Genomic DNA, 144,179 nt, shown 5'->3' on the forward strand with positions numbered 1-144,179 from the left:
CATTTCAACCCAAAATGTGTAATTTAGCAGTTTTTGATTTTAAATATAATATTCCCAATTTAATAAGTACATTGGTACGATACATAAAATTGTCTTTAGTGGTTTTCTTTTGTAACAAAAATGTTAAACAGTGAACAAAATTCTAAACAGTAAGATTAGTGAGCAGAGACTCATTTACCAGACATTAAATGTATTGCAGAGTTATAATCACCCAAACAGTTTAGTGCTGGTGAATGAGCAGCTCGACAGGGAGAATAGAAAGTCAAGACAGACTCAGGTGGACATATTTTCTAATAAAATAAAAGTTGCATTAAAATTAGTTGTGAGAGGTTGCCCCCAGAATTCCCTTATTCTATAATACAGTTTTGATGTCTCCGTAGTCAATTTAAAAAGAATACATTAAATCATAAAGACAGTACAAGGAAACATACTACTAAAAGAATAACCTTGGGGCAGGGAAGTTTTTGTTTGTTTGTTTGTTTTTAAATCAGTCACAATATTCCAATCACATATAGCAAAAACACTGATGAATTCTCATAATGATTAAACATTTCCGTAGGTCAAGAAACCATAAATAAGATTATATCTAAAACAACAAAATAGGAAAAATTGTTACACATAGGACACAGAAAAGGTTAACAATAATACTTAATAAAGGTTACTTATAAATCATTAATCAACAATTTAATAAAATTATTCAGTTATATGTATGTATACGTATATGTGTGTGTGTGTGTGTGTGTGTGTGTGTGTGTAGGATAAGAGAGAATATACATGTACTTGGTAGACAAAACAATAAGGAAATGTTCAAAAGCTTAACAGACAAATAAGCAAACCATATAGATTAATATTTAAGGAGAGACTGATGGTTAATGTACACATGAAAAATAGTCATGATTTTATAAGCCAATTCAAATGTAAAATGTAAATACATAATTGAATCTATTATGGAAGCCATTTGATGAAAGAAAGAATTATCTAGACTAGTTTGAGGAAATAGGCCCATCATGTAGTACTGGGGGGAATGCTAATTGGTGTACCTAGGTTGTAAGGAAAATTATCAATATCTACAAATTTTAATATGTGCATATTGTTAGGCCAACATGGTAAACCTAACATTTGAAAACATTTGAAAATCTACTTGAAAAAATATGTTCAAATATGTTTCTAATTGGTGTTTTTAATTTGATAAGACTTGAAGAAACGATAGACTGATACAAGTAATAATTTATGGTTATTTTCAAAGAATATAGTCGATCTACCTGTAATCTATTGCCAATAGAAACACACACACATGCACACACATTCATTTGTCTATATTCATTTTTCTGTACATTCTGTTTTCTGTATTGAAATTTTCTTGAAGCATCAATAGCCTGAACTTGGCTCTGTGGTAGACTAAATGGGTACAATAAGAATAGTACTTTTTGAATTTTTTAATATGATATGCACTTTGGCAGTGATGAACTACATGCTCGCCAATCCCATTTCCTCTGCCTGGGGCCACAGGAAAATGGTTTCCCAGCTGATCTTGCATTTAGATTGGGACCATGACACTTGTCCAGGCCAATGGAAAGGTGGGTGCAAATGATCTGAACTACTTCCGCAGCTGGCTGTCAAGTATGGAACATGATCTCCTGTAGTCTCTGTCTGCAATCCTCAAAGAGGGAAGAAAAAGTTCTAGTGATAGGTGAGCCACATGGTGAAAGGGGTGCAGAATCTGGGTCACTGACTTACAGAGAATTGCCAGGTGACCTGCTGGACCCACCTATGACCAAAATGGGAGCAAGAAATCACTGCTCATTGTCTAATGCAACCAAGACTTCAGGGTTCATTTGTGACTGCAGCCTAGTCCTGCCTATGTCAATAATAATAATAATAAATATATACATTTATTATTAACTTTTACCAAAAGTACAAGATAAATCTGAATACAAGAGTTGTCTTAAGTTTGATTTTGTTATGGTCTACCTTAGAATTTTATTTTCTGAGGCACCTGGGTGGCTCAGTTGGATAAGCGTTCAACTTCTGCTCAGGTCATGATCTCACAGTTCATGGGTTTGAGCCCCACATCAGGCTCTGTGCTGACAGCTCAGGGCCTGGATCCTGCTTCCGATGCTGTGTATTCCCCTTTCTCTCTTTCTCTCTCTCTGCCCCTCTCCTTCTTGTACTGTGTGTCTCTCTCAAAAATAAATAAACATTAAAAAAATTAAAAAAAATATTTTCCAAGAAGGGCATATTTTTCCATTTTTTATGAGTCAAGAAAAACATAAGATTTGCTGTCATTACATTTATTTTATGATTTCAGCACACATCAACTTTTTTTTTTTTTTCTGAATCAAAAGTATTTGAAACACCAATCTAGTTACTAGGAACACTGATAAAGTCTTGAAATACACACATAATGTAAGGCGGAGGAAGAATAAGTTATTTCCCAAAATGTCCCAGAGGTTACGAATGTAGAAGACTATGACTCGTGACTAGTTAAATGCCTCAGGTAGAGTAAATGTCCTGTGTGTCACTGCACAATCCCAAACCTAGGAATGACCCATCTCAGGTGAAGTTTACATCATACAAATGAGGAAAATCTTGTACAAACTAAAATACAGACTTAATTATATGCTTCACTATTCTGAACAGATCTAAGCATGTAATTTTCAAGCGATGACAAATTATAATGTTTTATAGTATTCTACTTAATTATGAAACCAAATACAATGTGGCTAAGAGTTATCTAATCCTCTGAATGACATATCACTAAATAGTGAATTCAGTAAAAATGAGCACATCCACTGGGACAATGGCTTCATGTAAACTCTGATGATCTAGGAATAGTGTTACTTTTAACCCACAAAGATAGAGAACGTTGCTCTCAAATACACACATCATTTGATAGTTAATATTTTAAGGTATTGAAGACTGACGCGTTAGTGTTTTCTTTAGAAAATCAGTGTTCTCTCAGTGTTTTATTTGAGTCTTTATTTGGAGATAATATAGTTGGCAAAGCTACAATAATTTTGGTATAAATTTTTTTTAATGTTTATTCATGTTTGAGAGACAGAGAGAGACAGAGCATGAGCGGGGAAAGAGAGAGGGAGACACAGAATCTGAAGCAGGCTCCAGGCTCTGAGCTGTCAGCACAGAGCCCGACGCGGGGCTCGAAGTCAAGGACTGTGAGATCATGACCTGAGCCGAAGTCAGACGCTCAACCGACTGAGCCACCTGGGTGCCCCTGTGTACTTTTGGTATAAAAATGAAAAATGTGTTTTTCACTAATCGAGGCTCTATTTAAAGTATCCAGGAAAAATATAAGGTAGTCTATTTTTTTTTTAAATTTAAAGATCCATTTTATACCCATGTAGGCATATTTTATGTAGACATACATATTGTGACATACATCTCATGCTGAATTTATTTATGTTTTTTTCTTGTCTCTCTGTGCTAAGCTCCTATCATTCTCAAATATGATGAGCCTTGTTAATTGATATTCTGAGAATAGAGTATTACTTGTTACCTTGAGATTCTCCTTCTGACATCCACATTACTCTGGATAATCATCATTTGTTCTATTTTGACCATAATTTTTTTTTTTACATAAAATGACTTCAGTTTTCAGATAAATATCTGAGTATAGATTTTATATTAGGATAGAAAACAAAAATGAAAAATGATGATGTATCACCTGGCTTTGTGATCAACCCAATCCTTTGAAAACACTACTCTTCCCAAAATTTCATATAACAATATATTTTTACTAACTACTCTTTTAAAATGTTTCAAATTCTTCCTGTGTGCAAGACACAGCTATATAAAATTTGGAGTGTTATTAAAATTGAAATTTTCTGCTAACAGCAATCTTCTGAGCAATGTGAAATATGCAAATATTCCTAGAGCACATTCATTGAGGTGTATCCTCCCATGAAACTGCTTAAAAGTTTCCACCTTTTCCAGATGTTGCCATGTAGGAAGAGGCATTTAATGATGAAAAAAGAACTCCTTGATGACAATCCCATATCACCTCCAGTTGAAGAATGCATATTATTATAAGGCAATTCTTATTTTCTCACATCATTGGAAGAAAACAAGAGAATATATGTGGGAATCTTGTAACATTTATTAGAAAGAAGCCTGTCTGAGCAGGGCTGAAAAGAATAAAGGAACTCTACAGTAAAAAGGCTTTTTTTTAATAATTTTTTAAACGTTTATTTTATTATTGAGAAAGAGAGAGACAGAACACAAGTGGGGGAGGGGCAGAAAGAGAGAGAGGGAGACACAGAATCTGCAACAGCTCCAGGCTCTGAGCCTACAGCACAGAGCCTGATGTGGGGCTTGAACCGATGAACTGGGAGCTCACCATTTGAGCCGAAGTCAGCACCTAACGGACTGAGCCACCCAGGTTCCCCAAGAGGCTTTTTCAACTCCTAAGGGTGCGCCTCAGATTTATTGGAGTAAGTGATGGCAACAAGAAAATAGACCTGTGGTTTCTTTGTTCTTAGCTGTTTAAAGAGATTTTATTTCATTACGTTGCTTCTAATCAAGTGAAAAACGTTGCTCGATATCTTCTCCTATTAGCGTCCATATGCTTGAGAGAGTTTTATGTTGGATTTTTTTTCAGCCACTGTCCATCTTCTCCCCTAACCCCTACAGCTGGAACATGAGCTGTATCGAGTCAGGGGCTTGGCTTTTGCCGGGGATGTGTCCCCAGTCTATGGCACAAAGTAGAGAGTTAAAAAATATTTGTTGAATGGATGAATGAGTGAATCTGTTTTTCGTAAGCCGTAGATTCCCTACTGGAAGGGAATTATGAAGTCTTGTCAGGCAGACACTAGAAAGAGCTTTAGGATTTGGGGAAGAGAAGTTATTAAGATCATGCCATTTCCTCGATCTCTGCTATATGTCCCTGTTCAAAATTCAAGCGATTCCAAAACAACTAAAAGAAAGGAAATGATAGTTGTGACATATTTATTTGTTTCCAAAGCAAATCTCTCTATGAGAGAACTTGGACAACCATACTCACGCTACTCCATTATTTCTCAAGCCACAAGTGGATTAAAGTCATGGGCATTTCACTAATTATTTTGCTTTTGGATTTTCAGGTGACTTCTGATGATGACATTCTCCAAGACAGCAAAATAGCTTCATACTGGGAACTAACATTTTCTCGAACTTCACGACTTAAAAAGTAAATTCATGTATGGTGAGTAGAGAGCCAAATGTTTCTATTAATAGTAATTCTGCATTTTACTTTTTTCTTCTGATCTGGAAATCCACGAAATGTATCAGATTTGCTATTCTACTCTGCACTTATTAACTATTATTTTTTATTTAGTAGTGATAATATCTTGCATATGAGTTGTCAGTAGAAGTGGGAGAGGATTTTAGGGGCGCCTGGGTGGCGCAGTGGGTTAAGCGTCCGACTTCAGCCAGGTCACGATCTCGCGGTCCGTGAGTTCGAGCCCCGCGTCAGGCTCTGGGCTGATGGCTCAGAGCCTGGAGCCTGTTTCCGATTCTGTGTCTCCCTCTCTCTCTGCCCCTCCCCCGTTCACGCTCTGTCTCTCTCTGTCCCCAAAAAAATAAATAAACGTTGAAAAAAAAATTAAAAAAGAAAAAGAAGTGGGAGAGGATTTTTAATGTATGTTATTTCATTTAATCTTCAGAAAACTCTTACATTGCTTGTATTACCCTCATTGCACAGAGGAAAAAATAAAAGAAAAAGAAAAACAAGATTTAGCAAACAAGAGGATGAACCCTGAACCCAGACCTTTCTTATTTTAAAGTCTGTGTTCTTTCCGCTGTTTCAAACTGCCTCCCACATAATACTTGCTATGTTGAATTATTGGCTACGAAGAGTAGCTGGCATTCATCCGAAAGTTCTTTTCCTTTATTTACACAACTTTACTTTCAGGGAAATCAGTCAAAGAAGAATCACAGTTCTGTCTTCTTGTCCAGGCAAGTTTACTGCTGTCCTTTTTTTCCCCCTGGTATCTTCCTCAGTCTTTTTTTTTTTTTTTTAAGTTTATTTATTTTTGGCAGAGAAAGAGAGAGAGAGAGAGAGAGAGAGAGAGCATGAGTGGGGGAGGGGCAGAGAGAGAGGGAGACACAGAATCTGAAACGGGCTCCAGGTGCTGAGCTGTCAGCACAGAGCCCGACGCGGGGCTCCAACTCACCTCACGAACCGCGAGATCATGACCTGAGCCGAAGTCCGACGCTCAACCGACTGAGCCACCCAGGCGCCCCTATCTGTCTTATTCAAAGTATTTTATTGGATAAAATGCCCTTCTCACGTTAAACGTATATTTATGAATTGGAAGGGTTTTTTTTCCTAGTCACTAATTTTTGTTTTTACCAGTTCGTCTCTCTGCTTCTTCATATAGAAGTTATGGCATTGAACATTGAAGTTTTATAATGCTTCTTTTTATATATAGTGTAGTTATTCAGGGCTGCAGAGTTGTGGGCAGGGTAAGAACATTGTGAAATATAGAATAATTTTGAATACGACCACCACTATTTTCAGGATCAATAGATCCTAGAACCAAAAATGTTGGCAGGAGAATAAACAAGTGTATTGCAATTAACAAGATAGCTAATTATGCAAACTTCATGTGGTCAGATGTTATATAAATACACATTTCTAGATTATCTGAACTCACTTTTAGTTATACCCGATAAAAGTTTTTGTTTGTTTGTTTGTTTGTTTGTTTTAAGAAGGGTGTTTATTTTCTTGGACCTTCATGTTTTAGTACCTTTATCTAGATATGATTTCAGTTATAACCTAATGTTTGAAACAGTAATGTAATTTATTCCAAAATGAGTATTCAAGTGGAGAATTACATTATAATGATCCTTAATTGTGTACAGTCCTGTGTAACCACTCTTATGTTAGCGTCAGCCTAAAAACACATTGAACTGGGGTGCCTGGGGGGCTCAGTCAGTTGAGTGTCAGACTCTCGATTTCTGCTCACGTCATGATCCCAGGGTGGTGGGATTGAGCCTCACATTGGACTCCACTAAGCTTGGAGTCTGCTTAAAATTTTTCTCTCTCTCTGTCTCTCCACCCTCTGCCCCTACCCTACTCATGCGTGCATGTGCACACTCTGTCTCTAAAATATAACTAACTAAATAAACAACAAATAAAAACAAATTGAATTAGATCCAGCAAAGCAGATTCTTATTTCAGATTTTCCAATAAATAGTTGTGAGACTTCTTCAAAGTTTGGTCAGTTATGTTTGTAATCACCATTCTCACCCAACATTGTCCAAAAATTCTTTCCAGACTTCATTCAAAGAAAAGCATAAAATTCCCAGAATCATCTATTCTGTTATTGATACTCTTTTGTTATCGAAACTATTCTGTTTTTACTATTTGGATACTTCCCAAGGTTAAAAAAATTCAGAATCATTTGTTTTTCCCTTCAGTCCCTGTTGACATCTGCAAAATACCTTAATATCTTTTAGTGGGTTTGTGATTGAAAAGAAATCCCATGTCCACAGTAATCATGATGGTTAGGGAAAATATACTGCTTACAGACATGATTCAACAGTAAACTTTATGATATAAAAACCTCATTAGAATTTTATTTCTTTTAATTTGGCTCACATTGAGGAACTTTTAGCTAATATGTCCTCTATCATTTATTTATTTATTTTTAGTTGTTTCTTTCCTTATTTTTATTTTTGAGAGAGAGAGAGAGAGGCAGAGGGAGAGGGAGAGAGAATCCCAATCGGTCTCCATGCTCCACAACCCTGGGGCCATGACCTGACTCCTAACCAAGAGTGGGTCATTCCATTGACTGAGCCACCCAGATGCCCCTATCATTTATTTAGCACATATGATGTAACAGTTACTACACTAGCATTGTACGTGCATGAAATTGTTCACTATTCACTCCTTTGTGGCTCGTAAGGATGCGGCTTCAAAAGGTTCACGAGAGGCCACGAGTGGTTCTACGGGTAAGCAATAGGTCCCACGTGTGACCTGTGGATGGCTAAGTAGAGATATTTCCACTAGGGTATGGTGCCTCTCTAGGGAATAGAAGCTGGAGATCTTTTTAGAACATTGATTCGTCAGGGCCCAATTAGGAGTGAGGTTATCTGTCAGTAATTTGAAAAGAAGGAAGTTAGTATGAAAAATTATTGACCTAAGGAGAGTTACTACAAAGATGTAAAGGCAATGCTAAAGGGTCCCCCGAGGATGAGAACATGTCCCCAAGGAAGGAAAAGTTGGAAGTAGAACTGCTTCCCGAGGCTGAGGTTTGGACCTCACTGGAGAATGGATGATGTCTGTCCAATGGACGGGAGAGAAGTTTGCTGGTGTTCCCAGAGTTGGTGGATGGTCATGCACCAGCAAGAAGAAACCGGTCAGGGTGAAAGCAAGCAGAGGCCTGTGAGCAGGTCTGCAAATGCAGTCAGGGTGCTGTTGAGAATGTGAGGCCAAGGGTACGTGCCATCCATCCTGGGAGACACACAAAATCAACCTCCAGAGTGGAGCTGAGCCCAAGCCACTAAGCTCTTGGGGATGTGGCCAGTCCAGCTCTGTGGGAGGTTTGTTGGGGGGGAGTCAGCAGGTTACTCAAGCAGCAGTCCTGGGGCACCTGCTGTCTGTGTCGGAAGGGCTGAAGGCAAGGTCATTTCCAAGCCCAGGCCAAGATGATTTCATATCGCTGAGCGACTACCCCCTCTGGGTGTATAGATGGGGCATTGCACCACTTGATGTCCCACCCATACCTACATCCTATTTGCTAATCCTATAGCAGCAAAATGAAGCTCACTAGAACGAAACCCATTTTCCCCAAGAGGGTAGAAACACAGCCTCTTCCTCCTCCAACGTTCCTACTGTGCCCCCTTCTGACCAAGCGCTACCTAGTGATCACTGTGTGAGAGAAATGCTTAGAGTCTAGTATGTTAACGTAGGGCTGGTACCGAAGGGTGAATTTGCAGATGCAATAAAGTGATAACTGGTGCAAACCACCCAAAATGTTATCATAGAGTTGCTATGACAAAGCCGTTTAATTTTAATTTTTTAAATTTTTTTAAATGTTCATTTAATTTTGAGAGAGACAGAGTATGAGTGGAGGGCAGGGCGGAGGCAGAGAGAGAGGGAGTCACAGAATCTGAAGTAGGCTCCAGATGGGGCCTGACATGGGGCTCGAATTCACATGACCTGAGCCGAAGTCTAACGCTCAACCGACTGAGCCACCCAGGTGCCCCCAGCTGTTGAAAAATCAATGGAGAAGGGGCGCCTGGGTGGCTCAGTCGGTTGAGCGCCTGACTTCGGCTCAGGTCATAATCTCGCAGTCTGTGACTTCAAGCCCCGCGTTGGGCTCTGTGCTGACGGCTCAGAGCCTGGAGCCTCCTTCAGATTCTGTATCTCCTTCTCTCTCTGCCCCCACCCCTCCACCCTCTGTCTCTGTCTCTGTCTCTCTCTCTCTCTGAAAAATAAATAAACATTAAAAAAATTTTTTTAAATCTGGGGCGCCTGGGTGGTGTAGTCGGTTAAGCGTCCGACTTCAGCCAGGTCACGATCTCGCGGTCCGTGAGTTCGAGCCCCGCATCAGGCTCTGGGCTGATGGCTCAGAGCCTGGAGCCTGTTTCCGATTCTGTGTCTCCCTCTCTCTCTGCCCCTCCCCCGTTCATGCTCTGTCTCTCTCTGTCCCAAAAATAAATAAACGTTGAAAAAAAAATTAAAAAAAATTTTTTTTAAATCAATGGAGAAGAATTCCACCAGTAGTTAAAACTGTCTTTTAAGAGTAAGTGAAACACCTAACTTGCATAGTTCCTCCAAAAATATATATGCAAACTTTATTGCCTAAATTGCAAGGAATTCTGTACCCCAAAGCTCACAGGGCCAGCGAGTACTCCCAAATATCTTCCAAAGCACAGGTTTCTCTATGGAATTATTAACATTAAATAGACCACTTTCCACGACCCATCTCAGGAGATGTTTCAGAGGGAACGGTCTTAGCTATCTCTCAATCATGATACTCATAATCAATACGTGTGAGAACTCTTTGAAATCCCCGTCACGACCTCCTCCAACTCTGGGCATGTTTCACGGAAGATCCGTGAATTCACAAAGAAGGGAACTTAAAACATCTATTATAATTGCCTTTTAGAACTGAAGATGACTTGGGTTCATAACAACTCAAGTCCTACTCTAGTGTTAGATTTATAGGATCATGAACAGACCTAGGAACTCAAAGCGGTTGCTCTTTGGTTAACTTTTATTATTCACGACAAACTAGAAACTCACTTCCCTTTAAAATTTCTAACATCAATTCCCCCTTTTGTTTTTGAATTATTATTTTGAAGAGCAGAGAGGAAACTACTTTTCAAAACCACTTCCTTTAAGGTATGTTGAAAAAGAAACTAGAATTAGACAAACATTAAATTATAATTTGTGTTCCCACGAGCTAGATTCAAAGAACATGTTTACCCTAACATCATCTGAGCCAGTTTTACCTGAGCCAGTTTTCTATCCTTAGCATAGGAGCAAACAAAGTATGGCAGAAATCCTTTCCAAATGAGAATACTGTTTCAATCCCATTCTGTGTCTGATTGCAAAGGAAATGTCAAGTGGGGAAATTTCTTTAAAGATTTAGATATTTTCCTCTAGTTAAAGCGAAATCAGGTATATTACGTATGAGAGTAAGAGAGATTTAGTAAGTATCTGGCTTTCCCTATATCTATCACTAAACCAGTTCTGTTTTCTTGGTTATATTTAGGTAAGTTTAAGAATCACCTGCTTAAGATTTATAGATCTTATTCTAAGCATCTGTTTTTAATAGAAACTTCCTTAGGTTTTATAAAAATAGGATCTAGATCCACGCTAGGCACTAATGTGTATTTAGCATACGACCTAAGGTCAAGTTACAAAAGAGCCTATATGCATTGCTGTAACATAATATCTAGAGGAGTATTAGAAATCAAATTTAGGAATTTTACTTATGTTTGGAGGAATTTTCAAGGCTTGTTCTCTTTTTCTTGCCTTGCTTCTCTCTCTCTCTCTCTCTCTCTCTGTCCGTTTCACACATACATGCAATGCAGAATCTATTACAAGAGATTTCATTATTATGAACTTAACTGTGTGTATTATGATACAATTCGTTTTCCTGAGACATAATCACATAAATGCCATATACCATGGTTAGCATAAAAGGAGGATATGAGAACTTCTATCATTATGTTTAAGAATATTCCAAGGTAGAAGCACATGGCTGGCTCAGTCACTTAAGCGTCTGACTCTTGATTTCGAATCGCGTGATGATCTCAGGGTTCTTGAGTCTGAGCCCCACACTGGGCTCTGTGATGACAGTGGGGAGCCTGCTTGGGATTCTCTCTCTCTCTGCCCTTCCTTCTGTTTCTGTCCCTCTTCGGCTCTCATGTGCACATGTGCGCGTGCTCTCTCCCTGTCAATAAATAAACTTTTTTAAAAAAAATATTCATTCCAGGGTGCTTTGTATATCCTTTTTTTGTTTTGGTTTGGTTTTGCACATTAGGAAGCAATTTTCATTTCTCAACATCGTAACATAGAAAAGCCACTGTGACAAACACGTGTGAAAAAGCTTCTAGTAGAATTAACCTCAGAGATTTAAAACCTGTATTTCCGGGGGTGCCTGGGTGGCTCAGTCGGTTTGGCATCCAACTCTTGGATCCCACACGGTTTGTGGGTTTGAGCCCTGCGTCAGGCTCTGCACTGGCAGCATGCAGCCTGCTTGGGACTCTCTCTCCCTCTCTCTCTACCCCGCACCCACTTGCACTGTGTCTCTCTCAAAAATAAATACTCTTAAAAATATTTTTTAAAATCTATATTGCTATTTTATGACATAAAGTCATAAGTGCTGACTTTTGCAATTTATCAAAATTATAGATTTTGAAGTTTACATCTCAGTATTACCACTTCTAATTGTGTGGACTTCATCTAGTTTATGAGCTTCTTTATGTCTGTTTCCTCATTATTAAAATTTGGGTGAAAAAATGCCTACGTTTAGGGTTTGAGTATGAGAAAGACAGGGTACCTAGGTGTAGAGAATTGTGGAGAGAGAGGAGGGAGAAAAAGAGATACATAGACAGGACAAGCCAAACAAGAAAGATGCTTATTGAAAGATTATTATTGCAGCTGTCGATGTTTTCTTTTTATTACTACCTTATAAATAGTTGTATCCCCAGTACCCAACAGTCTGAGTGTTCAATAAATACCACAAAGGTTCTCTTGGAAAAAAAATGCAAAATATATTTTGATATACATTCTCCTTAAGTGAATAAATGAATATGTTGATCATTGTTCTTAACATCTCTTCAACTTTGATGCTGTGCTATGAAATCCAGGACGACAGGGGTGCCTGGGTGCCTCAGCTGGTTGAACGTCTGACTCTTGATTTTGTCATGATTTCAGGGCTGTGGGATCAAGCCCCACCTTAGGCTCTGCACTGACCTAGGAGCCTACTTAAGACTCTCTCCACTCACTCATACTCTCTCTCTCTCTCTCTCTCTCTCTCTCAGAAAAAAAGGAAGGAATCCAGAAAGACAAACTCCTTATATTTTTAAGCACAAAAATGGAAACTCATTTGCTCTTAGAAAATGAATTAAAGGTGTGCCCCACAAATGTGTCTAGGTATAATAATTCTCATCTTGGGAAAAATAGGGAACAAATGCAATATTGAACCTTTTTCATGAGAAACACATGTTATGACTCATTATGGCAAAAGAAAACATTTTAGAGATGATGGGAGTGATTTCCCAAGTCAATTGTCCTGAAGCTGGAACTCTATTGTGTTTACTCTCCACACTTGGAAGGTATTCCTCTGTGTCTTCTAATGTTTCCCTCCCCAAAATAATATAATACCAGAGAACAGAGGATGGGAGAAATGTATGTCTATGTTCATTGGATTATTCATTAAAAGTAACCAAGTGGAAAGCTCGAAGTTATAGTCAAAGACCGATATGAATGTAATATCATTCGTCATCATCATAATATGAGATAGACCAGGAGTATTCACAGTATACATCTCTGAAATAAGATTGGGAGTAGTCAAAAAAGATACACTTTTAAAATATATTTTAATATCTAAATATTTTAATATCTATTAAATATATTTTAATGTCTATTTATTTAGTTTTGAGAGAAAGAGAGCACAAGCGGGGGTGAGGCAGAGACCGAGAGAAGGAGACACAGAATCTGAAGCAGGCTCCAGACTCCAGAGCCGGATTCGGGGCTTGAACCCACCCATGAACCATGAAATCATGACCTGAGCCGAGGTAGGATGCTTAACCGACTGAGCCACCCAGGCGCCCCATTAAAATGTCTGTTTAAGGGGCGCCTGGGTGGCGCAGTCGGTTAAGCGTCCGACTTCAGCCAGGTCACGATCTCGCGGTCCGTGGGTTCGAGCCCCGCATCGGGCTCTGGGCTGATGGCTCAGAGCCTGGAGCCTGTTTCCGATTCTGTGTCTCCCTCTCTCTCTGCCCCTCCCCCGTTCATGCTCTGTCTCTCTCTGTCCCAAAAATAAATTAAAAAAAATAAATAAATAAAATGTCTGTTTAAAATAAAACAAAACAAATAACCAACCTTTGGGGAAATATAAAATAATTTGAAATGTCTAGGACACAACAGGATACAATCCAAAATTATCTGACAACGAAGACAAGGAAGACATAATCTATCTTCAAGAGAAAGATTCATCAATGACTATAAACCCAAGAATGCTCAGGCACATTAGAAGGCACATTTCCCCGATTTGAAGAAAAGACCTAGATTTACAGATTCAAGAATCTCAGCAAATTTCAAGATAAATGTAGAAAACCTCCAGTAAGCACATCACCAGTAGTATACAGAGGGATTAAAAATAAAAGGAAAATCTTGAAAACACCCAGCAAATACCAGGACATTATACACAAGGAAACAGCAGTTCAAAATATTATCAACTACCAATTTAAAAACACAGAGGCCAAAAGACAATAGTAAAACATCCTTAAAGCACTGAGCAGTAAGGTAGAAATACATTCAGAATTTTATGCCAAGTAAAATCAGCCTTCAAAAGCGAAAGTGAGCTAAAGACATATGCACATCAATAAAACCAAAATAACTAGGTGCTAAGAAATTTACCCTATAAGAAACATTGAAGGAAGTTCTCTAAGCTGAAAAGAAATCGTTCCATACTGAGACTCAAAGCTGCATGAAGGAAAAGCAGACGTCAGATGGTGTATCTGGATAAATTTAACACACATTTTCCTCTCAGTTTATGTAAAATAGTAGACATAGTTGCTTAAAGCAAAGTTGATAACATTGTATCTCAGAGTCGGTAATGACTGTAGGCATAAACTGATGACAACTACAGCATAAATAAAGGGGTGGACAGTGGGCAAATTCACCTGTACACCTGCCCTAGTACACCACTAATTCCAGAAAGAGCATGAAAAGTGCAGATGTGTATTGCAATCCCTAAGTGAGCCACAATTAAAAAAAATAATAAGAGTTACATCAGAAAGCCATTAGTTAATATAAAATGGATTTCTGAAAGGATTCAAATAACCTAAGTAGTAATGTAAAAACTCTCTAATTAACAGGTAGAAATTACTGGGGCACCTGGGTGACTCAATCCGTTAAGTGTCTATCTCTTGGTTTCTGCTCAAGTCATGATCTCACTGTTTCATGAATTCGAGTCCTGTGCTTGGGCAGATCCTGCTTGGGATTCCCTCTCTCCCTCTTTCTCTACCCTCCCCTGCTCATGCTGTCTCTGTCTCTCTCAAAATGAATGAATAAACTTTAATTTTTTTAAATAAAACAAATGAAAGGTAAAAATTATAATGGGTAAAAAGCATGATCCAACAATATACTATCTACAAAAGGTACACTAATATATAAAGGCAGACAGGTTGAAAGCAAATGGATGGAAATGTTTGACCAGGCAAATGGTAAGAAGAAAGCTATTGCTGTCATTATTGTTGTTATTATCAGATAATAGCAACTTGAAGTAAAAGTGTTACAAGCGATAAAATATTTCGTAAAAGTGTCAGTTCAGAAGGAATGCATAACAATCATAAATGCCTAATGCCAACTTTTAAATATATGAAGTAAAATGGGCTTAATTAGAAAGAGATTTGGGACAGGTGGACAATTTTGCAATCACAGCTGGATATTTGAACACTACTTTCTCAGCAGTTGATGGAATAATTAGGTCAAAGAAAAATCAACAGAGACATCAACTTTGTTTTGTCATTTTTCTATATAATAAAAGGTAAGAGCTAAAGACGTAGATAATCTGATCCAAAGCAGCAACTTTGACTTTTCAAATGCACGTGGTATATTCAGTGACCCATATCACACATCGCACCGTAAAACAAGCCTGGATGTAATCAAATGACCGAAATCACAAAGAGTTTGTTTTCTAACAATGAAATTAAATCAAAACCCAATAAGAGGATACCTAGAAAACTCTAAATATTTGGAAATTAAACAGCAAAATTATGAATAATTCAGTGGTAAAGACAAAATCGGAAAGAAATCAGAACCATTTTGAATTAAATGACATTGAAAATACGGCATATCTAGATTTATAAGATGTGGTTAAAGAAATTTGTAGAAAATGTATAGCTTGAAATTCCTATAATAGAAAAGAAGAAAACCTAAAAATCCATGAGCTAAGTTTCATCTTAAGTAGCTAGAAAAAGAAAAGCAAATTAAATCCTAAGTGATATGGATAAGGGTAGAGGTCAAGAAAATAGAAAGCAAAACAAGGAGAAAACTAACAAGGATAAAAGTGGTGCTTTAAAAAACTCAACAAAAGTTATCAATCCCTAGCAAAGACTCTTTGAGGAATGAAAAGAAGGCATAGATGACCAATATTGGAAATAAAACAAGGGGTTCTCATTACATATCCTAAGACAGCATAATTATTATAAAAGAATAATTGTAAATAAGTATAAAGTAATAAATGTAACTTATAAATAAAATTAAATAATTATAAAGCAATATTTTGAAAAAACTTCATGAAATCTACACACACACACACACATCACACCCCACAGAGGGACTGATACTTTCACTGTGTGAATTCTGTCAAACATTCAGAGTATCAGTCTTTTTAAAAATTTTTTTAATGTTTATTTATTTTTGAGAGAGAGAGAGAGAGAGAGAGAAAGCAAGCAGGGGAGGGGCAGAGAGAGAGGGAGACACAGAATCTGAAATAGGCTCTAGGCTCTGAGCTGTCAGCACAGTGTCCGACACAGGGCTTGAACTCATGGACTGCGAGATCAAGACCGGAGCCAAAGTCGGACGCTTAATGGACTGAGTCACCCAGGTGCTCCCAAAGAGTATCAGTCTTAAACTCTTTCAGACAACTAAAAATAATCAATTATTTATCAACTGCTTTTGTGAAAAATGAATAATTCTGATACCAAAACTTGAAAACTACGTTAAAGGAGAAGAAAATTATAATCCATGACTCGGAGGAATTTCGTCCTTAATGAAATATTAGCAAATACTTGCCATCTGTGATAATATATCATGATCATGTGAAGTTTATTTCAGAGATGCTGAGCTGATAACATTTAAAAGTAATCAACACGATTCACCATATTATCACAAGAATAATCATGCGACTGTTTCAGTAAATACGTAAAAGTATTTGGCAAAAGTCAACTTGCAACCATGTTCAAAACTCTCCATAAAATAGAAATAAAAGGTAATTTCTTCAAGTTGAAGGAATTATAAAAACAAAACAAAAACCAAACCAAAACAAAACAAAACACTTATGGTCACAATTTACTTAATAGTGAATCATTGAACAAGTTTCCTCTAAACTTGGGAATAAGGAAAGTATAAACACTTCACCATTTCTACTCAACGTATAACTAAATACCCTGGCCGTTTTAATAACTAAGCAAATAAGCTGAAGGTGTAAAGATGATAGCAGAGGAAATAAAAGTCTATTTGCTGTTGACATGATTGTTTATGCAGAAAATTCTAAAAAAAAAAAAAAAACCTCTTTAAAATGGCTTGAAAAATTAGTCAAGAAATTAAATATATTCACAGAGTATAAGGTTAATAAATAAAAACAAATTACATAAATATATATGCCAGCAGCAAGTATTTGGAAAATGAAAATTTAAAAAGTATATTTACAATAAGATCAAATTCATAAAATAGTTAAGAATAACAATAAAAGACAGATGCAAGCATTCTCAACGGAGGCTACAAAATACTGCAGAGAAACAGTATGAAAGACAAGATAAATGGAGAGACATACAATTGTCATTGGTTAAAATAGTCATTGTTATTTTTTAAATTTTTTTAATTTCATGTTTATTTATTTTCGAGAGAAGAAGAGAGAGAGACAAAGTGTGAGCAGGGGAGAAGCAAAGAGAGAGGAGACACAGAATCCGAAGCAGGCTCCAGGCTCTGAGCTGTCAGCACGGAGCCCAATGTGGGGCTTAAACTCGCGAACCGTGAGATCATGACCTGAGCTGAAGTTGGACGTCTAAGCGACTGAGCCAATCCAAGCACCCCAAAATTATTAAGATGTCATTATTAAGATGTCAATTTTACCCTAGTTGATCTACAGACTGAATGAAATACTCATCATATTTTTTTAGAGAGATTTTTGTAGAAACTGACAAATTGACTTTAAAGGTGAAGGGCAGTGCAAAAGACCTGGGGTGGCTAGAGAATCTGAAAAATGAAGAAAAAATTAGAGGACTTACGTTATCTGATTTCAAGATTTACTATAAAAGTGTGGAAATGGCCACAGTAACAAAACCAAAATCAACAAGTGAGAATTAAAAACCCAGAAACCAGGGAACATAGGTGGCTCAGTAGGTTAAGTGTCCAACTTTTTGTTCTGCTCAGGTCATGATCTCACGGTTCGTGGGATGGAGTCTTGCATTGAACTCTGTGCTGACAGCACAGAGTCTGCGTGGGATTCTCTCTCTCCTTCTCTCTCTCTCTGCCCTCCCCTACTCATGCTCTCTTTCTCTCTTTCTCAAAATAAATAAACTTAAAAAAAGGCCTGGGAAGCCGTTTTTATAAAAAATAAAATAAAATAAACAAAAGCCCACACATAGATTGAAGTATATACATTCACTTAATTTTCAACAAAGGTGCCAAAGAAATTTAATGGATTAAAAAAAAAAAGTCTTTTCCAAAAACTGTGCTAGAATGCTGAACATCCGTATTTTATTTATTTATTTGTTTGTTTGTTTGTTTATTTATTTATTTTAATGTTTATTTATTTTTGAGAGAGAGAGAGACAGAGTGTGAGTGGGGGAGGGGAAGAGAGGGAGGGAGACACGGAATCCGAAGCAGGCTCCAGGCTCTGAGCTGTCAGCACAGAGCCTGATGCGGGGCTTGAACTCATGAACTGCCAGATGATGACCTGAGCTGAAGTCAGATGCTTAACCAACTGAGCCACCCAGGTACCCCTGACGTTGAAGAATTACCTTCATGACCTAGGCTAGCCAAATGTTTCTTTGGCAAAAAGCAAAGCATAAGATTTAATAGTTAATAAATTGGACTACTTTAAAATTAAAACAGCTCCTTCTCATCAAAGATATGGTTGAGAAAATATATAGATAAATCAGCTACGGGAAGAAAATATTTTCAAACTACATATTTAACAAAGGACTGGCATCTAAGGCATATAAAGAACATGAAAAACTGGATAATACAAGCAAATGACCCATTAAAAAATAGGCAAGATATTTGAACAGCCATGCAAATGGATATTAAGCTCATGAAAAATGAAAAAACTCATTAATCATTCAGAAAATCTGAATAAAACTATAGTGAGATACTTCTCCACAGCCACCTGCATGCTAAAACTAAAAAAAAAAAAAATTGATAATGCCAAAAGTTGGTGAGGACTTGGAGGAAAAGATATTCTAAATGTAGTTGGTGAGATTGTAAAATGGCAGTTAGATTTTTAAACTGTTTGGAAATTAGGAATTTAAACACGAGTCTACCATCGTATGACATGGCCGTTCCATTGACTCAAGAGAAATTATAGAACAGCTTGTAAAAAAAAGCAGCTTGTAAAAGAATGTTCATTGCAGCCTTATTTATTATAGACAAAGACTGGGAACAGAGTTAGGTGTCCAGCAGCAGAATGAATAAATGGACTGTGGTATATTCATATGATGAAACATTACTTATCAATTAAATGAAGCAAACTATTAACGTGCAAAACAACATTTATTAATTTCAAAAACGTGTTGAACAAAGCAGCTTCACATAAATAGTACACATCATAGAATTCCTTTTATATGAAGTTATGAGATTGGCAGAAGTATTCCAAGGCTGTCAAAGGTCACAGCAGCAACTGCCACTTAGGGAATGAGGATGAGATTGAATATGAAGTGACAAGGGCTGTTTCAATGTCTATTTATTGATAGGATTTGGATTACAGAGATGTATACATGCCTTTGTGAGAAGGCAGTGAATGTATACTTAAAATTTCCATTTTGACCGTAGTGAATTTGATTTCCTCAAAATGGTAGGGCTGCCTGGGTGACTCAGTCAGTGAAGTGTCCAAATCTTGATTCCGACTCAGGTCATGATCTTACTGTTCATGGGATCGAGCCCTGCATTAGTCCCTGAACTGACAGCCTGTGGGGGATTCTCTCTCCCTCTCTCTCTCTGCCCCTCCCCTACACTCTCTTTCTTTCTCTGTCTCTGTCTCTCTCTTTCTCTCACAAAAATAAATAAAAGTAAACATTAAAAAAACAAAACATTAAAATGGTAAACAAATACTGAACTCCACTTAATACATGTTGAATATTTAAGAGGATGCTTTTGTTTTCTACAGTTTATTTTGAAGTACATCAAAAATAAGATGGTTTAGGGGTGCCTGGGTGGTTCAGTCGGTTGAGCGACCGACTTCGGCTCAGGTCATGATCTCACAGTTTGTGAGTTCGAGCCCCGCGTTGGGCTCTGTGCTGACAGCTCAGAGCCTGGAGCCTGCTTCCGATTCTGTGTCTCCTTCTCTCTCTGCCCCCCCCTACTCATGCTCTGTCTCTCTCTGTATCAGAAATAAATAAACATTAAAAAAAATAAGATGGTTTGGTGGGAGAATGGATAGATTGATACCTACGTGATAAACAGCTATAGTAAACCATTACTGTTTAGAGACTACGTGGTGAATAGAAGTGTATTCACTTTCACCTTTGTTGTATGTTTAAAATCTTCATAATATAATGTGGAAGAAAAATCTTCATTCTTTCATTCCACTACCATGTTGTTTAAGGTTTGTAATCTGAGATATTAAATGAGATATGATTTGGAAAGCCATGAAAATAGTGCTAAATAAGTGGGTTTTAAAACAACAACAACAACAACGACAACTCATTAAGGGGCACCTGGGTGGCTCAGTTGGTTAAGCAACCAACTTCGCCTCAAGTCATAATCTCATGGTTCCATGAGTTCGAGCCCCACATTGGTCTCTCTGCTGTCAGTGTGGAGCCCACTTCAGATCCTCTGTCTCCCTCTCTCTGCCTTTCCCCCGCTCGCGTGTGAGCATGCACGCTCTCTCTCGTTCTCTCTCAAAAATAAAATAAACATTAAAAACAATTTTTTAATACAAACCAACTCATTAAGCAAATAAAAAAAAATAGAAATATCAAATCACACGTTATCACACCACAGTTTATCCGTCAGTGAGAAATTGTCAAAATACGTCTTCTGTGAGGATTAGTTCTAGTAGGTCTAGAAGTGGCTTGGGCTGTTTGGCCCATGTACCTGCTGGGCACTTCCCCTTTAGTGAGAAAAGTACTGACTCACGGTGTTGCTTTGTGAGCATGGGTCCAAGGGGTGGTTTGTGTGAGCTTGTCAGCCTTGTTGATGGATAACAGTAAGATTGATGATTTGCAGCTGGGCCCAGGGAGATCCCTGGAGAGTTCAGCTGGAAGGTCTGGTTATGTAAAAAGACGTATGTGTGACTCGTAGGGTGTTAGAATCTCCGGCCAAAACTTCTTTTTGGTCCCCCTGGTTCTAAGACATCCCACCACAGGGCAGCGGTTGGTGATCCCAGAGAGAATGCACTCCTCTGGTAATGCCCGCACAGAGGGAGAACAACGAGAGCTTTCCCTGAGTTCTCCTGCCCCTAGCTCCGGGGCAGTCTTTGGATGTAACACACGTCTTTATGCAACACTGACGCTCCAGTGTGTCCTCAACCTGCAATAGATGGAGATTTAGTAAGCATTATCATTTTGGGTCCTAAAGACATTTTTGGTAACAGAACTTTAATTCCTACCTTTAATGCATCATGTTAGTATGTTGCCTTTAGGTAAATTTAGACGAAGTACTTAGATCATACGTCCTTATTTGGTTAACCAAAGAGATGTTAGGGACAGCTGCTACCACTGAAGCAAGCACTGTCCAGCACATTTCCATGCAGTGAGAAATACTAGATCAAAATACCTTGCACTTAATAAAAACAAATGGCCTTTGATGAGGCATTTTTCTTCCTCTAAGATAAGCTAATAGTTGAGAAATACTGTTTTGGAGAGAGCGAGATCTATTTTCTTAAGCATTCAACAAAAGAACATTGACTATAATTTTTCTCTCACTTGTTTAAAAGGACCATAGTATTTTCCACGTAGCACTTAATGAATAAGCTAGGCTTTTTAATCATGAATTTTAACACAATTATTACCGGAATACTGTGAGTGGTTTTCCGACGATCTGCAAAAGTGAATTGCATGCGTGCATGTGTATATGCTGTAATGTTTTCTGAACAGAATGAACAGTGATCAATTGCATATCTTGATTCAGGGGAAGTGATACATAATCTAGATCCATATTGGTAATCTACAGTATTCTACTAGCTAGCATGAATCAGGCTTAAGAGATTGTCAACTGTGGAGGTGGCTTGTTCTCTTATACCACTTAGAATTCTGAAACAGCAATCACTGTATATTATTCCAGAAGGATGTAAAAATGAGCACCAAGTAATCACTTACATTTGAGAGAAACTACTGAATTTGAAGAGAAAAATTAAATAACATGCATAAAAGGTGTTAACAGAGGAAATAAAATAAGGCGCTGGGATGTGCAGGGGTGGGTTAAAGTTTTTCCAAAATTATCCTGCTAAACACTGTACCTGTACAATACATCTTGGGGAAAAAATTGTCTCGTGTCCAATTAAACTTGAAAAAATTTGTGTGGATTGTCCATCTTCCTATACTTACCCCAAGGAGAGTTGCAATAAAGGAAAACTGGCTAAAGCCATAGAGAAAACCTGAAATAAATAAGCTTGCTTATTTTGTTGACATTCAGCAGTTGATCAAGCTATCTCTCTGTTGTTATTCTTTCATTGACCATGTTATTCCTTAGTTGACCATGGGACCCTTTTGCTTAGGGACAGTATTAGTGTCTTAAATGCAGCGTTCTTTGGAAAGTGCTGGGTTATCCTAGCAAAAGGACTGTGTGGGGTTGAGAGTTTGTGGCAGAGAATGACTGCAGGTGAAGGAGGCAAAGGAAGGAAACTTAACATCTTTGGCAAGCTTCCTTCATTTGATCTCACCTGGACAAAAGTTTCTATTTTCACTATATTTGCGCAGATGGGTATTTTTACAGTCAAGCCTGTGAGAACCTCAGTAACCTGGGTTAAATACAGTATATTTTTAAACCTTCTTAAAATCACCCAGAGTTGGGAACTCATCTCAGCTTTCTCGTCAAATCACAAAGTTAACAAGAAGGAACAGGGATTTCAGAAGGCGATGTGAATTCACACTCACGGATTCTTAACCACGAGGGCGAGCCTGGGGTTAATTGGAACCTTAGACTTAAGAGTACTTTGAGATATCATATTAAGTACTATATTTAAAACAAAAGCAAAACAAAATGTATAATGTATAGTTTTGAATATCAACTGTAAAAATAAACCCTTATAAAAATCTTCCTGAGCAGAGGTGATTTGTAGGAGATAGACATTGGCGTATATACTGGGGTGTCATGAGCAGTGAGAATGTGAGAGTATTTGTCCTGCGGGATGCATGTTGAGAAAAGCAGGGAAAGGTAAAAACTTTAGGTATTTAAAAGAGAACAGGCAGTGCCTACATTCGGGGGAATCATTTCTATCAGAAGAGAACTCTTCTGGGAAGAGTTAGGCTTTCTCAGATATTGACGAGATAAACATTCTCCAGCATCTCGCATTTTCCTATTGCATCAGGCCCCCGTGGGTCCCTTGGACTTTCAGAAGTAGTCTCACCAGAATTATTCCATACAGTGGGCTATGACCACAGCTGATCCCACCAGCAGCACATTGGACATGGGACAGTGAGGGACAATGGAGGTCTTTATTATGGAGTTCGTAAGCAAAGAGCCTTTGTTCCATTGGTTGGAAGTTGCACATTCTGTGGCTGTGCTTAGCTACTAGATGACCTGTAGGCATTAGAAGAAAGGTTATGTCGGTCACACATTCACATAAATCATCTGTCCCACACTGATAGAGCACCTATGACTTAGAGTTTTATAAGAATCAAAAGGCGGTAGAATATGGGACTCTCAGGACCTGTGAGATCTTGAGCAATCCTGCCGCCTGTATCATGAGAGCATCAGAATAGCTAAGACTCCAGGATTCCTCCTAAGCTGGAAAACAAGACGGCAAGAAAGCAAGGGAAACAAAACAAGGCACTACAGTATTCTCGCAATCGGGGGCCTAGCTGGGAGTACATCCCTCCACTGAGCAAGTCGACTCCCAGAGGGACCCTGCCCTTTTTCTCATCGGAGAATTCTAGCTTCATTGTGATACTCCAGCTACCGCAACATAAATCTCACTGAAACAGCATTTTCAGTGTTCTAGTTTATTACAGCCACTTAACAAACAGCATATTCTCTTTCATTCACATGGATACTAAAAATAATCAGATCAAAAGCAACTGTTTGGTAAGCAGCCGGATTTATTGAGGGAAGAGGGCAAAAAGAAGATGAAAAAGAGAATTCTTTTATTCCTCTCACACACCCTAATTGTATGTTGTACGTAAGTAAATGTCGCGTAGCTCCCGGGAGTGGTTTTTCAATGGTAGGAGAAACCGTCCTACCTCCTTAAAGGTAGGTAAAATCCATTGCAAGAAAGCTAGTCTTCATTACACAGAAGAAAAATATTTGATCAAAGTTTGCATCCCGAGATACAGTACAGTCAAGCTATACAGGTCATAACTTAATTTCATGCTGACTGTCCCAGATAAAGGCTGTAAGAGGGAAGGTTAGCTCATATGTTTTGCTTTCAGATTCTCTCAGTCAAGTCTTAGATCCCCCTTTTCCATCTGATATGACACCCCTGCGTGCTCTCTGCTGATGACATCACATAAACCACCAAACCCTGTAGGAGACCAAGGCATCCCGGCAGGAGACAAATAAACAGCATTTTGTCAAACTTCCAAAGGTGATGTGCCATAATACACTGAAAAAGCAAACAAACTGGCATGACAATTGGAAACTTAACTTATTCATCACTGGTGTGCAGAAGGCATGAAATATTTTGTGAAATGAGGGCTTTGAATTAGGATAAACATGAACACTTAAGACTGATTAATAGCTACTATATTCAAAGATTTCGGAGATAATATTTCTTAGAGCTGTGGATCAGAATAGAATTGCAAACAGATTAATTAACAATAATGTTTTTGTTTCCATTGCACTGAACCAAGCCGAGTGAGGGAGTTCTACGTGAACAAATATTATTTCCCAAGGAAATTGTGTTGCAAGATCTTAGTCAAGGATGTGGCTATTGGCCAATGTCCAGACATCTGCCATGTCAAAGTTAGAAGAAAACCACTATGTGGTAACAAACAGGGAAACTTACATGAAATGGAAGCAAGTGAGTTTTCTTTCCTTAAGTGCTAACCCAATCTTAGAACACTCTTGCATTATTTTGGGGTGGTAGGGGGTCTGACAGATAATTAACCCAAGGTGCTGTTCTCAGAAACTTCTTTTCTCCATGCCATTTGTCATCATTCACCTTGTTTAAGGCTGTGGTATCTCAAGTAATACAGGTTTTCCAGCTTTCAGGGGCCAGTGCTAAAAATAAGATTCCATTCTCACCCTGCTGGAATTTCATGATTTTTTTTTTTCAACTCCCATTTCCTTTTAGTCCCTGCTTGGGCCATAGCGGAGAATTTCTTATAAACAGGACCAAAGGGTATGCATGAGGTAAACTATAGACAGCATTACCCTCTCTCTTTGATGTACGGTCACCATTAATATAAATACAAAAAGAGTAGAGAAAAGAAAGGGTTATAAATTCAAAACAACGCAACCATTCTGAAACTCTGAGTGCTTTGAATATTGACACACTTACATTGCCTTATCACTCCTGTGTTTTTTCATTCTGTTATTCATTGGACAATCACTTATCACTTCCTTTATTAATTTTTTTTAATGTAAGCCCAACGCGATAACCTAGGCAGAAAAACAGATCTGCCCTTATCATCAAGGATCATGCTGCTTTTCTTGAATGGTGCTTCTAAAAGCTGAATGAGGGATGTGTTGCAACATACGAGAACAACACTCTGCATGGTGGAAGATTGGCTTTCTTGAGTGATTTTTCCATGCGTTTCCCGGGTAATGTTTGGCCTACGGTTGAGTAATACTTGACCTATACTAATGCCTTGATTTCTCCAATAGCAAAATGCAATCTATAATGTACCGCAATTACCTACTTTGTGGGAATATCAGGGAATTTATGAGAAAGATGATTTTTGCAATTTGGAGGAATAAAACAATGCCATGAAAAAATTATTATATCACATTTATCAGATAAGGAAATAAAAGCAACACATTTTCAAATAAATCCTTTATACTGTAGACATTCTAACTGGAGCTACAAAGTGCATGGGTGAGTATGACTCTATATCTATGTCTATCATCTGAAGTTGCATTTATATAAAGAAACTATACACTACAGTAGTGAACCAGTTATTAAATAATACAGCCTACAATGGCTAAAAGTTAGATTAAAACACTGTCATATTTAAAATTATTAAAGAATAAGGGGGGCTTGGGTGGCTCAGTCGGTTAAGTGTCCGACTCTTGATTTCGGCTTAGGTCATGATCTTGTGGTTTGTGGGATCGAGCCCTGTGTCAGGCTCCACACTGACAGTGCAGAGCCTGCTTTGGGATTCTCTCCCTCTTTCTCTCGCTGTTCCTCCCCTGCTTGCGCTCTCTCTGTCTCTCTCTCAAAATAAGTAAACTCAAAACAATAAAATTATTAAATAATGAACTGTAAATACAGGCAGTAGTTTAAAAGGTAGACTTTTTTTTTTTTAATGTTTATATGGACTTCTGTTTCTTCTTAGGCCAATAACCTGCAAAAAACAATAGTAATCTAGAATGCTTATCTCATGTTACCTTACAATTGATACTTAAAAATTCACTAGCCCTTTCTAGCTTAATGGAAAACAACTTATATGCCTTTCCAAATATCATAATATGAATTGAAGGTGATTGAAAGATTCCAGTGGGTCTCCTGAAGTCCACATATATTAAGTGATTAGAGTGGTAATTTAATGAGATTGTAGGCCATTTACATTGCCTCGAAAGTCCTAGATTCTTTCTTCTGTGATTATTTATTTATTTATTTATTGAAATTTCATCTTTTAAAAATATAATTTATTGTCAAATTGGCTTACATACAACACCCAGTGCTCATCCCCACAGGTGCCCTCCTCAAAGCCCATCACCCACCCTCCCACCCCCCATCAACCCTCAGTTTGTTCTCTGTATTTAAGAGTCTCTTATGGTTTGCCTCCCTCCCTCTCTGTTTGTAACTTTTTCCCTCTTCCTTTCCCCCGTGGCCTTCTGTTAAATTTCTCAAGGTCCACATATGAGTGAAAGGATATGGTATCTGCCTTTCTCTGACTGACTTAAGAAATTTCATCTTTTTAAAAAGAAAGTTCTTATTTACTTTTGAGAGAGAGAGAGAGAGAGAACTAGTGGGGGAGCGGCAGAGAGAGAGGGAGACAGGATCTGAGGCAGGCTCCAGGCTCTGCACTGACAGCCCAGAGCCCATTGCGGGGCTTGAACTCATGAACTGTGAGATCATGACCTGAGCCGAAGTTGGACGCTTAAGCTACTGTGCTACTCAGGCACCCCCTTTTGTGATTAAACTCCTGGTGCCTACATAATGTAGTCAAGCTCTCTCCTCTAGATATACTACTATTTTGAGGTAAGAAACCCCACTAAGGCAACAATTTGAACAAAGAAAAATAAAAAAAAATGCTTACTATAGTTGTCACTTGTTTCCTCTTATATAAATAGAATATCTAAATCATAACATTTTAAGCTAAAACAGCACTTTTGAAAGTTCAAATTCTCTTGATCTATAAAAGTAATTTATGACTGCACAGTAGGCAAAACAAAGGTTACCAATCCATGGCCCAAATTATTAAATAGAAAAGACCAAGGTGGGCATAATTATTTTTACATTTCTGACAGATGCAATTTTTCACATGCTAATACTTAACGGCATGATGGGAAGGGTTAGGAGAAGTGGATTGTCACCGAAAGGTAGATGCACTTGTAGAAATTGCTTGGTAGGTTGCAGAAATGAGTTTTGATCTTGCAGATACAGCTCTCTATACAGAAAATCCAATACAGAGTGGAGGTATGGACAAAATCCATTCTGCTTGTTTTTACTAAAAATGATTTTGGGGCATGTAGCTGAAGCTTGAACATCTGTTCAAATCAACAAAAATCATTTCAGAAAAGTGGTTTTCAACCAAGAGCAGCTTATAGTTTGCAGCTTACCCCCGTTCTATGTCCTCAGTTATAGCACCCATCAAAAGAAGGGACTGGATTAAAAACTATTTAAATTTTGGGGGCGCCTGGGTGGCTCAGTAGGTTAAGTGTCTGACTTCGGTGCAGGTCATGATCTCATGGTGTGTGGGTTCGAGCCCTGCGTCGGGCTCTATGCTGACAGCTCAGAGCCTGGAGCCTGCTTTAGATTCTGTGTTTCCCTCTCCCTCTGCCCCTCCCCCACTTGTTCTCTCCCTTTCTCTCTCTCAAAAATAAATAAACATTAAAAAGAAAACAAACTATTTAAGGTCTTTCCAGATCTAAAGTTCTGTATCTTAATTAAAATGAAGTCTTGATAGATTAATGAATTGATAGATATACAATAAAGAAACTATACTGAAATATTAAGTAGATGGTGTGTATGTGGACTTTGTTGTCTGTTTACAATTTTTCATGTTAAATGTTAGAAAATGTAATTCTGATTACAAATATTCTACGTGACTGTGTACTGATATATAAAAATGGATATAGGCATTCATATCATTTAGTATTTACAGGGACCTTTGAGGTATAATTGAATTATTTGCAGCTCTGTTTTGTAGATACAATTGAGAAGGGAAAGGACTTATCTAAGATCACATAACTGGCTAATGGGGGAACTTCTGTTAACAGCCTCTAAGTGGTGGGATTAAAGTTCAAATTAAACAATAACATATATATCCCCTTCAGGAAGTACTCATTTCTAATTGGGGCATTTATTAAATGAGCACAGCCGCATAATCATGACACCATACAGTTTTATAGCATTTTACAAAGTAGTTTCACATACACTGGTTTATCCAATTAATGAAACAAACCCATAAGATAAGTTGGCAGGAAATATTTTACCTGCATGTTAGCAGGGAGGCCTCCTAAGCCAGAGAAATGTTATGACTTGCTCAGGGTAATAGAATCAATACAGATAAAAGCAGATAAGTGCCTAGAAGCTTGATTATCTGTGCCCTACTGGAAACGTGGAAACTTTGAAGGAAAAGGTGATACAGATTTGACTTATGAGTAACTAGTAATTAAATTGGTGAGATAAGAGATGTTTTATGAAGTACCTAGAAAATAAATAAAGACTGTTAGCAAATTTATCTTGAAACATCAATTAAGAGAAAAGACTGCTGTGGGAGCCTGGGTGGCTCAGTCAGTTGAGCGGCTGACTTCGGCTCAGGCCATGATCTTACACCTCGAAGGCTTGGGAGTTCGAGTCCTGCGTTGGTCTCTGTGCTGACAGCTTAGAGCCTGGAGCCTGCTTCGGATTCTGTGTCTCCCTCTCTCTCTGCCCCTCCCCTGCCAGTGTTCTGTCTGTCTGTCTCTTTCTCTCAAAAATAAATAAACATTAAAAACATTAATGTTTTTTGTTTTTTTTTTAAAGGAGAGAAAAGACTGTTGTTACTGTCCAATGACTGAGCCTGGAGTTTCAGACATTGGTGTCAATTCTAAAAAGTTAAAAATGTTTTCAAAAATTAAAAAAAAAATTTAGGATTTATCAGCATTTCTCCAATTTTCTAGCAAATGTGATGGTATGGTCCTGAGCACTTTGGTTTGTAAAAAGTGATTCTTGAGATGGTTCATTTATAAATTTGACTAAGGCCCTTATTTATACTTAAGGTGATATAATAAAAGTTCATATTGGTTCATCATGGAAAGGTTCATGGTCCACCACCATGACATCAATCAGGTTAAGCTATTCCTGAAAGAAATATCTCTAGAACTGTATCCGTACCAGCATAATATGATAGCATACTAAGATAGCATACATAGTATGATAGCATATAGGATTTTATGCTGCCTTTAAACAATGCAAAGCTATAAAAACAGAGTACAAACAAAATGAAGGAAAATCGTTTTCAAGCACAACAACAAAATGTTGGTTTGGGATTAAAGAATTTAAACTAGATGGTTTGACTTTATTTTCTTCTATTGATAAAACCTCAAACCATCCAAACAAAATTTCAATGAAATACAGATTTTCCACTGTATAATTTTATGGAGGAGGGGAAATAAATAAATAATAATAAAACTAACATGTTCAGTAGGGCAAAGTAAAATTATAAGGTTGATTTCACTTAGCTCATTAAATATTTATTTAATCATATAATTAATGATATAATGTAATTATTATATTATCATGGTGTACAATGCTTTTAGGAAAATAAGGATGAGTTAGATGTACATGCATGCAGATTTAATTCTAACTGTAAGCTAGCTACCTATTTGTCATTGGTCAAATACAAGTTTGTGCAGGTGATTATACCAGTACAAACATGGCAGCGAATCCTTATGATAAGAGAAAGTCATACATGCATAATAAGAAATCTTATGCAATTATAGGTCCTTAACATGCTAAATATGAGTAAAGAATTTAGAATATGGCAGAATAAAAATTCCTTTGAAATTGAATGACACAGCCAGGCTCTAAGAAGAATGCTATTCCACATTTAAGGGACGCTGACCCTGCATAAAATCACTGGTGAATTTTCTTTTCTCCTAATGTCTTCACTAATCCATGGCAGAATGTAGAATGTCGGCACGTTAAAAATCTGAGGGAAAGGCATTAGTTTCCTCATTTCCCATCACTTTAATTGAATGTGTAGTGTATATACGGAACTGTAATTCTGTCCAGAGGTTGTTTGTCAAGCCACGTTTTTATTGTAATTACCTGATTTGTTCAGCTTTAATCGTATTTACTTTTGAAGGTCAGCTGTCCTGCTCAGACATGGTTAGTTGAAGCAGGGAAAAATATGTAACACCCACAGGCAGAAAGCCTAAAAGAAAGAACAAGGAGAAAGAGTACAGTCTTTCCATTTGGACAGGAAAACAAAGTAAAATTGTCACCTACAAATTACCGTAAGCTGAAAGATCATATTATTTTCTTTCACATCGTTAGATTTCATATTCACTTTTACCATTTGATACTAACTTGTCACTTTGGGGGGAGGAGACTCAGAGCTCTCCTTTGGGGATTTATTTACCTTTATTCTTTTAGTGCCAGCCATAATGACTTCTTCACAATTGACACATGGGCGAGGAAGCTGAAAAAATGGATAGCGCCTTTCCTTTTCTTGGTTTCCACTTGGAAAACTTAGGTCAATTTCCCATCGTATTTCTTTTATTTTTATTTTTATTTATTTTTTAATTTTTAATGCTTATTTATATTTAAGAGAGAGAGAGAGAAAGAGAGAGAGAGAGAAAGAGAGAGAGAGAGAGAGAGAGAAACAGAGGGTGAGCAGGGGAGGGACAGAGAGAGAGGGAGACAGAATCCAAAGCAGGCTCTAGTCTCTGAGCTGTCAGCACAGAGCCTGACGTGGGGCTCGAACCCATGAACCATGAGATCATGACCTGAGCTGAAGTCAGGCTCAGGTCTGAGCCACTCAGGTGCCTCCCCCAGTCCCCATCATATTTCTATGTATTGTGAAAGCCTTTCCAAATTCATACTCAAATTTTTGTAGGAAGGAGGAGTTTTAACGTCATGATTCCAACTCATGCCACAGATCTTCAGGACAATTATAACCCGCTAACATCGATTACAAATACTTATGAGGTGATGAACATCAACTAAACTTGTGGTAATCATTCTGTAAATATATGTACGTATGTTGAATCATTGTTCTGTACACTTTAGACTTATATGGGGCTGTACATCAATCGTATTTTGACAAAACTGAAACAAACAAAAATTGCAAATCCTTAAGTTTCTGATGCGGCCACTTATAATTTAATATGAAGCAAATTATTTGTCGTGTCTTGAAACTTTTATCAGCAGGGAACCACTTAGCTGGTGGCTTCATCGCAAAGTGATATTCTTAATGGTATGAAGGATAAGAAAAAGAATAGTAAGTTGAAGGTGATTAGTATTACTCAGCAATTGTAACTGGCATAGGGGAATCTCTGGCAGGATCCAATGGGAAGCATCAAAGCAACCAGTCATTTTTTGTACAAGGCAATTAGCAGATATCCAACAGAATTGTAGCCCAAAGAGGGGACAATTTCAAGACAAAACTAGCCACCGCATAGTCCAGTTATCTGTTGCTGTGTCACAAGTAACTCCTAAACTCAGTGGATAAAACACCAATGATTATTTTGCTATATATTTTATAGCTGGGGAGTTGATTCAGCTCAACAAGGTGGTTCTGGCTCTCTCATGTATTTACAATCTGACAATGACCTGCACTAGGGCTGTTTAAGAAAAAGCTTCCCCCTCACATGTCTGGGACCTCAGCTGGGGCCGCCAGCCAGAACACCTACATGTGGCATCTGTATGTGACCTGGGCTTCCCAGCATGCTTACTGTGTCCCCAGGACAAGCATCTCAAGAGAAGCAGGCAGAAGTTGTATTGTCTTTGATGACTTAACCTCCGAAATCACACAGCACCAAAGAATGACACTTCTACTACAGTCGCTTTCCTTTCCTTACAGGGAAGAAACATAGACCTCACTTCTCTAAGGGAGGGATTTTTTTATTAAATTCTTTTTAATGTTTTTATTTATTTTTGAGACAGGGAGAGACAGAGCATGAGCAGGGAAGGGGCAGAGAGAGGTGGAGACACAGAATCTGAAGCAGGCTCCAGGCTCTGAGCTGTTAGCACAGAGCCCAACGCGGTGCTCGAACTCATGGAGTGTGAGATCATGACCTGAGCCGAAGTCAGACGCTCAACCGACTGAGCCACCCAAGCGCCCTTCTAAGGGAGGAGTTTTAACATCATACTGGAAGAAGAGCACATTGGGTGCAAGGTCCTGTTGAAGCCTCATCTTGGATAACACAGACTGTCACAATGACCAGCCCTGCAAGCTCATCAGAATTGTAGTTTAAAGCAACTTCTAGGGCGCCTGGGTGGCTCAGTTGGTTGAGCGTCCGACTTCGGCTCAGGTCACGATCTCAGGGTTCCTGAGTTCCAGCCCCTGTACTGACAGCACAGAGCCTGGAGCCTGCTTCGGATTCTATGTCTCCTTTTGTCTCTGTCCTTCCCCCACTCACACTGTCTCTCTCTGTCTCTCAAAAAAATGAGTAAATATTTAAAAAAGATAAAAATAAGTAAATTAAAAAAATAATAAAGCAACTTCTATAATAACTCCCAAGTGAGCATTGACTACAGGCTATAGGTAGCACTTTAACAGCTGAGAATGACTGTAGTGTTTAACAAGTACTTGAAAACATATATATATATATATATATATATATATATATATATACACACACATATGTGTGTGTATATGTTTACATTTTTAGTCTTAATAAGGTCGTTGTACTTCTACTTGTACCTTCTAATTCTGACAGATTTTGCTCTATTTATTTTGATACTAGATTATTAGATACATATACACTAATAGTTTTTATCTGTTCAGGATTTTATTTCTTTATCCTTATTCACTTCACCTTAAAATCCTTTAGTCGGATATTAACCATTGCTATAGTAGCTTACCTTTTATTAACATCTGCATTTATCACTTCTATTTCTTTGATTTCAAATCTTTTATGCAGTTCTCTTAAGAGCATAGAGTTGGATTTATTGCCTTAGGTATTTTAAAATCTGAGCTAATTATTCACCTTTTAAGTAGTGAGTTTAGCTTTTTTTTATTTATTGTGATTATCGTGTATTTGAGCGTGTACTGACTTTTCTTCTGCTTGGTAAGTCTTGGAATTTATTCCTGTATCCCTCTTGTAGCTCAGAATCTAGAGATTATTTTTCTGTTGTTTTAATTGTTAGTATTTAATGTTTGACATACAGTTGTAGGTAAAAGTTTTCAAGCAAAAACTAAAATTATTTTGTACTTCTGTTGTCTTATAGTATATGATACAGAATCTTTTTTGTTTAAATATCTATTTAGCACATTCCCAATTAATGATATTAGTCAAAATTTTAGGGTTGTCTTTCTGACACCAATGGTTATATTAAAATGTTAATCTTTTAATTTATTAAAATGTCAATTTGTCTGTTTTATTGGTCTTTTTTTTCTGGGACTCCATGCTTAATGTTTAATTGTTATTAAAAAATAAACATTCTATAGCAATTCTTCCACTGGTAAAATCTCTTAGTCTTACTCTCTCTGAACATATTTTTATTTTATACCCAACCTTGCAGAATAGCTTGAGTAAATATTTACAGGCTGATATTTATTTTTCCCTTAGCAACTTAAGATATTATTCCATTGTTTTCTGGCATCTATTTCTTTCTTGTGAGATGGCTTCCAAATGTCATATTATTATGTTTGAGTTTGAATATGATCTTTCAGGACACCTGAGTGGCTCAGTCGGTTAAGAGCCTGACTCTTGGTTTCGGCTCAGGTCATGATCTCAGGGTTCGTGGGCTCAAGATCCAAGGAAAGGGGAAGGGAAGGAAAAATAAGACAAAACACAGAGAGGAAGACAAACTATAAGAGGCCTTTATATGCAGAGAACAAACTGAAGGTTGCTGGAGGGGAGAGAAGTGGGGATGTGTTAAATGGGTGATGGGCGTTAAGGAGGACACTTGTTGGGACGAGCACTGGGTGTTGTATGAAAGTGATGAATCACTGGGTTCTGCTCCTGAAATCAATACTACCCTGAATTTAAACTAACCTGAATTTTAAAAAAGGAAAAAAAAAAAAGTGTGGAGCCTGCTTGGTTTTCTCTCTCTCCTCCTCTCTCTGCCCCTCCCCCACTTGCATTCTCTATGTCTTAAGAAAAAAAGAAACACTTGAATATAATCTTTCTTTCTCTAATAACTTTTAACGTTTTTCTTCAATATTCTATTATTTTAACACCAAACATCCAGAGAGGCACTTATTTTTGTCTAAACTGTTTGATTCTCAAATGGTTCTTACCATTTATGTATTGATGTCTTCAATTCCTGAAAACCCACCTATTATCTTCATAAACATCAACATTCTATCATCTCTTCTTCTAGATCATCTATTTGACAACATGAAGGTTAATATTAAAGACTGTGGCTTCTGATAATCATGTTAAGTTCTAACATTTTCTGCTTATTTTAGTTTCCTCATCTTCTACCAGAATAACGTTTCTAAGTCATTGGCATGATCCCACTACAAATTCTTTTTGAATAGACACATCCTGCAGGATAAAACCCGAGTCCTGATCCATGTAGAATTGGTCTATGAACCCTATGTAGGATCTGGCCTAACTAAAATGCTTAAACTTAATTTTCCACTAAGTTAATATTTAAAATTTCAGCTGAAATCAAATTAACTTATTCATTGCCTTCTGAACTTACCACAGGCTTTTCCATTGCCACATATTTTTGAAGGTTGTTGCCTCCTTATTGAAATACTTTACTTCATGGAGAAGCATCCTACTCATTATCTGGAAGGATTGCCTTCACCATGAAGAAAACCCATGTAGAAGTAATTTCTGCTTACTCTGTATTCTTTTAAAGCTGATGTGTTGTTACAGAATGAATACAAAGTCTAGGGTTGAAGTTGACAGATTGTAGGGCCAGATCGCTTGAATTTAAACCCAGTTCTTCCATTGATGTACTATCTTAAAAATATCACCTAACCTATGTCTCTAGTTCCAAATCTGTAAAATGGGATTAAGAGAATTATTTCTCTCATAGGGTGCTTTTGAGTGTTAACAAGTTAATATAAGCAAAAGTCTCCTAAAACAGCGATTCACATGTAGCATATACTAGCATCGATATATTTTCTGATATGTATAGCTATATTGGACATCCTTGTCTGCCGCATTTTGGGGTGAATGTTTCTCCTCTACTTCTGAGCATTATTTATAAGTAGAGGAAACTTAGTTGGCTGTAAATCCTGACTTTCTTGTTTTCCTTTACTCACTTTGCCCTGGGGAATGTGGATTGACTCCCAAAATTTCCTCTTGGGGCTCAGGTTACCACAGAGAATAAACATTTTATTTTGCCCCCCCTTTTAAGTTTATTTATTTATTGAGAGGTGGGGAGGGGCAGACAGAGACAGAGAATCCCAAGCAGGCTCTGCATTATCAGCCCAGAGCCCAGTGCAGGACTTGATTCCATGAACTGGGAGATCATGACCTGAGCTGGAACCAAGAGTCGGATGCTTAACCAACTGAGCCACCCAGGCGCCCCTTTATTTTGCCCTTCTTGAGGCAGTCCCTGCCCCTATAGAGGGATGGGGTGAGATGGAGAAGCCAGCCCTGGTCACTGTCACTATAACTGGGTGGAAATATCCACCAGATACTGAATTTCTCCCATCTGATCCATTTGACTTCCACCCCGAATTAGTTCACCACCTTAACCTTTATCAGCAATGATGTTTATTTCTGGAGTACATGTGCCGTGCTCTGTTTTACTTTGCAAAGCTTTCAAACTCAGGAAGTGATAGGAGTCCTCCCTTCAGAGACCCTACCGCCTCCATACCTTAATGACGGTAGATGATAAGATAAATATTTCCTAGAACCAATGACAAGTGTTATGATTCTACCAGATGAGAAATAGTAGACGTACTTAAATACATTTCAGTTAAAATTCCTTCCTGAAAAGGTAAATAATACCTTACAGAGTTAGTATCAGTAAACGAAACTTCAAACTACAACAAGAAAGCTCCATAAAGTACCGGGTAGTTATTCATAAGACTTGAGAGACAGCTGGATGGCAGCATTACTGATTTTTAAAGCTCTCTATCCTTTAGTAAAATATGATTATTTAATTTACGTCCTTAACACCATTTAAATCACAGCCATCCAACCTTGGCTCTTTTTGCTCTTAGAGGGAATAGCTGTAGGACATTAGAGGAGATGCCAACTTGGATCGGCACTGGCTAGAACAGTCCGAAATAGGTGTTAAAAAATTGACACTGTGAGTTAGGACAGAGTAAGCTTAACGATGCTCCTGAGTTATTGGCAAATACTTTTAATCATGACTATTGTCAGCCAGGCCTATAAATCGTTCCATTCACTTTTCTTATGGCATTGTAAAATAAAAATACCAAGATAATTCAGATGCTTACTTTAATGTTTCCTTGAATCAAGTCTTCATGGACATGACTGACAAAAATCTAAGAATCTTGGGCTAGTGTATATATATTTTTTTCAAGGATAAGAGATTTAATATGGTTGATATTTTAATTTATTCTTCAGCAACTACAGAATAAAATGATTTGTATACCACAGTATGAAATGGGAACATTTTGATTTCTGATATGGATGGCTGCTAGTATCTGAATCAATCAAGGCTTATTCAAAAAATCAGAAATCACTCCCTTTCTTAAAAGCAGAGGGAATTTAATGTCGGGATTTGCAATGATGACAAGAGAGCTGAGGGGTTAAAGAGGAAATGGTAAGGCAGCACAGAGATTGACAACAACAACAAGAAGCAACTATAGAAACAGCCACTCATAGGCCCAGGTACCATGGAGGTTGTGATCTTGCCAGACGTCAGAGCCTCTCCAGAATCGTCTGCAACCATGAAGGGAGGGGTGGTCTCATGGTAGCTGAGGCTCCAGAGGAGACAAACACTGGGGTTTTTAGAAAGATATCACACACTGAAAGCAAGAAAGGGAGAGATGGCTTGGCTTCTCTCCTTTCCCTCTTCTCCAGTCTTCCACTAGCACCAATATTTAGCTTGGCCACGAATTGGCTATGTCAAGCTAAATAACAAAGAATCCTGGAAATATTCTTCCCAAAGGCAAAGACCAGAGCGGAAGAAAACCGAAAGATCAAACAGAAGAAGGGACTCATACAGTGCTCCTTCAGTATCATGGTGATGCAGATAAAATTTATGATGGATCTGGGAATCCAGCTCTGCCAAAGTCCATGGAGTTTCCCAAACTAAGTTGTGTCTTGCTTCTGTGCATTTCCCAAGCTGTGTCCTTGCCTGAAATACTTCTTTTCTCTCCATCTACTTGGGAGACAACTACTCATCTTTTAGGATTTTCCACTCTGAGACCTTTCCTGACGACCCACCCTTGCTCCTGGTAGAATTAGATTACTTCTCCTTTTCTGCCACTAATGTACTTTCTCTATATGTCTACCATAGTGCTTCATCATTATAACTAACGTATCTACTCTCTTTTACTAAATGGTAAGCTCAAGAGAGCAGGTTTTATTTCCTTTGTTTCAATGTCTATAGTACTTACCATAGTGCCTGGCCTATAATTCTGTGCATGAGTAGTTAATGAGTGAGTAAATGATTAGATGGACGATATGTGGGGTCCCAGCAGATCTTAATAACTATTCACTAGTGACCTGTTTTGGCAGCCTAGTGTTTCCACTACCATTCCATCCACTCCTCCCCTGATATTCAGATAAATTTTAACAAAATAAATAATTGCCAAGATGACAGAAATCCTTTTCTTCCTTCAAAGACTCTTCATTAAACTCCTACTTGGCTTGAGGAATGTATAATCTAACTGACTCTTTGGTTGATTACAAACCAATTTATTTGGGTTTTTGTTTTGTTCTGTTTTTGTTCTCTCTCTCTCTCTCTCTCTCTCTCTTTTTTTTTTTTTTTTTTTTGCATGGGCCAGCAATAATATATATTAAAACAACCTGTGTCCAGATTAATCTATTTTAAAAATTTTTTAAATGTTTTAAATGTTTTATTTACTTTCGAGATAGAGAGAGAAGGTGTGAACAGGTGAGGGGCAGAGAGAGAAGGAGACACAGAATCCGAAGCAGGCTCCAGGCTCTGAGCCATCAGCAGAGAGCCCGACGTAGGGTTCAAACCCACAAACTGTGAGATCATGACCTGAGCCGAAGTGGGACACTTAACCAACTAAGCCACCCAGGCTCCCCAGATTAATATATTTAGCTATAAAATTGAGTAGGTACTAGTGTTTTTTTTTCTCAAAATTATTATCCCATAAGCAGATCACAAGTTGGTAAAACATTTACATATGGACACTGTTCTTTGACATAAAACTGAACCTACAACTGTGCTGCTTTTTTTTTTTTCACTGATTGAGTCAATTGAGCTATTTCTTGCTAAATTACACTAAGACAGCATAGTTAATACAGCATTTGAAATATTCTTTTATTATATTCCTAATGCAATAACGATGGATTTCACAAATGCACTTGTTAATGAGTGAGGCATTCTTTTTTTCAGACAACAATAGTGTAAAATTGGATGGGTAAGAAGATCCTACAATAAGTATTGAGTTTGGGATGGCAGTTTTATGTTTGTTTGCTTGAAGGTTGGAAGAAAAACAGTGAAGCAAAGCCTGATTATTATGTATGTGCAAGAAAATCCTCATGGGCAGAGACCCCATAATATTCTTATTTTAGACAATGTGTGTTTGCTCACACAACTTTAAATTCGGTGAGTAATTCAATGACCGTTTTTCGTTCCAATCTAGATAATTCCTTGGTCTCCTCAGTTGGCTCTAATCAAATGAGCACAAGCTGTCTCTTCCCCGTCTTACATCCACCAGCAACATAATCTATACTGCCCTGTACTGTCCACACCAAACCCTCATGACCTTAACTACAGAAGACATGCTTTTGCAGGTTTAATGCTCATAATAGCCAACATCTTGCTAATACTTATTAACATCTTTAAAACCTTGCGTGTGACCATAACTAAATAGGCATTCAGTTGAGCCACCCAAAATATGTTTAAATGTCCACTTACCATTCAAACATTGTTAAGTTGAATGCAAATCATGAGCTGTGGTCTATGAGAAATCTTCTTTGCTGAGAATTTGCATGTGAGGTGGGTATCATTTTGAAAGGAAAGTCGAAAACAGTATTTTTAACATTTATGCCACTTTAAGTGTACAAGAAAACTTCGAAACTTCTAAGAATTGAATTAAAAAATAAGTAAAATGAAGTAAATCATCTTCATTTCATAATGCGGGAAAGTTTTGACAGTTTACAAGAGCGTCAACTTCTGAATCTTATACTGTTATTCATGGTAAATTTTAACTGAAACACTGCTTCTGATTTAACATGATGGTATTTCCCAATGGCATTTTTATTTTTAAGTTCCCATTCTCTCTATTAAATACTCAAGCCAATGTTATTTGCATCAAATATTGCACTTCCCCTAGAGATTTGCTTCCAGGCCCTTCTATTTTGTCAACTCTCTAATCCAATTTGATATTACAAATTCCACCCTTAAGTCAAATGATTTGGCAAAGGAAGACTTTTTGGGATAAGATTTAAATAGTAATGACAAATATTTTGAAATATTTAACAGTCAAAACTTTTAAGGCATTTTTTTTTTCAAATGTGTAAAAGAAACAAAAAACACTTAACAAAACAACAACAGTGAAAAGTCATTGTACTAAACAGAGATAGTCAACAGCTGGTAGAAAATTGACTTGAACTTTGTCCAGAGACAATAGAAAAAAGGAAATTAAAGGCTTCAAATTGCTTATAGCAGGCCAGAGTAAATCCAACTGCTTTTGGGGGTCATTTAAACATCTTGAACAATTTTCTAAAGATTTTTGGTTCAAGAAGCCCAAAAAGAAGATTTTTCCCAAGCACTGCTCTCCTCTTATTGTATTTCATGAGAAATTTAATCCATATGTTTCTGATTCATTTATAGTTAAGTCATCAAACAGTTCTTGTGCAAGAGCTATTTGATTTCTAAGAAATCATTTGAGCCCTTTATAGAAATCTGCTCATTTTCTTTGAAGTAAGTTTTGCAAAACTAAAAATACTTCACTTGCTGTTCTAAACTGAGCTTTTAAGTTTTTGTACAATCGTAGAACTTGAGATTTTAGAAGAGATATTAAATGTAATTCAGCCAATCAAAAGCAGAATATCTCTTAGCAGTATTTAGAACATAAAATTTCCATTGTCTTTTGATCATTTTAAATGATAGGGAATTCATTATTTGAGAAGAAATAATTTCCCAGCATGTTTTACCTCCCTTCTCCTGGCACAATAATTTAGCATTCATAATATAAGGCTATGTCTGGTTGTGTGTGTGTGTGTGTGTGTGTGTGTGTGTGATGACTTATTCATTCCCCTTTCTCAGGTCCTTCCTACTACCTGATTGCTATCTTGACTTCATTTTAAGACATCTTAAGATAACTTGGGAATTTAACTGAGGTAGAGAGACTATCCTGAGTTTGAAACACTAGTTTATCTTACAAAGGCTTCATTTAAATTGTTTTTTTTTGTTTAAATATGTAATAGACCTAGATATATATCTTCCATAAACATTTCTCTTTAGTCCATATAGTATGCCATAAGAAAATCCTACTGTATGAATGGGTAAACTACATTTCAGAAAATTAATTAGTTTTAATGAGGTTACACGACTCTTTGGGAGCTCTTGTGTTCAAACCCAGGTCTCACTGACTCCGAAGTCATGGTCCTTTCTTCTACATCGAACAGAATTCCAATTAAAGTTTCCTCATAAAGTCTTTCTCTACGAGATGTAGGTAAAGCAAAATTAATTGAGTTTTACACACCTACATATTTTACCGCCTCAGAATTGTCTAATTACATTTTAGGTTGAGTTGCATGAAACTATTGTAAAAGATATACAATGTCTACAGTTTTATGACCCACTTTAGGACATAGATATACTTGACCCCATGTTTGCAGTAAGTTTTATAGTAGAAAATTTCTACTATACATTAGTGTGTACATTAGCTCAGTAGGTTAATGATCTTGTTTATGTTAAAAAATGTTATCTTAAGAAGTTAGAAGAGAAAAACCAAGATGTTTGTCCTAGTGTAAGTACCTAACTGAATAGATTCCTCAAAGTTTAAGTACTTAACTAACCAGATAAACTCAAGTGCAGATTATGTATGTGATACCAAGCTTTAGAATCCTTTCTTCTCTGAATTCACTTTATGTATTGAGGACCAACAATGTGCCAAACACTGGGCTCAGGACTTGACATAAAAAGATGAATAAGTCACTGTGCCCTTTTCAAAGAGTTTTCAGTTTTCTTTGTTTGTTTCTTTGTTTCTTTCTTTCTTTCTTTTTTAAAAGACATAATCATTCTCTCATATTGTGGGTCAAGCTTTTGCATCCTGACTTCCTGGCTCTGTATCTTTCTTTTTTTCTTCTTTTAACTGTCTCTTAATTCCTCAATTAACTAGTGATTTTCTAGTAGAATATGTGGTCTTTCTCATCTCCTTTAAAAAATAGATATTTATATGGGGTACCTGGGGCCTCAGTCAGGTGAGTATCTGACTTTGGCTCAGGTCATGATCTCACAGTTTGTGAGTTAAAGCCCTGCATCAGGCTCTGTACTGACAGCTCAGAGTCTGGAGCCTATTTTGGATTCTGTGTCTCCCTCTCTCTCTGCCACTTCCCCCACTTGCACTCTGTCTCTCTCTTAAAAATTAATAAACATAAGAAATTTATTATATATATATATATCTTTATAATATGCTTGTTTCTGTTTTCCTGACAACTGTAAAATCTCTCTCGCAGAATGCATCCTTGTTGCAAGTAAGCTGTGAATTCTAATTTCAGAGTTAAGTATGTATTATTGCTCAAGTTAATCAGCAGAACCTGATGTTTTCCTTAGACAAACAATATCATCCATCCTCTTTATAATGAAGTTTTCAAACAATCTGCCTAAGTATTAGAATATTTAAAAAGTAAAAACCAAAATATCATACTACCTGCTGTAATTATTAACATACTGATATTTAAAGGTAATTTAATCCCAACCTTCATTCAACACTTATTATGCCTACTTTATTAGGAACAGAAAAAAGTTGCAAAAGAAACTTTGAGGGAATGATACATTCAAAAGCAAATTTTAAAGAGAAGAATTGGATGATATGAAAGAAAATGAGCAATAACAATGCAGGTGTACGGAATATACTTATAGTGGTAGATTTGATTGATCATTAGATTATTGTGATAATTATAATTTAAGGGAGAATAGGCTATATAGCCTGGCAAAATACAGTAGTAGAACATTTTGATACAGTGGATAAAAATAGGATGGGAGTAGATATATTTTCTAGGCAAGGAATATGGACTGAGATATTATAATTGACTGAAATCAAATGTGTCAACAGGAGTTATAGATTCAAAAACTGTAGTGTATAAGGTGCCTTAGAGATTACCGCATCCAGACATTATGAATTTGCAGAATTAAATAAAATCTCCAGGGCTTTCCAAGTAGTTTCCACTGTAGCTGGGACTGGATTCCAAGACCCAGAGGTCTAAATTCAATGCTTTCTTCCATTTGTGTGATTTATGTTGGCTTGTTTAGGGTGTGTTGGAGGGAGTAGAAGCTGAGAGAAAAATGGGGACTTTGAAGACTGACTCTACAATCATATTTACTAGTGAATTCCAAGCCATAGTACTATCTATATGATACAGGAAAAAGATGTGTGAAAATCTTGAAACAGAAATCCGTCCAAGAGTGTGAAAGGAACACATTATCCATTCATTTAAAAGTTCCTATTTAAAAAAAAAAAGAATCCAAAGTGAAATTTCACAACTAACTTTGCAGTGTAATCATGAGTTTAACTGGGAATAAAAATGTTTGCTTGTGGATCAGACAAGTTTAAGATCCAGGCAAGAAAAAACTTGAAGGTTGGTGGAGTAAGGGAAATTTTGGCAGTGGTTTTGTATTGATCTTGAGTATTAAATATGGATTGTGTGTATGAGTACATATAATATCATCCTCAACCTAATCAAAGATGTCTTATTTGTGAAACTATAATTAATGGTCGTTTAATTTATGATATCAGGGTGCCAAACCCGTTTAAAAACGTAGAGAAGGAGAAATCATCATTTGGGAGCTTTGCAAAGGATGCCATAAGAACTGTTACAACTGGTTTCAGACTTGGAGGAAGGAATAAAAGTGGGGCAAGTTTTCACAGGATGTTATTTATTTATTTATTTTAATTAAAAAAATTTTTAACGTTTATTCAGTTTTGAGAGACAGAGAGACGGAGCATGAGCGGGGAAGGGGCAGGGAGAGGGAGACACAGTATCTGAAACAGGCTCCAGGCTCTGAGCTGTCAGCATGGAGCCAGACGTGGGGCTGGAACTCACAAACTGAGAGATCCTGACCCCAGCTGAAGTCGGATGCTCAACTGACTGAGCCACCCAGGTGCCCCTTCACAGGATTTTAGAGCAAGTTTTCACATGGTTAAAAATGATAAAGTAAAAAAAAAAAAAAATTACCTTAACTGGATAGTCAGGCAGGGGACTGGTTTTATGAATAAACTGTTATTTTTTCTTATAACTTACAATTCTCATTTTAAAATATTTACTTTTTTTATGGGACTCCTGGGTGGCTCAGTGGGTTAAGCGTCCGACTTCAGCTCAGGTCAAGATCTTGTGGTTTGTGAGCTTGAGTCCCGTGTCAGTCTCTGTGCTGACAGTTCAGAGCTTGAAGCCTGCTTCGGATTCTGTGTCTCCCTCTCTCTCCGCACCCCCCCATTCATGCTCTCTCTCTCTCAAAAATAAACATTAAAAAATTAAAAAATTAAATTTTTTAAATTACTTTTTTAAATGCCATTAAAAATGTTACAAGTTACTCAATTGTCATAATGTAAGATTTGTTGGAAACAATTTATAAATTGTGGAAGAAATCGAAGCATCAAGATTGCGGAGATCTGTATTTCTTTATAGTTATTTTTTATAAACCCTCAAATACAAACTCTCACGGGAACCCAGAATCCAATAAGAAATGAAGGGAAGTGGAAAGATAAAGAGAAGAAGGAGTTAAAGAAGAAATTACCTACCTTAAAAATAATATTTTATTCTGTTAACAATTACATTATTAGAAACATAGAGACAAAATGGGAGGAAAACCTAACCACTGTTATCTTTTGCCTTGTAGAGGAGCAATTGAGACTCAAGTCTTCGTTTTGTCATTGGGTAGAACTAAGCCAGAACCCAGGCGCAAGAACCCAAGTTCAAGGACTCCTGTTTTGTTACAGGGCTTCCTCCTTATACTAGAATGCTAATGGTCAGTTCCAATAACAACAATAATTTGATTTGCTTTTACAAATACAACTCGGATAGTTGTAACTCGAGTGTAATCGATGCTTTCAGATACTGTGAAGACCAGAGCGTCATTTTAAGTGGCATATTTGTGTACGTCCTGATTATTACAAGTAGTAGGTTTTGGCAAGATTTCCATATCTCCTAAGCATCTTTACATATATTATCGCCATAGATCCTTTCATCAACCCCTTGAAAGAGCCAAATAAAAATGAATATCAGGAAAATGTAGCTTTTATTCTAAGGGTACAGTGTTGGTAAGTAGCAGAGTTAGAATTTGAACCCAAGCGCCCTGGAACCCACTGCACATTTCTTTCAGTGTTCTAGTCACAATAATGGAGAGAAGCGGCCAGAAAGATAGAACACTAAACTCTTGAAATTGTTGTCAAAGTCTCTATAAATCTGTCACTACAATACTGAGACTAAAGAAACACATCTTTCTGATTTTACAAGGCAAACACAAATGCTGGAGTCATATCGTTTTAACTGAGATACATAATTACTGAAACATAAATGCACTGACTCTGAAGTCACTCAAATCTGGATACAAATGCCTAATTTTCACTGTCTATGTGAGTTGTCTCCGACTCTTACCCATAGTGTAGGAATGTCACAGCGATCAGGCTGACTTTTGTTTGAACAGTGAGGCTTGAGTCTGAGAGTACTTTGTCAGAGTGAGCAAACTAAAACAAAACTAGGGGCGCCTGGGTGGCTCAGTCGGTTGAGCATCTGACTTTGGCTCAGGTCATGATCTTACCGTTTGAGAGTTTCAGCCTTGCATCGGGCTCTCTCCTGTCAATGAAGAGTCCACTTTGGATCTTCGGTCTCTCTCTCTCTGCCCCTCACCCACATTTTTTTCTCTCTTTCAAAAGTAAATAAACATTAAAAAAAGAAGAAGAAGAAAACTAATGCATGAGGGAGCTTAGCCTAAGTCTCCCAACCTTAGGTCCAGGGTGACTGACTACAAGCATTTCCCAGCATGAAAAAATTCTAATGTTATCTAAAGTATTAAATATAATTATATAACACATCTACATGGAACTGGCATATTTATACAGTTCTTCTAATTACCCCATGATAATCTTCTTTAAAAAAAAAACAAAAAAGAACAAACCAGGAAGTCATGTGATAGTTACCACATGCCAGACCAGCAAAATACTCGAATTCTGATTGAACAGTATTTACACAATGGTGATACTACTTGGTGATGAAATACTACTTGGTGATGAAAAATACTAGTTGGTGATGAAAAAGAACAAAATCGGGGCACCTGGGTGGCTTGGTCGGTTAAGCGTCCGACGTCGGCTCAGGTCATGATCTCACGGTCCGTGAGTTCAAGCCCCGTGTCGGGCTCTGTGCTGACAGCTCAGAGCCTGGAGCCTGTTTCAGATTCTGTGTCTCCCTCTCTCTCTGACCCTCCCCCATTCATGCTCTGTCTCTCTCTGTCTCAAAAGTAAATAAACGTTAAAAAAAGAAAAATAACAAAATCTTGCCGTTTCCAACAATGTAGATGGAACTGGAGGGTATTATGTTAAGTGACATAAGTCAGAGAAAGACAGATATCACATATGTGGAATTTGAGGAACTTAACAGATGATCGTGGGGGAAGGGAAGGAAAAATAAGATAAAAACAGAGAGGGAGGCAAACCATAAGAGACTCTTAAAGAGAACCAACTGGGGGTCGATGGGGGGAAAATGGATGGTGGGCATTAAGGAGGGCACTTTTTGGGATGAGCACTGAGTGTTATACGTAAGTAATGAATCCCTGGGTTCTACTCCTGAAGTTAAGACTACACTGTATGTTAACTAACTTGAGAATAACATGTGTGTGTATATATAAATATATATATATATATATATATATACATATATATATATATGATAATGAGTGCTACACTATTTTTCTTAATTGCAAAAATATTTATATTACGGGTGCCTGGGTGGCTCAGTCGGTTAAGCCTCAGCCCCATGTTAGGCTCTGTGCTCATAGCACAGAGCCTGCTTCAGATTCACTGCCTCCCTCTCTCTCTATGCCTCTTGCCCACTCATGCTCGCTCTCTCTGTCTCTCAAAACTAAATAAACAAATACATAAACATTTAAACAAAAATATTTATATTTTACTTCTTTCTTGAGCATATAAATCATATCACAGCTATTTTTTTTCCAGTTTTATTGAGATATAATTGACCTACAGAACTACATAAATTTAAGGGATATGGCATAATACTTCGATTTACACATACAGACAGTCCCTAACTTACAATGGTATGACTTACGATTTTTTTTTTTTAACTTTCTGATGGTGTGAAAGCAATATGCATTCAGTAGAAACTGTACTTCAAATTCTGAATTTTGATCTTCCCCTGGGAAACAATGTGCAATTTGGTCCTCTCTCATGATGGGCAGTGACAGAAGCCACAGCTTTCAATGGTACCAGTGTAGACCATCAGTATACCTCCAGCCATTCTGTACCCACACAACCATTCTGCTTTTCACTTTCAGTACAATGCCCAATTCATTACATGAGATAGTCAACACTTTGTTCTATAACATAGGCTTTGTGTTAGATGACTCTGACCACTTATAGGCTAATGTAAGGGTTCTGAGCAGGTCTAAGGTAGGCTAGGCTAAGCTATGGTGTTCAGCAGGTTAAATGTATTAAATACATTTTTGACATGATATTTTCAACTTACAGCAGGTTGATTAGGATGCAAACCTACGGTAAGTTGAGGAAGATCTGTATTGCGAAATGGTTAATACAATATGTTTAGTTGACACCCATCATCTCCTATAGATACAAAATGAAGTAAAAAAATTAACATTATATTGACAATTAAATTTGGCATTAATGACAAATTAATTTAATGACAAATGACAATTAAAATTGACATTAACTACTGTCAATATGCGCTAAGTATCTTAGCACACGTATTTAATTTTTTTCCTTGAATCTTAACATATGAGTCTCATTGTAATTATATTTTGGCCATTATTTGTCTGATGTGGTATTTTTTTGTATTTCTTCATCCACGGGAGCACTATATCTCAGGAGGTCTTCCCATCTGTTCATGTATCGTTGTCCGGGGGGTAGACTGCACCAACCTGATTCTCTACAACTTGACAGAATATGCAACAGGATTTTTTTGTTTATTTTTTATTCCTATTTAAACATTCCCTTTATCTATTCTTTCTTTTTATTCCTTTTCTATCTTTTGAATTTTTGTATTTTCTCTTTTTTAATTCTTCAGAGTCTGCTATACTCAATCCCATGCTTCCTTGGACAGCTTTCTCCACTTTATCAGCTCAAACTACTGTGATTCTGTTCTGAGATATGGAAAGCTTTTAAGTTTAGGTGACATAGATTATATTACTGCTATACACTTTCTTAATAGATGTCAAAGACATATGCCCTCCAACTCACAGTTTGGAGAGTTAACTGGATTCTTCATTTTGGGATTCCTCCACAAGAAGGAAAATCTCATTCCCGTTATAAGAGCTTGTTTGTGAAGTCCTCTTATGCAACTAACATCATGTGGGAAGAAAGAGAGGATTAAGAACATCATAATAGGCACAAAAATAGGGCCAATTTTCACATTACACAGCTAAATTGGAAAGGAAGGAAATAAAGACATCAGTGGATGAAATTAATGTAATTGGAGAATACTGTAGTCAAAGTAGTTTGTTTGCTCTAATCTTGTACACCGTATAAAAATGTTGTTGCAAATGGACCCCAGCTGCAAGTAATCACAGTCAGAGGCTAAATGGAATCAATGATGATGATCTGGGGGAGAGGCAAATGCCCATGAAGCTTTCCTTGGAGGAAAATAGACAATCAACAGTCCCAAGTTTAATATATGAAAAATGTGCTACAACTCTGGAAATTAAGTCTTCCATCCAAGCTAAGGAATTGAAAAGATGACAATTTCCAGCCCCACGATGATTTTATTTTTAATTTTTAAAAATTTAAACAACATAGGTGCCAACCTTACATTTACGGTAAAGCCATTATCGTATGAACCATTTAGGAATGGAAAGTCCTTTATGTGTGTTTATGCCCAAATGTTGTTGAGATATGGTCCCAGCACTGTCTGATATATCTTATATGGACTTATGTGCTATATTTTAGAACACTGTTTATGTTCTGCTAAATTTTAAAGACCAATACATAATTGTGTACACATACATAGTTTTCAAGAAGAGAGAGAGAATCTCACAGGTATGTCCCATCTTTAGTGCTTTGGAGTACAGAATATTGTGTGTATTTAAGGATGGATAAAGGTTTAGTTGTGAACAACTTATAAGGAAATGATTAAATCCATTCTCATTCTGTTAACACTCTCTAGAAAGATCTTCACAGGAGAGTGGAGTGTGCACCCCTACCAATAACTGGATATTCACTAATCCCTTCTCAAATGCTTTGCCCTCCAACAGAACGAGGAGGAATACTGAAAATCACAGGATAAGCTTCCTGGGCCATCAGCTGTGTTCCAATATTTGTGGAGGCATCTCAGTAATGTTAACAGTAATCCAAAACATTATTTTGCTATGGAAGTAAATATGGAAAGAAGGAAGGAAGTAAATGCCAAATTTGCACACATATAAAATGTATTTATATATTTATATAAAATATAAAATCTATATATTTTGTTTGGGGTCATTTAGCTTCACAGTTCTGGATGATAGAAGCTTATTCTCGTCTTCATAAAAACAGCCTCTGTATAGACCATTCTCTATCACCTCATTCTATTTTTTTTTCCCTTGAACTCCTCACAGTTCAAAATTATCTTAATGATACTTGGATTGCTTTTTAACTATTAGTTCCATTCAGAATGCAAGACTCATGGAAGCCGAGTTCTCATTGGTCTTGGTCATGTGTATCTGACACCTGTCTATCTCAGATCAGTTAGGTGTTCCATATGTATTTGTTGAATTAGTGGGTGTATTTCCAAATTTGAGTATTATTGACATAATAGATTCCAGGCACACCCCTCAAGGATTTGTGAGGATTCTCAAACTGTTGAGATTATTTCCATTTTTTAGAAAATAACTTAAGACTCTAGTAGGTTAGATAACTTATTGCTTCAACCTAACCTCTCCTCTGTTCTCTTCAAAATTACCTTGTACAAAGATGGATTGACATAAGAATAATGCAGGGGTGAAAAACATGGGCTTTAGTATCAGTCTGACTTGATATCACACTGGAGCTTCACTTTCTAAACAAGATCATAAGCCAGAGAGTTCATGTCTCTGTACCTCAACTCCCTAAAATAGAAATAATAATTCCTTCTTCTTTGAGTTGTGAGAATCAATGCAATGATACGTACAAGGAACTTACTATAGTGTCTGGCACATAAGACGTCACCCCAAATTGTAGCTCTTTTTTTTTTATTACTTATTGGAATGAATTTTCAAGCAAAGAGGGGTTAGAAACTGGACTAAAAATGAAGCCAGAGACAAGCAAGATCTATGTGGCAAATGCAAGTGGTTCCATAAAAGGTGCTGTACAATTATAGGCAAAGCCCATACTAAACATTTTCTTTTTTTTTTTTAATTTTTTTTTTCAACGTTTATTTATTTTGGGGACAGAGAGAGACAGAGCATGAACGGGGGAGGGGCAGAGAGAGAGGGAGACACAGAATCGGAAACAGTCTCCAGGCCCTGAGCCATCAGCCCAGAGCCTGACGCGGGGCTCGAACTCACGGACCACGAGATCGTGACCTGGCTGAAGTCGGACGCCCAACCGACTGCGCCACCCAGGCGCCCCTTTTTTTTTTTTTTTTTTTAAATTTCTAAACATTTTCTTTAAGTGTACAGGAAGCTGGGGCGCCTAGGTGGCTCAGTCGGTTAAGCTGCCGACTTCGGCTCAGGTCGTGATCTCATGGTCTGTGAGTTCGAGCCCCGTGTCGGGCTCTGTGCTGACAGCTCAGAGCCTGGAGCCTGTTTCAGATTCTGTGTCTCCCTCTCTCTGACCCTCCCCCGTTCATGCTCTGTCTCTCTCTGTCTCATATATAAACGTTAAAAAAAATTAAAAAAAAAAGTGTACAGGAATCAAAATGTTATAAATCAATATTAATGCGCTCCACTTGAAATTAACACATTATAAGACTAATATTCTATACAGGATAGATATATCTCATCGTGGAGAACTTCTTTACATCGTAAGGTCTCCATATTATAAAATCTTTCATTTTCCAATTTCTTTTAAGGATACTCTCCTGGAGGATTTATCTCTGTATTGAAATGAGAATGAGAAACCATGGGTGATACAAATTTAGCAGTCCCTCACAGTTAAAATGTGAATGAATGTAAAGTAGAATTAAAATACTGTCGGATTAAAACACATCTTATTTCTAGAAAGGCACCTTACAGATTATATATATATATATATATATATATATATTTAATGTATGAGTAAAAAAACATAAAATTAACTTAACGGAGTCTGGAACATTCAACCTATCATAACTCAACTTTTGATAGGAGATAGCTCTCAAGTTCTTAAAAACAGACTTCAATATTTCCTGATGGAGGGCTGCTTATCCTAAACAATATATGATCACATTCTGTATGGTGTATCATTTCAAATTCATTTTAATTAATGTAACAAGAAACAACCTGCTCATCATAGTCAAATATCTAAAGTATCATGTTTTGAATCAGGAGCTGTCCATGGCCTGGAGTCATCGAGGACCCTGATTATGTTGCCACTTTAATAGTTGGACAAAACTTATCAAACAGCTTAGATAAAAAGCATGAGAGAGAGTGGTGTATTCCTCAGTCTAATACTTTTTTACAAATAGGGTATTTCCATACCTCTGCCCTCCAAACGATGGTTAATTTGAGGTGGGTTCGCCTCACAATCTAAAGCAGATTCTCTTATACATTAACTCAGTCAGTCCTAGTTATCAGAACACCTCCAACTGGTCATACGGCTCCAACCATTCTGTACCCACACGACCATTCTGTTTTCACTTTCAGTACAATACCCAATTCATTACATGAGATAGTCAACACTTTGTTATATAACATAGGCTTTTTGTTAGATGACTCTGACCACTTATAGGCTAATGTAAGTGTTCTGAGCAGGTCTAAGGTAGGCTAGGCTAAGCTATGATGTTCAGCAGGTTAAATGTATTAAATGCATTTTTGACATGATATTTTCAACTTACAGCAGGTTGATTAGGATGCAAACCTACGGTAAGTTGAGGAAGATCTGTATTGCGAAATGGTTAATACGATATGTTTAGTTGACACCCATCATCTCCTATAGATACAAAATGAAGTAAAAAAAAATTAACATTAAATTGACAATTTAAAACCAGGCAACCAAGTTAGTTTCTCCAATCTGAAGTTCATACAATAAAGTACAATTTGAATAGGGAAATGACTTCAGTTTTGGTGTTTGCCACCCAACTCTTTTTGAATTTTTATATTCAATTCTTATGCCTTTTTGCTTATGAAAAATGCCAAGAGAGAAGTCAGTGTGTGGAAAATGAAGAAGAATGAGTGGCAACAATATTAAAACCAGAGGGAAAACGGGGTCCACAGAGCTCATTCTCTGTGGTCTCTCCACTACAGAGAGTACATTAAGCAATGCAGTTCTGTAGACATAGGGAAGGCTTTAAATTCTTAAAACTTACATTGTTCCATTAGTTTGTGTGTAGTTTGTTCATCCTGGATCTGGAAGCCATCCGCTCAACTCAGCACTTTATGTCAGCTTTAAAATAAATATCGGCATCAAGAAGACTAGGAACCAAGATTATGCCACATCTTCAGGTAAAGGGCAAATGGTCTTCTTAGTTTTCACGGCTGTGAAATGGAGCTATAATGACTAGCTTGTAAGGCTGTTTTATGTACAAACTGATGATTGTAAAACACTGTATAAATGCTCATTGCCCGGTATGAGTGTCAAAGGTTTTGTAGTTATACCCACATCTTGCCAAGGAGAGGTCTCATTCATGCCAAGCAGAGTTCATTCACTACCCCTCTGGGACCTATGTTGCAGTTGCAAGCCTGATTGGTGGAGCCGTGTTAACCTGGTTTAGAAAGGGATTTCACTCCTGCTCCCAGGGGCTGTGATTATAGCACTACTAAAACACGTTTATATTCCACACGCGACTATAAAGCCTAATGCATACAATGAGTCTACTCTTTCAACTACAAAGAGGAGGGCTGATGACTTTCCGCATGGGAAGTAATGAAGTCTTGAGTTTTTATGCCCCGAACTGTCACCAATTAATACCTGCAAATGACCAAATCGCTCCATTCAGGAAGGGCAAATGTAATATTTCCATGCCCCAGAGTGATGTGAAGGCTGTTATCGGGCCCACAGCAATTGTTAATGTTTGTAAAGAGACTTAAAATTCTTGGCCAAAAGCAAAATGTAGTGTCCCACACATAAAGTAATATTTGGAACTTTTTAAAAAATATAATTTATTGTCAAATTGGCTAACATACATGTGTAAAATATGCTCTTGATTTTTAGGGTAGATTCCCGTGATTCATCACTTACATACGACAGCCAGTGCTCATCCCAACAAGTGCCCTCCTCAACGCCCATTACCCATTTTCCCCTTCCCCCCATCCACCCTCACTTTTTTCTCTGTATGTAAGAGTCTCTTAGGGTTTGCCTCCCTCCCTCTCTGTTTGTAACTATTTTTTTCCCCTTCACTTCCCCTATGGTCCTCTGTTAAGTTTCTCAAGATCCACATATGAGTGAAAACATATCATATGTGGAACTTTTAAAATGAGCAATCACGGTATGTGGAAAAGAATTTAAAAGGACACCCTCAGAAGACTTTCTGTATACCCTGCAGTGAATAAGAGAAATGCATTTATCTCATATAGAAAAAAAATAAATATATGGAACTTTCTTAAAGATTCTCAATAGAAAGAAAAAGTATAACCAGCCGTTAGTATTTTGCAATCTGTCAAATAATGAGATTGCCTCAACTTGTCTAGGCAGAAGCAAACTTGTATTTCAAGAAGATACTTTAAAATAACAGGAAAAATACAATTGTGGGCATTATTATATATACCTGTATCCAAAATATAGAGTTATATGGTATAATCATTGGAAACAATTCTGAATAATCAAGGTGTGTCCCAAAACTTCTTTGTTTGAAGTCTGTAGTTCTAGACTTGCTTTGCCGTTCATGTTTTCATGTGTTATCACTTGCCCGGGTATAGCAGACAAGCAGAAGTTGTGCATCCTCCGAGTGGCAGGCCATGTACCTACTCTAAAATCACTTCGATATGATTTATTGATATCACTCAGCGCTACTGATCCAAAATTAATTGTTCCAAATTCACATCTGGGACATTAATGTATTTTTCTATGGCTAACAACTAAAAATGTTCTGATAGGAAGAACCTGCACAATTTCCATGAGTAAGATACGTTTTTGTTCCTGCAGCAACTACATGGCATACATTTTTTTTTCATATTTCCATCCCTCATATAGAATGAGATAATACATACCTTGTGCATCCTGTGTTCTGTCAATAATTTCTTTGTGCTGAGAAATGCCCGTGATCTTCAAACCACATAATGCATTTTTTCATGCAGATTAGGCATCTCTAAAGTTATGACTGAAGAGAAACATCACCATTGGATGGAGCAAAATTTGAACCAGTTGGGAGATGAAATATATATATATATATATACACACACACACACACATATGTGAAATATATTTTACATTACACATATATTTTACATATGTGTGTGTGTGTATATATATGTTTCTCTCTATATATATGTATGTATATACACAAATGTATATATATATATGATATATTTTATTTGTTTATTACTTCTGCAATAAATATTGCAAAATATAGGATTTCTTTAGGGTAAAATGATCTATTCTGATGCTGAAAGCTTAAAATGACATTAATCCTAACTCTTAGGTCATATATTGTTATATGTTATGCTATTATTACTTATAGTTATTAATATATAGTGGATATGGCATGTATGTATGGCATGCATATAAAAGACTTTGTGAAGCTATTTTTATATTTATTTTATTAGGTGCTTACATTGTATTGTGTGCTAGTGTGTACGCTTTTTCTAAAGTTTTTTTGAAGTTTATTTATTTTTGAAGGGGAAAGAGACAGAGCATGAGCAGGGGAAGAGCAGAGAGAGAAAGAGACACAGAATCCGAAGCAGGCTCCAGGCTCTGAGCTGTCAGCACAGAGCCAGCCAGACGCGGGGCTCGAACTCACAAACCATGAGGTCATGACCTGAGCTGAAGTCAGATGCTTAGCCGACTCAGACACCCGGGAGCCCCTCTAGTGTGTATATTTTTAAGGTTTTATAAATCTAGATCTATAGTCTTTTATCTGAAATCCTTGGTGCTAGAGGTATTTTGGAATTCTGACTTATTTTTCACTTTTTACAAGGGTAATACAGAGCAGATACTGTAGAGTATATTACAAAACACCTTCAAAGAGCTCTGGGACAATATCCTGTTACTAAGCACATTAATATACCTAAAGGAGAAGTCTGAATAATCACCCCAAGCTGAACAAATTAAGACTAAAAATATTTTTGCATCAAGTAATTTTGCTGACGAATGAATTTATATCAGGTAAGACCTGGCCAGGTTTCTACACACACACACACACACACACATACCCACACACTCTCTATGTATGCGTATAATGTATATGCACGTGTGTATACATGCATACATAATGAATTAGAGATATCAGCAAGTGTGAACTTATTGGATTGTTTTTTCTTCCAATGTAAGATAATATAAATCCACGTTTTAATTCTCCATATTGATAGCAAAAACACACCAAAGACACATCACGTATCTGCTAATCAAAAACTATCAAGAAGTATCTTAGCAAGAGGAAAAAAGATCAACTACAAATAGGGCTTTGTAACCTTTTTGTCCAGCAGCTTTACTACAAAGATGTTCTGAGAAACGAAGTGTTTCATTGGGGGATATAAAAATAGGCTTTTCCTAAAAGAAAATCCGTGTTTCCTTTGAAATCTACCGATTTGATCTGTAATTACAGAATGAAAACATTTTTTCATTTATTCAGCTAATATTTTGGAAGTAAATGGTCAAATCAGGAGAAGCTGGTATGAACTACGAAAGCTAGGATCTTTCCTTCTTGATTTTCTTTTTCCCCCGGCAGGCTAATTCATTAAATCGCAGATAACTTAAAAATCATCAGTAGCTAAAAAGATCCCAAATATTCTCGATGTTTTCCGTACCAGTGATTACACGATCAAAGATGGCCATCTCTTGGTGGTTGATTGCTGACCTCACCCTCATGCTTCCTCTTAAGGCAGCTTGGGTCCATCCTGCGACTTGGATTATCCTTCCACACTAGGGCAGCCTCACTCACTTCGTGATGCAGAGAAGATAGTTAGTAGCAGCAAACCACAGCGGGCTCACAATTTCAAAGCTGAGATAAAAACCGGACACTTTCTAGACCCAATCCCAAACGTTTCTAGCCCCAAGTTGTGATTCGTAGTGAATAAACATGTTCGAAGGTGGCATGAGAATCCCTTTTGAAGACCATGAGGTTTGAAGCGTGAAAGTTTGAAACTCTGGTGTCTGCGTTGCTGTGGGACTCTGGGTACATGTGTCTGTAATTCTCTGAACCTCAGTGCCTGTTTAAAATCAGGATGGCGATGACTACCTCCAAGCGGGGCCGTGATGACTAAATGAGATCCTGGAGGAAAAAAGTGTCTGACACATAATTGGGTAAATTAAGGGCTCTTATAGTTTTTAAATAGGAAGGGCCATGTTCCTATGAGGTGAGAGAATTGTAATGATGATTCAGATTTCCTGGCTTTTAGTCCACTCTTCTTTTTGCTATTCCATATTATCTCATGTTTATCTGGAAATGAGGAATCATATAGTAATATATGATTATAAGTGTTAAATGAGAGACGCAGCTTTGTTTGGCTCACGGCAAACCTCAAAAAGTATACGCATATAAAAACATCTAATAAATTTAGTAAAGGAAAACAAAAAAACAACGCAGGGTTTATATCATTCCGGACAGCCTACAAAGTAATGTATAAAAATATAAGGAACTGTTATAATTTATTTTCATCTTGCAGACTTGAAAATACTTGAATAACGTTTGCACCAAGAAGAAATTCTGTAAGTTAGAAACTGAATATTCTTGAGTGTTTAAAGCGATATGTCCTTAAGAAGAAAGCGGCTTAGTTTTTCGGTGACACAGAAAATTCCTATCATTTTCACTTTGTTCCAAAATTATACTAATGGAGTTTTTGTCATGGGAATAAATTAAAATGGGGCATACGGCATGTGGAACGTGATGGTATTTCTGCACCACGCAATTTACAAGAAAACAATCTCATTTAGATTATATCACTGACCGCGTGGCTGCTGGAGCCCATGTGGAACTTCCTAACGCACATGGGTTCATTCACTGAGAAGCATGTGATTTTTAAAAGATTTCATTTAGAATTTCTCAGCACAAGTTTATGAAAGGATCACTTATCTTTAGATTGAAATGGGCTATTCCTTGAAGCCATGAAGATTTCACATATACTTTATTTAAATCCTAGTTTTCTGACAGAAATGTAAGTTGAATGACAGTGACCGAGAAAGAGAGAGAGAGAGACCTTGGTAAAGAGAACCAAAAAACTGAGCCTTTAAATATGAAAATATCTAAACTTTAGGATTTTTTGCCTAATCTTGTTGCTTTTAGATGTGCTTCTTTCTTATGTAAAGGATAAAATATGCCATTATATTAAGCCTCCGTGTAATTTAATAGCAGCAGTAAGAAAGGATCTAAGAACCAATCACAGATCAGAACAAATCAAATTCAGATACAATTATATGCAGGCAATGTTAAAATATAAGAATTGGCATCAAAATCTTTACTTAGGTGTAATGAGCTTATAAATGTTAAAAGAGTAAAATACACATTTTTGAAATGTTTTTAGGATTTGGAAGTTTGCTTTATTTTTATTGTAATCATGTTTCCATAGCAACTGAAACCGTGGTACAAATCTGTACATATCAAACAACACTATCTCCAGAAAACCAAAACTTACCTATCCAGTGCACCCAGAAATTAGAATCTTCTAAAATTGACCTCTTCTTTACATGTTTTAAGAATAAGGATGATGAATAAACAAAAGTAACTATTATTTTGTCTAGTATCTGATTGTAACCTAACATTAAATTGACTTAAAATATTTTTCATGAACAAAAATTCTGAAACCACATGTTTACCATATCTCATAAAGTCCTAAGTGCTGGCACAGGAGGTTATATAAGTGGTGAGGTGGATGGGATGCGGATTGGGGGAGAACACACCATCAAGAAGTTTTTAATTAGCATCACTGTATTCAACAAGTTTCAAGCTGATTGTTCCTCTGGGTCTATGAAATTTACGCCTTTAGCTCCCATGCTCTAAAGGAAACAGAATCACCCGCTGGGTGTAACAGCCAGCATCCTTCTCTCTTCTATTTTTCTGCTTTTCTATCCATATTAAAAGAAAGAAGAAAGAAAGAAGGAAAGAAGAAAGAAAGAAAGAAAGAAAGAAAGAAAGAAAGAAAGAAAGAAAGAAAAAGAGAGAAAGAGAAAGAGAAAGAGAGAAAGAAAGAAAGAAAGAGAAAGAAAGAAAGTTTCACATATACTTCAGGAAGAAACTACATATGACCCAGCAATCACACCGAGACCGTCAGAATACAGAAGAGCCAGCAAAGAGACCAAAGAGAGACAGACAGTATAGAGAGAAAGCAAGAATACAACACGCGTTCTCAGGATAAATCCGATAGGAAATCGCACAAGTGAGGCACTCAGCCAACTGCCATATGCCCTGACAAAGATACCAACAGCAGCAGTGAGCCCAGGGAGCTGTTTTATCATTAGCCCCTCACCCAGCAGTGGTGGAAACTCATTTAGCCCCATGCTGGACTTTCATTAGGCCAGACTCGCATCAGATGGTCCCGTGTTTTGGCTCTGGTGCGGTGTGGCCCTGTGCTGGGGGAGGCGGCCCCGTCTCGGCTCAGCAGGGAGCCCAGATTGGAGCTTTCCTCTCTGACAGATGCCAGGGCCTCAGTGGAGAAGGAGTGGCAAAGGGGGCCCGGTACAAGGCTATCCTTTATGTTGGCATTTTGTGACATGAAACCCTTGGAAAAGGCAAAAAAAAAAAAAAAAAAAAAAAAAAAAAAATACTAAACCTGCAAGTTTGTTTTGGATCTTACTTCTAGTGAGGGAAAAAGATGGAGTGAAAAAATTATCTACAAAGCTGAAAGCAAAGAGGAAATGCCAGAAACCTTTCCTTGGAACCATAGACGAGGGCTGAGCTGACGCTGGGAATATTTTTTTTTTTTTTTAACCTCAGGACTGTAATAAAAAGTCAACGAAGCAAGAGATGTCAATATATTCTAATAACAAAGAGGTGAAAATTTAGAGGGCCTCTTTTCTTCTTTTTCTTCAGGATGTTCTGTTAAAAATATACAGAATAGAAGCCGAACAGACACACACTCATAAGACAGATACGTTTCTTAAAAGAGAATCTGAAACTTACAGCAGTGATACATACTGTGGTTTTGAGGAAGGAGGGAGGGGTTTTCAGAATTGAATTTGAGTTGGTTTCTTTTAAATCAGTAATAATTCTGTCAAGAAATATACAAAAGAGAAAGAGACAGCTGACACTATTGTTTTGTGTCATTGGCCTTTTCAGAGAGGTAAAAATCATGTTCAATATTCAAATCAGTGATTATTTTAAACTCACTATATTACTGTTCTTTATTATGTCGTTATGTTTGATTCTCTGAAAGTTTTTTAGAAATATAATTGAACCCAACATGCATCCTTCTGCTAATTTTTTTTATGTTTCTATGAATTACAGAATAAACGATCTAGGAGACACAAAAACTTTATTTTTATTTTTTTGTTTCATTCATTTAATTAGTTTATCTAGCATCAGTTATCAATGTTATTACTTTATATATAAATTTAGTTTTCATACCAAAATGATAAATATTGATTGTACAGGTTAGTTTAAATTCACGTGCTATTCTATCCAACATCCTAAAATGTATGTTTTCATTCGATGCATAGGAAAGCAGCAGATTGAAAGGCAAAGAATTCATAAAAAAGAAGCAAGAAGAGTTTTCCTAATATCACCATATTTTCAAAGGGAAGATCTATTTAATGCATATTTGGGAGATTTCAAGAAAACATTAGCAAATTATACAACTACCTAAAATATCTGAGATGATATTCTGAACTCTGAATGTTGGGCAACAAATCGGGGGGAAAATTGAAGGGCTGTCAGTTTCTCATTTTTTTAAAGAGACAAGTGGCTAGTTATTGCTAAAGTATTCTGTTCTCTCTCCTCGTCTTTTCTTGGAATGAAGTTTGCAGATATCTTCAGGTCAATGGACCATAGGGAGCTTCCTTGGTGCAGTGAAGCTCCTTTTAGTACATTTCACTGCGGGCATCCTCTATTCCCGTTTGTCAATGACACGTGGCTTATCGTCCACTTAATCATTCTGGTTTATGTCAATTTACGGACATGTTAGGGAACACTGCTGCAGATGCTTTCTTTTCCCGAATTAAAAACAGAGCGGTTGGCATTTTCATGTATTCTTTCACTTATTTAAATAGTAAAATTACTTGAAAAAGGAAGGTTCTATTTTTTTTTCTTTTACTAAGAAAAAATGCTGCCTAAACATTGCAAAAGTGTGTCTTAAGAAAAAAAATAACAGCGCGCATATAAGCAAATGTGATGTCCACCAATTCAGTCAATCAGTGAATCCACATGAACCTGAAATGACTGAACTGCCATCGGAATGTTAAGATCAGTTTTCCCCAGTTTGTATGTTTAGAAGTAGAGCTAGTATAGGTATGTGTGAATGCGTGTGTGTGAACAAGACTAACAGTCCTGCTGTCTCGATGCTTCAGCTGCATTTGGGTAGTTATTAGCGGAGATGACAATCTAGCTGCACTATCAGCGAACTGGGCCAAGCCTCTCCGATGCACCTCAGGTATTAGAAAGTTGAGCACACGTGTAAGCCCTAGAGCAGGTGGGCTGTGTTGAAGCGCCACCTACTGAAACATCGTGGTCCCCAATCCTGCATGCCCAAAGTTGGCATTTCCTATAGCATTGGCAAAACTGGTTCAGGGGAAAAAATGACAGTACAAATGAAATCCTATTTTTGGCAAGCAGGACTCTATAAGTGTGTCAGCTTCAAACTTTACTGATTACAGCAGTTTGTCTATGAGAATGCGTGTGCGATCTCCCTTTCCTAAAGAAGAATAAAAACCAGAAAGAAGCATATCAGCTTGCATGCTCCTAAACTGGGTCGTTTATGGGTATGTGAAAAGAGGGGACGGGAAAGACGAGGATGGGACAGTTTTCCATGCATTTGGCACAGTTGCAAGTGTTTGTTCAGAATGAAATAGATCCGTGTAAAAATCATGCAGTCTCACATACACATAGCTCTAGCAAATTCTAACATCCTAATAAAGATGGTTAAATTAACAAATAGACATAAGTGCATACATGCCCTTACTTCTTCCAAATCTCTACCCCCATATTTAGACCACTGGAAAGAAAAAAAGTCCTTAGAATGAACTGGATACTTTATCTCACCTTATGAGTGAAAATGAGAATGTCGTCCAGCCACATTGCAAACAGGACAGCTAACTCGTGACCCACGGGACAAGCATCAGTAACTGATCTTGAGATTGGTGGGGATATTTTTAGAAGGTTTTAAAACATCTTGTGAATGTTGATTGGATACAATTATTTTCTTTCTAAAACAACACCTTAATATAATGGAGCATTTCTTCTACAAACTAGGCTTGACCTTAATGGGGAAAGTCTTTCAGCTTGAAAGCATCTGGGTTTCTGTTTGTATGATTTAGGGGAGGGCATGATTTTATTTTGTTTTCCTTCTGACCTGGATTTTTAAAGTTTTGCAAGTAGCAAATCGATTCTTTGTAGAAGTATAGACTGTCTAAGTGATACATAGCAGGCTAACTCTGACATGGCTAATATAATTTTCTGAATAAAGGTGATTTATTTAATGGTTATTTTTACATAACTGAAGTAAAAGTTCCCAGATATTCATTTTTAAAAGTCTCTCTGGTAAATATATATTTGCAAGATATCTGTAAGAACAGTGCAGAAGGTGATATTGAGTAAGAAAGTCACTTATATACTTAACTACTATAGCAACACGTTTGCATAGCCTCCCTTTTAGACTGCAGTCTTTTACAATGTTAACTTTGAGACTCAGAAACTTCCAAAGGTACTATCCCTTGTAACACTTAACTGTCTCTTCCGTGGTCGACTGCTGCTGCCCTTTCATTACATAGAAAGTTTAATTGTCAAAATCAAAATTAAATCGTATTAACAGAATCCTGTAAGCCACAAAAAAGAGTAAAATAAATTTTAGAAATGGCTCTCCCTCAAATGTAACAGTACAGCTATGCACTGGGTTTTCAATATAAAAAGAACTTGTGCTTTTAAAGGTTTAAAATATTTATTCACATGTAACTTTTTAGGGATTGCTCTAATTTATTTTTAGGCCATTGTCCTTAATCAGAATTGAAAGTTGCACCCTTAGGGATTATAACCCTCACAAGAACTGGGGCTTACTTTTGTGGCCTCCTCTAACTCATTTAGCTTTCAAAAAAGGAGACCCTTTCTCCCTGTTATCTATGAAATGAGAGTCATGATAACTACTATTTCTCCTGGTAAAACTATGAAAAAAAAAACATCTTTAAATCATCAAGATTTTTAATGGGTCTTTTCAAAACCAAAATTTCAGTGCTTTTCAGAAAAGGCGTATTTGATTTTGAGCTTAGTTGATGCAAAGTTACATTTGGAGAGACAGCAACATCTATGCCAACAGGCTTCTGTCAGAAGGGCAACGTCAAAAATCATCCTTTTTCCAGTTGTATGTAAGTGGCTGACTTAGAGCCAGTGCCAGATTCCGAATTCCACACTACCCAAAAGCAAATGTAAGGATATGCCTTATCAAAGGCGAGTTTTCATTCCGTAATGAAATTTTAAAGCTTTTCAAATATCTACCAGAATAGGAAGGGAAAATAAGGGCATCAGACACCTGTGACCCTGAAACGCAGGCCATCTCACTTAACAGATAGTAAAGAATGAATCCCACATAAGAGGAAACTTTCTCTCGTTTACTGGAAGCATATGGTATTCAAATCTGCCCTGGCAAAAAGAACGCAACGATCGAAATATGCACATGTTTCGGATCATAATAACTAACACCTAAAATAACAAAGCACAGAAGCACAAACAGAATCATGAACATATTGATAAAATGGATTAGCCTTTGCCTTCTACGGTGTCTCCAAAGCCATATCACTCATTCAGTAGTCCAGCCCCCAGGCAGAATCCCGAGTGAATAAATGGACCTTGCCCCATCCATGCACTAGGGTCACCATGCTCTAGCTTGTCGGACGCAACGGAGAGCAAATTCTGATGTGGAAGGCACCCTGCCCCATTGCTCTGAGTAGGACTGTGAGCCATCCAAGGTAGCTGGTTGCTTTCTGGCCATAGATCATGCACGTGCAATTTTGAAATAAAGTTAATACTTAAGCCCATCTATCTAGTTGATAAGCAAAGGTACATTTCGGTAGTTCCTTTTATTATTAGGCAATTATTTGAAAGAACTGTGCTTTCTTTACAAATCTCAAAGTCGGCTTAATTTGCATACTTTGCTATAAGATCAGGGTGTAATCAGTATCTTTAAGGAATGGTTCTAATTTAACATATTCTGGATTTCATTTAAAGGAATCTGGAAGGACTTTCAAAGCCGTGTGGCTTTTTCAGAGCAAATGAAAAGTATATCTTAAATAGTATTTGGCAGCTAACATCCCCCAAACAACACCATCACTAACTTGTTTGCAAACTATGATTCCCATTAACTGGACAGCAATGCCCAGTTTTCTCTCAGGAGGGTCCTGTTAAGCTCAGTGAAACAATGCGAGGGCAGAAGTTTATATAGTACAGTGAGGCCCGAGGGTTAAGCATTTAAGCAAAGGACTCAGGGAAGGAACGTAGATGGTGTAGATCAAACCTAATTATGGATGCATATTTCAATATGCGACGCCCATCGGGGCTTCTGGTATTGTTGTAAGAAATTACTGTTGAGGGTCTATTATCGGCTAATCGTAGAGTCCTAATCAGAAGATACACTGTCTCTGTATCTGTATATGCTAGCGTTTTGTTAGGCCCTTACGTACATTACTTTACTAATATTCTCAACAATTATATAAACATTAAGCCATTCTACAGATGAAAAACATGCTCAGAGAAATTAAATGCACTTAAAAATAAATAACTAGAAAAAAGCAAAGCTCTGCTTTAAATACAGATATTTCTGATTCAAAATATTTATATTCCGTGTGTAGTTTACTCGATTGGTTGAAGATTTTTGATGTAAATAATTGGATTCTTGTATTTTTCAGTCATGAGAATTTGCACCTTAGAATAACGTTAGAAATACCTCTTCTTTTCTAAAAGCAAATAACTTGTTCTCTATGGAAGTTTTATGATCTGTACAGATAGAATTTTACTAAGAAATATTACCACTTATTAACTTAAACTCTTGCAGAAATTGGTTTTCTTTACAAAAATAACAAAATATATAGTTAATTTTAAAGACAAAACTTTTCTGTACTTACAAACTAAGCAAGAATATTCTATAACCATTCAAAGACTATTACTCACTCAAAGAACTGTATATATAAAAAGAAAAACACACTAAAATGTTGGTAATTAACCCAAATAAAAATCAATGTGACATTCGTTTGCTGTTATTCATATTACTTTTCTGAACTTCAAAGCAGCAGCATCTAAATGTTTGTCCAAAGTTCCCAATTTTAGTTTTAACTGTGGTTATTTAGCTCGTAAAGCACAATGCTGGCCTAATTTTCAAGCTCTAGACCTTATTAGTGAACAAATTTCTATATTTAGAACTTCATATTAGTACTTGATTCCTCACATACCTAATTTTTAGTGCCAAGACCCTGATTTAGGTTCTTGCATGCATATTTTAAGCAGCCAACTATTTCTTGTTGTAATTGGATTAAGTTGTCAATGATAGATCGTAAAGTAGATAAGATATGCCAAAAATGTTTATATAAAAGTTTAAGATCCTAGGTTAGCAGAATTTCATTTAACTTATTACCATAATCCTACAAACCCCCTAAGGTCATCATGAATAATTGGTTAGATTTACAAATTAGGTTGCTAAATTAGCAGATCTAAAGTGATATTACTGATTCCTTTTCTCAAACTGAGAAATCCTGTATTTATAACAATCCTGCTAGATTTGAAGCATGACAAATTGGCACCCACACAAGTTACCTGATATCTAGATGTCTTACTCACGTGATGGCTGCACTGAAGGCAAGCTTTGAAAACAGCCAGCTTAGCCTCTCGTTTTATAGTTGAGGGCAAGTGACTTACTCAAGATCACACAGACAGACCAGGCTTCTTGGTTTCTGGTCCAATGGGCTTGCTGCTACTTTTGCTGCATTTATTTCAAGATGAATGAATAATAATATCATTTTGTGATGGAGTACTCCAATAGAACTATGTTCAAAAATCATTTATCTGGCTACACTAAAATGCACCTCTTTTCCAATCTGGATGTAAATTCATTCGAGAAACAGTCAACTTCTTATATGTGTTTACAGATTTGGAACTAACTGCTAGTGCCAGGTGTTTTGAGGGTCGATATAAATAGCAGTCAGGGGAACTAACCGAAGATTATGCCTCCCACCCTGTCCCCACACATTGTGTCGGTTATCTGGTCTACCTATGACGGAACCGGCATCGTAGAAGGCGGTTTTCTGACTGGATTAAAATGACCTGCCCAACAGGGAGGTGCTCTCTGGAAGATGAGATCACTGAAGGGTTCTCTGGAACCCTTGTGAGGCTGCAATGAGAACATGAGAAAAAGTGTAGAGGATGGACCTGATTCAAGACAGTGTCTGAAACCAAGAAAGCCGAGATCGCCAAAATAAACAAAAATTGAATCAGAAGCCCTTCCTTTAGCTCTCTCCTTCCATCCTTTCATCCCCACAAGTAGTAGAAATGTAATTCTCCCGTGTGCCATGTCATCTGCCTCAGTTTGGTCGTTTGAGTCCATAACCTGAAACACCTTCCCCTGGTTTTCTCCCTGTTCATCCTCTCTCAGACTCTGGAAAGGACAAGAAACAAACAAACAAACAAAAAAACAAACAAAAAAAAACTTTCCCCATTTGTGATACTCAAAAGGCACTTGATTTCCTAAATGAAATAACCGTGGGGAACTCCTGCACCCAGAGAATTCCAACATCAGATAATTCATAGGAAAACAAAGAGAAAAGCTTCGCAGGGAGTTATCCCTAATGCCGTATCGTAAGGAAAAGTGATGTAACTCTGTTCAACATGTCGACTTCTTCAGTTAGAGTTCATTTTTGCTTTGAGCACGGGGTTGAAAAATTCCTCAATGTTATGGAATGTCTCTTTCTATGTGAGGCTTTCTCTAGTTTTCTCAAGTAGTCTAAGTATCCCTTACCTCTTTTCTTCTAAATTATGGGATGTTCCATCTATGGAGCACTAACAGTATTGTCCTGTAATTAGGTACAGCCCTCTCAACTCACAGCTCGTAGAGAGCTTGCCATAATCTTATCTTTCTCTATGGTTACTGGCCCTGTCTACCTGGAAATGCCATCCTCTCTCTGTCCAACCTCCATAGGAAATGCACGTTATCTTGAGAGATCGGCCCTTCTATCAAGTGTGTGGGTGTTCCTTTTTTCCCTAACTCAGCCCAAATAGAATTGACCACATTTCAATCTACAGAGTGTGAGACCCCAGCACTTGCATAAACTATTTAATATGAAGTCTGGCACAGATTAGAATTAAGAACACAATATCCTGAAATGGTTCCTAGATTTTTTTAAACCCCTGACTTAATTGTCTTGAGCTATTTCTTATAGAACGTAATGGGTGTTTAATAAAACAGGACAAAATACAAATTAAGCCAGCCTTTCTTTTATAGATGCTTGTATTCTCCCAAGAACTAAGGATACAAATGAACATTTCAATTTCAGAGGGAGACATAAGGAAAATACATGAAAAGGTATTTTTAAAAATTCTGTGATGTTTCATTTATTTTTGAAAGAGCGTGGGGGAAGGAGGAGCAGAGAGACAGGGGAGGACAGAGGATCCAAAGCAGGCTCTACACTGATAACAGAGAGCCCAGGGTGGGTCTCAAACTCACGAACTGTGAGATCATAACCTCAGCTGAAGTCGGATGGATGCTCAACGCACTGAGCCACCCAGGTGCCCCTGAAAAGATATTTTTAAAATAGAAAACCTTTTTTCCTTTTTTTCATTGTTCTTTGCTAAATGTTTTTAAAAATGTTAAAGGATTATCTGTCACTAGTTGTTCCATTTCGTGACCATAACCCATAGTCAGAAGGTAAAAATACATTTGAATAAAAACAGATACTTTCTGACTAATCACTTTAATGAAAATTTTTGGCATTAATTTGAAATAGCATTTTTTTATCTCTTCACATGCGAATAAAATGTAAGTGTTTTAGACAAGGAAAATACAAGCTTCTCTATTTTCAAAGAGGTTACATTCTATCAGGTTGCCTAAAGCATGTTTATTTTATTTTATTTTTAATGTTTATTCATTTTTGAGAGAGAGAGCAGAGCAGGGGAGAGGCAGAGAGAGAAGGGGACAGAGGATCCAAAGCAGGCTCTGTGCTGGCAGCAGAGAGCCTGCTGTGGGGCTCGAACTCACGAGTGCGAGATCATGACCTGAGCCGAAGCCGGATGCTCAACCAACTGAGCCACCCGGGCACCCCAGAAGAGTGTTTATTTAACAAGCATTTACACTGTGCTCACTATAAGCTAGGAATCGTTCTGAACACTTTACCAAGCTATGAGCTCAGCATTAGCACCGACTCCTTGTCACAGTGGAAGAAACCGGGGCACGTAGACATTAAGCAATGACCAAGGTGACACAGTCCGTGGCAGAGTTGGCCTCACAATCCAGACATTCTGCCTGCAGAATTCACGCTATTGTGCCCTGTAACAATCAACTAATGACTAAGGATTCCGCGCGTCCATTGGCTTAAACAGGAAATAAAAACAGTATGTCCTCGTAAAAGAGATCTGGGTCTAAGTTTAAAAGTTTGATTGAGGAGATGATTAATACGCCTTCTCACTTTATGGCAAACAATGTTTTTGAGGAGTCCAGATCTATAGCAGGATTTTGCTTTTGCACAAAGTACTGCCTCTGTTTACGGTTCAGTTAAAAGTCCTCCCCCCACCATTCCCTGACCGAGTGACTGCCACGATGCAGGCACTCAGACATGAACTTCAGAAACCTGGCTTTTCTTCTCACATCCTTTCCTCCCCAGCCTTATGTGTACTTAGTCACCCAATCTGGTGCATTGGGCTTCCTTACCATCTCTTGACTCTGTTCTCCTCTCCATTCCCATTGCTATATCCTTATTCCAGCTCCCAAGTCCTTGCCTGGGCTGCCACCATGGCTTTCTGGTTCCTGGGCTCCGTTCATCTATTTCATTCACTTCATCCTCCATGCAGCTACAGCAGTAGGTGACCTTGCTAAAAGGTAAGTGTAACCGTTCCATCTCTATGCCGTCCCACTGCATATCTACTCATCTAGGATAAGGGGTCCATTCTGTAGGCTGGAATAAAGGGCAGGAAATGCTCGTCTAGCCTGGCATTGCCCAATATGGTAGCCATTAGCCACATATACATTTAGCTCTTGAAATGTGGCTAGTGCAAATTGAAATGTGCTCCAAGTATAACACATGCTAGATATCAAAGATTTAGCATGAACAGAAGAATGTAAAATATCTCTTTAATGTGTTTATATTAACATACTGAAATGTGAATATTTTGGCATTTTGGACACATTGGGTTCAACGAAATACATTGGGAAAACGGACTTCACTTTTTTTTTTTCTCCTGTGCACTTTTTAAAAAATGTGGCTACAGAAAAAAATCATATATGGCTTGCATCAAAATTTCTGTCAGACTGTGCTGACGAGTTATGTTGAACTCCGGACAGCTACCGGAATACATCACTGCCCTGAATGCCCTTCCTCTAACACGTCACCCCACAACCCTCCTTGGTAGAGACTTATTCATCTTTTCTTTTGTAATGTTTATTTATTTTTTAAGAGGGGGTAGGGGCAGAGAGAGGGGGGCAGAGGATGGAAAGTGGGTTCTGTGCTGACAGCAGAGAGCCCTATGCCAGGCTCAAACTCATGAACCATGTGATCATGGCCTGAGCAAAAGTCAGATGCTTAACAACTGAGCCACCCAGGAGCCATGAGGCTCATTCATCTTAAACACCCAGCTTCCCCACAAAGCTTTTACTATGTTACTTCAGCACGTGAAGACCTTCACCATCTGGGCACATGCCGACTTCTGTTTCCATAGTCTACCCCTCGATTACCTCACCAACATCATCACAGCTAGTATCTAGAACACTTCTCCGTGTGACATACTCTATAAAGGGCTTCCCATATATTCATTTAATCTTTATAAGAACTCTCTAAAGAGGTCTCTAGCATTATGTAAATCTCAGGGATGATCGTAGGTGGTAGGTGCTGACTTTCTCCCCATTTCGCAGATGAGGCACAGAGAGAGAACGTCCCTCGTCCTTCCGTCATCTCTATATGGTACCATGAGCACCCCGACCCTGCCAGCCCCCTCATCTCCAGCTCTCACCGACCCTACTCCAATCTTCCCTGCCTCATGCTTTTGCTCGTGTTGAACTTTCGCTCTGCAGGAACTGTGACACCAATTATCCGATGCCAGTCGTTTGTTAGCTAGTAATAATGCCCGTGAGAGTAGTGGTGAAAGTCCTCTTGTTCAGTGAAATATCGGTACTTAACAGATACCCAGCACGTAATCACCGGTCAATAAATACTTTCAAATAATGAAAACATAATTGCAGGTCTATTTTCCCCCCTTCTGGACTAGGGAGGAACTGTAAGACATGTAAGCGAAACATAAAAGTAGCAGTGATGTTAGTACTGGTAAGAGCTGCCTTCTATTGAATGTTTCTTGTGACAGGGGTCATATACATTTACCACTGATCCTTACAACCTTGTGAGCTGGACGTCGCTGTCCTCATTTACAGAGGGGGGCACTCAAATTGTTACATGTCTTTTTAAATTTATTTGTTATTTTTTGTTTGTTTTTATTTACTTTTTAAAAAAATTGTTAATGTTTATTTTTGAGAGAGAGAGAGAGAGAGAGAGAGAGAGAGAGAGAGATCGAGCATGAGACAGGGAGAGACAGAGAGAGAAAGAGACACAGAATCTGAAGCAGGCTCTGGGCTCTGAGCTGTCAGCACAGAGCCCGTTATGGGGCTGGAACTCATGAGGCATGGGGTCATGACCTATTTATTTATTTACTTATTTTGTTAGAGAGCGAGAGAGAGAGAAAGAGAGAGCACACGCAGGCAGGGGAGAGGGGCAGAGGGAGGAAGAGAGACTCTTCCCACAACTCTGGGATCATGACCTAGGCAGAAATCAAGAGCCCGATGCTCAACCAACCGAGCCACCCAGGCACCCCCATTAGGTGTCTTGTTGAAGAAAACATAACCAGCTAATGCCACGGGAAGGATTCAAATCTCAGTTTGTCTGACACTATTTCCCAAGCTTGTGAGGCTATAGGAAAAACACTTACTGAACTCTAGAGGCTCAGAATATGAGGTGGAAAGGACATTGAGTCTTTCTTCATAAAAATTCCAGTGCTGAGCACTTGGGTGGCTCAGTCAGTTAAGCATCCGACTTCGGCTCAGGTCATGAACTCACTGCTCGTGAGTTCGAGCCCCGCATCGGGCTCTGTGCTGAGAGCTCAGAGCCTGGAGCCTGCTTTGGATTCTGTCTCTGTCTCTCTGCCCCTCCCTCGCCCAAGCTCGCTCAGTCTCTCTCTCTCTCTCTCTCTCAAATATAAATAAGCATTACAAAATTTTTGAAAACAAAATTCCAGAGTGCTGCTTTTCATGAGTGAAAAGCTAGCTGTAAGGGGCACTGGCCAGCCTACCTCTTCCTCCCCTAGGACGTAGGAAATGAAGAGCAAAGAATGATAAACACGAAACACCCTTTCTCCTGGTGTGTGTGGGGCTCCTCGCCTTCTCCCCCCATTTCTCTGTGAAAGCTCTCTGGCCAGATGTGCCTCTCTCCCCCTCTCACCTGCCTGTCGGGAGGGTTTCTTTATGGCTCTATTTGGTTACATAAAACCGACTTTTTTAATGCATGTTTTTATATATTTAACTATTACCTAAACGAATCATGAAATGGCGCTATTCATCCATTGTAAAATTCAGGATTCATGTCACAAGTTTCTGAGTACAAGTTAATTTAACAAATACGAGTTTAGGTGGTTAGCAATTCAGAGACCCCCAGTCTACTGAGGCACTGGTGATGCTAACAGCTATATATATTGCATACTTACTATATGCTAGGTGTAGAACAAAACATGTTTTTAAGTGTTAATTCATACGTGCCCTCAAGACAGCCAATATTATTCCCGATTTACAGGTGAGAAAACTGAGGCACAATTAGAGAATTACATGGGCATCTTTATTTTATTTATTTATTTATGTATTTATTTATTTATTTATTTAGAAACTTAAGCAGGCTCCATGCACATCATGGAGCCTGACCCAGGGCTTGATCTCACAACCCTGAGATCGTGACCTGAGCTGAAATCAAGAGATAGACACTTAACCGCCCGAGCCACTCAGGTGCCCCTATAATGGGCATCTTTAATACACTCAGAATATGATTGGCATCACAATAGATCTTGGTATTGTACAGCAAGGGGGTCTAACCTAAAATCTGATGATTTTCATCAAAACAAACCACGCTGGTTGATTGGTTTCTTTGTTCTGCTTATATGAAAATGGCTGCTAAGTTACTAAGAGGAAAACATTTTCTCCTTCTTGTCTAATACAAGCATCTTCATGTAACGTGCCAATTGCATCATATATAGACGTTCCCATGTTATTAAGAGCATCAAATTTATTTTTTAAATGACATATAGGGTGATAGATTTCTTCACCAATAAAATTTGAAACAATATTTAACATTTCCTGAAGTTATTTAAATGCTATCCTTATTTAACATACCCATAAAATCCTTTTCAAGTATGCTTTTTGGAGTTTCTAAAAGAATTATTCGACTCATGCCAGTAGTTCAGACATTCGGTGGTAAATAAAATCAAATGCAATTACGTGAATGGGCGTAATTTTATTGACAGAGAGGTTTAGGCTAAGCCAGAGAGCTGAGGACAGCATTTTGGCTCTGGAGTTGGTCAGATGCTCTTTTTATGATATTCTGCAGGCTTTGGAGGAGACTGCAGTACAAAGCCTACAAGATATGAATTTAACCCCTGTATTCAAACCCATCAAAAAACCAGCAGCGGGATAAACCATCTAATAAGGATATAAACAGTTGGGGGAAAAATGCAACTTAATGTCTGCAGGGTGCTCTCTAGGCGATGATAAAGAACATCATGGAAGTTTAGGGATTGTGGATCTAAAGTTGATTTATTAAACAGTCAGAAGATTTTTTTGCACGATATACTAGCTGTTAATGCATAACAAAACCTGCAGGACTTCCCTGGAAATGTTTCTGTATTGATTTCATCGTTGCTTGAGTCAGATATGGATGTTTTCCTTTTATGCAAAATGCTGATGTGTACCGATTTGTGACTGGGTTTGTGCCTTCAGGAATTCTCTGTAGGGCATGAAAGTAACCATATTGTAACAGTTTGAAATTGGAAGAACCGCATTTTCCATTTATTTTCACTTACTCAGCAACAACGCACTAAAGGCCAATGACAATCCTTCTCCTCCCAACTCATCTCATCCTCAAAGACAGAAAATACTCGTGTTGATTCTTTGACAGGCTGTTTCCATTTCCTGGACGTTTACCCCTTATTATCAATACGTTAATTTTTCTCCCTCCCAAATTCTTCCTAAAAATAGCTACTCCTTGGAGCCCACAGTTTATTTACCAAAGAAACATTATGTTCCAGGGAAGACAATTACCAGGTGATGATTCTAACACATTGCAAGTGACACAGGTTTGAAATGTCCCATGTACAATGCTCAGCAGAGGGTTAAATATAGAAACAAGTTGAGATTTACCTCCAGTTGAAATTTATAATGCATACGCATTGTGTCCTTCTTTTCAAGAAAGGGTTTGCATTTTTTCTTTATTTGTATACTTTTAATTTATAGGACCTATGTCAGTGTTTGTGTACATCTTTATCAGGATGTCCTTGCAGCACCTGTGAACATTGAACAGGTGAGCCAATGCTGTTCTAATCACATCTCTGTATCTGTAAAGCATGACGGACCCTGTCGAGTCTTTGAAAGTCAATAGGTCAAGCTTTGGAGAAAGGAGAGTTCCTCGGTGGGTTGGTGCCCAGGTGCTATTTGTGACCGTTCCACATGTCCACTGTAGAGTACAAAATAGCTGAGCCTCCTTTCATTGAGCACTGAGTGAGCTGAATCTTCCTAAGCTTATGGATATTTTGTGTACGTAATACTTCTGAGCTATTAGAGCACAGAAACACAAAGATAAAAAACACAATACAATGAGCAAACTACCTAGAGGTTTCTAAGCAATGAAAATGTATTTACACACACACACACACACACACACACACACACACACACAATGGTAGCAAGGAATTAACTTACGATGACCCTGAGTTTGACTAACCTCTTCAGGTTTATTCATTTCAATTACAAGCATCATATTAGACTCCAGGGGTATGTTCCTTACCCCCAGAAAAGATTCAAATCCAGGGAAGGCAAAATTTAAGGGTATGAACTCTCCTGGGATCACATCCCATTTCTATTCTTGCTATCTCTGTGATCTAGAGCATGTTACTTAATCCTACTAAAACCTCTTAGAAAGACTTACCGTAAAGCAGGTAAAAATCACAATATCCACCTCATGGAGTTCTGGTGATGAGTAAGGTAAGCCCTAGGAAGCGCTTAGCTCACAGCCTGATGACATTAAGTAAAAGCCTGATGAATATTGGGGAGCTATTATTATATTAAACAAAACCATTGATTGATTTCTACTTCCTGCCATACTTGAGTGATGAGATTTTCCAAAAAAAAAAAAACAAAACAAAACAAAAACAAAAACGTTTTTATTAAGGCCACTGAAATTCAAAAAATATTTGAATTCACTTATGTAAAATGCATACATGCACACAAAAAAATCAAAAAGAGAACTTAAAACTGCATGTGAATCTGCAGTTATTTAAAAAGAAGATTAGCTAAAAATACAAGAGCACCATGTCTATGAATTTCTTGATGACAAAATACAGGTTATAAAGAAAAAATAAATGTAGCAAAATGATACAATGATACATTACTCCCTTTAGGAGTGATGGTGAATTTGGAATCTAATTAACTTTATGGGTTATTATGTTTTAGTTGCTTAGTTAGCAAACAACTACCAAATAAACTAATAGCTAAATTAAAGAAAATGATGAGGTTTCACTCAGATTGTGAATTTCTCCCATTTAAAAGGCAAAGTTATTTATAATCCATAGTGAATATTGATACATTTTTTTCCTCCTATTATTTTATTTTTGTTATACTGCTATTTGACTTTTTTAAAAAATCATCGTTTCCATCTTTCCATTAAACTTTCCACATTTATTTTATTCCTTTGGTCTCTCCCCCTTCCCCACATTTGGAAGCCTTTCTTTTATTTGCAATTTTTTTTTTGTAGTTCCCTTAAAATACAGCGTGCACTCACAAAAACTTTAGAGCTCATATTTCCACCCTTGGTAACAGCAATAGAGGAAACAAACAAACAAACAAAAATGGCTTGAGAAAAATATAAATCAGTAAGAAGAAGTAGAATATGGATGTGAAGATAGTAAAGTCTATATCCGGTGATGGGCAATGGAGAGGCAGAAACCACACCAGCTACTTAAGCAGAGAGCATTTCATGTGCAGAGTTGATAGCTAGCTTTAAAGTGTTAATGAGGTAACTAAAAAGACCAAAAAAAAAAAAAATCAAAGGTATTACAGAGGTACAAATTCTGGGAGAAGCTACATCTAGGGCTGAGGAGGGAAAAGCAGGAGGCTGGAATTATTAAAGCTTTCAAGACTCTGAGGAAGGAGATGGTTCTTTTTTTATATAAGTTTATTTTCATTTATCTTGAGAGGGAGACAAAGAGCAAGCAGGGGAGGAGCAGAGAGAGAGAGAGGGAGAAAGAAAGAGAGAATCACAAGCAGGCTCCGAGCCATCAGTGCAGAGCCTGACATGGGGCTGGAACTCATGAACCATGAGCTCATGACCTGAGCCAAAGTCAGGAGTCTGAGGCTTAACTGACTGAGCCACCCAGATGCCCCAAGGGGCTGGTTCTTCAAAAGTTGTAAAAACTACAAACTAGATGTAGCTGCTTCTGCAAGGAGGCCATGCCGGTGCTGGACGACGACCGGGACAACAAGCAGACAGAAGAGCGACAGGGAGCCCGCAAGAAAGAAACAGGAAAGAGCAGATCCCCTCTCCCTGCCCCAGGCTTGCCATCTCCTCCTGGGGTTCCCATCCCAGAGTCCAATGAGAAACCAGGACGCAAAGCGGAAGTGAGGTTCAGAGTCCCAGCCCCGCCTCACAGAGCAGGGCAGAGAAGCGTGGGTCTGGCCCTGAAAAGAGGCAGTGACTTAATTACTGGAACAAACTTCAGTATGGGTTTCTGTATCAGAGTGGCACATTTGGATCTGAGACTTCCTGTCTGGAAACAAACAAACAAACAAAACAAAAAACAAAACAGCAACAACAAAAGGAACGTGATCGGACATAGAAATTAGTGCAATAATTATTTTCAGAAAGCTGTGTCCTGTTTTTTCTTGTCTTCTTGTTTTTCGAGAAAAGCTAAAATCAGGACATTGGAGTACAAGTAAGGAAATATCCAAGGCTCCGAGACAGTAAGATTAAGTCAAAGGGAGAGAAATAAAAACAAAAGATTATAAGAAACATAAAACCAAACTGAGTTACAAAATACAAGTTGTTAAAACCATTGCAACTAGGAAAAAAAGCACGCTGTGTGTCTCAGAAAAGACACACAAAGATGCAGTCAATCAACAGGAGTAACATAGATGCTAGGGTCCTATTTTCCAGTTCTTAAACTATTTCCGAAACAGCAGTTCCTGGTTAATGAGCTCGGGTCCTAAAGATGTTGAAGGTGTGTGTGGTCAAGTTCAATAACGCTGTCTCTGACAGACATTAGAAACAGTTTTAGTTGTCCGATATTTGTGACAATTCTCCTATCACGTGCCTTCCAGGGTGGCTGATGTTGCCCCCAACTGGAAATATAGAAAGTTCCAGATATGTATATTTTTTCCCCCATTTTTTTCTTTGCGACAGGCATGCTGGCTGTGGCATGTGGCGTCTAGGCCCTCAGGGGTGCCGCTTCAGTACCCTGTGCTCAGTGCTGCTGGTCTTGGAGGTCTCACGGGACAAGTTCTGGTGTCTGATTGGTGCTCCGTTCTTCCTGGAGAGACCCTGGCTTGTCCCGCCTCTCAATGTCTTCTCCCCTTCTTGGTCGGTGACAGCTCAGCTAGACAACAATCTTTATCCCCTTTCTCTCACAACCCCTCCAGTTTTGCACAGTCAGACCTAAGTCGAAGCGGGCCATAAGAGGAGTTCAAGGTGAACATTCTGAGGATGATGTTTCAGACATCTGAGTCAGCCAGCTTCTGAGGCCCCTGACTGACCAGGTCAAGAGTACGACCCTGTCCTCAAAGTTCTGCCATGTTTAGCGGTCCACTGGGGTCCCACCTTAGAGTCCTGGCTGGAAGAAGAGCTAGTAGGTTCCTGTAATCTTGTCTTGTGATCGTCCAAGCTTGTGATTGTCTTCATTACCTCTCAGACTGTCCTTCTCTACCTGCCTGGCAGGGCCCAGCTGTGCCCGGGGAAGCAAGACCTTGCATCCGAGGCGAGGTCTCCATGGTGGAAGCCGAGGTAGATCTCGCCATCTAAATGCCTGCTCGGTTAACAACCTTGCTGTTAACTACCCGGAGTCCAAGACAGGTATCTTTTCTCTGCCTTGAATCTCATACAAGAGGTCAATACTTATTGCAAATGAACAAAACTACAAGAAATGTCTGTAATAAGAAAAAAGAAAAATATGACTACATGACCAAGATCTCCCCAGCAGAAGGGAAGCAGCGTCTTTGAGGGTCTTGGGTACCCTAACTGTCCTGTGCACCCCACTTCTATCATCGGCTAAGCGCTCTGATTAGACAGGTCATGAACATAAAATACCAGCTTATTTTTTTTTTAAATTATAAAAACAAGGTCTGTAGCATTATTTTAATTACTCGTTAGGGTGTTCACTCAGAATTATTTTGGAAATATTCTTTTTTTAAATGTTATTGAGGTAAAATCATCATACAACATTATATTAGTTTCCAGTGGATCCCACTCTGGTGAAAATAAGTGTTCTCTGACCTCTGTAGTCCCTCTGGATTTTTCACATCTGGGAATAGTGCTATCCAGCAGCCTTCTGCCGGCCAGTGAGTCATGACATGTCTTACCTGATGGTCTTGATTCAGGAGGTATATCTTCCCATTTCTGTGCCTCTTTGAAGGCTACTCTCTGCTTCCACCCCTGAAACTTTCATTTTTCATTTCTTCTTTAAAAATAAGATAATTCAGTTGGGATGCCTGGGTGGCTCAGTTGGATGAGCGTCCGTCCAGCTTCAGCTTGGGTCAAGATCACGCGGTTGGTGAGATCGAGCTCCACACTGGGCCCGCTCCTGTAAGCGCAGAGCCCTCTTCATATCCTCTGTCTTTCTCTCTCTGCCCCTCTCCCACTTGTGCGTGTGCTCTCTCTCTTTCTTAAAAATAAACAAAATAAAAAATAAAAATAAAAAGATTCAGTGGAACGAATTACTTATGTTTACAAATTCCTCACTCGTACTTAGACGTGACCTCAACCCTTTTTTATTAATTGAAAAGTTGTTTAATGTTCATTAATTTAAAAAAAAATTTTTTTTTTTCAACGTTTATTTATTTTTGGGACAGAGAGAAACAGAGCATGAACGGGGGAGGGGCAGAGAGAGAGGGAGACACAGAATCGGAAACAGGCTCCAGGCTCTGAGCCATCAGCCCAGAGCCCGACGCGGGGCTCGAACTCACGGACCGCGAGATCGTGACCTGGCTGAAGTCGGACGCTTAACCGACTGCGCCACCCAGGCGCCCCTAATGTTCATTAATTTTTGAGAGAGAGAGAGAGAGAGAGAGAGCAAGCGGAGGAGGGGAAGAGAGAGAGGGAGACACAGAATTTGAAGCAAACTCCAGGCTCTGAGCTGTCAGCACACAGCCCCATGCGGGGCTCAAACCCACAAACCACTGAGATCATGACCTGAGCCAAAGTTGGACATTTAACCGACTGAGCCACCCAGGCACCCCTCAACCCTTTCTCTTTACCAGGGAATATTCCAAAGACATTTCTTGATTGCCTTCATTTTTCACGATGTTTGGAGCCCTTTGAAAATGTTAAGGAAATACGTTTTTCAAAAATCTGTCAACGAATTATTTTTTTACTTTAACTTAAGAGGAAATTTTAATTTGTATATTGTCATTATATGTTGGTCTTTAATTTTCAAAATTCTGCGATTTCATCCAGCTTTATACTTTTCAGTGATCCTATCACAGGGCCTGGGATTGATTTTTAACAAACCTAAATGTGAAATACAAAAGAACAAAGTGATCCGATTACAAATGTACCACCTACTAACTGAGGGTTGATGGCAGGTGGGAGGGAGGGGAGGGTAGGTGATGGGCATTGAAGAGGGCATCGTTTGGGATGAGCACTGGGTGTTGTATGGAAACTAATTTGACAATAAATTTCATATAATAAAAATAAATAAATAAATAAACATTAAAAAAAAATGTACCACCTACAATGATATAAAAATTGGTTTAAAATCTGTTCAAAGTTGTATAGTTATTATCTTGCTTTAATAACAATGTGGAAAATCACTAGTGCAATTTCAGTAAGATCTGAGACCATTTCCAGATGTAAGGCGGAATAATAGGATTCTTATCTCCCTCATTACCAGTAAGTTGTCTGTAGAGTTAAGGTCACACAATTCAGCTGAGGAAGGACCTGTGTTTCCCTAGGTCATCCTGGCATTATTGAGGGCCAGTTGACATAGTTCTGAAATTCAACCAGTGGGACACCGGAAGTGATGTTGGGTTCCCACAAACCACACCCTTCACCAAAGAAAGCCTTAGGATACTAACGTAACGTATGAGCCTAGAGACTCAATTCCGTTTTTGTTTTTTGTTGTTTTTTTTTTTTTAAATTACAAAACAGGGTCTGCAGCATTATTTTAATTATTCATTAGGGTGTTCACTCAGAATTCTTTCGGAAATATTCTTTTTCTTTATTGAGGTATAATTGACACATAACATTATATTAGTTTCAGGTATACAACATAATGATCTGATATTTGTATACACTGCTAAATGATCACACAACAATACGTCTAATTACCATCTGTCACCAGACAAAGTTACAGGTTTGGTTTTTTTTTCTTGCGATGAGAACTTTGAGGATTTAGTCTCTTGTCAATTTTCAAGTCTACCTACGCAACATCTTATTAACTATAGTCACCACGGTTTACGTTACATCCCCGTGAGTTATTTATTCTATAATTAGAAGTTTGTGCCTCTTGACCCCCTTTAACTTGTTTCACCCACCCCCTCCCCCCAAAATGGCCTCTCCCAGTCTACATCGTCTGGGAGCATCTCTGTAGTCCCTATGTGTGTAAACGTGAAGCCTGCTTTTCAGGATAAGTGAATAAGCCTTTGTTGCAGCAAGACTAAGCCTGGGTTTCAGTTTGCTGTCTGTGTGGGGCCCTGGGGGTGGTAGGCTGTATAGAACAGTCGTTCTAGTCCCATGGGACACAGGTGCACAATCCCTGCGCCCACCCACGGCCACCAGAGCCAGGCCATCAAGGAGAATCCCCAGCTAGTCCCTGTGCCCACAGGCTTCAGTGCAGGAGCAGGAGAGCACAGGGGTGTCCCTGGAGACCCAGGGGTGTCCCAGGAGAGCACAGACATGTCCCTGGCTTTAGGTGGGCAGCAGAAATTGTGGGAATTGATTGTATGTGCCTGCCTGAGGTAGCCAGATAGAGAGTTTGAGGGGGCCTTAGCCCTTCCGGAAAGCTCTGTAAGATTAGCAACCGGGACTCCTTCAGAAATAGCCTAGACACTTTTCCAAATGTTACTTTCATGCTGGGCCTTGGGGTGAGTGAGTCTGCCTGAGAGCCCTGAGAAAACCCTCTTCAGCCATTTGGGTCTCCTGGACATAAGCCCCTTTGTTTCTCAAAGGTAGACATTTTGGGGACTTATCTCTACAGTACAGGCTGCAAGAATCGGGGTGTATGCTATGGTGCACAAACCTCTCTGTCCTGAGGGACTAACTCCTGCTTTGTGAGATCCCTCTCAATTATGGGTCATCGTGCCAGAGTGGGTTTTTTAGTGAGACCATCCCTGTCTCTCCTATAGACCTTTTTATTCTCTGTTGGGGAGGAGTTGTTCCAGTAGCTTCTAGGTCTTTGTCAGAGACAGTTGTTCCACAAATAGCTGTATATTTGCTGTGTGCATGGGAGTAGGTGAGTTCAGGATCTTTCCACTCTGCCATCTTGGACTACTGCCCAGGAATATTCTTTTAATAATACTTAAGATTGGGGGCACCCGGGTGGCTCAGTCGGTTAAGTGTCTGACTTCAGCTCAGGTCATGATCTCAGGGCTCAAGAGTTAGAGCCCCACATCAGGCTCCGTGCTGACAGCTCAGAGCCTGGAGCCTACTTCAGATTCTGTCTCCGTCTCTCTGTGCTCCTCCCCCGCTTGCACTCTGCCTCTCAAAAAGAAAGAAACATTAATTTAAAAAAAAAAATATTACTGAAGATTGTATGGTCGCCATTTAAAACCTCCAGAGGGCACAAGATTCTCCTCTCTTTTCCTGGAAAAGATTTCCTTCTGGGCTATAAATATTACAATCCTACTTCTGGTGATGTAAGAGACCCACAGAACAATTTTTCAAAAGAAATATTTGCCAATATTCCCTGGGAATAAGCAGCATTTAAATAATTATGCTTTTGTGTTGATCCAAAGGAAATGGCTGAGGCTCAACTGTTTTGCCCTACAAAGTGGCCGTTTCATATGGGTCAACCTGGCCCTGTGACTGCTAGAAGTATATCATACCATATGTTTCTGGCATCTTATAGTTGACAGTCCTTCAATATGTGTTATCTTCTTTGATCCCTAAAATAATCCATTTTAGGGTAGGCAATGTATAGTTACTATTCCCTTTTTACAGATGGAAATCTGTGCTTTAGAAAGATAAAATGGCCAGGCCTGAGTCGTGTCCTTTCAAAGAAGGAGAGCTCCCTGCAAAGCAAGGCCTCTGCGTGCAGGTGCGTGCATTGTGTTGGAGCAAGGATGCTCACTGAGCCCAGGGAAGTGGATGCAGGCTGAAATGGAGACAGTGTTCTATTCCCCGGGATGGGGTGCTCTTTTCCAATTTACCCCCAAATCTGGCCAGATGTAAACAGAAACAGAATCATTTCTTGATGGCAGGACTAATCCTTCACAAAGCACTCTCGTTGAGTTATTTTTCCAGTGGAGGAAAAGCTATTGAGTTACCGGGTTGTGTTGCCCTCTTGGTTTGTTACAACTTTGTGAACTCTTTAGGGGCATGGTCATTGTAAAAATTACCATATAACATGATAAGGAAGTAAGAAGTGTAGTTAGCAGAATTTTTAAATGGCTCCCCAAATGTCTGCCTCCTGGGAAAGATGCCCCATGTTCATTTCCCCTTGAGTATGGACAGAACCTCTGACTATGTCATGATAGTCACTCCCATGGATAAGACTCTTAGCCTCTTGGATGGAGAAAGGTTCCCATGCTTGATTTTATGAAGTAATCTGCCAGGTTATAAGAGCAGCCTCTAGAAGCTGAAAATGACCCTCAACTGATAGTCAACTAGAAACAGGGACCTCAGTCCTACAACGTCAGGGAACTGAATTCTGTGAAAAACCGGTGCACTTGCTTGGAGGAGAACCTTGAGCCTCAGATAACACCTTGATGTCAGCCTCGTAAGATCATGTGGAAAGAATTCATCTAGCCTGTACCTGGACTCCTAATCCATGAAACTGTGAGACAATAATAGTTTTGTCTTGTTTTAAGTCCTTAAGTTTGTGGTAATTTGTTACACAGCTATAAAATACTAAGGGAGGGAATACATCAAATTTTTTAATGGTTGGACTGGATGGGGATCAGACTGAGTTACATAAGTATTCACTCTATGGTCCTGAATTTAAGCAATACTATATCTTTGTGAAGGGAATAGTCCATAACCCACTATTTTAAACACAAAAGCAACATGATATCAGCATATATTTATTACGTATTCAGTCTCTTTAAAACAACATAAAAATAGGCCTTCTATGATGGGGACATGCACATTTTGCTGCTTTAATTATTATAAACAATGGAATATAATGTTTTTGTTTTTTAGAAAGTTTAAGGAAATGTAGTTTTGTTAGTGGTTTTTAACATAAAATAAATAATTGCTGAGCTATAATATTAGATTTTATTGACATCTGTATGGTCCTATTTGTGTGTGTTAGCCGCACATTACAGATGAGTGAATTAAATCTTATTTTAGTTGAAATGATGTGCTAGGAACTAGTAATTGGCAATATTGGACTATGAATTTAGTTTTTCTGACTCCTAAGTTTGAGATTATTTGATCACAGCACACCCATGAGAGTAAAACAAAAGGAAATATACTAGAGAAAGCTAGAGGTTTTCCCACAATAGCAAAAGTAACAACCACAAGAAAATACTTTCATTAGGAGCAATGATGTTGGTGGATGTGGTATATAACCTGGTTTCCTCCCTAACTATGTTAGAGCTTCAGGTTCTTCTAGATTAATCTCTTGAGAAAATTCTCCTGGTTCCACTCCTTGTTAATTGTCCAGAATCACATTTTTTACCTTTTTGGTGATGATTTGATTTGTAGAAGTCCTTCCTCTTGACAATTCTTAGCTTTTTGCTCATCCTTTGAGTAGAAGTTTTAGATTGTCTCAAAGGGTTTGGAGTCTATCCTCACATAATTTTGCATCTTGTTTTTTCTTTGCTTCTGGAATTCTAACCTACTTTATGCCCTGGATCCTCCTGGAGGGTGACAAGGACACCTTGGGTTTGACCATATGCCTTTTCGGTCCAGCTTCTATTGTTCACAATGAGAAGTAAAAGTTGGAATATTAAACCAATGAGCTATGTTCACCATTTGTTTCCTTCATATGAAGTATGGAAAAGAAGCAACTTCATATACAGAGTCACTTGTTAATTTTATAAATGCTTAATTACTAAAATATTTTTCCATAAATTAGGTATCTAATTATAATTCCATTGGTTAAAAATAATCAAGACAGACTCTATAATCAATCAGGTAAGAGGTATCCATTACACAATTTAACTATTACAAGTTCCATATTATAGAGAAAATATGGAGACCGAAGAAAACAGCAGTATATATTTTTTCTATAATAAAAGTGGATACCAATACAATGAATGGGCATAACATAAACTCAGATATGTTATTTCATAATAACTTTAGTTGATTCTGTCAGCAATCTGGAGGTGCCTGGGTGGCTCTGTTGGTTAAGAGTCCGACTTCAGCTCAGGTCATGATCTCATGGTTCATGAGTTCGAGTCCTGCATCTGGCTCTGTGCTGAGCCTGGAGCCTGTTTCAGATTGTGTCTCACTCTCTCTGCCTCTCCCCCTCTTGCTCTCTGTCTATAGGTTTCTCTCAAAAATAAACATGATTTATTTTAAGTCAATAGTCTGGGGTGTGTTCTCCATAAGTAGTTCCTGGATTCCAGATCAATGAGTCTTTGATTCCTTTATTTATTGACCTAAAAAACAAAACAACAACAACAACAACAACAACAACAACAACAAAAACCCTTTTACCTCTTCTCTGGTTATTTTGAAATAAATGTGTTACTTATTAGCAAATCCACCTGTAATTATCTCCATCATCTTCCTCATGGTTTAGCTCAACATCATTTGTTTCCTTGTGTAGTGCAAAATTGGTCTCCCCTCACCTACAATTGACTCAATTTTTAATTCATACTGCAGTGAGTTATTTTTACAAACACACATGGTAAAGAAATAGATTTCTATTAGCTCCAACAAATCCATAATTACTGTAGCCTAAAAGGCTCTTTATCTAGCCCCCCATGTACCTTTTCAGTATCATTATAAACAATTCTCCTCTCTCTATATAAACCAGTTACACTGGACCTTTTGCCTCAGGGGCTTTACGTCATAAATCTCCTTATTTTCCTCCCATTTTGTTTCTCAGCTTAATGTCTATCCTTGTTTCAGTTCTCAGTTTATGTGTCATTTATTTTAGGAACCCTACGTAGATCCATACTTACCCTCGGACTAGGTCAGCTTGTTTTCTTTTATTTTTTTAAAAGTTTATTTATTTTTGAGAGAGAGAGAGGGACATCATGAGCAGGGGAAGGGCAGAGAGAGAGGGAGAGAAAGAGAGAATCATTAGGAGGCTCCTCACTGTCAACACAGAGTCCAAAGTGAGACTCAAACTCGGGAACCATGCGATCATGACCTACACCAAAATCAAGTCAGATGCTTGCTTAATCAACTGAGCCACCCAGGCACCCTAGCTTGCTTTCTTTTAAATTTCAATAGCACATGTTAGATCCTCATTGGCTGTCATCCCCCCATTGACTATATATTTAGGGACAGCAAGATCCTTACTTACTTTGTGTTACAGTCTTTCACCAGAACCCACAACAATGCAGGCGCTACAACAGTGCAATCTCATTGCCGACACTTGAAAAATACATGTTGAATGAATGACTGATGGGGCTGCTTTGCTCTGATGGGACTGAATTGGTTCCTGGATACCAGCTGTCCCCAGTGTGATCAGCTACTTGCAAGCTGGAGGTCTTTTCCCAGTTATGAAAGAATACAGAGCTTAGAAGACAGAGAAATAGCTCACCACTCCTCTTTGTCCTCACATGCCCTGAACCATAGCTTTTTTTTAATAAGCTGTTGGGTCCTAGTCATTTTGTGTCAGGAACAGAGTCGTTTTTCTTATAATCTCAAAGAGATTCTGCTTTGTCTGTATTCATGAAGAGAACGGGGCTGTGTGTGTGTAATTGCTGGCTCTTGTCCTAATCAGAAGCTTGAAGAACTAAAAAAAAAAAACATGACATATTCCTTGTCTTCTGTCTGAGAATTTTCATATTGACATCCATCAGTGGTCAGCTGAAAAACTGTGCACTGTGAGGAACAGGGCTGGGGATGGAAGAAGGAATGTCAGTGCTTTATCCAAAACAAATTTCTCAATTGTTTGACAGTTGAGAAATAAGAAAAGACGCAGTCAATTTGGATGTGTTTTCTCACTTGTGACCTGAAGTCTTTTGGCAATGCACCACGCTAGTCAAGAATGGGAGAAGAAATATGGCCACGGTTTCTTCTTTAAGGTTTTAGGGTCTCAAGAGCACAGACGAAACACCTAAAGATGAGGTAACAATATTAATGATAATATTAACATTTAGATATAGCTCCACTTTTATATGCTAATGTAAACTAACAAGATAGAATACCAAGATGAGTTTTAAACAAAATTCCGTAAGAATAGTGTTAAACATTGCACACAAGACAAAATATTTATCTGTAGTTTGAATTTTATTCTAATTTCCATATCTTATTAACTGTGGCCCCAAACATGATGGAAGTTTGAAGATATAGTCCACCCCCCAGAAGGCATCGAGATCATCCCAGTTCTGACATAGGCCTGTTCTGTCGAATTGTTTACACAACTTTCTTCTGAGAGTCAGGAACTCTGAATGATTTGCATAGTTACTCTTAGGAAATTAACTTATAAACCAAAGAAACAAAGGACTGTGAAGAACTGTGAGGTCTTGGAGATTTTTACCCTACTTGCAAACTAACAAATTAGCCTGCTATGGTTTCATGGCTCCTGGCATAAGACATGTGACTCCTGGGTCAGAGACAAATGACTTCATGACTCACAGCACAGCAAGAACATGAAGATAATATTTGTGCTGATTACCCTTGCCTCTCAAATCCTACAGGGGTGACACTGAAGGACCCTGTTGGATCCCACACACATAGATTTGTGTCCCAGCTGAGGAACCTAAACTCAAGAAATCTGAATATCTTATAATAGGCTGCAAGCATGCCTGCCTTTTGTACCAGAAATGGACACTGTCTTGAATTTCCAAGGCTGGGAAAGATATCCCCTATATCACAAGGAAGACAGAAAAGTAAGAGAACCATGAATAATTGTTACATACATTAAGAGGGAAAGAATAGTGCATGTTTCTCTTTTCCTTCTATTTGTCTTGGCTTGTATATAGACAACAGAACACCTCAAATAAAACAATGCTTGGGTTACTACAATTAGCATAAATGATTAGACATTTAGTTGTGTCTTTTTTTTCTTGTCTTCCTTCATCATGGTCCAGAGTAGTATTTTCTTAGCATACGGTAAGGACTCAAAAATGCTTATTGTCTTATGAATGCTCACATGGGTGTCAAATAAGCATCACCGGGTCTCATCTCTAGAAAAAGCAGCAACTATGCAGATGAAAAAGTCAGCAACCACTGGATCACCCCTACTCAGAGTTCGACCACACATCTTCCATACCGAATAACATCCAGATATAGTGCAGAGATGTCACCTTGTATAGAAGATTACTATGATTTTCCATCTGTGTTACCTTGATAAAATTAAACAATGCTGGGCAGCCCCACTTTATTTATGCGTAGGAAGAAAAACAGTTCTACTAGAAATTGTCATGTTTGTTGTGTGTATCAGGGCGAAACCTGTGAAAAACACTTCCTTTACCTATGGGAAGCTGATACCTCATAAACATGTGGCCTTCTCCTGCAGAGTGTAAAGATTGGTAAATAAAGAGCTCTCTGATAGAAAAGTGCTCATCCCTGTGAGGTCAATGAGTCCTTTGAAGACACCACCATGGTTCTATTCAGTGCCCTGGAAGAGTTCATTAACCCAACACAAATAGACCATTTACTTCTACCTAGAGGATCATGCTAATTAAATTGCTCTGTTTACCCACCTATGTCCCAATTTTCTATGAATACATGAATGTCTTGAGTCTCATTCCCTCTGTCTTTGTTGAAGGCAGAGATGATTACAGATTCATGCTCGCTAACTGATACTTCTGTGATGGATCTCAGGCGTCACTGGACTTCTTCAGAACCAATTTTTAAAAAGTTTGTCACAACAGTGTTATACCTAGCAAGGGCAGCCCAGATGGAAAAATGTTAATCTTGTGTATGCTTATAAAGTCTATAATAGTTATCCAGGGGAAAGTTTTATTATTATTTTATTTCCTTCAGGCTACAATTCAAAATGTCATTCCTCCTACCTAAGGCTATTTTCTACATCTGTGTTATCTATTCCATCCTCAGGGATCTGAAATTATGAGTCATCTCTCTTTTATGTATTCAAACTCCTTCTGTGTCTGTCTGTGTCTGTGTCTGTGTCTGTGTCTCTGTCTCTGTCTCTCCTTTCACTCTCTCTCATCCTCTTTCTCTCAACTGGGGCTTTTCCACTGGGTTTTCATGTGCTCCTGCCCCCTTCATAAAACACTAACAAGAAATAATCTCTAGGTATCTCACTCCTCCTGGTAACTTTCTTCTCTATTTTCTCCACTTGAGACCCAAACTTCTCCGAATAATTATTTTTGTCATTGTCTCTATTTACTCACTTTAATCCAAAATGGATTTGATTACTTTAGGTTAACACTGGTGTCTTGTTCACCAGAGCTGAGATTTCCAGTCATTTTTGTACAAGCCTTCTCAGCTGGATTCAAATTTTGACTTTTTCTTTTTTAATTTTTCTTCCCTTGGTGGTTAGAGCCTCCAGATTTTACTTCCTACCATCCTGATGCTCATTCCCATCTCCTTCAGACATGAAATGCTGATCCTAAGGACTCTTTTTTTGTGTGTCGTATATATTTTCTATTGAGTTCAAACATACCTGTCCTTTGAATTGCAACATATTTATAAATGATTTATAGATCGAGCCCCTATATCCTCTGACTTTGGGACTCATATACCCATCTGTCTTCTTGACATTTTGTTTTTGAGGCTCCAAGTCCTCTAAAACTCATAAAATTCTCCAATTAAAATTCATCTGTACTTCCTTGGTCCCCACTCCATGCTCCTCCCAAAACACCATCTACATTATTATTCAAGTCAAAAATCTTGAGTCTTCTTTGAAACCTTCCTTCCCTAAACTCACTAACAAATATTATTGATTTTTCTTTCTTCCATAATAGCTCTGATCATCTGAAGTATTCTATTCTGGACCACATTTTCAAAATCTTCCTCAAGGATGAGGGTAGTGGTCTTCTAAATTGTCCTTCTGCATCCATCCTGATTCCCCTCTACTCCATTACGAAAATAAGAGTTTTCAACATGTATGAGTCCAAAAAAAAAAAAAAAAATCCATGTCAGTTTTTTAGTCTCCGATTGTCCTTAGAAGAAAGCAAACCCTTCAGTGTAGCCAACCGTGCTTTCTCCAGACACTCTTTCCATGTTCTTCCTCTGCTGGGCTCTAGCTTTGTTTGTTCTTTTCATCCTTCACATCATGCGTGCTCTTTCCCCACCTTGGTTCTTGTGCACAAATTGTTGCCTATCCTTGGATGTGCTTCTCCTGCATATTCTCCTGCTTACCTCTAAATCATCCTTCAGCCCTCAGGGCAAGGTTCTCTTGCTCAGGAAAACCTCCTTCAATTCTTTCACTAGGTCAGTTTTCTCTATGATGTGTTCTCAGAACATGATTATACCTCTCTCTTGTAGCTATTGTCACATTGACAATATTATGTGTTTAACATGATGATTTAATGAATATCTGTCTCCTCCTTCAGAATATAGCCTGTAGAGGCACCTGGGTGGCCGAGTGGTTAAGCATCCACTCTTGATTGCGACTCAGGTCATGATCTCATGGTTTGTATGATTGAGTCCCAAGTCCGGCTCTGTGCTGTCAGCACAGGGCCTGCTTGGGATTCTCTCTCTCTCCCTCTCTCTCTTACTCTCTCTTTCTCTGTCTCTGTCTCTCTCAAAATAAATAAAAATAAACTTAAAAAAATTGTCTCTATGAAGTTAGAGATAGGTCTATTTTTTTTCTCACTAGGAATTACCACAATAAGAGGCTTATGAGAGGCACTCAGTAAATGATTGATGACTTAAGAAATGAACAAACAAACGAAAAACCCAGCAGATTTTGAATAAAAGGCTTATAGAACAGAAGAGAATAAAAGGTGATCAATGAAAGAAAGAAAAAAAGGAGGAAGGAGAAAAAGAGAAGAACAAAGAAAAATGGAGAAAAAAAACTTGTTTGGTGAAAAAAAAATTCTTAAATATTTGCGAGGTGCTAAATATTGTGTTAAGATACTTATAAGTACTGCCCTTGAAACAAATCCAAAGGATGAACTATTTTAATTTCTGTCTTATAGATGAGACAACTGAGGCATAGGGAAGTTCAGCATTACAGTATGTGGAAGTGGTAGGTTTTAAACTCCATCTGTTTGAATGGAGTGAAATGGATTAAATTAGAATTTTCAAGTCCAAGATTATAATTTTGAATTAAACACTTACGGTAACATAGAACTCCTGAAAATTTTTAAGGAGTCAACTCATGTAGTACCAAGGTATATATAAAAAAAATAATCCAGTATCTTTAACTAGATCAAGAAAAAAAATCAGTAAAAATAAACAATTAACTATCATATGATTCATTTTTTATTATCAGGATATTGTTTTCAAATTATAAAATGGCAACTCATGTGAGATAACAATAGTTTTTATTCAAGTTTTATTGAGGTATAATAGACATATATCATTGTATACGTTTAAGTTGTACAACATGATGATTTGATCTACATATATATTACGAAATTATTATCACAGTAAGTTTAGTTAACGTACCATCATCTGACATAGTTACTCTTTTCTTGTGATAAGAACTTTTAATATCTATTCTCTTAGCAACTTTCAAATATATAATACAGTATTGCTAACTATAGCTATCATGCTATCCATTATATTTCAAACTTATTTATCCTATAATAGGAAGTTTGTACCTTTTGACCACCTTCACCCATTTCCCCCATCCTATGCTCTGCCTCTGGAAAACACCAATCAGTTCTGTTTCTGTGAGTTTGTTTTTTTAAAGATTCTACATATAGGTGGGATTATAAAGTATTTCTCTTTCTTTGACTTATTTTGTTTAGCATACTGCCTTCAAAGTCTATCCGTGTTGCCGCAGATGGAAGGATTGTCTTCTTTTTTATGGATTAATAATATTGCCTTGTGTGTGTGTGTGTATGTGTGTGTGTATTCCTTGAACTCTCTTAGTTTAAACATAACCATTAATACTTTTGCTTGTTATTCTATACTTTATAAGTGTTTTGTGTGCAATCTATCTATCATCACAATCACTCCATAAAAGAGGTAATATCACAGCAAATTTTTGGGTTTGGAAACTCAAGTGGAGACAGGCTAATGTACCTGCCAGACATCACTCAGTAGGAGTAGAGCATGAAAATTAACAAACTTTTTACTCCAAACCTTGAAGTTGATTGGAAGTCAGTTGGAGAAGAATTTTTAGAAGAAAAAAAAAGAGCTTTCCTAAATGTTTAAAGTAAAACAAGCTAAATTTGCTAGTTTAATAAAAAAGGAAAGTATTAAGAATTCTATAACATCTCAGTAACAGTTACAAAATTTTGTGACTTTAAAAGAACAGAAATAAAATTAAACTTTGTTTTTATCCTAGTTATTAGCATCCTATTTTAATTTTACTATTCTCAAAGCATTTTCTTAGTATTAATTAATTTTAACCAGAAGCAGGTATTAATGATCTGAAAATGATATGTACAAAAGAAAAGCTAAGTAAAACTCTCCTTACAATACATTTACTGCTATTACAAAACCAGCTGAAAGTCTAAGAGCTAGGATAAGAAAATATTATTTCTAGAAAACACATAATGTCTTAATTAATGAACTATGTCAAAATTTAAAATCTCAAGTCACGTTGAAAAACAATGGTTTTCATATTTATGGCAAGCATATGTTTTTGGTGTGTATAAACTTTTTTCTTCTTTACATAAATCAATTCTTAAAAGCTTTCATTGGGATCAGGTAAGGTTATTAGTTGCCTTGTTAGTTTGGGGAAACATCTGATTTCCCAATTTTTGGAAATAATTTGGAAATCTCAGTTTCTGAGGAGTTAAGAGTATGCTTGTTTCCATCCTTAGTCAGTGGAAAATATTTCTAATAAATAGAACTAAATCTGCCAGTAATGTCCCAACTCAAGAAATTAACTGGAACACGAAGTCAAAAAAGGGGAAGAGAGGGAAAAGACACATAGACACATGCAGTTTCAGAACCTTTATTTTGATGAAACTCATTGATGTCATTAAAACAAATAAGGATACAGTAAATTTCCTTTACTGGTGTTATCATAATGATAATATATTAGAAATGACTTTTTTTTAATTTGAGAGAAAGAGAGAGAGAGAGAGAGAGAGAGAGAGAGAGAGAGAATCTCAAGTGGATTCCATGCTCAGTGCAGAGCCCAAAGCAGGGCTTGAACCCATGACCCTGGGATCATGACCTGAGCTGAAATCATGGCTTGAGTGCTCTACTGACTGAGCCACCAAATGCCCATAGGAATTATTTTTAAAAATAGATTGAATGAGGTTAAAGGAAAAAGAAGCACTAACATTTAAATAGTGAGAAATGATGCTCTTTTTGTTTCTTAATGTATTATCATGACCTCCATATCATCTCTCTGAATTAGGGCACTTTATCCCCATCTATGTTTCTCACAAGTTGATAAAATCTATGAGTTTTTCATGAACATGAAATGTCTCTCCTTTATTTAGATCATTATTTGATTTCTCTATCCATGTTGTATAGTCATGCACCTCTTTTGTTATATTTATCCTTTAGCATTTTAATCCTTTTATTGTTATTGTGAATGACATTGTTTTCTTAATTTAATTTCCATATGCTCATTATGAGTATATAGAAATACATTTTTTAATATCAATCTTATGTCCTGTGACCTTGCTGAGCTCATTTATTAGTTCTAATAATGTATTTAGGAGGAAGGTTGGGGGTGGGTAAGAGTGTTCTTTGGGATGTTTTATATCCAAAATCCTGTCATCTACAAATAAAGACAGTTCTGCATCTTCCTTTCAATATGGAATTAATATTTTGTGCCTGACTGTTCTGGCCACAACCTTCTGCACAAGATTAATGAGAAGGGGTGAGAATGAACAGCGTTGCTTTGTTCCTAATCTTAGGAAATTCATTTAAAATGTCACAGTTATGTGTAATGTTAACTATAGGATTTTATTCATTTGTTTTTGTTTGTTTCTTTTCTAGATGCCCTTTATCAAGTTAAGGAAATTTTCTTCTATTTCTTATCTGTTGAGGCTTTTTTTATATAAATATATAAGTGGGTATTGGATTTGTTTTTTTCTGCGTCTATTGAGATTTTCATGTAAATTTTGTCATTTATTATGTTTATGGGGCACATTGATTAGGTTTTTGCTTTTGTTTTGTTTGTTTTGAGAGAGAGAGAGAGAGAGAGAGAGAGAGCATGTGCAAGCAGGTCAGGGGCAGAGGGAGAGGGAGAGAGAGAATCTTCAACAGGCTCCATAACTCAGCACAGATTGCGATAAGGGGCTTGATCTCAGGAGTGTGAGATCATGACCTGAGCCAAAATCAAGAGTCAGGCTTAACCAACTGAGTCACCTGAGTCTGATGTTGGGGTTCTTATATTAAATTAAATCTTGCATTTCTGGTATGAATCCCACTTTGTCAAGGTTTACAATACTTTTTTTAGGTATTGCTGGATTAAGCTTACTAATATTTCATTGAGAAATTTTGTGTCTACAGTCATGAGAGATACTATTCCATAATTTGAAATGAATGCCTTCAGTTGGCTTTAGTATCAGAGCTAAGTACTAACCTAATGGAATGAGTTGGGAGGTCTTTCTTCTTCCTTTATTTTTCTAAAAAAATTTTGATAAATTGTGATTTCTTTTTTAAATGTTTGATAGAATTTACCAGCAAAACTGTCTGAAGTTGAGTTTTTTTGACAAGCAGCCATTTCTATTACTAATTCAATTTTTTATTTATAATCCATGTATGCAGATTTCTTGTTTTGTCTTGAGTCCATTTTAGTAGATTATGTCTTTCTAGGAATTTATCACTCTGTTCTAGCTTGTCTAATTTATTGGTATAATGTTGCTCTTGGTGATCTCTTAGAATTCTTTTAACTTCTTTAAGTTCTATAGAAATGTTCCTTCTTTCATTCCTGGTTTTGGTAATTGTGTGTTATCTTTTCTTACTTGATGCTTCTAGCCTTAAGTGTTGTCATTTTATTGATCTTGTCAAATCATCAACTTTTGGTTTCATTAACTTTCTCTGTTTCTCTGCTTTCAATCTCATTAGTTTTTGTTCTAGTCTTTATTAGTTAATTTCTTCTTGTTGTTTGGGTTTAGTTTGCTATTCTTTTTTTTTTTTTAAGGTGGAAGTTCAGTTTTCCAATATAGGTGTTTAAAGCTATAAATTTCTCTGTAACTACTAGTATAATGTCATCCCATAAGTATTTACATTTTTAAAATTCAGTTAAAGCTATTTTCTATTTTTTCTTATAATCTGTGTTGACCCATGGGTCATTTAGAAGTGTCTTGCTTAATTTCCAAATATTTTCTTCTTCTTTCTTTCCATCCTTCTTCCCTTTCTCCTCCCTTCCTTCCTTCCTTCCTTCCTTCCTTCCTTCCTTCCTTCTCTCTTTCTCCCCGTTCTCTTTTTCCCTCATCTTCCTCTTCCTAATCCTTTCTCTCTCTCTCTCTCTTATTTCCTGTTCTCTCACAAAAATACAATGCTAATATATTGAGATGAATTGTCTCAGACTTTAAATAAAGATGGTGGCCCCAAACCAATATCTGAGCTAAACAATTCAGGACAAGGTATTCAAAGTTTGACTTTGACTTGGCCCAGAATAAAGCCTGAAAAATATCTTAGTTTTAAAATTTCAAGTGATAAGTAATGGTTTCTGTGTTAAATAAAATACAGAATAGGGTTTTATTAACATGAAACAAAGTAAAAAAAAAGATATTTTGATGAATCTTAGATGTAAATCTTATATGCAATATTTATTTAAATATATTTAAATCTGTAAATTATTTTTTATTTTGTTGTATGATTAACATTCTCTAAATTTCACTAAAGAGATCTACTGTGAGAAATTAAACCCTTGACTTTGTGTGTGTACTATGGACCTGACACCATACCGTGTGTGGGAACAGGCAAAACACAACATGTATAGGATTTGTGCTTTGCTGTGTAGGAGCTAGAAGCAGTGTGGTGAAATGTCACCGCATGTGGCAAAAACAGCAAAGACTAGGCAATGAGTGGTAAGTAGCAAATAAATGTAAAAAGTGCTAATCAATTATAGACGGTTGAGAGCTTTTCCATTTGGGATGATGAAAAGCATTTGCAGCTTAAATTAATGAAATTAATTTAATTTTATTGGTATTGACTGGAAATGATACTATTTTAAGTTCTTTTACCATTCTCTGTTTTCAGGTGGGGACATGGCTACTTATGTTTTAGCTTATTGGCATTTCCTATTAAATACATAACATTTAGTAAAATTAGTGTATAGTTTTACACTTCCTTATTTTAGAATTTGGTGAATATCTTGAATAATTAGTCCAACTTCTCAAATCATTTTTTCCAAACTTAATTTCCATTTAGTTTTGAAATCATAGTACAATTTAAGAAAACTTCAACCCATATGTTTTTATTCATCAGCTCGTAAGTTATTAAAGTACATTATTGTTTTTAATGGATATTTTATGCTCTAAAGAAGTGTGTTGAGCTATTTCAATGACATTTTTATTCTGATTACAAAGCATAATAATTAGTTTTAACCAGGGATTACAAAACAATCTGGAAGAAAAGAATCTTCTCAGGTCTTGCCTCTTTTCACTGCATTGTCTTGACTGCATTGTCCCCGTGGGCATAAGACACTGAGTGTGGAATTATCGGGTAAGAAAGAAGAATTGGGCACAAACCAGTCAAGGCATTTGTGGAACAGTTTTACTTCCAGTTGTAAGCAAAGAACACATTCAGGTTTATGACTAAATCAAGCAGCAGTGGGCATATTCGCTAGGTTTGTCGTATATCCTCTCTATAACGATTCAGATGAAATTCCTGGAGATGCAGGTAGTGATGAAACCATGCCAAAATACAAGATATTTATAAAGAGAGAAAGAGCTGTAGTATGTTTGTGAAGGTGACTGAATGAGATGAGAAGATTCGTGGGTCACTGTCTTGCATTCTTAGGGAAAGACACCTTGACATAGTCCAGTGGCTATACAAGGGCTTCCAGACTGAATCAATAAATGGCATCATTCATCTATCTATCCAGTCACTGTTTAGCCCAAAGTAGCCACAGCCATAGAGAAGTAATGTGGGTAAAGGCTAGCCAGAGGAACTACACTACACGCAGTTGAAATAGGTAGCTGCTAACGACATCAGAACGTGGTTCATCCGAAGATACTAACTCCATACAGCTTGTCACTGAAATCTGGAAATCTATGATTAGGGAATCATTTCTTTAGCTAAAAACTTTGTCCTTTGAAAGAATTCAAATCACTCCATGAAAGGAAATGCAATAATCTTCCTCAACCACTGAACATTAGTGATCAAATCTATCAGATTCTTTTTAGGGCTTATGAGTTTCCATGGGGAAGGATGGGTTTTTCTTTATTTCAGAGTTTTTTTTTTCAATGTTTATTTATTTTGGGGACAGAGAGAGACAGAGCATGAACGGGGGAGGGGCAGAGAGAGAGGGAGACACAGAATCGGAAACAGGCTCCAGGCTCTGAGCCATCAGCCCAGAGCCCGACGCGGGGCTCGAACTCACGGACCGCGAGATCGTGACCTGGCTGAAGTCGGACGCTTAACCGACTGCGCCACCCAGGCGCCCCTATTTCAGAGTTTTGATAGGACTAGATATATTTGTAAAAAGTCTTTAAGAATGGAATCTATTGGAGGTGACTGGGTGGCTCAGTCAGTTAAGCCTCGGACTCTTCATTTCGGCTCAGGTCATGATCTCACAGTTTATGGGATCGAGCCCCATGTCAGGCTCTGTGCTGACAGCACGGAGCCTGCTTGGAATTATCTCTCTCCTTCTCTCTCTCTGCCCCTTTCCCACTTGCACACTCTCTCTTTCTCTCAAAATAAATAAAACATTTTAAAAATTCAATCTATTTGCCCAAGATCCCATCTACATAGTTTAGACATAGTAGAAAGAAACTTTCTGCCATGCTTATAGCCAATGCCAAAAGCAATCTGTCAAAGGAATTTTGTAGTCAGTTGAGTTATTTATAATCTAATAAAAAGCAAACTTAATATATTCTGGCACAGTTCTGTTGGTGTGAGTTTTCATGAATAAATTTCATGAAATTTTATCCTCTATTGAAAGGCAAAATGCCAGGCAGCCCATCTCTACTGGGATGGGTTTACAGTATACAAAAAAGATAAGTTTTCTGCCAAGGTTTTAGAGTTATCAGCAAAATACTAGAGGTGAAAACCTAATATATAGAAATTTTGCCTGGCAAGTCCCAAACTGGCTCATAATAGATGCCTTGCAGTATGAATGCCTGGATATTTTTTTTTCTTTTTTTTTAAAGGAACTTTTCAAACATTGTAGTGATATATGTCTTCACTTTATTATCACATCTTCATAAAGGAAGACATAATTGACAGCTGCTTTTATGGAGGTAATAACTGAGACTTAGGATGGCTATCTGAAAGTTCAATCTTTGAAGGAAGGGAAAGTGTCTGGTTCTATTCTAGGATATTATAGTTCCTTCCTTGCTCAAGCAATTCTTTCTTTGTTTTACGATGTGAGAACCATGGAGATTCTTCAAGACATCTCTTAAGAATGTATTTCTATGTTTTTTAGAATAAAGTTTCTGAAGTCCATTCTAGGGCCAGGTAAGAGCTCAGACTCACGACATGTAAAACTATCCGTGGGATTTAACATCTGAGTAGGCTGATAGATTCCTTTTTGCCCTTCTTTCCTATTGCAATGGAATTGAACCAAAGTTGTAATTCTTGGAGACTTTCGGAACGGTAAATGCAGTTCAAACCTGCATGCTAGCTGCTGTCTGCATGTTAAAAGGTAATTGACTAGAAGCAAGTACAAGTGCAATTGGATATGTAGGCTAGAGGCACTAAGTTGCAGCCTCAAAGAGGTCACACTGAAATGAATTTTTTAAAAGGACTATAAAATTGCATCTAAGATAGATGGGAAGCAAAAGCAATATTTAAATGAAATTGTTATGGATATAAGTCACTTTCCAGGCATTATAACTATTTCTAACATAAAATATGTTTTCACTTCATATATAAAACATTGTTATTATTCACATTTTATGACATGTTAACATATTAAAACTTAAATGTTTAATGCATATATTAAAATTTTGTGTCATCATTAACCCAGCTGATGAATTCTCTTTGAAAAAAATAATGGAAAAGATATATCAAGAGAGATAATTTTTACAATTAGAATAAAAATATGTAGCTTAAAGTGTGGTAAGATAAAAATGTCTAACTCAAAGTTCCGAACGCTTCCTTTTTTTTTCTTTTTCTCTTACTCATGAGAATCCTACTGCTATTTGTTTTCCTATTAAATGACATTTCAAATACTTTACTATAAACGTAAATAATATCTCCTTTCAAGAAGGCAAATGGCAAACTAAATTTGAGATCTGGCTACATTTCTACACCCTACCCCAAACTAAATAGATGAACATTGCTTTATGGATTGTATCTGAAGGGTAAATGAAGAAAGACAGTAAGTTACAGAAAACATGTCACTTGAAACTGGCATCTGCCCTTTAACTCAGGAACATCGCCCTAAACCCTGTCACTTTGGTTGACATCTGTTACATGTCTTGATACATGAGGTTCTGGAAAAGCACAATGTGACCTGAAGTTGGTTAGAAGACAAATATAACATATTTATATATGTATAAATATGTATTTTAACTGTATTTTGTGTATATATATATATTTGAAGCTGCTTTGATTTATCTATAGATATGGCTTCATCTTTATTAGTCTTCAAAAATGGAGAAAACACTGTTCACATACTGATCCACCTAGATTTAGTAGTGGCTGCTGTTGGAGACATTGAAAGCCTTGTACACTCAAATTATACATCCCCTGTGATATAGGAAATTTTTACCATTCATTGACTCCTTTGAATGAAAGCATCTCAAGAAGACTCTTGTTAGGTGCATGCATATTACCTGAGATGGGTAAAGCATGAATATACTTATGCTCATTATCATCAGTTATCACACTAATGGAGAAAAGATCCTTTGCAATAGAAAGGGAGAACTACACGACGAGACAATGAGTAGAAGTCATCTACAGACGTTAGTGTCAGCGGCACCTGAGAGACCATTAGAAATGCAGATTCTTAGGTCCCTTTCCCCACCTACTGAATCAGGATGTCTGCAGTGTGGAGCCCAGAAGTCTGCATTATAACAAGGTCCTGAGGAGATTCTGATGAGTGTTCACAGTTGTCAAGCACTGGTCTAAACTTGACAATAATGAAAAACCTGTCAGAATGAGAGCAGGGGATGAACAGAGTGGTATTTCCCACACCACTTATATTTATCACACACGTTTATTTGTATTAATTCATGATCTCAAATACATTTACCTGGAAAAAAATTAAATGGCCAGGCTGAGTGTTACCTAAATAGTTCTATATTTTCATCTACTGTGATGACATTAATAAATTGAAACTACTCGCCTCAAAACATTGACTTACATAGGCTTCAAATAATTAAATAATTGCTAAAGCTTTGGAGTAGTCGGTAGGGAAGTTAACATTGAAAAGAATCATAATTTATACAGGTATTTTTATATGTGAAGGCACTGATAGATCTTTTAGGGTGAGTGGCACACAAAACAAAACAAAACACAGCGACAACCAAAAACTTGTACGTGTGTAGCAGTTACTTCACATGCATGTGAAAGACAAAACCCTCACAGAAACACGGAATCAAAGGAATCGTAGGAACCTGTGAAGTTATCAAGAATCGTTTAGTCTGTAGATTATAACTGTGCTCACTAAAGGCCTAAAGCCTTTGAACATGTGCTTTTGCTACATACCTACTCATTCAGTTGGCCTGTGTGACTCAAATGGGGAATGTTGTACGTGACTCTGCCGAACCTCATCTTGTTAGATTTAGTTCATTGCTCAAGCCCTGCTGAGAATTTGTCAGAGCCCAATTTTGCCATCAAACGAATTCACTGCTCTACGGTGTTTTGTGACATCTAGGAATTTTGCGCATAGGCCTTACTCTCAGGCACACGTTTGTTTTAATGGAATATCCTAGGGCAAGACCGTTGGAGAATTTATAATTTTTCAAATGAAAAAAGAGAATATGGGGCTTAGCTGATATATAAGTGTTTTTGCTATGATTCCACACGTGATTCCAGGTGTCTTATACAATGTGGCACACCCAAATTAATGGGGCTTATGGGAAAAATAGGTTTGGAAAGCCAGCCGAATCCCGCGAAATCTTGTAATCAGAATAACATCAAAACAACTGTCCTACTAAAAATGTAGCAGAGCACTTCTCTACGGGCATTTACTCCTAGCACCCTAATTAGTTACTCTTTTGCAAAATGAAACCATGGCGCACTTTCTTTATCTCTGGTGATATAAATCTGGAAGGGTGTTTAATTTTGAGAGCAAGCATTTTCAGCCAGAAGATGAAATGAGAAACCAAAACCCGACTTGAACACAAGGCCTCAGTCATCTGATCTCGGGCTGACCTCTTCACTATTTTTTCCCTTCAGAGAAACGTTCTTAAGAGCACACCAGCAGGTTACGCTGGCCCTGGCTGGGATGTGTTTTTCTATCCCCATGTTTGCATTTTTCTCTTCATTGTTTTCTTTACCTTGAATTGCATTCCGGACACTTCTCGGTATCCAGTGTTTACTCTCAGTTGATAATGTATTCAAGTTTCATCTTTTGTGACAAGCCCATTTTGGCAACTCGTCCTTCCATATTGCTATAGAACTAATTACTAATTACATACGACAATCTTATACTCAACATACAACATCCCGTATTGCTATATCATATAGATATTGCATATCATACATATGCATGACGTATAACTATCTATCATCTATCCATCTGTCTATCATCTATTCCTGTCCTCATCTTCCATCTCCTGGTCTTGAGCTAATTCATGTCATTAAAATGGCAGAAGAATAATTGATCTAACAATGTATCCATTATTCAGTTGTATTAGTCAGGATTCTCCAGAGAACACATATCCTCTGGAGAGAATATATATCAAGAATACATATGCCTTATATGCATTTGTTGCTTTGATGGCTACAGATCGCTATTCATAGAAGTCCCAGAGTGGTCTACTGCACTGTTAAGAACTTCTGTTTCTCCAGACCCTTCCCAACACAGCATGTTACAAAACCTTTTACATTTTGACAAAATGAGAATTGACAAACGATATCTTCTTGCTTTTTTGTTATAAATGAGGTAGAACATCCATTGAAGTGTTTTAAGAACCACTGGTATTTTCTTCTCTGAAGAAGTTATCCATATCTTTTGCCTATTTTCCGTAATCTCACTGATAATTTTTTATGATAAGTGAGAATGAAGAGAATAAGATAGAGTATACCCTTGTGTTTTGACTTGCAAATATTTTGCAGAATAAGCTGTTGAATTAGTCTGGTTTCACCGTAAGGACTTTAAAAAACTTCCTATGCATGTCAAAAGTTTAAATACCTTTTAATTGAAGCATTATATAAATATAGGGATCAATGAATTTCGATTAAAAGAGTAAAGTCATCTTTGTAAATACCACCCGGAGCAAGAAACTGCTCCCTAAATAGCTGCCCCCTATGACACTTCCAGTCACTATCACTCCTTCCCCAAAGGTAAAGTCACCAGCATACATGATTGCGTCTGTTTTTACATTTTACGTAAATTTATTTATTTCTAATATTTATAATGTTTATTATATATCATAAAATTATACATGTATTTAAAAGTTTTATAGGTTATGTATTCTTCAGGTATTCAGCTTCCTTGGCTCAACAATATGTTTATGAGATGTATCCATGTTATTCTGTGTAGCATTGGTTTACTCTTCCTCAATTGCTGTATACGGTGGGCTAATATATCAAAATTGTTTTCATCTGCTCAGGCTGCTATAGCAAAATATCAGAGACTGGGTGGTATATAAAAACAGAAATTTATTGAGGTGCCTGGGTGGCTCTGTCGGTTGAGCATCCGACTTCGGCTCAGTTCATGATCTTGCACTTTGTGAGTTCGAGCCCCGTGTCAGGCTCTGTACTGTCAGCTCGGAGCCTGGAGCCTGCTTCGGATTCTGTGTCTCCTTCTCTCTCTGTCCCCAACAGACTTCTTATATCCTCATATGATAGAAGGGGCTAGCAGCTCTGTGGCATTTCTTTCATAAGAACACTAATCTCTTTCATGAGGATGAGGCCTATGATCTCGTCACCTTCCAAAGGCCACACCTTTTTTAAACAATCCCACTGGGCATTAGGATTCCAAAGTATGAATGTAGGGGGCACACAAACATTCAGTCCATAGCAATAATTTATTTATGCCTCAACTGTCGGAGGACATTGAGGCTATTTCAATTTCTGGCTACTTCAAGAGTGCTGCTAGATCATGTTTGTATATGTCTTTTAGAGGACATATGTATATATCATTGTGGACTATACTTAAGGACTGGAATTGCCTGATGACAGCATATACATATACTCAACTTTATTAAATACTATCAACAGATTATCTGATGTGATTCTAAAAATTTTCAGTCTTATCAACAATGTATTAATTGTCATTTTAACATTAGTCATTCTGTGTAATGGTGCTTTACTATGTGTGTATATCTGTTGTATTCTCGTGCTGACTGCAAAAGTTGATAATCAGTTTTTTTGACTTTTACATTTTATTATTATCTTACTTCTGCTATCTTTGGGTTTAGTATGTGCTCTTTTTCTTTCTTCTTCAGAAGGAAGATTGGATCATTTATTTTTAACCATTCTTTCTTACAATATGAATTTAAGGCTATAAATTTCTTCTAAGCATTGTTAGCTACATTCCCTAAGGTTTGATATTTTATTTTCCACGTCATTTAGTTAAAATGTCTATTCATTTTTTTTTTTAATCCGTGCGTTACTTTAAAGTGCATTGTTTAATTTCCAAGCAGTTGGGGGGAATTTCTAGTTTTCTCTTCTTATTAATTTCTAACTTAATTTCACTGTGGTCAAATAATGTACTTTGTCTCCAAACTTTTGAAACTTGTTGAGGTTTGCTTTATGATCCAATATGTGGTCAATTTTGGTAAACATTCCTTGTGCACTCTGTTGTCATTGGGTGAAGCATTCTCATGTCAATTAGATCAGTTGGTTAATTGCATTTGTGAAGGACATAATATAAGATGGTCTGCAATTATTTTTGCCTCTGGGTAATCAAACCCTTATGTAATTCTCTCTTATGGTGGTTCGTGGATCCTGTGACTTGCTTCTAATCAATAGAATATGATTATGTTATATAAGATTGGACTATCAGTCTTGCTAGGAGACTTTCTCTTGCTGGTTTTGATAAAGCAAGTGGTGCGAGGGGGCAAGAGTCTGAGCCTAAAAATAAGCAACAAAATGAGGGTGACACCTAGTCAACAGGTGGCAAAACACTGGCACTCTTGGTCCAGCTGGTGGCAAGAAGCGATTGTGCCAAGAAATGTGTGATCTCGAAAGCAGATCCCAGTCAAGCCTTGAGGAGAGATTGTAACTCTGGGCAATCCCTTGGCTACAGCTTTCGCAAGAGACTCTGAGGCAGAGAGGCCCCAGTGAAACGTTGCCAGGACTCTTGGCCCACAGAAACTTTGAGATAATGAATTAAGCAGTTTAAGAGGAAATCTGTGATTTGTTTTTAAACAGGGACAGATAACTCATAAGTGTTGTTTATAGCATCCATAATCCTTATTGCCTTAGCCATAGAGAAAGATATGTAAGACTACCCTGTTTTTGTGGTTTTCTCTATTTCTCCTCTTAGTTCTATAACTTTTATTTTGCTTTATAAGTTTTGAAGCTGTATTTTTGATTGTACACAAATCTAGAATCTCTATGTCTTTCTGGAGAATTTACTCCTCTATCAGTATAAACTATTCTCTTCCTCTCTAATAGTATTTCTTGTTTCGAACAGCTGTTAAAACTTTTCCTTTCCCTGTTTTTCACCAATCTTCCAATGATAAACTTAGCTGAGACTCTTTTTGTTTCTAGTTATTCTCCACAAAACATGGAATTTGTGGGTTGATATCTTTCATCACTTTTAGAATATCATTGACCATTATCTCTGTTTAGTTACTTCTGCCCCATTGGCTCTTTTCTACTTAGGATGCCCTACTTATATGCACGGTAACCATCATTTCTCACATGTCTCTAATTTTCTTTTTTTTTTTCTTTTTTTTAATGTTTATTTATTATTGAGAGACAGAGCATGGGCATGGGAGGGGCAGAGAGAGGGAGAGACACAGAATCCGAAGCCGGCTCCAGGCTCTGAGCTGTCAGCACAGAGCCAGATGCGGGGCTCGAACTCACAAACCATTAGATCATGACCTGAGCCGAAGTTGGACGCTTAACCAACTGAGCCACCCAGGCACCCCTCACATGCCTCTAATTTTCTTTTATGAATTTTCATAATTTTTTCTTTATGTTTCAGTCTAAATATTTTCTATTGACCTGTCTTCCAGTTCACTACCAGTAATATCTTTCAATTTATGCAATGGCTTGTTAAGACTCACAGTCGAATCCTTAATTTCATTTATTCAACACACAATTGAGTAGCTACTTTGTGACAGCACTGTGTTATGCCCTGAACATATATCAGTTTACAAAGAACAAAATAAAAAAACATTAAGTGACAAATATCCTTACCTTCACACAGTCTACATTTTAGTATAAGTAAGCAGAAAAAAAATCAATCAATAAGTATATTGCATAATCTGTTAGAATGTGAATGTATCATAGAGAAAATTAATGCGGAGGCTGATAGCAATAATGAATACTGCAATCTTCGATAAAGTGGAAAGTGAAGAGTTGCCTGGAAAGGTGGCATTTGACCCAACACTTAAGAGAATCAAAAATCTTAGCCATATGAATTTTTGGAGGAATTTTATTCTAGACAGTCCTGGGGCTGGCGTATTCTTGGAAAATTTGAGAAATAGCAAAAATGCCATGTTTGTGGAGCAAAGTGAGTGATGGGGAGAATAATCTGAGAGATCAAAGAGAAAACTGGTGAAGAGAAAGTGAAATCTTAAGGAAAGACTGTAGGATCTTTTAAGTCATTATAAAGATTTTGATTTTTGACTTGAATAGGTTGGAAAATTATTGAAGAGTTTTAGGCAGATGACTGATATGATCTGACTGACAATTTCACAGAATTATTCTGGTTTGATTGTAAATGGTGCTAATGTAGCAAAAATGGAAGCAGAAACACTAATTAGGGGGGTCAATTTTAATAATCCCCATTTGTGTCATGGTGTTTTGGATAAAGGTGGTACAGGGGTTGTAAATTATGGTGAGAACTTGTTGGATTTGGGATATACTTTGAAGGTAGAGTCAATGGTATTTAGTCTAATGCTGCCTGGTTTAATAATGAAATCTTTTATATCTATGTATTTTCTACTGTGTCTGGCTTTGGCTATAACATATATGTTTTATATAAGGGATCATGAGTATTTTAATCAGTTTCATCATTGGGGCGCCTGGATGGCTCAGTCAGTTAAGCATCCGACTGCAGCTCACGTCATGATCTCACGGTTCGTGGGTTGGTTGGTGAGTTTGGGCCCCCTTGTGGGGCTCTGTGCTGACAGCTCAGAGCCTAGAGCCTGCTTCAGGTTCTGTGTCTCTGTCTCTCTCTGCCCCTCCCCCGTTCATGTTCTTTCTCTGTCTCTCAAAAATAATAAATAAATGTTAAAAAATTAATTAGTTTTATCATAGACAAATAATTTAAGATTTTAAAATTTCTAAAGTACTGAGGTTATTTTCACACGAAACAAGTATTTTACCTTGCCTAATGTTTAAATTGTATTACATTACGGTTAATAAATCAATATTGTCTTTAATAGCCCTATTATATTACGAATTTTAAGATTGCTGTTGAGGTACAGTATAGTCATTTTTTTATTTTGTAAAATCTCATAGGCCTTTTGAAACAAATAGTATCTTTTCTTAGGCAAAAAGTTCAATAAGTGTACCTATGGAATCAAATTTTAAATTTTATTCTTGAACTCCTGTTTGTGTATAACCTAATTAACTTTTATTTTATTTTATTTTATTTTATTTTCTATTTTATTTTATTTTACTATTTTATTTTATTTTTAATATTTTATTTATGTTTGAGAGAGAGACAGAGAGACACAGTGCGAGCAGGGGAGGGGCAGAGAGAGAGGGAGACACAGAATCTGAAACAGGCTCCAGGCTCTGAGCTGTCAGCACACAGCCCGACACGGGACTCAAACTCACAAACTGTGAGACATGACCTGAGCTGAAGTCTGACGCTTAACCGACTGAGCCACCCAGGCGCCCCTAACCTAATTAGCTTTTAAAAATTGGTAATCATATTATAAGCATCTCTGTATTTTTCTGAACTTATTTCACATTTTTAAAATATGTTGCAAGTACACAGATTACCCAAACTTATTTCAGGTTTTTAACATAATAGGAATGTGTAGATCAGCCAAATAGCCATATCTTGATATTATGTTTATGTTTTCTTAATTTTGACCCATTTTAGGCTTAATTTTAGGATAATTTTTGACTTAAAATCTACTTTGTCTTATATTTATTTCAGATTTCATTTCACATTTGCCTGTGAAAGTTTTCCCTCTTATTCACATTCAGCTCGGTGAATATGGTTATTTAATGCTTCTTTTGGGAAAACAAATAAAGACAGATTTTTGATTAGTTTTATACGTTGACGTCCTTGTATCTTACCTGGGGGAGTCTGGTCCATTTATATTATTTGCCACTTCTTTAATACTTGGAATATTGACATCTTTTCCCTGATTTTGTGCATCTTTACTTTTACATAATTTTGCTAATATAAATATCCCTTGTTCCTTTATTCTGTTATCATCTTAAATGTATATGTCTTACGTTCAATTTATATACCTAGTGGTCAATTTTGAATTTTCATTTTCTATGAACTGTTTATCAATATCAAAGAATGAAAGAAAAGGAACTCTCTTCCATTTTCTTATTTCTTTGTATATAACCTGAGTCATTTTAGACATTTAGGCATCATTATCTTAATATTTTCTCTGCGTTTGGTGGTTTTCACAGATTTTTCCTTCCCATCTGTGTCTTAACACACGACAATATTCTTTCTATACTTCATTCCTTCTTTTGTAATTTATTGTTACATTTTGCATTTCCTTGAAATCATTTATTACCTTACTTTTCTCATTTTACTTCTCCAAAATTGATTTAGTGTATTGTTTCTACCTTGTAGAGACAAAGTCTTTTTCATTTCTTTGAAGATACCAAATAAGCACATTAAAATTATTTTATCATTCTTGTACTTTCTTCTGATTTTTGAAGATGTGCTCTTTTCCTGAATCTTTAGGACATTTCTTTTTCCTTGTGTTACAGTATCTTTTCACAGAACCCTCGGCTGCCATCATTTTTTCTAATCAACAGTCCTTGACTAGAAAAATAAAGATATATATATGGTACCTCGGATTTGCCAACAGGTGGAATATCTGGCATGTTTTCCCCCCACCCTTTCTAGCTCATTAAAAACCTCTTTCTCTGCATCTACACTTGACTATCAGATTGATGTACATAATTCCTAAGAAAATTGGTGATGTCTTCATAGCAAATTTAACGGCAAATTGTGTGGCTTCTTCTTGGTTTTATTGTTTTTATGAGAAATTGATACACCCAGTTGCCTCCAGAAATAGGGGCTTATTTTAGAGATAGGTATGGCAAAGAAGGAGACAGAAATCTCCTGGGATTTTAGGAAAAACCTATTATTGATGGTACTTCGAAGATCCTGGAATATAGTTCAAGAACTGAAAAGATCCAGTGTGGCAATAAGAATCAGGCTCTCTTGTTTAACTCTCACAAGCACATTTCATTTATATTTATCTTCTCAATGTTTCACCACTTAAATGACTAAACCACCTCCATCAACCTCCAATCCTCTTTATCCTCTCACATCTATCAGCTGAAGGTAGATAGATACGCAGTGAAGTTCACAGTTTCAGTTTCTGAGAATGCAAACATAATGGATCTAGATGATTCCTATTTTTTTTCCTAGACAACACTTATGCATGAATCCATTTTCCAGTTTTCTGCCCAGCAGATAACATGAGTGCTTGTATGTTGATGAACACTTGTGATATACTTGTAGAAGAAAACCAGGGATGGAATCAGGCCATTAGTGCTTAAGGAGTTTTCTTAGCAGGGAACCGTGGGTTTGGGATGGGAGTGGGAATGTGGCAGGCATTAAATTGATTGGCCAGTTCTCCCACCCCATGTGGTGCTCTTTCTGGGTTTGTATTTGTCTAGGACTTTTATCCTTGCGGAAATAATAAACTTAAGAATCTGTACAACTTTTCTCATGGTCCTCTACTTTCTATTGCTTTCATGGAGAGTGTTGTTTTGAAACATTTATAAATAAAGAGAAAATAAGGGCTTGAGTTATGGGTAGGAAGAATTCTAGAACGAAAGTAGATCCCATGGACATACAGTTTTCTTGTGTCATGCATTTAGGATTTATGTAAAGACAGACTAACTTAAAGGCTTTTTTCTGACTACTTGGAGGAATCAGTCCTGGGCTGATTTTATAGGTTTTATCCAAGAATTTACTTCTCCGTTTACCTCTATGAATTATGGGAATAGTAAAAGTTCTGAATGTACCTAGACAGCGGATCTTTTATTGCATTTTCTTCCTTGAGCTATTGCTCTTTTCTGATTTTTGTATACTCACAAACGTATTTTAATAGGTCATGATATTTTTATATATTTTAGCAGCATATTAGGAAAAGACAACTTTTTACTACTTTGAGAAACTGAAAATACTCTTGCTTAACTTTTCCCGGTCGACTTTGAATATGACAATACGCTTTTGTTTTCGGGAAAAATGATTACTCTTCTGAACTTTTGTCATACTGAAAAAAAGAATACCCCATATTATTTCTTTTTACTTTCTTTATTTAAAAAAAATGTTTACTTATTTTTGAGCGAGAGAGAGAGAGAGAGAGAGAGAGAGCAGAGAAGGGGCAGAGAGAGAGGGAAAGAGAAAATCCCAAGCAGTTCCATATTGTCTGCACAGAGCCTGACGCTGGGCTTGATCTCATAAACTGTGAGATCATGACCCGAGCTGAAATCAAGAGTAGGATGTTTAGCTGACTTAGCCACCCAGGCATCTCTGGTTTCTTTTTTTTAATTGAAGTATAATTGACATATAGTGTTGTATTAGTTTCAGGTGTACAATACAATGATTCAATAGTTTCATACATTACTCAGGGCTGATCACGATGTGTATTCTTAATCCTTTTCATCTATTCCACCCTTACCTCCCTCTGGTACACATCAGTTTGTTCTATTTAAGAGTCTGGAATTTGTCTATTTTTTTCATTGTTTGTTCATCTTTTTTTTTTTTTAATTCTACACATGAATGAAATATATGGTATTTGTCTTTGTGTGACTGATTTCCCTTAGTATTATACTTCTAGGTCCTTCTATGTTGTTGCAGATCGATGAGGAAGAAGTAAAACTTACACTATTTGAGGACATGATACTATATATAGAAAATCCTCAAGACACCACCCAAAAACTGCTAGAAGAGATAAATGAATTTAGTAAACGTGCAAAATGCAAAATCAATATGAAGAAATCTGTTGCATTTCTATACACTAATTATGAAGGAGCAGAAAGAGAAATTAGGGAAATAATCCCATTAACAGTTGCACCAGAAATACTAAAATATCTAGGAATAAACTTAACCAAGGAGGTGAAAGACCTGTACTCTGAAAACTGTAAAACATTGATGAAATAAATTGAGGACGACACTAACAAATGGAAAGATATTCCATGCTCATTGATTGGGAGAACAGATATTGTTAAAATGTCTATACTACCCAAAGCAAACACAGATTCAATGCAACCCCTATCAAAATATCAACAGAATTTTTCATGGAGCTAGAACAAAAAATTCTGAAATGTATGTGGATCCCACAAAACACCCTGAAGAGTCAAAGCGGTCTTGAGAAAGATGAACCAAGTTGGGGTATCACAAACAGAGTTTGCAAGATCTACTACAAAGCCGTGGTAACAGACGCTTGGTCAACTTGGATTTCTTCTTTTTGATAACATCACCTATAAAGATTTGATCAACAAATGTGATCCAAGTCACCATCCAAGCATCTTTCTCACCTCTTCCTGTTGCTTCCACTTTCAGTCCTATTCCTTTGGCTCAAGTATTCCTTATTTCTTCTTAACGTTAGTAGAGGGTTCCATTCTTAACATTTGCGTTAGTTTCTTTGTGGTCTATTCGCATTTTCATGGGTACAGCATACTTCAGTATAACCTGAGTTGCTCAGAACATTATATCCCAGTTCCTTAACGTGATCTTAAGGGTTTCTTTTTGCGTCTCTATTTCTTACCTTAATCCTCAAGAATAATTTGGGCAATTTCCTGAGAGGCATGATGCTCTATCATCTGTTCTTTCCGGCTAACGCTCTGGAAAATTCATACTCATCATTCAAAACTCAGACTAAGTACTACTTTCTGTCACTACCTTCAGACAATTGTAATAATTTTACCTCTCCGTGTTCCTATGGCATTTTGCACATATCATACCGTATCTTAAGGGTTTTTTGATTTTCCTTTCAACGTTTCTTTTTCTTGTTCTATATTTTGACATTCTTGAGGGAAAGACCTCTGTCTTATTCTTTGTGCCATGAGCAACTAATATGCTACCTGAAACACTGTGGACAAAAAAGGAGATACTTTTAATGTATAAAAATATAAATGATCTGATGCTTCTGGGTCAGTATAAATCCATCATAGCCTCAGAAAAAAATGCCCAGGGTATATCCCTCAGATAATGGGAAACAAATTCATTTTTCTATATAAAGTAAAAATAAAACTGTGTGGAGAATATTAAATATCTTGTTCCACTGAGGTATTTATGAGGTTTTTGAATTGAATTGAAATTCCTCTCTCAATATAAATCCTAGTTGCAAGTCAAGTGTTCTTAGGGGACTGATACTAGAAAAAGAAACAGAAAGAAAACCAAACATTAGGTTTTAGTCTAAGAATTTGAGTGCTTTTTAAAACCCACCAAATATAACCAGATTTATATTTATTTTTACAGAAATGTTTGCTCAGCTAATGCATTCCTAATCAAATAATGGGTGTTCCATGATGGAAATTTCAAATAAAGTTCTTAAGACTGTCAAAAAGTAAATAAGCTAACTAGAATTATATTTCTTTGTTTCCCAGTGGGCCTCATAAATACTTGGAGAAGGATATGGTGTACTTAGAAATAGACCAGATATACACTCCAATATGAGCATAGTGAACACTCTTTTCTCCATCCTTTACCCCCAACCAACGATTTCATACATGCCTTCTGAGATGTCTTCATTTTGTAAGAGACGATTATCTCCATACCCTGTTAAATTTACTTCATTATTTGGTTTATTTTTTACAAACTCCATATCACCTCAAAAAAGTCTACAATTTCATTAACTAATCTAACTTGTTTTGCATAAAACTAAAATGTATTTTCCATTTCCTCATTAATTTTGTGTTCTGATGACTGCCTTAGTGTGAATAAAGGTTGATGATTTTTTTATTTGCAATGCAGAGTGCATAGGTGAACAATGTATACCATTAAATATAATGTGAAGTCATTTTGAAGTTGATTCTGTGTTCTTTTGGTGGAAGCTTTCAAAAGCCTTTGACATGATTCATTCAACCCATAGGGGTTTTCCAACTGAATATAAAGCTTTTCAGACTTAAGTCTTGCAACATAGGAATCACAGGAAACTTACTAAAGCAGTGTTCTTGAATGTCCAAACTTAGACACTGCAGAAAACAGTCTATTACCAATAACACATTCATGAAAAACATGAATTTATTTTCAGTTTTGTGGTTCATCAGACATTCATAATTAGGCCAAGCTTTCTGAGGCATAATTATGAAAGATTTGATTAAAATAGATTTCGAAGCAGTGAAATGGCATGGCAAAAGTTCAGATTGTCTGTGTTTACTCTTGTTTTAAATATCTCTCAATGGGAAAGATGAGAGCAACTTTTGTAGGGTTGAGAATCTACTTTGTTTGAAAAGAATTCGGTTCACACGTTGTGAGACGATTTGAGAAAAATGAGATTACTGCCCTCTGAGCTCATGAAGCATTAGGACAATTGGCCATACAAGGAAATAGTCAATAGGACATAACTCATCATTAGGACCCTAGAATGCTAAAGCATGCTTGAGGCTTCATTTCTTTTTTTATACTATCCAAGACAGGAAAGTCCACACAACTCTTAAGAAACCTCTGAATTTTAAAATCACATACGTGATTATATATATATTTTAAAATCACATACTATATATATATATATATATATATATATATATATATCTTCTTCTTCTTCTCATGCTTTCATCCCATCTATCCATTCACAATAGAGTGGCCAGAGCATTCCATTTAAACATGTCAGATCACATTACCTCTTTTCAACACATCAGTGAATTTTCATCTTGCTCAGAGTAGAACCCTAAACCCCATTTTTCAGCCTAGTGGGCTAGATTAAGGGAGCAAACAAGGAGACATAATGAAGCACTCAGGGCCTAGCAAAACTAGAAAGCTGTCGCCACCCCTAGACCTAAGTGTGTGCGTCACTTCCTCTTGTACCCTGAGTTTCATGGCATGATGGGAAGGTGGACCCAAGTGGATAATGCATGCGTAGTGGGTCATTGTTAGGGAGCTCCTAGTTTGAGGACCCCAACCTTATAAGCAAGCTGCTAGTAGATTTTCTCAACATGTATCCCTTAATAAAGATATTCTCTTTCTTATGTTGGATTTTGAACCCACTGTCTACTTCAGAGGAAGATACCATATCATCTTCTAAGGCTATCCTTTTAGTCTGGAACAAAAGTTGGAACAAGACAAGCAGAAAAGCAAAAGACTCATAGAGAATATTCTCCTAACGTGCTAGATACATGTCTATATTTTAAAAACACTCCTTATATGTTTTAGGATGTTAAATATTTCATAATGATACATCAAAATAAACATGAAGTCTTTACATAGTTATCTCTGTTTACTGTATATGTTCATTAGAGGAAGCTTCTAGTTGTACTATTTCCTTAATATTTATTGCCTATTATATAGGTTTGATACTGACAGAAATATATTAAAATGCTTACCTGCTCTTTTGGATTTTTAACTTTATTTTTTGTATTTCTTTAAATTTTGGCTTCAATAGCAATGCTTTTGACACATCGAAGCTTTTTTTTTTAATTTTTATTTTGTTCTAACTAGCTGTTAAATTTGTTGTGATGCTTTCTACCCATAATATCTATAACATCCATATTACCTATCCAAAATTTTCTTATCCAAACTATCCATAATATCTACCCCAATCTGTTGTGATTCTATCCTTTTTTGTCTGAAAGATTATTTTGTCATCATTGTAATCTACACCTTCTGTGAAAATATCTGTTAGGCTCCTGGCTGTAGATAGATAGTCCACTATAACTGAATACTTGAGAAGATTTTAATAAAAAGATTAATTTACAGAGTTGTGGGCCTAAGATTTGAGGAAGCAAGGAATGGATTGGTGCCGTACCCTGGGAGCGCTGGTATTTTAGCTCTACCTGTTCTGAAACCCTCCTTTTCCCCTCGCCGCAGTTACGTGTATTTTAGTGGGATTGACTGAGGTGGTACAGCGAACGCATTCACAGTAGCATGCTTCTTATGAAACTGCCTTTCTACTCCATTCCATCAGGTGTCCCTTCCTCCTCTCTGTTATGTCATTGGTACAGCTGGTAGCTTATCCAGCAATTTTCAGGCACTACAACAGGCATTTGTAGACTGAACATGTCAACTTGGAATGAAATCTGAACTTCAATGTCTCTTCCAAATGAAAACTTCTAACACTACTCAATTCTGACCTGTGAGTTCTTCTAACTCAGAGAAAGGAAAGGGGAGTGCTCTGTTCTTTTACATTTTTCCCCATTTTTCCATTCTGCTTCTCCTCCACTCACTGAGGGGCTCTGAGCTCTTCCAACATCAGGGAAGTCAGGGAGGGGAGAAGGCAAAACTTATCGTATTGGTCCATAGTTATAATATGGTGTTTGTGCCTTAAGGGTTCAAATGTTTCGATGCTGGCTTTTTATGGTTGCTGGAAGCTTCTAGAGGGCTCTCTTTAGTCTTTGCATGTGACTCTTTCCTTCCAATTAGCAATGGTGTCTTGAAATGTTCATGTGTTTTAAATCTCTCTGACCAGCCAGAGAAAACTTTTCAGTTTTAAAGGATTTGCCTGGTTCAGTCAGGTCTACTGGGATAATCTCCTGAACTGAAGGTCAGATGACTTAGAACTTCAATTACACCCGCAGATTCTTTTATGGTGGTGCCAAGACTTATGTTTAATTAAATAACTAGAGGATTGGAATTTAGGGGGTTAGTTTTATAATTCTGCCTTTCAAAGCCTGTCTCCGGCCCTCCAGATCCACATCATTCTTAAATGCCACAATTCATTGATTCCATTCTGAAGTCCTCACCATGGGCCACCTTTCTGTGTCATTTTGGCTAAGGCACTCTAGCCTAGGGGACACTGAGCAATGATCTAGTTGTCAATGTAAAGGTATTTTATAGGTATGATTAATAACTACAACTAGTTGAACTTACATAAAGGAGACTGTCCTTCATTACGGGTGTGGGATGACTCTTTCAATCAGTTGAGAGATTTTAAGAACAGAACTGAGGAAGAAGAAATTCCACCTGTGGATGGCAGCATAAGTGTTTCCAGCTTATTCTTCCTGATGGCCTGCCATATGGATTTGATACTTGGCTAGCCAATTCCCACAGTTGTCAACTCCATGCAATAAATCTATCTGTTATATATATATATATATATATATATATATATATATATATGCATATGTAATATATTTAAAATGTGTATGTATAAATGTATACATATGCATGTGTATATATACATGTTTGAATATATATCTACATATATAAATACATACATATGCATATGCATATATACATGGGTGAATGTAAATGTATAAATGTATATGTATATGTATAATGTATATATACATGTGTAAATGTGTATATAATGTATATGTATAATATATATGAAATATATATAACATATTTAAAATGTTATATGTTGTGTAAAATGCCACACATATATCTCTCCTATATATCTACACTATATATCTACACAATCCATATGTCTGTGTGTGTGTATGTGTGTATATATATATATATATATATATACACATACATACACATCTCTCCTACTGGCTCTGTTACTCTAGTGGACCCTTGACTCATACAGTCCATAGGGTCTTGGACCATAACAACATCAGTTTAGTGTCCGTTTACTGAAAGTCCAAAATCTCATCTAAATATCAAAAGTCCAAAACCTCATCATTTAAATCAGGCACCAAGGAGGCTCCCAGATGTGATGCATCCTGGGTTACAAGACTGCTTCCTCTGTGGACCCAAGGAACTAAAGAGGGAGTTATGTGCCCCCAGCACTCCCAACCCACCATGGTGTCTCAGGCTTAGCATTAACAGCCATAGACATTACACTTCAAAAAAGGGGGAAACCGGAAGTTTAAAAGGAGTCTCCAGCTTTCAGTAGTTTTGAAATTCAGTCATCCACTTGCTTTGGGCTTCAATGCCTGGGGTTAATTCTCTGTGGCTCTCAGTTTTCCCCTCCATATTCATGAAGGCTCCCCCCTGCACCCCACCGCCCCCTTATTTCCACCATCCAGGTCATTCTTTCTTTCACACGGGTTTGCTGCTGAACACTTTCATTGACCTACTTCCTATAAGAAGAATATTGAGGGTCTGAAAGCCCCTTTCTACATAACAAGTTTCAATTAAAACTAGAAATTCTATTTTTTTTCTTTAATTGGCTCTGTAACATATTATGGTTGCCAGTTTCCTGCTGTAATTTGCACGTTTAAAAATAATTCTTTGCCTGAACTACAAATAGATGCTTTTTTTAATCTGTGTCTGATAATAGCAAGGTGCAAAGTCTTTGTGATTGTTCCTATTGTGTTTTGTGTATGATCATTTCCCTTGTGATGTGTTGTTTCTGTGTCTAATCATTACCATTGAATATTTATTTTTATTAATGATTTGAGGCCCATGATGACAGTATTTTCTTTCTGAGGAGACTTTAATGGACTTCCATTGGTACAGACAATCTGGAATTAGCTTAATCAAAATTCAAGATTTGAGGTTCCGTGGACAACTCATGCAAAGGCTTCTTATGATTATTTTAATCTGGGGTCACCATTGACATTTCAGGAGGTATTGACATTTAGGTCCCCATCTTATTAGTTGGGGTGAGCAAGGTCAAGACTCCCTAACTTAGACAGACTTCCTTACAACTTAGTTTTTTATGCATCCTTCTGGATTGACTATTCCCCCAAAGCAAAAACAGCTTTCAGTGCTGGGCTTGTCTCTCTGGGACCTTTGGATATTGGCCAAGTAATTTCTCACTATTGGTAAGTTTTTTGAAGCTTTCAAAAATATTTTTTAGGGGTGCCTGGGTGGCTCAGTCGGTTAAGTGTCCTACTTCAGCTCAGGTCATGATCTCGCAGTTTGTGGGTTCGAGCCCCGTGTAGGGCTTTGTGCTGACAGCTCAGAGCCTGAAGCCTGCTTTGTATTCTTGTCTCTCCCCCTCTCTCTGCCCCTCCCCTGTTCACACTGCATTTCTCTGTCTCTCAAAAATAAACATTAAAATTAAAACAAATAAATTAAAAAAATTAAAAATATTACATACACTCTTTTTAGTTGTTTTCAGTGAAAGGGTCAATCTATCATCGCTCCAAGTGAAGTTTCTGAACAAAGCATTTGGAGTGACTATTCCACTGTAAACAAAACTTCTGAAGCTCTGGGCATTCTTCTAAGTCTGAGTCTAAATCTAGGAAGGCCTAAGATAACATCCCTACTCTGACCTGAGTATAAAATACTTACCATCCATTATGTAAGGTCCACCATTATTCCAGTCTCTTCTATTTTCTACTTAGGCTTGGCATTCACTCTCTGTTTCTGGCACATGGCCGTCGCCCCTCCCCAGGTTTTTGAGATAAATTAGGTATTATTTATTTTCCACTTTGTTCTTTTGCTGTTGTTGCTGGAAACTCCAGGTGGGTCTTGACTCACATACCTCCAGCTCAAGAGTCACATGCCCTACCGGCTGATCCAGACAGGTACTGCTAGTTTGTTCATTTTTAAATATTTGCAGATGCAGCATTGCAGAATGAAGAAGCTGAGCTATTTATCTCTTGTTGTATTTTTTCCCCAAGATCTTCATGCAGTTACATTAGGATCGAAACTCTCTGTATCAACTCTGTAGTGTTGGAAGCACACACATTTACATGCACATACTCTTTACAGATTAGGTTTCTTTTCCCCAAGCAAAAGCAGGCAAGTGCTACATGGACTTTAAAACTGTTTGGGTTGATCTCGTTTACTTTTATTTTTCACTGATTTCCAAAATTCTGTTGACCCTTTACTACAGTTAGGGTTTAACGTTACCACAGAGGGGGAAAAAAAAAGAGTTATCCACTTTAGATAGAATAATTGATATTCTTGCCTCATAACTTCAAATAACTTTCTTTCTGGCAACTTTCTAATGTGAGCATATCAATAATGAGGATCTAAACTTAATTACTAGTCTGATTTTTTTTTTTTTTTTTTAGTGGAAAAACTTATGTGACTTTCTACAATAGTCAGATTATCACAAAGCAGAAAATTTTGCAGATCTGTAAAATCTTATACAGCAGATTATCTCGAGGTGTCTATTTTGGCATAAGCTTCGCTATCCAAAGAATGAACAGATAGAATCCCACATTTAGTTGCAAGAATAGTCCTAGCTTGAGGAAGAAAATTCCAACTGAAGTCCATCTGGGGATGACTTTTCAGAAAAAGCCTTAATTTCAGAAATACCTCAATTTTTTCCTGATTTCCCCCAAACCAAGTTCTCCTCTAATTATCTTCAGGTAATACTGACAAACTCAGTGTTGATTATATCTTAGAAGTTCACAGAATTTTAGAACTGCCTAATTACTTCAAATATGTAAAGATTCAAGGAAATCGCACCATAATGTCAGACTTTAAAAAAAAAAAAAAAAATGATGCTACATTCTAACACTAATGCTATAACACCAACTGGTACTGTATAATTCATTTCAATTCTGCTACTACCTGGAGTTAGGGCAGACCTCACAATGTAATTTTTTTTTTAACATTTATTTATTTTTGAGAGACAGAGACAGAGTGTGAGTGGAGGAATGGCAGAGAGAGGAGACACAGAAACTGAAGCAGGGTCCAGGCTCGGGGCTGTCAGCACAGAGCCTGATGTGGGGTTGGAATCCATGAGTTGTGAGATCATGACCTGAGCATAAGTTGGATGCTTAACTGACTGAGCCACCCAGGCATCCTAGACCTCACAGTTTAAGGGTTTAGTCTCACTAGACAGTTCCCACATCAGGAACCAGTCTCAAGTGTTGGGTTTCCCAAAGGTACCCAACTTCTGTTTGACTTAGATAAAAATTTGGGGGTTTCCACAACCCCTCTTTAGGCTAGATAATTTGCTGAAGGACTCACAAATTCACGGAAAACACTATACATTTTAAAAATTTATTTTAGACAGTATGAGAGAGAGAGAGAGTATGAGCTGGGGAAATGGGGAGAGAGAGAGAAAACACTTTTGTTCTTTAAGAGGACATTTTTTGTTGTTGGTTTTTTGTTGTTGCTGTCGTTGTGTTTTTTAGTTTTTTTTTTTTTTTAGTTGTTTTTTGTTTTTTGTTTTTTTGAGACAGAGAGGGCGTAATTGAGCAAGAGTAGAGAGAGGGGAACAAAGAGAAGTGAGGCTCACCCAAAGTGGGGCTTGAGTTCACCAGATGGAGACTTGAACTCATGAACCATGAGATCATGATCTGAGTGGAAGTCAGATGCTTAACCGATTGAACCACCCAGGTGCCCCAAGACAGGTCTGACAGGATCCCCTGTACAGGAGCTTCTGTCCCCATGGAGCTGGGGTGCATCACCCTCTCTGTCATTGATATGTTCACAAACCTCACTGTTCAGAGTTTGTGTCTGGAATTACTATTACATATAATTACATATCTATTACATAGAAATGATTAATGAAATCTTTGGCCAAATAATTGAACTCAATCTCCGGCTCCTTCCTCTCCAGGGAAGTCAGGGAATGAAACCAAAAGTTCCAATCCTTTAATGAATGCTTGGTCTTCAGGCCTGGCCAACTCCTCTGAAACTATTAGGTGTCCTTCATGAGTCACCTCATCAGCATTAACTCAGGTATGGTTAAAAGGGGCTTGTTATAAAAAACAAAAGAGTTTCTTATCACTCAGAAATTCCGGACATTTTTAAAGCTCTGTGTCAGGAACTAAGGACTAAGACCAGATATATTCTTTACTATGGTACAGACATTTAACAAATCCTGTGATAAGCTATAAGAACAGCGTCTATGTTTTGGGAAGAACAATTAGAATCAGAGATAAGAAAAACATAAATATTCAATGTTAAGACAACCTGTGAAATGGGTGCATATCAGTGTAGCAAAGGATAAACACAAGGAAAATGATAGAAGAGTAATTACCAAAGATGAAAAAGCGTATATATTTCTAATAAGTTCTTGTTCATGAGCAAATAAATCCAAGTGATTATTGTCCCAATATATTAACAACATATCTGGTTCGGTAATAGAAATCTCACTGGAATTATTCATCTCATCAGGAAAACTTAGTTTATATAGCCTTGAAGAAAACGATTTAATTTTAAGATGAAATGAGTTTAGTTTCTCTGAATTTTTTTCTGGCAAGAACAGCTGTTCATATATATTTGCCTATTCCCCAAATTCCCCTTGCCAGTACCCCAGAGAAATCTCCTCTGTAAATTCAGTACGAATCATATTATTGGGAAACTCACCTACTCTCATTTTATTATTTGTAAGTCACAGTCAAGCAGTGTCAGTATGTTGTTATCTGTGACCATACAATTCTACCCTGTACATAAAAAATGACAAGGGCGAGTGAGCAAAAGGTCAAGTGAGGAGCTGAGTGTTCAGTGCCATGTTCCTGGACCTGACGCTAATTTAATGTGTGATTATATATGGCAAGCATTTATCCTTGAACTCTAACTTATTCATTTGTTGAATATAATATACTTGTTAGATTCAAGAATTAATATTCTGTGGTTCTATTTCTATTGATTTCAAGCTGCAGAATAATCATCTGACCTGTGTGCATGAATACACACACCAGCACACAAATTTGCTTTATACAAATTGGCAGTTCTTCTGACTATAATGAGGAATTGAGAAAACATATCCTTGAAAGGACTTTTTGGAAGAATGTTCTACTTGTCATTGATTAGCATAAATATCCTTTAATAAATGCATATGTGAATATCATACATAACTTTGACAATGGGTCAGGTATCGTGTCTTATCTTCTCGACTTACTTTTTACTCCAGCCACTACTATGGCAATCAGCATTTTATCACCCCACCTGAATTGTACTTCTTGCTTTCTATGTGAAGTTCCCCTGAAGTTGTGGCAGGGACTCACACAGAAAATCACTAAAATCACGCATGCACAAACCGGTTGTGGTGGAGTCCACAGCCCATGGAACAATCTTGAGCAATGAAGAAAGAAAGGATCAGGAAGCTAACTGCCCCTTCCTTCTATCCCTCAGGAACACAAGGCTGGGATTATTCTGTGCACTTTCTGAGAGAGACCCAGTTGGACTGAGTCTCAGTCGCCCTCCACAACGATCAGTTCAATAACGTGGACTGTATTGGACCCTCCTTCTTCCCCATTTCAACTTCTTGTTTTCCACCTCCAGTGCCCTGTGACCACTTCCCAAACAAAACACCTGCACACAAGCTAATGGCTTAGCTCTATTTTTGGTGAGGGCATACCAAGACTAGGAAGATTGGTACAAGAAATATCCTAGGAAGCAGATCTTAAGGAGGAGATTCTGGTACTGGACCACTCACTGCCTCTATGGCAGTAAGAGTCAAGTGTAAGGTTGTAAGCCAGGTGGTATTTAGAAGCATTACAGGTGCTAAAGCTCTCACTGTTTGTGGTTTAGGATGAGTTGTAGTTAAAAGTTGACCACTGACTGAACAATTGGAGTCGATGGTAAACATAGGCCAGTAGCCTTTTGTTAACAGCTTTAGAAGACGTGAAAAAACAAAATAACAGGTTTTTAGCTGGTAATCATCAACTTCAAACATGCTGTGAAAGCCAGAGGCCTCCATCTTTAAAGAGTTATTTAGCTTCTGTATCTGCAGGGAAGATTGTGCTGTAAACCAGACTTCAGATTTAAGTACGAGGGCAGCAACACTAGTAAAGAGAATAAATGTCTCAATAAATGTCTCAACGGGGTTCTGTGTGAACGTGCCAGAATGAATCAGAGAGGACACCTGACACCTAGATAGGAACATTTGGGATGATGAGCCTGAGAATCTTACGTCCTTACTTTGTACTGAAGCCTCTTTGCTAGAGAAGAAAGGTGTATTCATGCTGGGAGTCCCTATAAAGAACTTCCTTGATGGGGCGTCTGGGTGGCTCAGTTGGTTAAGGGTCCAACTCTTGATTTAGGCTCAGGTCATGACCTCACAGTCATGAGATTGAGCCCCACATTGGGCTGTATGCTGGGTGTGGAGCCTGCTTAAGATTCTCTCTCTCTCTCTCTCTCTCTCTCTCTCTCTCTCTCCTCTGCCCCTCCCCTGCTCACGCTCTTTCTCACACACACACACACACACACACACACTAAAATAATTGCAAATTGGCTACTATGTTCCAACATATACTAGGGAGTGAATCTTGAGGAGAAATGGAGGAATGTGGAATATAAAAATAAATAAAGAAGAATTTATTGGCATGTAACCCTGCTCTGACTTTGCTCGGCATGACTCTGAGTTTGACTTCCCAGAAAGCACCCTGGAAGCTGAGTACACCATAATCCAAGATCCCCTTGAAACTTGGACATATCACCTATCGTAAATGAGTTTGAGATACTGGAACAGTGTTGCCAAAGTATTGAGAAAAATTCAAGAAGCTCAAGAGGCAGGAATGTTTCAATGGATTTATACTGGAAGGCAAGAGAAACCACCATCTGACTATGTTCCCTTGGAGGACCTGAAGCACATGCCATCGCTAAGAAACTAACGTTAAAAAGATTGGTGGTGTTTGTTCTTCATAGATTGGAGTTGCCAGTAGGAGATCCTACTGTGTAACTAGGCTCCCAAATATCATGAGTGGTTCAGAAATGACAAAGGCCAGTGGTGACACCAAATTTATGGAGTCAAAGCGCACATAATGAATAAAATGGCAAAGAGGTCCAAGCGGCAACCAGAATGCCTTGCTCTTCAAGGATGCATCATCATGTTTTTAGTTCATGGTGTTCCTAAGTACAAGATAGACAGCCAAATGCAGTACTGTTAGAACTTGTTAGAAGCAGAGTGGCACAGCAGAAGTGTGCTGGGCCCATAACCCAGAGGTCGATGGATCGAAATCATCCTCTGCTATAGAGCTGGGGCACCTGGGTGGCTCACTCGGTTGAACGTCCGACTTTGGCTTAGGTCATGGTCTCACGGTTTGTGAGTTCGAGCCCCAGGTTGAGCCCACGTCATGGCCCACGTTGGGCTCTGTGCTCACAGCTCAGAGCCTGGAGCCTGCTTCGGATTCTGTGTGTGTGTGTGTGTCTGTCTCTGCCCCTCCCCTGCCCATGCTCTCTCTCTCTCACTCTCTCTCTCAAAAATAAAAATTATTTTTTTTAAAAAAAGAAGAACTTTTTAATCCTCCACCATCCCTTTCCCCACCAAAAAACCACAAAAACAAACAAACAATCTAACAAAAAACAGGAACTGACAAGCAAAAGACTGAAATCAGCTGATGTGGTGGAAAATTGAACACATTTCCCCAATTTTTAGATCTAAACGATTTTATTAATGCCCAAAACTCCTTGAAAAAAAAAACTGACACCAGGGAAGTAGAACTTTCTAAACCAACTTGAAATAGAACTCTCCAGACCATCTTCAGTTAGAACTCTTAAAGCAGAACTCTCCAAACCATCCCAAGAGGACAGTAGCCATGCAGCTGTGCCCTGGGAAAATGGGAAAGCACAGATCTTCCTACCTCTGTTGGAAGCAGAGTATGAGCTGACACTCAGGAGTGCATCTGAGTTACCACAATGCTTCCCCAGTTAGAATGGGGCGCATGGAGGCCAGGTGATAAGTAGCGACCTGGCCCGTCTGTCTCACTGTGAGACTATTTGTGTATAACAGTCCTTCCCAAATCTCGCTACTCATTAAAGTCATTTGGGGGAGCTTTCAAAAATGTTGACATCTCCCACCAGCTAGATCCTCCAACTAGCATGAAAGCCAGAGTAGCCTTTAAAAATTTCCCCATGATTATTTCTTTGGTGCCTGAGACTATAATAGGACAGATACACTAAGAAGTTAGCAGAACCCTCATGCTTCTCTGAATTACAAACATAGGAGCCATGATGATAAAAAGAAGGGCCAAGCAGAAGCCTTTGATGTTAATCTCCCCATGCGATGGGGAGTAAAACTGGCATATACTTTGAATGACCTAGTAAGACTCATGTATGCCACAGGGTGGGGACAAAACAGATAAGGTTTCAGCGTTTGCAATATCACTGTGTATTAGAGATAAATGGTGTATGGACTGGATGTATGTGTCTCCCCAAAATTCAGATGTTGAAGCTCCTAATGCTCAGTGTGGCCAGATTTGGAAAAGAAGGAACTAAAGTTAAATGAGATCATAGGACGAGGGCCCGGATCTGATAAGATGAGTGTTTTTATAGGAAGAGACACCAGAGAGACTGTTTCTCTCCCTCCCTCCTCCACACACAAGGATGAGAAAAGTCCAGGTAAGGACATGGTGGGAAGGCAGCTGTTAGCAAGCCAGGAAGAGAGTTCTCACCCAAAACCAAAATGGCCAGGATGTGGACTTGCTCATAGACACCCTGCTTCCAGAACTGTGAAAAAAATTCTATTGTTTAAGCCACAGAGTCTATTGTATTTTGTGATGGCAGCCCCAGCAGACTATATAAATAGTCTGGAAGGTATGCTAGGAAATCCCCTTCAAGGTAAAGGAACAATTGTTACCCCTTGTACTCATCACTAAGAAAAAGGCACAGCTCTTAGTGGAAGAATCTTTGAATTTTTTAAGCCTTTTATTGAAGTATACTATGCATATAGAAAAGACACATCGTGGGGCGCCTGGGTGGCACAGTCGGTTAAGCGTCCGACTTCAGCCGGGTCACGATCTCGCGGTCCGTGAGTTCGAGCCCCGCGTCAGGCTCTGGGCTGATGGCTCAGAGCCTGGAGCCTGTTTCCGATTCTGTGTCTCCCTCTCTCTCTGACCCTCCCTCCCCCGTTCATGCTCTGTCTCTCTCTGTCCCCAATAAATAAATAAATAAATAAATAAATAAACGTTGAAAAAAAAAAAAAGAAAAGACACATCATTAGTGAAAAACGGTCTCTGGTATGCTCCTACGTTCTAGCAGACACTAAGTATTTCCCCATGGGGCATCAGTTAACTGTGCGATCAGAAATGGCTTGCCATCATGAGTTGGGTATTATTTATTCTATTCACTAAGTCACAAATTCATTGTACATTGGAAATAGTGTATTCAGGATGAGGCTGGAATAGATTCAGAAAGGTAAAGAAAATCACGAGTGTGCGGGTACAGACTCCCACAGCATCTGTCTTTTCTAAATGATGCCTTTTGGTCAATTCAGACTTATTCACCCACTTGAAAATATTGACCAAGAAGGAAAAAATCTCAGGCCTGTTTCAAGAATAGGCCAGCTAGATATATGCACACTTTTCTAAAAAGGACTACTGCTGCATGCTGCCCCACTTGGGATAGCCTTAACGGACAAAGGAGAAAGGAAATACTCCCAGTGGGCAGAGGTGCAAGAAATGTGGCTTTTTCAGTTTGAATAGATATATGTGTGTGTGTGTGTGTGTGTGTGTGTGTATATATATATATACATATATATACATATATATATATATATATATATATATATATATATATATCTGTACTTTGGGCAGCACAAAGGTCTTGGCCGGTTGATCGTGGAATTGGAAAGAGTAAGATTGGAAGAGTAGAAATAAAGAAGTTGAGGGAAGTCATGTGGCTAAACCCATAGGACTCATCCGAAGCCAATTCTGTCTCATTATAGCCTCTAAAAGAATTTAAAAAGAGGAAGCACTCAACACAACATACGATGTCAGCCACTGCCGTGCTAAAACAAAATGCTCCTGAACCAAGCAACCATGGAGGCAAGCGGGGACATTATATATGCACAAAATATCATGGATGTCCTCTTGCCAATCGTGATCTAGCTCGATCCACAGCTGAATGACAAACCTGCTGACAGAGTCTGATGGCGAGCCTTCTGAATGATAGCATCCCTTGGAAAGAAGATGGGGTTACTTGATGGAGTTTGATATAGGGGGGCCCTACCACCCTGAGAGGGAAGTGAATTATTCTAACCAGAACTTATAGCATTTCTGAATATGGGATTGCCTTACTATCCGCGGGCTTACAAAATGCCTCATTTCCCAGCATGCTATCCCCTGCACCCTCATCTTAAAAAAGAGGATGCATTCTTAAAGAACCACTTTGTTAGCCATTACCTGCTGGCCCTACCAAATAATACATCACTTGGAAGCAGCCTGTCTAATAGAATAGTGGAAGGGCCAATTAAAAGCTTAGCTGAGATGTCTTCTCAGAGCCAAACTCTGGGATCTGGGTGTGATTCTCCGGGGGGGGGGGGTGTATTCTCACAGTGGATACATGGTACTGATTGCCAGATGATGCCAACCTCAAATAAATAGGCCCTGGAACCAAAGAGAGAAACAGATTAGCCTTTCTTACCATTATTTTCAATAAGCTCAGTTGTAGAACCTGATTTCCCATCTCTGGACATGTAGATTTTGCTAGACCACATGTTCTAGTCTCCAGGGGAATTACCACCACTAAGGCCCACGGCATGGCTTTCAGTGGACTTAAAGCTATCTTACCACCCAGTCACTTTGGGCTCCTCATGCCCCTGAATCAACAGGCAAAGAGACTTACTAGGCTATGAAGGGTAACTGACCCTAACTACCACAAAGAACTACGGTTGCTGCTACGAAATGCGGACAGCAAAGAGTGCATCCGGGACCTGAGAGATTCACGGAGGGAGTTTGGACACTAGGTGCCCAGTGATAATTGAGCACAGGCAATTGCAGAGATCATCATAACAAATAAAAAACTAAATAAAAGTAAGTAAAGGATCAGTCCCTCAAGGATTAAAGACTGGGTCATGCCACCGGGCAAGCATCCTAAACCAGGTGAAAACTGAGTGAGGGTAAGGAGAGTCAGATGGTATAGGAAAGGCAGGATGCATGTAAGTTACTATCTCAGGAATGTGGCAGCTGAAAGCCATTTGCAGAAATTACAATCTACCACCACACGAACAGGGAGGGCTTTGACTTAATGAAGGACCCAAGAAACTCTGAATTGTGTATCGCCTCAGCTGCCCTGTGTCCTTCTAGCTTCCTCCCTTGGGGCTGCTCTGAAGCCGAGGTTGGGAATGCTGTGGAAACCCACTCAGAATCCACCCCCCAGGTGAATACTGGAGACACGGGCTGTAAATAACTCATGGCAACTCTTAGCAGTAGAGGGTAGGAGGCAGTGAATACATGCTCCCCACTCGTCCTCAGAAGGCACATTCTATCTAGCTTCTCAAAAGGTCCTGATGGGATTGAGGCCCCCAGCCCCACCCCACCCCCACCCCCCCGCGACATAGCATAACCACGGAGTTGGTTTTCTTTTTACTCAGGTATGGTGAGGCCAACAGATCAGGAGAGGACTACTATTGAAAAGATCATTTGTTACAGTTCCCCTGCCATGCAGGGCCACACAGGGCAAAGCCAAGGTGGGTCAAGAGGCCAGAGCCAGAGAGATGGGGAACGTGGATATGGGCCTTTATTGTGGTGTTTGCAGCAAGAAATGGGAGAGAGAGGGTAGGTGGGCTAAGCAGGGCGGCCAGTTTGAATTCTTTCAGCAGGTTCCAGGTTGGGGGATCCGGTAATTTCCTGATACCTAGTCCTGGGCCAGGGGGATAGTCACTTGGAGTGCAAGAGCCTGATGCAGGGAACTGTTTGGGGGATATGGATGGTTTGCATGTGAAAAGCATGCTCCCAAGGAGACTACTAGCTCTAAGAATTGGATCATCCTGGGAGTTGAAGTCCCTCCAGGGTCAGCCCAGATATGAAGACATCAGAAGTACAGAAAGTAAAAAGGCATGTTTAATATACCTTTGCATCTGACTTCCTCCTTCCTTGCTTGCTATACTCTCCCAGTTTTCACTCTGTGCTCTAAAATCACAAATAAATTACCATTATGCAGATTATAATCTTATGCATTGCACTCATAAAGGGAGTTAATGGAAAGGGAAAGGGGTGAGTGGCCGGGAGGGCAGACAAAAAAGATACATTCAGGGGCTCCTGGGGGGCTCAGTTGGTTGAGCTTCTGACTCGATCCTTGAGCCCCCAGTTGGACTCTGTTCTGGACATGGAGTCTGCTTAAGATTCTCTCTCTCTCTCTCTCTCTCTCTCTCTCTCTCTCTCCCCCATCCCTCCCATATTCATGCACAGGTACACATGCTCTCTTTCTCTCTCTCTAGAAAAAAAAAAAAAAAGATTCATTCCAGCCCACTCCTTCTCCTTTAGATTTCACTGAAATGCTTTAGTTTTTGACCCTATGCCCATTCAACAGATTCACTGTCTGTGACTATATGGTCTGCATGTTGCATCTCTAAAGGGAAATGATTTCTGGAAATAAAGATGCCGTGTTGAGAAAAAAGCAGAACTCACCTGCTTAAAGGCATTAAAGAGTTATAGCTTTTTGCTTATTTTTAATTATTTAAAAAGAAATTGGGGCACCTGAGTGGCTCAGTCAGTTAAATGTCCAACTCTTGATTTTGATTCAGGTCGTGATCTTATGGTTCATGAGATAGAGTCCCATGTGAGGCTCAGTGTTGACAGAATGGAGCCTGCTTGAGATTCCCTCCCTCTCCCTTTCTCTCTGCTGCTATCTTTCTCTAAAAATGAATGAATACATATACTTATAAGAACAATTCAAAATAAATAAAAATTGTCAATCGGAGCCTCTCCTTGATGATTAGTAAATTTAAATGTAAAAGCCTGTGTTGTATTTCACAAGGAAAATGGGAGCTAAATCACACAGAGAGTTTTATTAAAGAATAGGAAATGGCATGAAAAGGAGTCATCAAGAAAGCAAATAAACCTGGCATTCTCTCGGACAGCCCCCCTAAGTGCTGTGCCATTTGTCTGCATCAAAATCCAAAGGAACTGCTTGGGTCTTTGAGCACTGATGACCTCTGTGGGCATATATGAGTGCTACTGCACTGTGGCTCCTTCCTCAAGACCCTGGGATGGCAATCCCACTAGAACAAGGAAAATGCAGTCTCCATTTTACATTGTCCAATGTTGGGGATTGTATAAAACAGGGATCCCTATTCCCCCTGGAGCACAGCTTGGTTCTCTGTCTTCTGGGCACACGTCCTTTGGTAGCATTTTCATAAACTGACCTCAACAGTAGAAAACAGACCAAGACTGCCTTCAAGAAGCCCATTACAGTTGTCAAATCACTGTGTTGTGCACCTGAAACTCATGTGTGATGAACTTTGTGTGTCAAATACAGTTCAATTTTTTTTTAATCCCAATATGTAGCACTTTTTGAAATTACTGGCAAAGTTGAAGAATTAAATATAAAGAAATGTTAAATTGTTTTGCTGGCTTAAACAAACGGGGAGGCGGGGGTTGGGGAGAAAAGATCTCCACTAGATTAACTACCTCGTATTTCAAAATGTGAAATTCTTTGGCATGAGTCATAAATTTTCCCTTTTCTGAGATATCCCTGTGTACTTTATGAAGGGGCTGAATTTGGAAATCCAAATACAGCAGGGACTAAATTATTTAGAAATTACCCTGAATACCAGATTAGCAAGATTATCTAAAAATAACTGAGGTAATGTAATGCAGAAGGTACCTAATGACCTGTAAATGCAGGTTCTTCTACAACGCTCCCTTTAGGGAGTAGTTGATGTTTCTCAAATGGCTTCGGTGGGAACTGGATGGTTCAGAGGAATTGGTAATAAGAGATGATACAGTGATTTTGCCATTATGTCTTGACTTGAGCAACATACAAACAAACCATCTTTCCAAACAAATACGTTCATAAATGCTTCAGGAATGTCTCGAATGCTGATAACAGCTGAGAAATCCGCACTTCCGATCAGACCCCACAGGCTCACTTGTCAGAATCCATTTTGCAGAGCAGACAGCATGATCCTTTGCTTCTCTCCAGCAGCGGGCTAGGCTATCACTCTATTGTAAAACTTCCATTGCAAACAAAAGTTAATCAGAACTTCTCTCTTCATTTGTCCCTATTTCAATTGGCCTTTATATAGGTAATCAAGTAATTTAGAAAGAGAGCACAGAGAATGGAAGAAAAGAGGATAAGGAAGCATTTACTATCAGAGGCAGTGAGATAAGCACCAGGGGCGTGAACAATAGAGCTGAAAGGGAATTTATAATTACCTATAGCTAGGTTCTTTATCTCATAGATGTGCAAAATGAAACAAGATGGGTTCGATTGACTTGTTCTAGGCCTTAAGAAACACCACAGGCCCAGGTCTTGCCCCCTTGTCTGTGGAAGGCTTTTTCCTCTGCAGCACATTCCTTCAAAAAGCATCACAAACAGGTCATAGGATGTTGCTGTAAATAATTTATTTATTATTTATTATCACGGGATGCAGTAATAGCAGACAGACGAATCACGACAAACCAGGTGCTTACCCAAGGTGTCTTAAAAATGGGTCAAGGTGTCTCCGTTGTTTGTACCCATTACTATACGACACGAATCAAGAAGTGAAAAATTACAGGTAAAATAACTGTCTCAATGCTTTTTTTTAATCCCACACTATATAGAAAAGAAAATGAGGAAAATAGGAAAATAGCAATTCTACCCAATCATTTGATCACACTTACTCATCAAACTAGCTACTCTGACAATTTATAATTGCAGTTTTTTTCAATGCTTATTTATTTATTTTGAGAGAGACAGAGAGAGAGAGAGAGAGAGAGAGAGAGAGAGAGAAAGAGAGGGATGGAGAGAAAAGAGAGAGGGAGAGGCAGAATCCCAAGCAGGCTCCATACTGTCATCCTGGAGCCAGATGGGGCTTGATTTCAAGAACCGTGAGATCACGACCTGAGCTGAAACCAAGAGTCTGATGTTTAACCAACGGAGCCACCTAGGCACCCCTATAATTGCAGAAGTTTTAAGGGATCTATCTGCAAATACCATCAGACAGGCAAATAGTACCTGTGAATGCAACCAAAGCAAAATGTCCATGTACGTGAGTAGGAGGGAAAGCTATTACTCTTCCAAAGAAATGGTCCTGAAATTATTCCTAGTCCCACATAGGAGAAAGGATGCTGTCTTTGTAATCAGATGGGCCTGAAGCTGCTCCCCGTCCAGATATGCACCTCGTCTCATTCGACTTCAGCAAACTCTGGTACAACATGAAACTAATAATATCAGTCTACATCCCATCAGGATTAAACAGGTCAAGTCAGTGACATAAAATAAATGCTCAATAAACATCAATTACTACCATATTCACGTGCTATCAAGAAGAAAAACAAATATGTATGAAGAATTGTATAACATATCCCTATGAACCCACTACTCAGCTTCAATAATTAAAAACTTATGGGCAATCCTGTTTCATCCAAAGCTGTGTCCTTTTCCATCCCTGTATTATTTGGCAGCAAATCCCAGATATCATTTTTCATCTCTAAGTAGTTCAACAATTATATACAAAAGATAATGATTCTTTTATAAGATAACCATAAACCATTATCACACCCCCAAAATGGTAGTAATTCTTATTATCAAGTATCTAGTCAGAATTCAAATTTTCAACCAGTCTTGTAAGTATTTTATTTTATTTTATTTTATTTTTATGTTTTATTTATTTTTGACAGAAAGAGAGAGCATGAGTGGGGGAGGGGCTGAGAGAGAGGGAGACACAGAATCTGAAGCAGGCTCCAGGCTCTGAGCTGTCAGCACGAAACCTGACACAGGGCTTGAACCCACAGACCGTGAGATCATGACCTGAGCTGAAGTCGGATGCTCAACCGACTGAGCCACCCAGGTGCCCCTCAACCAGTCTTGTGAGTATTAATGTGGTTTTTCTCCCAGCGTATTTGAGCCAGGATGTAATAAGATTGGTTGATATGTAAATGCTGTCACTAAACTGATAAAGGTTGCTGTCATTGATTGGTATAATTTGGGGATGAAAATAACCTCTCTAAATAATACTAACCTACTGCTACAGGTGTTTAAAGAAAGTACAAGAATTGGGGAGCCTGGGTGGCTCAGTAGGTTGAGCGTCCAACTACTGATTTTGGCTCTGGTCATAATCTCACAGGTTGTGAGACTGAGCCCTGCATAGGGCTCTGCACTGACAGTGTGGAGCCTGCTTGGGATTCTCTCTCTCTCTCTGCCCTTCCCACATTCTCACTTTCTCTCTCTCTGTCTCTCTCTGTCTCTCTCTCTCTCTCAATAAATAAACATTTTTTTAAAGGGAGGTACAAGAATATAACAGATGACTCATAGATTAGATCATGTCTCTTCTTTCTCTTCCACTCACTTGAAAGGAATAATTAACTTAATTATCCTGGCGAAAGTTCCCATCATTGACCCGTGCCAGACTCACCCTCTTCGTTCTCTTAGTTTGCTTTTGTGAGCAGGCACTGTAGGGTCACCAAGACAGTAGGAAAGCTGAATGAGGAGATCTAAGTACAGGAAGGGTAGGAGTCCGGGGGTTGGTGGTGCTGGCATTTTGAAGGAGTCTACTGGGTTGGTTTGGTGCTCATATTTAGGGGGTCTATATATGGAAGCATCACATATTTTCCTCCTATAATTGTATTCAGCAACAACTGAGTTTCCTCTAATAGTGTTTCACACAGTCTAATTTTCTCTGGAGACATAATTATTCATAAAGAGCAGCTAAACAAGGAAATGGCCCATTTCCTGCTCTTGGGTTTGGGGAGCAGAATACTATAATGGACTAGTAGCTGGAGAGAAAGTCAAAGGCAGAGAGGATAGTGAGGATGATACGCAAACTCACGAGCATGCAGTCAATAAAGCTGGTAGAGGCAACTTCTTTTCTTCTATTTTCTTTCCCCCATCAACCTCCAAATAAAGGTGGCCTGTTTGTGGGTAATAATGCCGTTGTATATATGTCCTTGTTTTCAGCTGGAGATGAGTGAGGCGACACGTAAGGGGGTAAGAGACAGGACATACCTCCAGCTGTAGCAGCTTTCCAAAGGCGACTGTGTCAAAGGTGACATGGTTGAAAGGACCAAGAAATTTGCCAGAGATTGAACCAAAGAAACAGATGGATGGAAAAACGACATACAAGACATGCCTTTGTAACTTCTACTGTCTTCTACAAGTCGTTAATCTGATCTTGTCGACCAATAGGATTCTTAAATATTTGTAATACATCACGGATTAGAACTTCAGTCCCGATTGAATAATAACAAGCATTAGATGTGTTTAAATAAGTTAAACCACCATGCAATTATGTTCCAGTTTCACTGAAGTTGATCCAGACCCAGTTGAATTAGGCTATAAATAAGGCATTATTTAGGTCACGCAATTGTTCAAACAAAGCCTGCAAAGGGTGGTTGCTCTCTTAAATATGTGGTAACTGCAATAAATTATACACGTTTGAAAGGGACGTGAATCTACTTTGGAGACAAATTTATGACCATACAATAATGTAATCATGGGCTTAAATAAAAATAAGGGGGGTATCAAATCTGAGGAAAGTCTTATTGGAATAAAGATTTTCTCTTTGTTGAGCATATAGAGCAGTTTCTGGTGTGCGATGCTTAATAAACATGTGATTATGAATGTATAAAGTAATAAAGCCATGATCTTGCCCGACCAAGATGGATTTGCACCAAGCGAGGGGCACAAATGGCCATCCTATCTGGCAAGACAGAACTGGTAAGTCATCTGTAAAGCCTCCTCTTTCTCTCGATATCCCATTTATCTCCAGGTTCTGCGGTGTAGGCATTCTGCGTGCCTCTCAATTAATGCTTTTCTTCCTTCCACTGTTCCATCCTGTCCAAGCTGCCAGACTCATCACACTGCTCTGCTAGCCCAGCCGCATAGATTCTCTACCCTTATGTGGAGAGAGCTTTTAAAAATGTGTCTGGACAGGCACCTGGGTGGCTCAGTGAGTTAAGTGTCCAACTCTTGGTTTTGGCTCAGGTCAAGAGCTCATGGTTTTGTGAGTTTGACCCCAGTCAGGCTCTGCACTGACAGGGCAGAGCCTGCTTGGGATTCTCTCTCTCTCTCCCTCTCTCTCTGCCCCTTCCCTACTCACACTGTCTCTGTCTCTCTCAGGAGAGACAAAATAACTGTATAAAATAAATAAACTTTAAAAAATTAAAAATAAAAAACTAAAAATGTATCTCAGGGTGCCTGGGTAGCTCAGTCGGTTAAGTGTCACACTCTTGGTTTTCAGCCCAGGTTATGATCTGGTTCATGAGTTCGAGCCTCACTTTGGTCTCTGGGGTTCTGCATTGACAGTACGGAGCCTGCTTGGGATTCTCTCTCTCCCTCCCTCTCTCTCTGCCCCTCCCTGCTTGCATTCTCTCTCTCTCTCTCAAAATAAATGAATAAACTTAATTTTGTTTAAGTCTATCTCTAAATGTATATCACCCACTCACAGTTCTTCCTTCCCCTTAAACCTTTTAAAGGCTTCCAATTAGTCTTAAGATTAAAGACCTACATACCTCAAATGACCCCCAAGACATTTCCTGTGTTCAGCCAAGCCTTTGCCATGCAACCTCTCCCCTGCCCAGAGCACCACACTGCTAGCCCCCGCCCCCTTTTTTAAGCTTATGTATTTATTTGAGAGAGATAGAGACGGTGCAAGTGAGGGAGGGGCAGAGAGGGAGAGAGAGGGAGAGTGAGAGAGGGAGAAAGAGAATCCCACGCAAGCTCTGGGCTGCCAGCGCAGAGCCGGACTCGGGGCTCGAACTCATGAAACCACGAGATCATGACCTGAGCCAAAACCAAGAGTCAGAGGCTTCACCGACTGAGCCACCCAGGTGCCCCCTCATCACGAGGCCTTTGAATATACTGCTGCTTTAGCTCTACTTTCCCTCCTGCTTTTGTCAAGCTAGTGTTTGTTCAGTTCATACTTCAGATCTCAGCTGAAACCTGAACTTTTTCAGGGATGCTTTCTCTAATCCCCCAGAATAGACAATCCCCTACTGTTTATGAATTCTGGCAATACCAAATAACTTATCATCGTAGCACCTGGAACCATTTATATTTATTTGCATGGTTATTTCATTAAAGGCTGACCCCATCAGGAGATTCTCCCTGCAGGGAAGGTAGAAAGTGTATCTTTTTTTTTTTCAGCTTTATATCACAACACCTCAAAAAAGTAACTGATACGTAATCAAGGGCTTAGATAGATGCATCCCTTCCTATAGTGCACGTAAGTGAACACATCGCTATTTCCTCTAGGATATTAAAGGGAATATTATAAATACAGCAAAGCCTCTACTGTTTTTTTTTTTCAACGTTTATTTATTTTTGGGACAGAGAGAGACAGAGCATGAACGGAGGAGGGTCAGAGAGAGAGGGAGACACAGAATCGGAAACAGGCTCCAGGCTCTGAGCCATCAGCCCAGAGCCCGACGCGGGGCTCGAACTCACGGACCGCGAGATCGCGACCTGGCCGAAGTCGGACGCTTAACCGACTGCGCCACCCAGGCGCCCCAAAGCCTCTACTGTTTACTAAGGTGTTTCCATGATTTATCCGAAGCAAACATATATAAAACAATTCAATCAGCTATGATTTATATAGAACCTCTATTTGTGCTCAGTATTATGACAAACTCTTTTTGTTTTTCTTTTTTTTTTTTTTTTTTTTTTAATTTGAGGTATGTTTTAGATCGAGCAAAATCCACTCTTGACTGTGTGAAGTTCAAAAAGTTTTGGCAACATATGTAATCATGTAACCCGCTCCATCAAGATATAGAGGAGCTCTATCACCCCAGAATACCATCCCTACCCATGCCTGGTCATTTGTGGCCACCTCAACAGCAGTAGCCCATGGCTACCACTGATTTGTTTCTGCTTCTTTTAAATTTCCTTTTTCCCTAAGGTCATATAAGATGTAACAGTATATGGTCTTTTATATCTGCCTTTTTTTCACTTAAAATAATGCATTTTAGCTTCATCTATCTTGTCACATCTGTCAAGAGTTCTTTCCTTTCCATTCATTGCCCAGTTTCATTTAATTGTATGGTATATTACAGTTTGTTTACCCATTCCTAAATTGAGTGACATAGTGACCAGTACTACTTTGTGGGAATTTTAAATGAAATCGGTCTAAACATTCGCTAACGAGTTATTGTGTGAACATAGGTTATCAGTTCACTTGGATAATTACCTAAAAATGTGATTGCCAGCTATTTCGAAAAGTCTGTGTTAAGTTTACCAGAAACTGCAACAGAAATTTCTGAAATGTTTGTAATACTTTTTTTTTAATTCCAAATATATGAGTTTCAATGGATCCACACCCTTGGCCACACTTTGTGTTATCTATCTTTTAATTTTAACTATTCTCCTGGGTGCATCGTGGTATCTCATTATGGCTTTAATTTGAATTTCTAAAATAACAAATGATATTAAGCATCTTTTAGGTACTTATTTACCATCCTATATGCAACTGATCAAGTCTTTTGTACAGTTTTTACTGCATTGTCTGTTTGTTTGTTTTTTTATTACTGAGTTGCCAGAATTTTGTATATAGTCTAAATAAAAAATTCTTTATCCGGTTCCTAATTTGCAAATATTTTCTCTCAGTATCTGCTTGTCTTCTCATTATCTTTACAGTAGTTTTGAAAAGCAGAACTTTTTAATTTTGATAAAACCAATTTCTCAAACTTTTAACAGGTCATGCTTGTGGTGTCATATGTAATCACAAAGATATTCTCCAATGCTTTCTCCTACAAGTTCCATAGTTGTACATTTTACAAATAGGTCTTTATCCAATCTTTATCTAATTTTTGTATAAGTTTTGAGAAATGTGTGGCAATTCTCTGTCTTTTTTTCCCCTGTGATTCCAGGTTTCTGGTGGATTTTAAAATGCTGTGATTTTTTAAATTTTCTGTCTTATAATCTTGAGAGCAAAGCTTTTCCAGCTTTCTGCATCATTAGGGGAAGCAGGAAGCCCCCAACATGTTCTAGCAAGTATAATATTTATATCTGTATCTATCTATCCATCTATCTATCTATCATCTATCTACCTATCATCTTTCGTTCAATCTATCATCTATCTGCATATCATCTATCTATCCATCTATCATCTATTATCTATCTATCTGTCATCTATCATCATCTATCATCTATCTATCTATCTATCTATCTATCTATCTATCTATCTATCATCTATCTAAATAATATCAGAAAGCTCTATAATCAATAGTAAATGTAAGTTACTGATTTATAAATAAGATAGAAATACAAAATTTAGGAATCAGGGAAAGTTTGGGTAGGACTACTTTTTAAAAGAGCTACTCATTGGGGTGCCTGGGTGGCTCAGTCGGTTGGGCGTCCAACTTTGGCCTAGGTCGTGATCTCATGGTTCTTGAGTTCGAGTCCTGCGTCTGGCTCTTTGCTGACAGCTCAGAGCCTGGAGCCTGCTTCCGATTCTGTGTCTCCCTCTCTCTCTCTGCCCCTCCCCTACTCACGCTCAGTCTCTCTCTCTCAAAAATAAAATAAACATTAAAAAAAACTTAACAGAGCTGCATGTTATTTAGGGAAGATCGGAGAATCCACATAATGTAAATGTATGAACGATTTAAGTTCATCTCCTCAGGAGCAGGCATATTTTGTTAAACACAGAACACACGGTAGTCTGGTAGTCTGCAGTTTGACCGTTAGTTTCCAGTCTGTAAGCATGTATGAGGATTGTAGTTAGCAACATTTTGTTAAAGTAGGCCACACATGGGTTCTCCTTTCTTGGCCTTCAAAATAAAAGCGGTAGTGGAAGAATAAATAGGAAGACAGTGTGAATAAGATAGAACGAAAGGATTGTCATCCTCACAAGTGTTGCTTAATGAAGACTATGGCAGACATCAAGCTGGACCACTAAATGCAATTTTAGAAAGGGAATCTCACTAAGAAATATTGCTACAGTTACTCAACTGCAGAAATTATAGAGAGAATTTCTAAACGTTCCAATTTTGGATTCAAAATAACAACAGTTGTTATGATAAGCAAACCTCTTGGTCTTTGTTAAAGGGTTTCAAAGTCCTGCATCAAGAATGGACTGTAATTCATCATTCAGTTCTAGCAACACAAAGAATTTGGAAGAGATTGAGAGAGAAAGCGTGCAAGCGAGCATCTAACTTTCTATTCCTAGGAGTAAGGAGCCAGTTATCAGAAATTTCATATTGGTAAAATCTTCATTTCACTATAGGTCAATACAGAAGAAAGAAAACATTTTTCTACAAAGGTCTGTGCTTCTGTCAGATGGCAGCACATTAAATTGTTTGAAAAATCCACATCCTGGCATGTGAGTATTTCTCAAAGCTAACTATTCATAAAATGTTGACATATCATTACTGTAACTGTCAACAGACGCGGATACTGGTATGATCACATGAAATTCTATTCTCGAGGAGACCAGAAATCACAAGACTACACTGAGAATTTTTAGAACACTGGTACTCAAAACAAGGAAACGGTCAGATTTATCTGAATGTATAAGAAATATGATTAAAAAGAACAGTTTCAAAATAAGAAATTCTGAAATAGTCACTAAGCCAGAGATTTAAGTAACATCACAAGTCATTAGAGAGACCTATTAATTACATTTGAAACAGCAAAGCATACAGCTTGGCAGGTCATTATACATAGAAAAATTCATTTTTGAGTACGAAAAGCTTTTATAAACCTTGCCTGCATTAACCATGGTTCAAATCAGTGATACACTTTGATGTCTTTGGAATATGAAGCTTTACTCAATTTTTTTTATGCCACATTGAAGTGGAGATTGTGATATTTGTTTTCAGGCATTCTCAGGGTAATTTAATTTGAGGAAGAGTATAAACTATAGAAATGGAATTCCCCTAGGTAATGATTAAGGAAAAAATATGTTTAACAAATTTTGGGGTGTTTTCTCAACCATCTCTAAATTGTTTATAGACCAATAAAACTATCAGATCTTTAAAAAATAAATTCAACAATGTTCTTCCAAAATCTGTCCTATTCTCTCTTTTGGTAGTTTATACATCATCAATATTAATTAGAGCCACCATTTACTGAGTGCTTATTTGGTGACAAGGAGAGTAATTGGGGTTTTGCCTATGTTATTTCATGATCAGTAATGTACAACTAGGTTAGTTCTATTATTTCCCAAATAGGGCAGAAATTCAAAAGGGCGCTAGAGAGAATGTACGACATTATTAGTCAACTCAGATGTTGGTGATTCCAGTGAGCAAGCTTTCTGGATCCCTTGCTCATTTTTCATTCTGCTCGTGTTCTCATCTTACTATTGATTTCTGGAAGCCTCTTAATATTTCCTTCCATGAAATTATTAAGCACTAATAACCTAAGGCATAATCTCTATGTAGCCATTTGACTCATTCCTTTTGCATCTCAAGTGGTTCTTGTTATACACCATTGTTGGGTAATAAATAAGAAAACAGTCACTCATATCATGTTCTGTGTTACGGTTCATATGAAGAACCCTGGTTGAGAAAGGCCATTGGAAAAAATCATGACATATAAGCTGGGTCATTTTGCTCTCTCTTGATTCCCGTTTAAAATTGGTGAGGAACCTAAGGGCCAATCCTTATGTATGATGCTATTTAATCATGGTTTCCCTAGGCTTCATCATTTTGGATTATAGAGAATTTTAAGTGGTAGGCAGGAAATTTAACACCACTATCACATCTAGACTATTAATACTGTTTCAGATTAGTTTATGTGTTTAGTTATTTCTCTCATTGCCACAGAAGTATAGTAAAATAGCGGGGCAATATTTAGAGATTAAAATGTTATCAAGGGAAAGAGAACTGAAGAAAAATCCTACATAAGGGTTAGGTAAAATAAGATTGCTAGATAATAAATTTCAAAAGTGTCATTTTCAGCAAGGTCCACTACAGGATTATTAAAAATGCAGATTCCTGACACCAATTCAGTAAGCTATTTACTGGTTCTCAGATGGGGCCATGGAATCTGTACTTTAATGGGTATACATATGTTCTTTCTTTTAAGAAATCTTGAACTCTTTTTCTTATCTTAATTCATGAGTATTATATTAGGAGCATTAGGAGTGGATAATTTCTATCTACCCATTATTCTAATATTCCTTTGAATGCAAGGGTACCTACCTACAAGTCTATCCATTCAACTGGTGATTTTAAACTATAAAACAACAATTGTTTGGACAGGATTGTCCAAAACAATTCACATCTTTGTAATTCAAGCAAGCACATAATCTTTTCAGTATACCTCAGCACACTGATTATACTGGTTTTCCCTCTATACACTAAATATATGGTTGATAAATATTGTTGAAAACTAATTCCTAAACTTAGAGATGGCATCATCTGTCATGTAATTAAATCCTTTCCAAGGATTTGGAAAAATTGAGGCAAAGAATAAGCAACTTGCCTAAAATGATCTCAGATTAGTCAAAATAAGCTAGCTATTCTGTGATCTGTTACTAGGTTTTGAAAGAGAACCACTTGAGTCCCAACTTATGGCCATGACAAAGTAACTGGTATTAGACTTGCCCTCATACCCAAACAACAAAAAAAATTACACAAAATTTAGAGGTATCTCTTTTCATATATTGGACGATAAGCATCTCAGGTCTGTGATTATTGAGAAGAGGGTAAAAAAGTGATCTGAACCCCAAATAAACCCACAATTACCCTGGGTTTCTATTTAGGATTATTTTCATGTCCCAAATTACAGAAAAGGTGTCCACAACAGTGATAGCCTTATTGCATTGAAGAGACAGATATCAGAGTCATGGGTTGTGGAAGTGGCTAGAACTTGGAGTATAAAGATGTCAGAAAAGGGAGCTTTGCAGAGAGGAGCTCCCAGAAATCTGCATGGTGATTCATATAGCTGTGGGCTTAACTGAGCATATGCAGCACAAGATTCCATAAGGCCTAGAAGAGATCACATGTAACAGGGCTGAGAATGACATAAGAGATTATGTAGGGCTGGGTGATCTAGCCTTGCCTGAGGCGAGATTTCAACCATAATGGGTAACTAACAAAGACTCATGAAGGTCATGTCTAACAATTAAAACCCACAGTTTATAAGGGGCATGCTATACAACTAAGTTCAAAAATACATAAACCCATTTAAAGAATTAACATAAGCATAGCAAGTCCAAAATGATTGCTCGATAATTTAATTGCATACCTAAACAAAACTAAAAATTCCTTAAAGGGAGGCACCATAATCCAAACTTCTTAAAGTATTATAATTTCTAGTATAAAACAAAAATTACTAGAGAATGAAAGAGTGTGAAATGTCATCAATAGTCAAGAAAAAAAAAAAGAGATAAATAGAAATGACCCCAAGATAATGTTGATGTTAACCTAGAAGACAAGATTATTCACATAGATATTAAAAATATATTTAAGGTCTTAAAGAAAAATATGGTTTTAATTAATGAACAGATGGGAATTTTTATAATAGAAATGATTAACAAACAATAAAAGTGAAAATTCTATACCCATGATGAGAATTTACTGGATTAAATTAACAGCAGATCAGAGACAGAAAAAGAGAGGGTCACTAAATGTGAGAATACATGAATAATGTAACCTAAATATGAAAATACATATTAAAATGTATTAAAAAGATGAGGGGCGCCTGGGTGGCTCTAGGCAGATAAGCGTCCAACTTCAGCTCAGGTCATGATTTCCACATCTCATGAGTTCCAGCCCCATGTTGGGCTCTGTACTGACAACTCAGAACCTGGAGCCTGCTTCAGATTCTGGGTCTCCCTCTCTCTCTGCCCCTCCCCCAATTGCACTCTGTGTCTTTCTCTCTCAATAATAATATACATTAAAAAAATTTTAAAGTATTAAAAAGATGAGTAGACTTCTGTGACAATATCAAGTAGAATCCCCAAAAGACAGGAGAGTTAACAATTTGCGTAGCAATATCAAAGCAACAACTAAAAAAATGCAAAGTGGTATAACTAAAAATGCAGTAGAGGATAAAAATTGAATACTATTTTTATTATGCTATTATCTTAAAATAAGAGAATAAAATAGGAACAGAGGAACAACAAGAAAGATAGATGAAATAAACAGAAAGCAAACAGCAAAATGATACAGATTTAAATTCAATAATATCAATTATTAATTACATTACATGTAAATGGATTTTCAGACTGCAGATTGATTCATCACTAGCAAAAGCATTAATATAATTAACCATTTTAATATACCTAAGGAGAAAAAAAATCATAGGACGATCCATAAGACAATTGAAAATCCTTGAACATAAATTTCAAGACCTGCTTGTGGTGAAATAATTTTTTAAAGATTAAAGGGCATTTCTCAATATGAATATGAATACATATAACTATATATAGTCTGAAGGGTTTTCTCTAAAATAAACTTACTGTCGGTTACCTGTGATTCTTTTTGGAGTGACGATTGACATTGTTTATGATTACTCTGTGGGCAGTTTTACCTCTAATTGGAGTCATTCTATTAGAATAGGTGGAACAAAATTTGTGCTTGACTTTATTTGAGGTGATCAATGATAACCATCTCATCCCTGCAAGGCATATAGGTCAGCCTCAACTCAAAAGTGAGAGTTGTTAATGGACTATAGCATTGACTCAGAATTTCTTCTTGTTGGTTAAGGGAGAGTCTGTGAAATTGCTAATACATCCTTCTATACATGGTTTAATGCTTCGGGTTGAGTGGAAAAGTAAGTTCAGAAATGTAAAGAAAAATCCACCTGGCTGTTTAAGATATACTATGATTTTTTTTATGGGATTTATTTAGTTAACTGGATCTGGAGCCCTACAGGGAATGGTTGAAGTCAATGCTACAGGTTGCTCTCAACTTGCTGTTTGAAGTCTGTAGATTGTAGTCCTTTTTTTTTTTTTAATTTTATTTAAATCCAAATTAGTTAGCATATAGTGTAATAATGGTACCAGGAGTAGAATTGAGTGATTCATCACTTACATATAACACCCAGTGCTCATCCTAACAAGTTCCCTTCTTAATGCTCATCACCCATTTAACCCATCCCTCCACCCAACACTCCTCCAGCAACTTCTCTGTCTTTAAGAGTCTCTTATGGCTTGCCTCCCCCTCTGTCTTTGTCTTATTTTTCCTCTTCCTTTATGTTCATCTTTTTTGTTTCTTAAATTCCTCATATGAGTGAAATCATATGATATTTATCTTTGACTGACTTATTTCACTTAGCATAATACATTCTAGTTCCAACCACATTGTTTCAAATGGCAAGATTTCATTCATTTTGATTGCTGAGTAATATTCCTTTATGCATATATACCACATCTTCTTTACCCATTTGTCAGTCAATGGACATTTAGGCTCTTTACATAATTTGTTTATTGTTAATAGTGCTACTATAAACATTGGGATGCATGTGTCCCTTTGAATCAGCACTGCTGTATCTTGTGGATAAATACCTAGTAGTTCAATTGCTGGGTCATAGGGTAGCTCTATTTTTAATTTTTTGAGGAACCTCCATACTGTTTTCCAGGGTGACTGTACCAGTTTGCATTCCCACCAACAGTGCAAAAGGATTTTTCTTTCTCTCCATCCTCGCCAACATCTGTTGTTTCCTGAGTTGTTAATTTTAGCCATTCTGACCAATGTGAGGTGGTATCTCATTGTGGTTTGGATATGTATTTCCCTGATGATGAGTGATGTTGAGCATTTTTTCATGTGTCTGTTAACCTTCTGGATGTCTTCTTTGGAAAAATGTCTGTTCATATCTTGTGCCCATTTCTGGATTATTGTTTTGGGGGATTTGTTATTTGTTGAGTTTAAGTTCTTTATAGGTTTTGGATACTAACCCTTTATCAAATATATCATTTGCAAATGTCTCTCCCATTCTGTCTGTTGCCTTTCAGTTTTGTTGATTGTTTCCTTTGCTGTGCAGAAGTTTTTGATCTTGATGAGATCCCAATAATTTATTTTTATTTTTATTTCCCTTGTCTCTGAGACATGTCTAGTAAGAAGTTGCTGTGGCTGAGGTCAAAGAGGTTGCTGTCTGTTTTTTCCTGTAGGATTTTAATGGTTTCCCGTCTTACATTTAGGTCTTTTATCCATTTTGAGTTTATTTTTATGTATGATGTAAGAAAGTGGCTCAGGTTCATTTTTTTGCATGTTGCTGTCCAGTTTTTCCAGCACCATTTGCTGAAGAGACTGTCTTTATTCCATTGGATATTCTTTCCTGCTTCATTGAAAATTAGTTGGCTATACGTTTGTGGGCCCATTTCTGGGTTCTCTCTTCTGTTCCATTGATCTATGTGTCTCTTTTTGTTCCTGTACCATTCTCTCTTGATGATTACAGTTTTGTAACATAGCTTGAAGTCCGGAATTGTGATGCCTCCAGCTTTGGTTTTCTTTTTCAATACGACTTTGGCTATTCGGGGTCTTTTATGGTTCCATACAAATTTTAGAACTGTTTTTTCTAGCTCTGTGAAGAATGCTGGTGTTATTTTGATAGGGGTTGCATTGAATGTGTAGATTGCTTTGGGTACTATTGACATTTTAACATATTTGTTCTTCCAATCCATGAACATGGAATGTTTTTCCATTTCTTTGTGTTGTCAATGTCTTTCAAAAGTTTTTTTTTTAGTTTTCAGCATACAGACCTTTTACCTTTTGATTAGGTTTATTCCGAGGTATTTTATGGGTTTTGGTGCAACTGTAAATGGGACCAATTCCTTGATATCTCTTTCTACTGCTTTGTTATTGGTGTATAGAAATGCAACTGATTTCTGTACATTGACTTTATATTCTGTGACTTTGTTGAATTCGTTTATCAGTTTTATCAGTTTTTTGGTGGATCTTTCAACATTTCTACATAGAATATCATGCCTTCTGTGATGATGCTGGTTTTAGTCTTACTTAAATGCTATATGAAATACACTTAATGCATTTCTTTCTAGCCTCTGTTGGTCAGATTGATCAGAGTGGCGGATGGAATGGTATACTCATATTTCTATTTTCTAGTAGGCCAAATAGAGCAAAGTTCAGGTAGGTTTGCTTGTAGATCATTAAAAAAAACAAGTTCTCTAAGCTCAGCATTCCTCAGCTGCAACACAAACCCATGTACAGCATATACCCTAAACCCCCTGCATTTCTTCCATGAGACAGGAGGGACTAGGGAGCTAACTAAACATGATGCTCATGCTTCTTGCTGTGCTGTGAGTAAGGAATTCCTTTTTTTATGAACCAAGATTCTTGCATTTTTTGCTAACATCCATGAAATCATGGCAAGATATTTTGTTACCTTGCAGTGGAGAAGTAATTGCAGATCTTTCACAGCTATGGACACAAGGATGTGAGGAACAAAATGAGACCACATACTAACAGAAACAAATGAACTGAACCATATTTCAAATGAGTAATATTACTATGGGGGGGAAGAACCAACCCAAGTAACTTTCTAACATAATGTTTGGACTATTTCCTCGGGCTAAATGCAAAAAGAATTC

Source organism: Leopardus geoffroyi, chromosome B2 (assembly GCF_018350155.1).
Source record: "Leopardus geoffroyi isolate Oge1 chromosome B2, O.geoffroyi_Oge1_pat1.0, whole genome shotgun sequence".
Lineage (NCBI taxonomy): Eukaryota > Metazoa > Chordata > Mammalia > Carnivora > Felidae > Leopardus > Leopardus geoffroyi.